This window comes from Magnolia sinica, chromosome 13 (genome assembly GCF_029962835.1).
Source record: "Magnolia sinica isolate HGM2019 chromosome 13, MsV1, whole genome shotgun sequence".
Classification (NCBI taxonomy): Eukaryota; Viridiplantae; Streptophyta; class Magnoliopsida; order Magnoliales; family Magnoliaceae; genus Magnolia; species Magnolia sinica.
The window spans coordinates 9,873,356-9,994,461 of record NC_080585.1 but is presented as its reverse complement, the minus strand read 5'-3'; the positions used below and the strand labels follow the sequence as shown (position 1 = coordinate 9,994,461).

The 121,106-nt window shown below is 39.5% G+C and overlaps 6 protein-coding genes and 1 pseudogene across 10 annotated transcripts; 3 read left to right on the top strand and 4 right to left on the bottom strand.

The window, feature by feature from the left end:
* Window positions 1-11,577: 11,577 nt before the first annotated feature.
* LOC131222749 (signal recognition particle subunit SRP54 2) lies at window positions 11,578-24,168 on the bottom strand. The gene is made up of 9 exons (XM_058217927.1): window positions 23,644-24,168; window positions 18,536-18,635; window positions 17,862-18,015; window positions 17,302-17,452; window positions 17,055-17,203; window positions 14,770-14,870; window positions 14,485-14,642; window positions 12,396-12,510; window positions 11,578-12,053 (listed from the first exon to the last, which is right to left on the bottom strand). The coding sequence occupies exons 1-9, from the start codon at window positions 23,872-23,874 to the stop codon at window positions 11,731-11,733; spliced, it is 1,482 nt and encodes a 493-aa protein (XP_058073910.1). The 5' UTR covers window positions 23,875-24,168; the 3' UTR covers window positions 11,578-11,730.
* Window positions 24,169-32,356: 8,188 nt separating this feature from the next.
* Window positions 32,357-33,696, top strand: LOC131224036 (uncharacterized). 2 transcript variants are annotated; one of them, XM_058219615.1, is made up of 3 exons: window positions 32,357-32,934; window positions 33,106-33,268; window positions 33,434-33,696. In XM_058219615.1, the coding sequence occupies exons 1-3, from the start codon at window positions 32,881-32,883 to the stop codon at window positions 33,571-33,573; spliced, it is 357 nt and encodes a 118-aa protein (XP_058075598.1). In that variant the 5' UTR covers window positions 32,357-32,880; the 3' UTR covers window positions 33,574-33,696. The 2 variants fall into 2 exon arrangements, with proteins under 2 accessions (XP_058075598.1, XP_058075599.1); XM_058219616.1 differs by having other exon boundaries at window positions 32,358-32,934; window positions 33,106-33,300.
* Window positions 33,697-41,410: 7,714 nt separating this feature from the next.
* Window positions 41,411-42,765, bottom strand: LOC131224035 (putative GATA transcription factor 22). The gene is made up of 3 exons (XM_058219614.1): window positions 42,493-42,765; window positions 42,083-42,373; window positions 41,411-42,001 (listed from the first exon to the last, which is right to left on the bottom strand). The coding sequence occupies exons 1-3, from the start codon at window positions 42,694-42,696 to the stop codon at window positions 41,693-41,695; spliced, it is 804 nt and encodes a 267-aa protein (XP_058075597.1). The 5' UTR covers window positions 42,697-42,765; the 3' UTR covers window positions 41,411-41,692.
* Window positions 42,766-53,247: 10,482 nt separating this feature from the next.
* LOC131222746 (calcineurin B-like protein 9) lies at window positions 53,248-67,171 on the bottom strand. 2 transcript variants are annotated; one of them, XM_058217923.1, is made up of 9 exons: window positions 67,050-67,171; window positions 66,780-66,945; window positions 66,617-66,699; window positions 63,530-63,589; window positions 62,966-63,074; window positions 62,815-62,867; window positions 61,599-61,679; window positions 61,395-61,507; window positions 53,248-53,856 (listed from the first exon to the last, which is right to left on the bottom strand). In XM_058217923.1, the coding sequence occupies exons 1-9, from the start codon at window positions 67,113-67,115 to the stop codon at window positions 53,802-53,804; spliced, it is 786 nt and encodes a 261-aa protein (XP_058073906.1). In that variant the 5' UTR covers window positions 67,116-67,171; the 3' UTR covers window positions 53,248-53,801. The 2 variants fall into 2 exon arrangements, with proteins under 2 accessions (XP_058073906.1, XP_058073907.1); XM_058217924.1 differs by lacking the exon at window positions 63,530-63,589.
* Window positions 67,172-75,295: 8,124 nt separating this feature from the next.
* LOC131222748 (calcineurin B-like protein 9) lies at window positions 75,296-94,269 on the bottom strand. 3 transcript variants are annotated; one of them, XM_058217925.1, is made up of 9 exons: window positions 93,978-94,245; window positions 93,710-93,875; window positions 93,548-93,630; window positions 84,028-84,087; window positions 83,342-83,450; window positions 83,169-83,221; window positions 80,629-80,709; window positions 80,426-80,538; window positions 75,296-76,044 (listed from the first exon to the last, which is right to left on the bottom strand). In XM_058217925.1, exons 1-9 carry the CDS (start codon window positions 94,002-94,004, stop codon window positions 75,990-75,992), a joined length of 747 nt encoding a protein of 248 aa, XP_058073908.1. In that variant the 5' UTR covers window positions 94,005-94,245; the 3' UTR covers window positions 75,296-75,989. The 3 variants fall into 3 exon arrangements, 2 of the variants coding, with proteins under 2 accessions (XP_058073908.1, XP_058073909.1); XR_009160174.1 differs by lacking the exon at window positions 75,296-76,044 and adding an exon at window positions 81,505-81,635 and having other exon boundaries at window positions 80,502-80,538; window positions 93,978-94,269; XM_058217926.1 differs by lacking the exon at window positions 84,028-84,087 and having other exon boundaries at window positions 93,978-94,246.
* On the top strand, window positions 83,529-83,741 carry LOC131224410 (U2 spliceosomal RNA; annotated as a pseudogene).
* A 21,393-nt stretch (window positions 94,270-115,662) lies between the features above and the next one.
* On the top strand, window positions 115,663-120,893 carry LOC131222745 (large ribosomal subunit protein eL22y-like). The gene is made up of 2 exons (XM_058217922.1): window positions 115,663-115,937; window positions 120,586-120,893. Exons 1-2 carry the CDS (start codon window positions 115,708-115,710, stop codon window positions 120,728-120,730), a joined length of 375 nt encoding a protein of 124 aa, XP_058073905.1. The 5' UTR covers window positions 115,663-115,707; the 3' UTR covers window positions 120,731-120,893.
* Window positions 120,894-121,106: the final 213 nt, after the last annotated feature.

Here is a 121,106-nt window from a genome sequence, read left to right as displayed (position 1 = left end):
TGTTCTATTTTTGGATTCATTTTACTTATTTCTGCAAAATGAAAAAAATAATAATCTATTGATGTTAGGCATGAATGGTTTTGATGTAGGATTAGTAGATGCACATAAACATGTGTTAATTTTGGATTATTGATATTATTTTCTTTTTTCTTTTTAATTTTTCTATTTTCAGATGAATTTTGCCTATTTTTGAAAATTAAAATTATTATTTTTATTGATGTTAGCTAGGTATGAACAATTCCAATTAATGTAAGATTAATAGATGTACATAATCATTTGTTGATTTTGGATTATTGATATTATTTCCTATTTTATTATATTATATTTTATTTTACTTTACTTTCAAATGAATTTTGCCTATTTTTGAACAATGAAAAAAAAAAAAAAAAAAAAAAATCTTTTTATTGTTGTTGGTTGTGAATGGTTCCAATTGGTGTAGGATTAGTAAATGTACATAAAAATTTGTTGAGTTTTAGATTATTGATATCATTTCCTTTTTTAAATGTTTTTCTATTTTCAGATGCATAGTGATTGTATGTTTATATTTAGACAAGTGAGGAACTTGATCCCTTCCTATTCAAGGTTTTCTTTAGAGTTCAGATTTTAGTCTATTAGTTTAGACTTTCATTTAAACTGTACTTTCACTTAGACTCTACTTTATTAAATCTTAGCAGTAAGAAAATGGTTGGCCAACAAATTAGAAATGAGGATATTACATGGTAACATTGTAAAAGGGTGGCAAGTAGTAGCGTCAAATGAAGTGTAACTATTATGCTAGAGTGATAATTGGTGGAGTGACGCGACTAAAATAACATTTGGCACATTAAAAAGCCTAAGTTGCAAGGTGCAACAACGTGGCAAAAGGAGAATGAACATAATGCAACAAAATTTGGGATTGTTAAAGGTGAAAAGAGTTGTCATGATGAAAAAGATGTGAGATGCTCTTAATGAAGTTCGACATGAGGTGTTTAGTCCTCATTACTTAACTATTGGTGATGAGGAAAATGTGTACTCTCACGAAGATTCAGATTGGGAGGTGATGAATGCCAGGAGATAGAGTGGGTAGGTTTCACAGATTATGGTTTGTCTCCGTGGCGCTGATGCGAGACTTCATGTGTTTCCTTGTGGCTAATGCATGGATGTGGTGAAGCCTTGGAGACCCATGTGATCCAATTTTGTTTAGAAAGGAGAACAAAAAAGAAGAAGACTAAATAAATGTGGACTAGAATTTCCGTTGAGAAGCTGAGTAGGACAAAAGTTAAGCTATTCATACATAGCAACATACCCACAAATGTTGCCAACTCCTCATACTCCAAGTGATAATCAACCCAATGGTGGGATTAGATGAAAGAGTTAAGGCACCAACAACTAAGGATGTTAAGATATAGTGATTACGCCTCCGATCTTGGTGGGCACCAATTAGGCACATCCTAATTAAGATTTCCTCTGCAAATGAGGAAGTTGATTATTTGTCAGGCAACTGATCTTTAGAATCTGCAAATCTACCTGTCAAATGACAACCCCAAATTGTTGGGAGAAGGCTAAGAGGAAGATGATGATGACTGATATACTAATATACATGCATGCCTCAGTTTGGACGACTTTAGTTGTGGGATAGGGCATGTCAAAAGCTTCATATTGATCACAAGCAACCTATCTACCGTATACTGAATCCAATACATCACGTGTGCATGAGGCATGCATGTTGATCAATCCATTAGTTCTACCACATGCATCAAAGATGATATGCACAAGCAGATTTCTTCCTTTTATTATTTCAAGAAGCAAAACAGCAAAAGGTCCATATTCAACTAAAAAAAATCCGTAAATTGGTGGCTATGATCTTCCAACTGGGAGATTCCCAGGGCATGTTCCATCTAGATTACGTAACCATGGGCCTCAAATGTGAGAATTGAAACCCGGTGCATACCAAGCAACCAAAGGGATCCCACATCATGTAATTCCACAGGTGTAAGTAAATGTAAATATCGAAAAATATAAAACAAGCAGGTCGATAGATCGAATAACGATCAGAAATCAAAGATATATAATTGAAGAGTTCTGTGGGGTGTGGGGAATCGCATTACCTGTTGGATGCTCTTTTTTCTGATAATTTTAATGCATGATACCAAGATGGGTCACAAAAGCTTTGGATCTATACGATATTTTTTTTTTCCCTTTATCAAGGCGAAAGTGACCTTTTCAACGGATTAGATGGAAAATAAACACTATGGAAACATTAAGGTAAGCCATAAGAAGTTTTTAATGGTAGAGCGTTCAATCACCACTGTTTCCTGGAGTATGGTCCACTTGAGATTTAGATCCTCTTCATTTTTGGTTCATGTACTGAAATATCTGGAAGGGACGGAATGGATATAGAATAGATACATCAAGGTGGGCCCCACGGTAAGGGATGCACCGTATTGGGTGAGGTCAGGGTCTCACCTAATCCGCTCCCCGAAGTCGGAACCAAGACGGCACTCGACCGAGGTCGTGTATTCCATACTGTCAGTGCCCCACCATTATCTATGTCTGTAGATCAATTTTTACGGATAATTTTAGGGAATTATACAAAAAATAAGGAAGATCCAAATCTCCGGTGGACCACATCAGAGGAAATAGTGGTGGTTTAACGCCCACCATTAAAAACTTCTTGGGGCCCACGAAAGTTTTGTACCAGGCTGATATTTTTGTTTTATCTTGATCCAGTTCCGTGTGACCTTATCAACAGGTTTGAAGGCAATGTTACATTACAGTGGCATTAGAAAGTTTTTGATGGTGGGCGTTCAATCATCAATGTTTTCCTGTGGTGTGACCTACCTGAGATTTGGATCTGCCTAATTTTTAGCATGGTGCCCTAAAAAATGTATGGACGGTGTGGATGAAACATATATTTCATGTTGGGTCCTACTGAGCACCGTCACTCCCTACAGCAGTAAGCAATCCACGTCCCGAGTGAAATGCCGAAGCCCCTCGCGACACACGTGCCCAAGTAGCATGATTGTGTTAGATCCAGGCCATTGAAATCTTATTGGGCCCATAGAAGTTTTGGATCAGGCTACTGTTAGTCGCCTTATGAATGGTTTGGATGGGATATAAACATCACACTGAGCCCCATGGGGGCTGTGGTACTACGGTGGTAGTAGTTTCCAGCCACATTGTTTCAGTGGTGTGGCCCACTTGGGTATTGTATCTACCTCGATTGGCTTCTCGGGCGAAATGATGGATGCGGTGGATTTCGGAAACGGATTGGCTACTCCCCCTGCCACCAGCCCTTTGGCTGGTGTTCGGTGCTCCGTGGGCCCCACCATGATGTATGTATTTCATCCATTCTGTTCATCCATTTTTACAGATAAGTTTTGGGCTTTATACCAAAAATGAAAGAGATATAAACCTCAGGTGGACCACACCACGGGAAAACAATAGTGATTGGATATCCACCATTTAAATGCTCCTAAGGGATACTGTACTGTTTTTTTACATCCAATATGTTGATTAGGTCATACATACCCAGATGAAGGGAAAAAACAAATATCAGCTTGATTCAAAACTTTTATGCCCCCAAAAAATTTTTAATGGTCGACGTTCATTCAACACTTTTTTTCCGTAATGTGGTCCACTTGTGATTAGGATATACTTCATTTTCGGTCTCATTACATAAAATAATCTAAAAAAATAGATGGACGGCATGATGAAACACATACATCATGGTGGGGCCCACGGAGCACCGACCACCAGCCATTAGTAGCCAATCCGTTTCCGTGGATTTCACACGGACATCGCGGTAAACCCTACAGGGCTTTGTGCTGCAGGAACTCACAGCGTCCCTTATTTAACACGGTGGAGCTAGCACGCAAAAATGAATGGACAAGATCATTTGCAGAAGATAGGTCCGGTCATGGATGTTCAAGAACATAGACATTGTACAGTGCTTACTCCACCGTACACGTGGCCAGGATAAGTATTAGTCGGAGGACTGGGTTGCTTACTCTACCTCCGTACCGTGTGCGGCCTGAAAAGCTCTATGGAGCCACCATGATTCTGTGTTTTATCCACTCAGTAAATCCATTTTACCCCCTCATTTTAAGTCAGGAGTACAAAAATGAGATAGATTCAAATCTCGACCATACTGGAGAAACCATAGTAATTGAATGTCGCATTTAAAAATTTCTTAATGTTAATGCTCTGTGACACGCTCTGCAATCCGAGTCCAATATTTACAATGAATGCCGGATTAAAATTAGAGTTTTCAACCTTACTAATGCAGTATTCATAACCATGGCTCACATTCAGTAATAAAAGGTCCAATTATGACCGTTTACACTTGTTTTGGTGCATCCGGTTGGACCAATGAAATATTACCACGTGTTTGCAGTAAGTTAATGATGGATGAAATCTTACTTACGTTATACAAAAAATGATGTAGAATTGTAGGTACGTTTGTGAATAAGACAACAATAATATTCATTTAGTCCTAATACATAAGTCACGTGTAACTAAAGCAACGTGCTCAATAACATGGTAAAAATACCAGTCGATATACAGATCGATCTTATTACAAATCTTAATAAGCTCTGCAGGACCCTCTCACACAATCTTACTAAAATGGTCCCAAAGACGATATGTGCTCTCACAGCAATTACCAAAATTCAAGAAGCATATCATTTTGAGAGTAGATGGAACCAAATGTATTGTGATTAATCTGAGTCCAATGAATTTAAATCTATAAGATTATGATAAGAGATCTAAAAACTGTTTGTTATTATTGAAGATCTCTTTAGCTAGGTTGGGATGATCAAAGAACAACTTAGTGTTATGACTGTCAAGGATCTTAGACGAACAAAGAAACTCAACAAGAGTTCTATTGCTTATTAAAGCTATATAAAAGAGAGAGCGATGAAAAGCTTTGGGCCCACGCCAACCACTACCTCTCGCGAAATGATGTTTACTTTACTTTAGATCCCCACTTCTATCCAGCTACCCAATTTAGATCACCACTTCTACTAAGCCATGCTAGGGAATGTCAGGTTAGTTTAGATTATTATTGTATTACGTCTGAGGTATAAGTTACTTTAGATTATTACTTTCCAGCCCTATCGGTCCAGTATGCTTAGGAGTAGTATTTAGATTGTTATTACCCAGCTCCATACTTACAGTATACTTAGGAGTAGTATAAATATCTGTGACTTATATATTGTTGTTGAATTCCCGTTCAATCAAATCCTTACTTACAAGATTATATTCCGGTCACATATTGCTAACAAATTAACTAACTTATACAACAGGAGATCACAGTAATCTTTCATTTATTTATCTACCTTATGTTGCTTATCTAGTAATTGTACTGAGCCCATATATGTATTAATAAAATCAACGTTTTTAGTCTTTATTTTTTAAATTTATCCATCACTGTTGTGTTGAAAAATACAAAGCTTGCAACTCCTGGTGAAAGAAACTTTATTAGCACCAAGTAAAAACAAATCCATTTGAAATGACTAACCTATACATTTCTAAAATCGCTTGATCACTATAACTATTGGTGGTTGATCCCACATGTTCCGTCTTAATCAATTTTTCCAAGCTCAGTAGGCATTTGCGTTTAATCAAATTTGAGTCAAGTATAACTTGGGCATGCCTGCACTATCCTAACTATACTTAATTAAAACAAACCTTGGTCAACATGTGTGGCATTGAATTGAGCAAACAGTGACATGATTGGGATAGTCCTTACCCTTGCTCGGGTGGTAGACTCTCAGGAGTTTCAACTCCCGGTCAAGGGTTCAAGTACCCATAGGTGGTGAAATTCCACCAGCATGAGTGTGTGGGGTGTGTGTGTTTAAAAAAAAAAAAAAACTACGGTAGGGGCTATGGCAGAGCTCGCATGGTGCATCAAATAGATATGGGTGGGACCCTGACCATGGGGCCCAATTGATGCATGTGTTGTGTATCTACACGGTCCATCCATTTTACCAACTTATTTTAGCACGTGAGCTCAAAAATAAAGCAGAAACAAATCTTAGATATATAAGCCACGCCACAGGAAACAATGGTGATTGAACGCTTAACATTAAAAAGTTCTTAGGTACCATCATAATGTTTATTTGTCATCTTACGTGTTGATAATGCAAACTTGGATGAAGAGAAAACACAAATACCAACTTGATCTAAAACTTTTGTAGCCCACAAAAAGTTTTTAATGGTTATTCACCACTGTTTCTTTTGGGTGGTCCACCTGAGATTTGGATCTGCTTCATTTTTGGGCCCATGGCATGAAAATGATCTTAAAAAATAGATAGACAGCCCCTATTCAAAGTTTTTATAGTGTAGCCGAGAAGATGATCGCACTGGATGGATTTTTTATTTTATTTTATTTTTCGTGGTGGGGGATCCAATATTTGTAGAGGGACCCTGATGGATGGGTTGGACATCATTGATAAATAAAGGTGGGCCCCACAGACAGGCAAATCGAACTCCCCAATACGAGAGTATCTTTGTCATTTGGTATAGATTTTTCTAATCTTTCGAATATAGGAAAGGTACTTGCAATAACCAAAGGCTAAGCCGGATGTGTTTGCACTTGTTATAGATCATAGAGGAAATGTTTACAATTATCTCAGAAACTTCGATACTTTTTACAGATGGTGATGATCCACGTGCATGCACATGGAAATTGACATACATCTCAAATTAAGAACGTGTATTGACACTGCAGTAACCTGTGGGCCCCCACAATGATGTATTTGTCTTATCCACATTGTCCATCCGCTCTGTATTATTATTTTATGGCATGAACCCCAAAAATAAGACTGATCCAAATCTCAGGTGGACCACACTATAGAAAAACAATAGTGATTGAATGGCCACCATTAAAAGCTTCCTACGGCCCACTGTGATGTTTCGTTGCCATCCAACCTTTCGATCAGGTCACGAAGTCTTGGATTAAAGGAAAACACAATTATCAAGTAGATCCAAAACTTTTGTGTGCCCCTAGAAAGTTTTTTTTTATGGTGGGCCCTCAAACACCACTGTTTCATGTGGTGTAGTCCACCTGAGATATTGACACGGCTAATTTGTTTTACTTATGCCCTAAAATGAATGGGCAAAATGGATGGCTAACTCCCTAAAAAATTTGAATTTGAGATAGAGATTTTGTATCTTATCTCTATTTTCTATTTTATCCCATATCTTATCTCTTATCTTTATCTTATATCTTATTTCTATCATTTTTTATTTTTTTTTCCAATTCAAATCTCTATCTCTCTCACACACACATATATATAGGGAATGAGCCTTTTCTTTTAATGAGTGTGTTGTAGTTTCACTTCAACTCATATATTAACCAAAAGTCACCATGGTATATATAAAAAAAGAGTGTGAGAGGATTTTGGAGAGCTTAAATTTGATATGTTTATTGTCCTTATTTTAGTAATTTTTTTATGCATTTAATGTAATTTGACTTGATATATGCAATGAACGGTGTGGATTGGCCAAATGTTCATTGCATTGATTTGTGAGTAGATACAATGTAAAGATGATAGAAAGCTAAGATTTCATGCGAAGTTTATTATCGCAAAGATCACCTTATGTGCATATGATCGAATCATATTAAATCTGTGTGGATCATATGATCCCTAAGACCAAAATATACAGGGGCCCTGACTTTCAGATCAATCTAATCATCGGATGGATCACACTAGTCAGATCCGAAAGTGTTTAATAAGAAAAGCTTAGATTTCTACGCAATTATTGGTATCACTTGGCGTATAAGGTAGAGATGGGCCATCGGTATATGTGGTTAAATTCACGCCATTTATTTAATGTGTATAGGCAAAATATACTAAGATATCAAGAATCTGTATGATTCAATCATCCGGTGGACCATCCCGATCAATCATTTGCCATTTAATTTCATAATCTTGAAAAGAAAATCTAAATTTTGATAATTGAATTTAATGAATATATTATATATGAAATTTCAATTATTTGGTCATTTACGGTCTCTTTAACTAAGATGTTAATCAAAGGTGGGCCCCTATCGTATAATATAATATAATCAGAAAAATAACAATATTGTGGACATAATTAATAAGATTTATGAATTCAAACCAACCTAATTACCTTGTGAATTCTACACTATTAGACTTAAGTGAGAGACCCAACATGTCTTATGATTCATTGGAATTAAAATAAATTGTTTGTGATGGTTCGATTGATTGATGAACTGATTAGAGTGGTTTGTTACGATTATATCTGAGCATCGAGTCGAGTTGGACCGAGTTAGGGCTGACTTGACTCGATTCGGTTTTGAAATAGGCCTGACCCGAACTCAATCCGTCTCGATACCGAGTCCAACATGCCTAACTCAATACCGAGTTTGGTTTGGCCTAGATTGATCCAAACCAAGTTTGATTCGGTCAGAAGTATCGAGTCGGGTCGAGTTGGCACCGAGTCGGATTGAGAGATGAGGGAGGGAGGGAGTGGAGAGGAGGAGGAGGAGGAGGAGGGTGATGGTGATGGTGGTGGGTGGTTGTCGGGCTTGAGAGGGAGGGAGTGGAGAGGAGGGTGATGGTGTTGGGTGGTTGCCGAGCTTGGAAGAGGAGGATAAGGGAGGGAGAGAGAGTTTAGGATCGGGTCGGGGTAGGGTGTAGCGGGTAGGGTTAGAGAGTCGGGTCGAGTCTAATTCGATCGAGTTTTGGGTCAGGTCAGGTTGAGTTATTAGGTAACTCGAACTCAACTTGGTTTGAGTTCGGATTGGATGAGGCCTACTCAGTTTGGATTGACTCACCCATTCAGTTCGGGTCGAGTCGGATCTGATTGAGTCATCCAGTGCCCACCTCTAGTTACGATGTTATATGCTACGGAAAATTACATGCTAATTTGTACTAAATTGCATGAATTATGATCATTGTACATAAAATTCACATATGAATGTTCTAATTAAGATAAGTAAGAATGGTAGTCATGAAAATGATGCATTAATACATCATTCATCATTCATTGCATTTGTATGCATTAATGCATGGTCGATCTTAGAGGACCGCCTTGGAAGAAATGCCGATCCCGATACAACATTACTAGATGTGGGCTATGCCCAAGCCTACCGAAAGGTGTAGGCCTACCCAACGATTAGATGCGGATTAACAATCTCCAACCTAAGTAGATGAACGATCATCCCAACTGATACATTCATATATTATTTGTATCCATATCATTGTTCATACTATATTTAATTATAACTTAATTTTATTAAGCATGAACTACGTTGGGTTTTCTCACTAAGCGTGTCCAACTTACATTTTTATTGATGGAAAAATCGTTCAGATGAACAATTAACTGATGAGTTGGCACAAGAAGTAGAAGTTGTGATTGAACTGGTGCACAACACACGTGAGATGTAGCCATACCTATCAGAAGAGGAACTGGCCGCATTTGAACCGTTCTAAATTATTTAATTAGAGTTTTATTTATTATGATGATCTAATTTATATATAATAAATGATGGTATTAGTTGTCAGATTTTAAGCGTTTAATTGATTTTAATTAATTGAATAATCCTAGGTTTGTAGCAAGTATTCATTGGTAAATTATATTAACTGATAAATTATGCATAATTTTAATTTATGTTAATTGAATGTTTATGAATGTTGAGAATGAACAGATGTTGGTGCTTAAATCATTTTTTTGAATGATTTAAAATAGACTTATTTGGAATGTAAAAATAAATATTACTTCTGCCTCTAAATAATTGTATAATGGAATGAAGTTAGTACGCTTTGTGTATGAATTATGACTCGGAACTCAGGTATGAGAGTGTACACTCTGTACTCGAATTTTTAGGCGTGACAGACAAAGTGCATAAAACACATACATCATGGTGAGGCCAAGGAGCACCGCGGGGCAGTGAGTCACTGCTACCAATATCGGTGGGCAAACCACGTCCTCAGATTTAACTGCCCAAATCATGGGACCCCACTTAAAAATGTTTCATAATCCAAAAAATCAAATAAATATATGATCTCAATCTTACGATTGATGAATCAAAGTCAGTGCCCAACTGTCCAAAATTCAATAAAGAAAATGTCCAACAGTCCGATAAACCTCAAGATCCACTAGTCCATTTGATTATGGGGCGATGCCCTGGGTCCCACGATTCAGAAACATTTTCTCTAATGCATTGCAATAGGATATGTTGGGACTATGAAATATGAGCAAGGTATTCTTTATGGCAAATATTAATTTAAAAAGAGGAATTATATTATAAATGGCACTATGCATGCAATACAATAGCAGCAAATAATCTTCATGGTATAGTCCAACCTTATCATTACTCAAATGCAAACAATACAATAGCAGCAAATAATACCGATGAATGTTAAGTTAGCATAGAAGATATGAAGACCTCAAATTCTGAAAAGTGGTGCCAATGGCTTAGGCAAACCATTGGCACATTTCGTCCTGAGGGACAGCAAATACCATTAAGAAGAGTGCAAACAACAGTCACATTCCAGTTGAAAACCCAAAATTCCTAAAGAATTCTGATTTGCCAAACATATCCTCAAACTTTTTTGAAGTCCCAAAACTTGTTTCTTTGGGTTTACTTTATTTTTTTATTTTTCTTTTTTTATAGTGGCCACCTGATGGCAGGATTGGCCTTATTTTTTGTCCTTTAGTGCATCATGGTGGGCCGTACCCATTGGAAGGGTTGGATGACACACCATCTGCAGCCCACAAAGCTTGACTCACTGTTTGGATCAAAATATATATAAAGACATCTGCCATAACACACCCCAAGAAGCACTGCTTAGGCAGCCAATGCATTGTTTGCTAAAATCATAATTATTGAGGAATTTTACGGTCAAAATCCAAGAAAAGATGAATAGTAGGATTAAGTTTCAGCCAAGAAACAATAGCCTAAAACCAGTGACAGGTAAAAGGGGGGAGGTACATATGGTTTGACATCACTCCTAACTTTAGATTGTGCAGTGTCTCTCATGTCTCAACACTGAAGCACCACCACATCTATTGCTCCAATTGCAGGAAACAAGGGACATTTTTATTTAATCAATTTTATTTATTTTTTTTAAAAAACAGGGCTCTCCCACTCTGTTCCAAACGCAGCACATACAAGTAACATTTTACAATCATAGGCTTTTAATTCTCTAGAATTCTGACTCTAACAAGTTTAGCAATAATCAGTATTAAATAACTACAACTCATAACTAAATAAAGAAAATGATACCAAAGACAATTAATTTATTGGGGACAATCCAACCAAAGGAAGGTGGGACCATGTGCAACCCACAGTTCAGTCAAAAGTCCAAACAGTTTGGGCTCTTGTGGGACCCAGAGGCTGTATGGGTAACATATTAGGCTGTTTGGATCACCTGTGGAGCTCACTGATCTGGTCAGACCAGTGACTAGACCTGGTGATCCCTTTCAACAACCAGATTGATTATGGAGTCTACTGTTTGATTAGCAGCCAAATACCCTTGTGATCTGGGATATGCCACAAAAATAGAAAAGACAAGGGTCCCTGTACCTGACAGGATGATCGAAGCTTGAGGTGATAACTCAATATATAAACTGCCAGGATTTTTTATACCATAAATACAGTGGCATTGCAACTAATGAGCATCCTTGCATACCACTGACCAGTATGCTGTTGATGCCCACACATGACTTAACACTTTCTTGACTGCTGATAACCCAGACAAGCAGGGAGATGGAATACTATCTCTCTCCTCCAAACATCCCCATCATGTCTTTCGAGCCCATTTGCTTCATCAAGTTTTGAAGGCCGCCCATGCCACCAATTTGCTTGAGCATGTGTGGAGGAAGGACTTTGCTCATGTGTTGAGCATTCATATTCCGGGACAATGCACTCATTTCACCCTTCTTCGGAATCTTGAGCCCCTTCATCTTGCTCCAGATCTTGGCAAGGCGCTTGTACTCCTCCAACATCTCTGCCACCTCTTCCTTGGGACGACCTGCACCTCGGGCTATCCGCATAATCCGTGAGTCATTCATAAGCTTCGGGTTCGAGCTGTCCAACTCTGCAATGTTGTTAAAAGGGAATCAGATGAGAGTAATTTCTCTTCCAATGGAAACAAGGATGGAAAGCAAATACCAAATAGTAGTAACATGAACAGAAAATTTGTTTAGACAAGATGAGGACATCACAAACAAAGCATCAGATGGGAATCATGATGGAAAGCACCCACTAGCACTTTCTAAATCTTTTATCAAACTACCATCCACTTATGACCTTGCTTTTTCCATAGGTGTAGGCTAGGTGCGCCATGTGATGGGCGACATGAAGATGTGTATCATCTACACCTCATCCCTATTAACTGGCAAAATATGCACAAAAACCACAATTCTAACTAGCATTTTACCTTCATTTGTCATGGAATCCATGATAGTCATGAAACGCTTGATCCTTGCTTGACTTTCCTTCTCACGACCCTTTGGCATCAATTCTTGACCAAAGCCAGGAATCATAGAGAAAACCTACAAGGGCCAGAAGTTACAGTCTACTTTGAGTATTCATGCATCTTTGCAAATGAAAATCAATAAGAGGTAGAAGCTAAAATGTACTGGTTGCAAAAAGTATTTAGGCATCTAGCTCAACTATAGGTGTGACCAAAGGGACTACTGGGTGGTACATAATTGCCACAAGGTGAGAAGTTAATGTGAAGAAAAGGAGAGAAGATGCTAAAGAGGAGAAAAACAACAACTACGAGGAAAAGGAGAGATTTTACTCTATAGATAATCACCCAATTCAAGGGCCAAGGAGAAATGCTCTATCAAAGCACAAGTTCATCAGTATAAAGTGAGGATCAGATTGATGAAATTCGTTTTCCCCCTTGCACCTCATATAGAACCACCAATGATACTCATTTACGAGCCAATACAACCAATACGACTGTTTTTTAGTATGGCCGATTTACCTCGGCATATCACATTTCAGGGGATTATCAATACAGATACAATATGGCAGTAGTGCATCCAATATTTGGAACCATTCCCATGCACCTAACGCGTGGACCAGAGTCACCAGAATGATTTTTGGTTCTAGGCATGTTCACATAGGCCCCACATAAAGAAATAGCGCAGATCTATCAGAAATGTGCCATGTTGGCACATTAAAACAGGGCCTGTTCACCATAGGACCCACATAAAGAAATAGCACAGATCTATCAGAAATGTGCCATTTGGCACATTACAACAGTGCCTGTTTACCATCGCATTCACATGGCACTCACGTTTGCATTCCCCATGTTCCAGAGAGGTACTTGACATGGTGACAGAGCATGAATCATACACATGTGCTCCGGCGTTGCACATGTTGCATATATGTAGCTAAATAAAAACCTTCCAAATTACATGATCCACTGTAAATTGGGTATAGACCCTAAAATCAAATTGAGATGATTCTGATAATCAAAATCTGTATGTTGCATTTGGCCATCGGGTCTTTCACTTTTAATATCTGTTGCTTTATTGTATAGAACCTCCTCTTTCCTATACTAATATTTCTTTGCCAATTTAAAAAAATTAAAAATTAAAAAAAGAAAAAAGAAAAATAAAAGAAAAGTGGACTAATACCATATGGAAGGCACAAAATACTCTAGAGGCTTACGATTATTTGAATACTACAAAAGTCAAGAGGATCTATGTCTAAAGGTTGACATAGTTAACCTATATTATGGTGAACTAAATCATTACCAAAAATATCACTAATGAAAAGTGCTAACATAATTGTTAGATTTATCATTCTTCTAAGCTTTCAAATAGGTATGAGGGAGCATGAAAAGTTAGTTAGGGAAACAGTCCCCAATGCATGTCAAACAAGGGAAAAACAGAGTTTGAAGTGTTATTATAACATGGCATACAAGTACAACTGATCAACTCTTTGAGATGGTGAGTGGTGACCCAGGGCAGATGCAGTATAAAAATTCCCATGAATGAATTGAACAACTTCAGCTCTTAGTTACTAGGAACTGGGAACTTCCAGTGGTAACACAACAATATTGGGGAGAAAATCATTTCGCTGTGTCTTTTTCAAAAGTGACAAATTTTCAATAAAGAATGTCGCATGAGTAACAAACAATAATATAGTTGCTGAATCGTAGCATTGATATACTTTCTAGCAAGAATGACAGCCAAAACGGAAATAATGGGGCGCTTCAGGTTCAATTTTAACTTGCAATACAACCTGATGTATAGAGAATACATAGCAAACAAAGAACACACAGCTAGTTACTTTTTCAACCATAAATTCACTTGGAAGTTATTTCTGCCCAGTCTTACATAACTTGTTTGGTTTACAGTCGAAGGTTTTTTTTTTTATATACCAGTGCCTTAAGTATAAAGTTAAAAATGATTAAAGAAAAACTCACCAAAAAAAAAAGGGCTGAGCAACCACTATCACAAGCAACAAGATACGGGTGAAGGACCAGAAAAAGGTTTAAGATAACAAACCTGGCCAATAGGACCCATTTTGAGTATGTTTTGGAATTGCTCATACATTATCCGTAAAGTAAAGTTCCCTTCGGAAAGTTTTTGTAGAAGCTCCGGTTGTTGATCCATAGGCACAACTTCATGAATTTTGTCCATAAATCCAGACCAGTCACCCATGCCTAATTAAAAAAACGTGAAAAATAAGTATTTAAAATAAACGAAGCATATTCAAGAGCATGAAGACATGCACTATTATTGGAAAAAAAAAAAATGTCATGATAAAAATCAGGCCAATTAGCAGATCACCTAAAAGACGGCTGACAAAGGGCTTAACGTCGAAAACCTCAAACTCATCCATGTGTTCTCCAGTACCAATGAATATAACTGGACTCTTCGTTGCAGCGACACTGCAAATATAAATAAAATTTATTTTAAAGTTTGGCACCAAAAAGAGGGTTATTAGCATCTTAACACAATAAAAACAAACATTAAAGCAGAACTATACAATTGGTGGTGTGTACAAGGTCAGTGGCTCAGTGCCAACAAAAATAGAGTAAACAACTAGCAGTAAATACCAACGACAGAATAAAAATAAAAAATCTTTTATCAAGAAAACAAATGGCTAGACTCCACAAGAGAAAGATTTTGATTCATAGAGGGAAATTGTGTAGTAATTTCCAAAACTAAATATTCCTAGAAACCAAGTGTATCAATGAAAGATCGGAAGTTTCTTATCTGATTCTAGTCCAAATGTTTTGCAAAGACCCCAAAGTATTAGGTAAATAAAATATAAAAAACATGTGAGAATAAACCCTTCAATAGAAAATACTTGCTGATGTGATTTCAAAGAGGCATGAGAGTAAATCCTTCAAAATACTTGCTGATGTTATGTCATGCACACAATGTCCAATAGCAGTATCTACTATTTTGAATCTTTAAAAAAAAATTAAAAAAATAAAAGAGAAGAAGAAGAAGAAAAAAGAGGTGTTTATTAACTTTAACTTACAACATAAATACAATACACATCAATGCATAACTGACACATTAATCATGTCTACCAAGTTAGGCAATCTGTGCAACTGCATGGCCTACAAAGCTAGCTGGTAAATCTTGAGACAATCATAAGGAGAATGATTGTCCCATTAAGATTGATCATCCATTTCAATGCATCAACACATCTAATCTGATGCATATACCCATGTTGATACATGGAGAGGTGTGCTCACTGAGTGACACTCTTACCTAATGGACCATTCCTGCCTAATGATTCCAAGCCCCTTACTCACTATATGTACTTTCTATTTACTCATCTGTATTAACAAAGCTAACTATTTCTGTTCAAGTATTGCCCTGTCTTTCTTACCTTGTTTGTGTACTTTGGTGTCTTTTAGTGCCAGTGGTACTGCAAGTAGAAGACTATCTAGTACCTTAGGGCGTGTTTGGTCCGTGGAATTGAATGGTATTGAATTGTATTAGATGGAATTAACATCGTTATTGCACATTGATTGCATGTCTGGAAATACCATGGTATTGTAGCCATCCAATCCCATGTTTGGGATAAAAATTTTGCTACGGGGAGACACCATATTAAGCAAAATCATGTTTGGTGGACCATGGAATTGTAATCAATGGACCAAATTCACAACGGATGTCGTTCACTTGTACACATATATAACCAGAATGTCACCTGTAAACGGTGAATATGGATTGACGGCATGGATAAACGCATGCATCAATGTGGGGCCCATATGTATAGTGGATTTCAAAATCCACAAAATTCCTGCATGTGACCAAATGCAATTCAATGGGACTAAATACAATTCGATCCCACCTAATCCCAACCTTTCCCATCTTCTCCAAATGCTGGATGGAATTGTGCGGGACCAAATGCAATTCTATCCCACCTAATCCCATCTAATACCCTGTGCCAAACACCCCCTTATAGTTTAAGGAATAGCATGATGAAGATTTAGCCACAGGCCTATGACTGAAGGCTCAGAAACATCAAACCAATTCAGTGAGCCTTAGATGTGATGCAAATCGCAAGATCGAGTTTTTTCCTAGCACTCAACTGTTTTCATGAGCTGATATCTAGCCAAATTTTGACTCTGGCTTGGCCAAGTCATCATCATCATATGAGCCTCATCCCATCCTAACTGGAGACAGCTATACAAATCCTGTTCCACTAGTCCACCCTATCAATGATCAATTATCCTTAGTTAAACAATGGGTCATCAAATCATTTCTTACTACCACCGCCCACATCCTTTTGGACCTTCCCCTTGCCCTTTTATATCCTTCAACTAGAACCAACTCACTCCTAACTGGTGCAGTTCCTAGGCTCGAATGCCCGTGGCAAACCATCTGAGTCTACTTTCCATCATCTCAACATCCTTATTTCAGACACGAGCATGCCAACACACTCTTCAGTGCCATTCTTAAGATCAACTAAACAAGGAAATACATTTAAAATCCCCGGGAACATTTACTAGCAAAAATAAAGCAACAAGGAAATACAACAGTCCAACCAGATACATCGAGTATTGGAAAAGAAGAAAAACAAGTCACTAAGCACATAAAACAACACTTACGCGCTAAGTGCACCGCCTCCTTTTGCATGGCCATCCATTTTAGTAACAATCACAGCACCAACCGCGACACTTTGTTTAAAAGCTTGAGCTTGGTCAAATGCTGCTTGGCCAATACTGCTATCCATAACGAATATAACAAGATCTGGTTTCTACAACATCAAGGAACTTAAATTAGATATAGACAGCATGTTGGCAACCAACATAAATGAATAAGAGTGATAGACCTTTAGGATAAGAAAATGAATACCGTTGCTTCAGACACTTGGCGCATTTCTTCAAACAGAGCCGCTTCCTGTTTGTGGCGTCCACTTGTGTCTACAATTATCAGATCACAATTTTCCTTCTTAAACCGTTCTACACCTTCTGCTGCAATTTTTACAGGGTCTGACTCCATGTAGCTGTGGATACAGCACAGATGATTTTTTATGTGAAAATGTTGGGGAAAGCACAGAATGTAACAAGCAGTGTTATGTAGACATAAACATATTTTATCTTACCAAAAGGCAAGCAGCACTGGCAGCATTAACAAATTTGGAACTAATGTACACATTCCCAGATTATTCTTATTATTATTATTTTCCCAGAGATACTGTACTACATACATTGCAATTGCTGAACGTCCATTCACGATTGGGTTTCTAAATGATTAGAGTCAACATTTTTTTTTTCCTTTTTTTGATGGATGATTAGAGTCAACAATATTATATTGGCATTTAACCTCACACCTCTCTCAAACTTCTATGAAACAAAACAGAATGGAAACTAACACGAATATGGAATGGCTCAGATAAGATCCAGACATTGTACCTTCCATAAAAAGGAATCTTAGCTTTAGTCGCATTCTGCTTCAATTGATCAAAAGCACCAGCTCTGAATGTATCCGCGCAGACTAGAGCTGGTTTCCATCCCTTTTTCTGATGATAATATGCATACTTTGTGCACGTCGTGGTTTTCCCAGAACCTGGACATTTAATGGAAAACCAAATCAAGCAACAGTCAAGGACAGTAAAAGAACAAACAAACCTCCATGAAGGATCCACGCATTAAAAAAAATAAAAAATTACATGTTCTTCTATGATGGTAAATGATCACATAGAATCACTTTCAAGGGTTTGTTTGTATGCAGGGCGACACTGATCAAATTGTACAGGATAGTCCCACACATTTCATTTTGAGCAAGAGAGAAACGGATATAAGAACTTGAAAGGAGGGGAAGAGTCAAAATATGTCATTTTCATAACATTTAAACTAAAAAAGTTGGGATTCTCCAGTATTCCAAACAAGCACTACACTATTAACTAAATCTCAGAAAGTGCAAATCCAGAATTTATGAAAACATCTTCAGGCCGAGCAGCACAGCCAACTTACCATTCAATGAATCAGTACCCAGTTACCCGCTACTTGACTAGATCATATACAATATAAAGATAACCTAAGCCCAAACTAGCAACAAGAACATTCAACTGGCTGAAGCAACATACCCTGTAGACCGACAAACATCACTACACTAGTTTTCCCTTTCTTCGGTGTGAATGAGGGCTTCCCAGGATCTAACATTTTGCAGAGCTCATTGAATATTGCCTGAAAACAAAGAAGAAACCTTGTTTATGAAACAATTACATTATAGTTGACAAGAAGTGCACAATGCTGACTGATACATCTGTATAGTAACAGAAAATGAATGAGAGAGAAATTTGTGAATTGTGTTCTTAACAGCAGTTTGATTGTCATAATCAAGCAAGGAACTTCAAAAGGCATACATGCTATGTGCCAATTAAAAAGTAGGGGTAGAGTATGCTGACAGCTGACCACCGTTTCTTAAGTTGTGGTGTCTTGGCCACCATACGTGTGCCACATGTAGGGCCATCTAACCCATTCAAATCATGGGCCCCATTCTTGATGGAGCATCATCTGAACTCTGCACTGATTGAACGATCTTAACCATCTGATTTCACTCGTTGAACATATCATTATTTAACTATGTGACAGCAATCAATAGGATGGATGGAATTATCTGATCAATGCAATTTTCCAGCTATGCTCCATCTACAATGGGTCCAATGATGTTCATGGCCAGATTGATCTCTGAAAAATGTATTCTTTTTCTGGTTTTGAACATGTATTTGATGGTGCAATGGGCTATTCTTTGGAAACAATGCCGTCTTGAGCTGCCTGATATTACTAACCTGAAACCGACTCTAAAACAGCAAAACTTTAATATTTAGGCTTCTAAATATCTAATATCAAAATACAATAACGATTATAAGTCTACACATGAGTAATGATGAATTGGTGACACAATTATAGGTCTGTTATGTAAGCACTATTTAAGCACCAAAAGTCAAGCATGATTTGGTGGATTAGGGCCTATGATATTTAAGTACAGCAACACAAAGATGGAAAAATGGAAAAAAAAAAAAAAAAAAAAAAAAAAAAGGTGAATAGTATATCCCTTTTGATATGTCTCAATATGGTCCACTTCACATCAGCTCATTGAATCCCACTTTATTTTGTGTTTTGATCCTCAAAATAAGCCTACATCTAGTTTAAACTTAGCTTATAAACTTCCTTCGTGTTTAACATGAATAAAGAGGCGGAAAAAGAGAAAAAATGAAAATAATAATAATAATAATAAATCAAATGGGCCCTTTATGGCCGTATTGGTCTATAATGGCATATTGGCCCCACAACAGTGCCGATATGCCCTATACAGCCCATTCTTTTCATAACGGATTGATTCATCCCTGTATCATGTAAGGAGGTGGACCTTTTCCTTCACATAACGGCCTTGACGATCATAATGTGACCTTTTTCAATACCATGATCTCTATCTCTCTCAAAAAGAAAATAAATAAATTTAATAATCTACGTAGACTAAATTCAAAAGGAAATCAGGGGCTTTCTAAGAGTACAAGTGTCAACCAGAAACCCTTCTACCTCTTTAAGAGATCCGCTTCATAATCCCACATTCCACTACCCTACAGTCAGGAGAAAACCCCATGCTTTAGCAACTGCCCAAAAAAGATGCAACTGCATTCACGGTACCTAACCACCCGTCCATGGTTGAAAACTACTTACACCTCTCCATGTTTTCTTCTCTCATCTTTTTGCTAGAAAAAGCTTACCTATCTTTGTAGTTCCATGGAAGACAGAGATAGAACAAGGCAATACTCTACTATATCTCATATTTTTTAAGCATTTCAACATCTCCAAGAGTTTTCACCTCCTTCCAATCCTCAACTTAAGGCACATCAACAACAGTCTACAGGTACATTAATCATTCGAATAGTAGACCCATTTGTGGAGGGAACATACGCAAATGTCATACTGTCTAGACAATCATAAACTTCAGTAGGTTGTACAAATTATTGGCCCCATTGTGATTTTAGGGGTGAAAGAGAATTGATCAGATTGTCCAATCAATGTACTTTTTAAAAGAATTAGTCGATGTACTTTTTTTTAAGAATTAGTCAATGTACTTTTTTTTTATTATAGAATTAGTCGATGTACTTTTGACACCATCCCTCATCCACAATAGGTCCCATTGTTTTAGATGGCATGGATTGACAAACATGCATGCTCTGGGAGCATCATATCTGGCCTATAAATCACGTATAAGGTATGCATGCTGTAACATATGTCTATCCAAACTGACCAAGTCAAAGGCCGCACTCTATTTGGGGCATGGCCTAAAAATACACTAATAATACAGATTACATGGTGCAGTGCATAAGTTTCACCTTTTGAAGAAATTTTAAAAAATACACTTATGAAACTACAAAACTTCTAGGGCAATTGAGTCATTTCATATCAGAAAGACTATTTTTAACTTGAAGGGTCAAGGATGTTTCCTAAATGATCTAAAGTCAAATTCCTTGAAAAAGAAAATCAGAAAAGATCTCTTAGGGCTTATTTGGCAGCGTGAATTTAAACTGCAATAAAATCGAGTGGATATAAGTCCGTACGGAATAGAGTGGATTTGAAATCAGAGCCTTGAGGTGGGAGTTCAAAAAGAGATCTGTTGGAGGATTTGGATTCCTCTCAAATCCAAATCCCTCCAATTTCTGCAACCAAATGCCCAAAAAACAGTAAATCACCACAAATCCCCCCAATTCCATGCGGCCAAAAAACCCTTCTATTTTTTTAGTTTCTTCAAAAGCTAAACTCAGCAACGACCAACTTCCAAAAGGATTAGAAAAAATACCTGCAGTATTGAAACACAAGACCCCAAAAGTAATTTGGTCATTTCACATTAAATTTTGTGGTCAAATAATTTAAAGGATGTTTCTTAATGATATATAGTCAAATACTTAGCAAAAAAACTACTGAAAGTTGTCATTTTCAAAATATCCATTTCTGCAATCATCATCATTCATCTTCGTCATCTTCATCGCTGTCATCATCAAACAAACAATCATGCCTATCTAACACCCTATCAGTGACATCTGAAAAAGCCCTCATCTCCCTTTTTACGCCTCGATCCAATTCCTTTTAGGCCTCACCCTCATCCTCTTTTTAAGCCCTTCTAATTAAAATTACCTCCTCAAAGGGCCATCCCTGGGCTTTTGTGGCACATGACTAAATAATATCAATCTACTCACCATTTATCTCCTAATGGGGTTAATAGCCTAATACGCTATCGTAAATGATCACATTCTTGATTCTATCCTTCATAGTCTTCCCATATACCCATCCTAACATCAATCTCTGCAACATTCATTCTTTGCTAATGTTGCTTCCTAATTATCCAACACTCAGCCCCATCCAGCATAGGCAGTCGAATGGTTATCTTATAAACTTTTCTTGCCCTTCATTGGCATGCAACAATCACATAGCACTCTACAGACACATCTCTCCACTTCATCCAATCAACGCTAACTCTATTGGAAACATCCTCAGTAGTTTCTCCATCCTTTTTTTTTTACATAGCCAAGGTGACAAAAACGTCACTTTGAGGAATCTCCTATCCATTGATTTTAACTAAAGCCTCGCCTATATAATTGAAGCCAAGGTAATGTCAGTATTTTGTCTCTGTTATGCTAATTTTAAAACCTCTAGACTTTAAAGCCTTCGACTAAACCTCTATGTTAGCATTCATCAAATCTATGACTCATCACTAGCACCACATCATCCACAAATCAAAACACTCCAAGGAACCTTCTCCTTGAAAACAATGATTACTTCATCCCTAACAAGTGCAAAAATTATGAGGTTAGAGCTGATCCTAATGAAGACCCGCCACTCTAAGGAACACATGCATCTCACCATAACCCGTTTTACTCTTATAAGAACACTCAGTGTGTCTTTAATGACAATACATATCTTTCAGCACCTTCCCCCTCAACACATCACGTAACCACCTTAGGTACTCTACTATATGCTTTCTCCATATCTATAAAAACCATGCATGAATTTTTCCTCTTCTCTTTAGACCTTCCAATCAATTGCCTAAGCAAGAAACAAGCTCAAAGCTTGATCTCCCTATCATGAAGCCAAACTGATTCTCTGAAATCCTTAAGTGTCTCATCTTAGTCACCGTTGTCTTCGTTGTCATCACCATCATCATCCTAGCCCTGTCCCAACTACTTGGGGCTGAGGAATAATTTCATGGCAGCTTGGCAAAAGTTTCACAGTTGACTGCCCACCTAACATCAACTCTCATCTTTTGCATAACCTGACAACCAACAGGTGCAATCTCTACCAGGTGGAATCAGACCATTTTTCAGAAAAGGCAAACGTTAGCCCATTTCCACAATATTTTCTAAAGAATGAAGTGGTATGAACCTATAGTTTAAATTTTAACGCTGCATTTTATATTAGGTATAGTATAAATATCTAGGGGTTTTTGTTAAAAATTTAGACATAATTAGAAGTTATGCTTAGAAGAGATATGCCAACCGGTCATCACTGGTGAGAAGTTGAGCCATACGCGTGCACACATGTTTGTGGATGTGGCATACATCATCATCATTATCATCATCTAGGCCTTATCCCAACTAACTGGGGCTGGATACATAAAACTGTTCCACCATTTTACTCTATAAAGGCTATGTCAAATGGTGACATGCATCTGCATCTAAATTAGGAGTCCCTCCATGATGTTTTTGGGTAAAATATAAAGGATTAGTATTGTCTTTTCATTGTTATTCCTTGGGCCATGTGCCATCCGCAATGTGGACGTGGGCAAATGAGGAAGTTTGATATTGGTCGCATAGCTAAAACTCTGCAAATCTACCTTTTAAAATACAACCCCAAATTGTTGGGACAAGATAAGATCATGATGATGATGATGAAGGGGACTTTCGGACTCGGAGTGCGATGAGTTTGCGAGAGACTAGGATCTTCCAATCTGGAACATCTCTAGGGATGGAACACAAGAGACCGCGGATCATGTAACCATGGGCCTCACTTGTCAGAAATGAAACCCCAGTGCATACCAAGCAACACAACGGGTCCCACATCATGTAATTCCACAGGTGTAAGTAAATGTAAATATCAAAAACTACAAACAAGCAGATCGAATGATTAAATTACGATCAGAAATCAACGATAATTGAAGGGTTTTGTGTGGTAGGGGCGATCGCATTACCTGTTGGATGATTTTGCGCTTGTTGTGGCCCGCGGCGAGGTCATCAAGGTTGACGATCTTCTTGATGTTGACTTGCATGTCGCGAACCATCTTGAACTGGACATCGGACTGGAGAAGGGCCCGCGAGATCTCGTTGAGGCAATCGTTGAGGACCTTCTCGTCGATGATCGTCGCATTGCTCATCTGCTGCAGGGCGCGGGAGATGCTCCCGCCAAGCTGTGCTAACACCATCGCTAACCGGTCGGTAAGGACGGATCACAGTTCTTCTTCCTTATGAAATCCGACGGAGGGGAGCTTCTAGGGTTAGGGTTAGGGTTAGGGTTAGGGTTAGGGTTAGGGCTAGGGTCTTCGGAGAAGAGGATTGAAGGTTTCTTCGCGGAGGCGATGAGGGTTTCCTTCGGGGGAGAGTTCTCTGTTCTTCGCTAACGCGTGGAGACGGCGAAACGGTTCTTCCAACTCAGCTATCTTACCTCTCGTGGAAGTTCGAACGGGACGGATGCGGATTGGGGTACTACCACCACCAGGACCCAGCTGGAGAGGGGAACGGATTGGCTACTCTCCCTGCCACCAGCCAATGGCTGGTGGTCGGTGCTCTGTGGGCTCCACCATGATGTATGTGTTTCATCCACGCCGTCCATATATTTTCCTAGACCATTTCATGCTATGATACAAAAAATGAGGTATATCCCAATCTCAAGTGGACAACATATCAGGAAACGTGTGTTGAATGAACGTGGACTATTAAAATCCTTTTGGGGGCCATAAAAGTTTTGGATCAAGCTGATCTTTGTTTTTTCCCTTCATCTGGATCTGTATGACCTAATCAACATATTGGATGTCAAATAGACAGTACAGCGGGCCATAGGAGGATTTTAATGGTGGATATCCAATCACTATTGTTTTCTTGTGGTGTGATCCAAATGAGACTTATATCCCTATTATTTTGGGTATCAAGCACTAAAATGATATGCAAAAATGGATTAACGGCATGGATGAAACACATACATCATAGTGGGGACCACAGAGCACTGACCACTGGTGGTCGGTGCTGTGGGCCCCACCATGATGTATGTATTTTATCCATTATATTCATCTATTTTTAAAGATCATTTTAGGGATTTATTCCAAAAATGAGAGGTATATAAAACTCAGGTGGACCACACCACATGAAAAAAAAAATAGTGATTGGATATCCATCATTAAAATCCTCCTAAGGCCCCCTGTAATGTTTATTTGGCATCCAATCTTTTTATTAGGTCACACGGGCCCAGATGAAGGGGAAAAACAAAAATCATCTCGATCCAAAACTTTTATGGCTTGCAAAATGTTTTTAATGGTTGACACTCATTCAACAATATTTCCTGTAATGTGGTCCATTTCAGATTGGGATATACCTTATTTTTGGTCTCATGCCGTAGAATGATCTTTAAAAATAGATGAACGGCATAAATGAAACACATACATCATGGTGGGGCCCACAAAGCACCGACCACCAGCCATTGGCTAGGGTCAGGGGGGAGTAGCCAATCCGATCCCCATCTTGTTAGTAGCTCCGTGGGGCCCACCGTGATGTATGTTTTATTTACGCTGTCCATCCATTTTAAAATATTATTTTAGGATATGAGCTCAAACATGAAACAAATTTAAGATATGAGCTCAAACATGAAACAGATTGAAGGTTCAAGTGAACCACACCATTGGAAGCAATGGGGATTGAAAGCCCACGGTTGAAAACTCTCGGCGACAAAAGTTTTTGGATCAAGCAGATGCTTCTTTGTTCCTTCACCCGGTCAATGTTACATTATCAACGGATTGTATGACAAAATTAACATTGGTGGGTCCTAAGAAGCTTTCAGCTGTGGGAATTTAATCCCCACTGCTACCCGTGTGGATCCACTTAGGCGCATTTGCTAAAATGATCTACCAAAATAGATGAATGGTGTGGATAAAAATATACACGTTAGGAGACCTCTTAATAGGACTGTCTCTCTCTAGCTAAGTCTTTGTGGGACTAGACAGGATATATATATATATATATATATATATATATATATATATTCGCGCGTGCGCCTAAAGGTGTACACGAGTTGATCCAATCCGAGCTTTGCCCAGCTCGGTTCAACTTGGCCAGCAAGAGTCCTCAACCCAAACTCGGCTTGGCTTGGTCATCGAGCCTGGATTGGCAGCTCGGCTCGGCTCGGTCAGCAACTTGACCTAGTTCGAGCCGAGTTCGACTAGTGGTTGGGTCACGAGTGGCGTCCGACCATCCGAGTGGACCAAAGCCACATGGCCAGTGCTCAAGTGGGGTTTGACCATCCGATTGGACCATAGCCACCAGGCTGGTGGTCAGGTGGGGTCCTTTAATCAGACGGACATTGCTCGCCACTTGCCACACTCCGGTCGAAGGCAACATGATGAGATAAGGAGAGGAGTAAAGGAGAGTACCTTTCAATTGCCGGTCGTCCGGATAAACGCTGGAGAATGGAGAGAGAGAGGAGAGGAAGGAGAGTAGTCGCCAGTCGGGCGTCAGAGAACGGCAAGAAAAAGAGGAGATGAGAGTTGTCGTCGATCATCGTTCGAGCGCTAAAGAACGATGAGAGAGAGCGATGAGTGGGGTTAGGGTTTTTAGGGTTGGGCGAATGGCCGAGAGTAGGCGCTAGGGTTAAGTTTTTTTTTTAAAACATGTTTTGGGTGATTGGGAATATTATATATACCCGGTTAAAAAATCAATTCAAGCCGAACTGAGTCGGGTTCGAGCTCAAGATCGGGTCGAGCTCGATCCAACTCGGACTCGACTCGAAATGTTTCGAGCTCAATAAAATTGGCTTGACTCGGCTCAAACACAGTTTCAATCCGAGTCGAGTCGATTCAAGCGAGCTAACGAGCTAACTCGACTCGTGTACACCTATATATATGCCGAATGCTAGTTGTGCACCAGTTCGCACGGAACTCATGCGAACTTTGCAAACTTTTTTTTTATATAACTCATCATACATGATATGACTCCAAAATTTGAACGGTCCACGTGAAGGAACACCTCATGAAACCCCTCGGGCTCAATTTTTAATTTGATCCAAAACTTTGGTGGGCCATGAAAAATGAAAAAATTTTCCTCCCTTGGTTTGCATTTCTCTTTGCTATGGCCCACCAGAATTTTAGATCAGGGAGAAAATTTGTCCGTTGGTGTTTCATGGGATTCCGCATCACATGGACCATTCAAATTAGACGTTCATGACACGTGTGCCAAGGTACACACGTACGTAGCTGCACAGGTGAGCATTACTATATATATATATATATATATATATATATATATATATATATATATATATATATATATATATATATATATATATATATATATATATATATATATGGGAAAAGGTACTATGTGCTCGACCTCATGATAAGCTCCCATGAGGTCGAGCTGTGTGGGCCCCACCGTGATGGATGTCGACCATCAACACCGTGCATTTGATGGGTCCCCTTTAAATTATGGGATATCCCAAAAATCAGCCATATACGGAACTCAGGTGGGCCATACCATCTAAAATCATGTGAAGACATGCCAAAAACATATAAAAGCACTTGGTGGGGCCCACCTGAGTTTTGAATGCTGCTGAAACTTGGTCTAAAGCCTCATCCAAGTGGGACACACATAATGGATGGGCTGGATTTGCAAACCACATCTTGGTGGGCCCAAAAAATGATTATGAATGTTTTAATGGTGCATGGCCCCTCCCCACTTCTGTATGTGGTGTGGCCCACACAAGTCACGGATTGACTTGATTTTTGAGACCTAGGCCCACGATGGAATGGTGCATCTGACTGATGGGGTAGATGTTCGAAACGCATCACGGTGGGGCCCACACAACTCGACCTCATGGGACAGTCTTGTGAGGTCAAGCGCATAGTACCTTTTCCCTATATATATATATAGGGAAAAGGTACTATGCGCTCGAGCTGATTGGAACATCCCATGAGGTCGAGCTGTGTGGGCCCCACCGTGATGCGTGTCAAATATCTACCCCATCAGTCAGATGCACCATTCCATCATGGGCCTAGGTCTTAAAAATCAAGTCAATCCGTGACTTGTGTGGGCCACACCACATACAGAAGTTGAGAGGGGCTATGCACCATTAAAACATTCATAATCATTTTTTGGGCCCACAGAGATATGGTTAGCAAATCCAGTCCATCCATTATGTGTGTCCCACTTGGATGAGGGTTCAGACCAAGTTTCAGAATCACGCAAATTTCAGGTGGGCCCCACCAAGTGCTTTTATATGTTTTTAGCATGTTTTCACATGATTTTAGATGGTATGGCCCACCTGAGTTCCGTATACGGCTGATTTTTGGGATATCCCATAATTTAAAGAGGACCCATCAAATGCACGGTGTTGATGGTCGACACCCATCACGGTGGGGCCCACAGAGCTCGACCGCATGGGGAGCTTATCGTGAGCTCGAGCGCATAGTACCTTTTCCCATATATATATATATATATATATATATAATTGAATGCTCAACTGCACACTAGTTCGCACGGAACTCGTGCAAACTTTTTTTAGAACACATCATATGTGATGTGACTCCAAAATTTGAACAGTCCACGTGAAGCAGCACCTCATGAAACCCCTCGGGTCTAATTTTTACTTGGATCCAAAACTTTGGTGGGCCATGAAAAATGAAAATAATTTCCTCCCTTAATTTGCATTTCTCTTTTCTATAGCCCACCATAATTTTAGATGAGGGTGAAACTTTATCCCTTGGGATTTCATGTATTCCGCATCACATGGACCGTTCGATTTAGACACCCATTACACGTGTGCAAAGGTGAGCATGTGTGTAGGTGAGCATGACTCTCTCTCTCTCTCTCTCTCTCTCTCTCTCTCTCTCTCTCTCTCTCTCTCTCTCTCTCTCTCTCTCTCTCTCTCTCTCTCTTCTATATATATAAAGGTTCCAGGCCGTCGAGCTCATAAGAACTTCCCTCACTACAAGAAAGTAGGCCTTTAGCCTCGGTTTAAAAAAAGGAGGCTAAATGTGGTTTTTAGCCTTGGTTGTAAAGGAATTGAGATTAAAAGTTCATTTTTTGTCTCAATTAGTGAGAAACTAAGGCCAAAAGCCTGCCCTTTTGCCTTGGTTGGTGAGTAACTGAGGCTAAAAGTATGCCCTTTTGCCTCGATTGGTGAGAAACTGAGGCCAAAAGTCTACCCTTTTGCCTCGGTTGGTGAGCAACTAAGGCCAAAAGTTTGCCCTTTTGCCTCGGTTGTTGAGAACTGAGGCTAAAAGTCTGCCCTTTTGCCTTAGTTGGTGAGAAACTAAAGCCAAAAGTCTGCCTTTTTGCCTCGGTTGGTGAGAAACTGAGGCTAAAAGTCTGCCATTTTGCCTCGGTTGTTGAGAACTTAGGCCAAAAGTCTACCCTTTTGCCTCGGTTGGTGAGAAACTGAGGCTAAAAGTCTATCTTTTTGCCTCAGTTGGTGAAAAACTGAGGTCAAAAGTATGCCCTTTTGCCTTCGTTGGTGAGAAACTGAGGCCAAAAGTTTGCCCTTTTTCCTCGGTTGGTGAGAAACTGAGGCTAAAAGTCTATCCTTTTTCCTCGGTTGGTGAGCAACTGAGGCCAAAAGTCTGCCATTTTGCCTCGGTTGTTGAAAACTGAGGCTAAAAGTCTGTCCTTTTGCCTCGGTTGGTGAGAAACTGAGGCCAAAAGTCTACCCTTTTACCTCGATTGGTGAGCAACTGAGGCCAAAAGTCTGCCCTTTTTCCTCGATTGGTAAGAAACCGAGGCCAAAAGTCTGCCCTTTTGCCTCGATTAGTGAGCAACTGAGGTAAAAAGTCTGCCCTTTTGCCTTAGTTGCAAAAAACTGAGGCCAAAAGTCTGTCATTTTACCTCGGTTGGTGAGAAACCGAGGCCAAAAGTCTATCATTTTGCCTCGGTTGGTGAGTAAATGAGGCCAAAAGTCTATCCTTTTGCCTCGGTTATTGAGAATTGATGCCAAAAGTTTACCATTTTGCCTCAGTTGATGAGAAACTGAGGCAAAAAATTTACCCTTTTACCACAATTGGTTAGCAACTAAGACTAAAAGTCTGCCCATTTACTACTTGCATCATCACCGTTGAATAGTTTCCATCGATACCAGCTGTAATCACGCTTCCATCGTAAATTTTTAGACATAACCTAACTATAGTAACTCATACCATTGATCGGTTTGGATTGTATCAAAAGCCACGTGTATATAGGGAGCCTCGTATTTATCCGTGGTACAAAACCGCGCCAGTATACCCTGCGCCGGTAATTATCGGAGTTACGCAAATGGACAGCCATGTGTGTGGAAATTTCATAAGATCCACACTGTCCATTTGGTCTGCTGACTTATTTCAACCGTAGAAACAAAAAACATACTACTCCAAACCACAGAAAGATCGAACCATAGAAAAAATCTGAAAGGAAATGTTCAACATTTTAGTGTAGTGTTCTAGTTGATGGACGGCGTGGATTTAATGCATGCTACCTAGCTCCAGGTAGGCATGCCTTTTCGAATCCTACACGCACTCGTGTATGCTGGCCTGCGAGAGGGGTGCTAATAACCGAGGCCAAAAGTCTGTCATTTTGCCTCAAGCACTATTAGTTTAGATTGAATTAAATGCATGCCACATGTACAATTTTATTTTATTTTTTTTTGTTACTACACAATCTTTAAAATGTAACACAATCCATAGAAACACCTATATATAGGTGGATCCAATTAATTCTACACGGTTCATTACTGGTCTTCACTCCACTTGTTATGCTAACCATTGGATGTCTGTCCCATGGGGGTTTGGGCGTATTTTTCCTTGCAACTATGCATGAAATGAATAGGCTGACCTAATTCATGGTCTAGATTAATCTATTGATAGTCCAAGTGCCTTGGTGAATCTCAGATCACCATGACTTACATTGCCCCAAGAGTGAGAGCAATGGAACATCTCTCTAGGCTACTAAGCTAGACTTTGATTAAGTGCATAAAGAAACGGTTAACACATACATGATTGAAACAAACGAATGGAAGAGATGAAGCTCAAAGAGCTTGAAACTGGTATGGATTCCTTCGTTGCAGCTCGAATGCCACAAATCGTTCATGTCATTAGCTAGCGTTTGAACTACACAAACCTAACTTGGAAAGGCTAGTTATATGCAAACCTTAGCATTTGGTTGAATATGTAGTTGTGGTCACTTTCCAAATTCGCTGGGTGTTTGGAAGGACCTTGAGAAAGAAACCAAACTGAGAAGCTTTTTATTACCTGAGTTTACACCTCAAATAATAACTCCCATTGTTCTAATTGTTTTAATCAATTGTAGAATCCATTAGAATAGCAATTTTTGGAAATTCAACTCAAAGGCCAAATGCAGGGCGGAGAATACATGAATAAAGCTTCCATGGAACTTCCATTCTATAAACATGTGTGAGGATACATTTGAGACTATGTCATATAAGCCTTTTTAACATGTATGGTGATCTATTTAGCCTTTTAAGCATGATAGGCTATCCATAGGTAACTGTTGCATTAGCTGTATACTCTGTACTGATTTTTCTCTTTATGGTAGTGTAATAGTGCTTGAGGAACTATATATATGTTGTCTATGCAGGATGGCATGTGCACTACATGACTTTGCATGCACTTAGATTGTCTTGACCGAGTCTTGCACAAGAAATCTGGATCCTCATCGCACATGGGAGCGTTGTTACAATGATCGTTTTAATGGAATTACTCTAAAAAAGAAAACTTGTTATGTTTTATAAGATAAAACTTATGGATCTTCTTTTTCTCTCTTAATTTTAATAGACGTTTGAAACTTCATAATGTCTTATAGTCAAAACTTCAAATCTGTTCTACTGCTTTTTTATTATCTGACTTTTTTTTGAGAGATATCTGACTTTGTTATTTATTTAAAACACAAATATTTTTAAAATCAACAAGTTACTCGTCTCCCTCATTTCTAAAGGCAATGATAAAAGATTTGCTAATGCTCTCTCTCTCTCTCTCTCTCTCTCTCTCTCTTAAAGGCGATGATGATTTATTATTACTGGGCCAAAACCAAAAGAATTCAATATGGACAAACAACAATTGGAAGAGGTGCTTGTCCAACATTTCAAAAATATTTAGCAATCATTTAACTGTTTTATTCACAGTCATTTGAAAGATGCTCAAATTAAGATTTTCTATGAAAGAGAAGGTTGTCTTTTTATCTTCTCATGAACAAGATGTAACCAAGTAGATCTCTTCTTTCTTCTTGCCACCAATGTCTCTAGCCCTTATGATGTCCCAACCTTACTTTATTCCTGCCATTCCATTCTTGAAATTATTTCTATCTTTCTGCTCAGATGATCCTAAGATGACTAGCTAATCTCTAGCCCTTTTGATGTCCCAAGTTCCAGTGCAAGGGGAATTGTGGCAGATGAAGGATGTGGATGGGAGGCTACCTGGAATGATTGGATTGTGGCCAGAAAAGAGTGACACATTCATCGACAATCATGATACAAAATCCACACAACAGTTATGGCCATTCCCTTCGGATAAAGTCATGCAAGGATATGCTTACGTTCTCACCCATCCAGAAATCCCTTCCATAGTGAGTTCTAATCATCCATTGTTGTTATGGTTTTTTTTTCCTCCTGCTATAAGTATCCATAAAATTACATGTCCTTTGAGATTTGGATGGTTATAAGCACAATTGAACTGGTATGCTCCTCCATACATGGACTAAAAAAAATTATCTTCCTAGCACATTTGAAGTGTTAGCTATTAGGTCCCTAATTGAATTGAAATGAAGTATATAGTTGTTGGGATTTTGTGGTTTTGCCATAGAAGTGGGCATTGCATGAGTTTTATTATACTTTGTTTATCTGGTTACTTAATGTTAGAAAGTCACAGGTCTGTTTGGATGTACGGCAGATAAGAAGTGGTGTGGATGGGTGATTTTGGTATAGAAGTGTCCCGCCTTCCTCACTAGCTACTTGATATCGCTGGACTGTCATTCTGCTGTTTGATATTGTATAGGAGTTGCTGATTTGTTTGATATAGAATCCATTCTCTTTTTCATGTGAAATTTCAGTTGGTTCCTCTCCTTATGTGGGTATTGGTAAGAGAGAGAGGGAGTAGTCTTGTGTGTTTCAGATCAAAGAGAGATGAGCTTTAGTGATGTAGTATTGTGGTTGTGGGTGCCTTAACTTGTATTGTCCAGCTCTGGAAGGGATGATGAAGAATCTGAAAGTAGATCCTTCTTCTGAAGCCATTGATTCCAATGTGGTATGTGATTTTTTAGTGTTTTATAGTTTTGATTTCTCTTTAGTGATATACTTTCACTTTATATGGTGAACTAGACTCGATCTTTATCGGCTTTTGCTTTGGGCAGAATGATTCAACTGCAATTATGGGTTGTAGCATAATTTGATATCTGTGATTTCCTGATTATGCCAGGCTGCTTCAAAGGATGGAAGCCCATTTGATGCCACATCATGTATATCCTCATCGGGGGATGCGACAAGTAGTTTCCAGGAGAGCGATGTAGATCATGAATCTTTGATAGCTGAGCAGGGGATCTATTATCCGGCAAGCAACTACTATGGATACTGTTATCCAGGTTTGTTATGTTTGTTGGGATTGGTATCTTTAGTTGAGTAATTCAGTGTTCTCTATATGCTTGTGATTGTGTCTATGTTAACACGGATTTAAATATGAATGCACTCATGTTTAATTGCATATTTCAAGCTTGGAGTTTTATGAAGTGGATCTGTGATTGTTTTAGGAGCATTTGATGGCGTCTTGGAGCTTCTGGTTTGTGCTGGCAGAAGTCTGCCCGAAGCTATCATGTGGAAGGGGACCTTACTAAAACAGTTCATGTGGAAGGCTGTGTGGCAGTTTGTTTGTTTTGAAAACTTTAAATAGACCATTAATTGTTTTGTTGGTATTGTGCTAATTGTTGTCTTGATGGATGTTAAATGGGTGAAACATGCACAAGTTCAATTATTGGTTGATTATAATATTGTTAACTTTTGTTGATAGAAACTAGATTTAGCCTCCTTTGATACCAACAAAGGCTAAATCTATCTTTAGTCTCAGTTTTGCCTCAGTTACCTAAACTGAGACTACAACTCCCGTGGCTAAAGGCTTTAGCCTCAATTGTTGAGAACCGAGGTTAAAAATAGATTTAACTTAAATTGGAGGCAACTGAGGCTAAAATTTGGATTTAGTCTCAGTTGAAAACAATGGAGGATAAAATTTTGATTTAGCCTTATTTCAAGAAAACTGAAGCTAAAAAAGTTTTTTTAGCTTCACTTGAAGATCCGAGGCTATAAAAGTCAATTTTGCCTCGATTGCTAAAACTGAGGCTAAAGCCTTTAGCCACAGGGGTTTCAACCTCTGTTTGGATAACTGAGGCAAAACTGAGGCTAAAGGCTTTAGCTTCAGTTTTTAACCTTTTTAGCCACAGTTTTGAACCGAGGCTAAAGCCCCCTTTTCTTGTAATGCCTTGAGGTCGAGTTATGTAGGCCCATTGTGATGCATGTCCAACGTCTACCCCATTAGTCAGATGCACCATTCAATGGTGGGCCTAGGCCTTAAAAATCAAGTCAATCTGTTACTTTTGTGGGCCACACCACATACAAAAGTTAAGAGGGGTTTCCCTCCATTAAAACATTCATAATCATTTGTTGGGCCCACCGAGATATGGTTCACAAATCTAGCACATCCATTATGTGTGTCCCACTTGGATGAGGGGTCAGACCAAGTTTCAGATGCATCCAAATTTCAGGTGGGCCCCACCAAGTGCATTTATATGTTTTAGGCATGTCTTCACATGGTTTTAGATGGTATGGCCCGCCCATACAGCTGATTTTTGAGATATCTCGTAATTTAAAGAGGACCCATCAAATGCACGGTATTGATGATTGACATACATCATGGTGGGACCCACAAAGCTCGACCTCGTGGGAAGTTCCCATGAGTTGGACCGCATAGAACCTTATATATATATATCATAGTGGGTTCACACAGCCCTTAATTGGACTGTCCATCAATAACTAAGGGAGCAATGTTCCATTCAAAACTCAGGTGGGCCCCACCAAGTGCTTTTATATGTTTTTGGCATGTCTTCACATGATTTTAGATGGTATGGCCCACCTGAGTTCCGTATACAGCTGATTTTTGGAATATCCCATAATTTAAAGGGGACCCATCAAATGCACGGTGTTTATGGTCGACACGCATCACGGTGGGGCCCACACAGCTCAACCTCATAGGACATTATCATGAGCTCGAACGCATAGTACCTTTTCCCATATATATATAGCCTAAAAGTTTCAATTATAAGAGTTTAATTCCCATTTTCTATTTCACTTGAACCTTTGATCCACATTAGTTTTGGGCTCTCTTAAAATAACATGGACAAATGGTTGGACGGTGTGATAAAACCCATACATTACGTAGCCCCTAGGAGCCCCAGCTTGTCCCAAGCTCACGACAGGTAGGGAAGTACTTAATCTATGTTGTTGAGTATCAAATATTGCATATTTTTCCCTTACTATTCACTGGTTTTGGGAACATGAATATGCTTAATTGATCTATTTTCACATGTTTTCTACTGCGATATGATTTTGAGAGCTAAGTATAAAAGAATGTTTAAAAAAAATATTTATATTCAAATGATTACTAAATGAAGATTCAAAAATTTAAAAGTCATTAATGAAGAATTTACATGCCAAAAATACAAAAAAATCAAGTGAGAAATGAAGAGAAACGAAAATTTGAGGTGAATAAAAGAAATCTTGAAAATTAGCTAGAAAAATCATATTCTAAAATTTCGAATTTAAAAAGAGAAAGTTCTGAAATAATTTCAAAAACAGACTTCAGTCCCACCAAAGTTCAACTTCGGTCCAACCGAAATTACACAGAACAGTCCATCGAGAAAGCGAGATTTTTAGCCTTAATTCGGTTCGATTGAAGCATAACTTTTTGTATAAGATTGAGGCGATTTCAAAGTCGGTCCAAGCAAAGTTTATAAATATGATTTTTTGATGAGTTTTTAAGCACAAATTAGGATTCAAGGAACAAAACAAAGGGTGGAGCAGCCTCCCAAAAGTTATTTCTTCTTCCTTAGTTTTTATGTTTTCTTCTAAGATGTTAGTCTTATTAGGATAATCTCTTAACTAAAGCTAAGAAATGAAGATTGTAGTTAATATCAGTTCTTAATTTGTTGAATTCAATGTTATTATTTTTGAATGATAATTGATTATTGGTTTAGTTTAAATCTATTATTGAAAGTCTTGAAGCTATTTATTTCTGGATTTATTCTGCACTTCGTATATAATGGATACTTCGATTTAGCAACTGTTGAGCCTTGTTTGAGCGAAGGAATTAATCTATATAATTGATTAATCCAACGATGCCTAAGGGTGCATTGGATGCCTTCGAATCCTTGTGATTAATCTCCGAGTGTTTTATTGAAGAATTGTTTAATTGAAATCATATTCATCTTAATATTTGTGACTGATTTACCGCTCCATCATCTAACTGGATAGGTTAAGACTTCGATTTCAGTTGAAGTATTATTGAAGCAGCAAATTGATAATTGAAATTACTACAAGTGAATTCCTTTATGCTTAGTCCTTTTATCTTTGCTTTCCACGTTTTCCTAAAATTGCTTGATTAATCATCTAAAGTTTGATTTAAATTATCACTAGACCGTGTTCCTCATTTCTTGTGGATTCGATATCGGTCTCACCGAGTAATTACTACTTCGCAACCTTGCACTTGGGATTCATGAACACGCATCTTGAAGTAATACCCAAAACGAAGGGAGGGTTCGGCAACATGGAACACCGAGCTCGGTGGATCCGTGACAGTGGTGCCAACGTTGATGTATTTATTTTATATCGAATTTGTCCATCAATTTTTCCAGCTCATTTTAGATAATTAGCCTAAAATTGAAGCACATATAACCTTAATTGGACTATACTATAGGAAATAGTAGTCATTGAATACTAACCATTAAAAATTTTATAGGGTCCACTATAAAAAAAAATTTCTATCCAATTTGTTGATAAGGTTACACAGGCCAAATATCACCTTGATCCAAAGCTTCCGTGAACTTAAGAAAATTTAAATGATGAACATTCAATTATCACCTTTTCCGATGGCATGGTCCACCTGAGATGTAGATCTGCTTCATTTTTGGCCTCATGTCCTGAAATGATCTGAAAAAAATGAATGTATGAGATGGATATTAAAAACATGCATCAAGGTGGGCCCCATATGCACGGATCTACCGAACTTAGTGGTTCGCTGGATCCACCTGAACCGCGTGCAGAGGACTCGGACGAGTGAGATGCCAAGCCACCTCGCGACGCGCGCCCAGGTAGCATGTTTTTGTTAGATCGAGGGCGTTAATCAGATGAACCTCACCGTACGTTAATATGTCGTGACAAAAAATATCAGGCTCTTCTCCTGATGACGTCACCCACTCGTATGCCTGTAAAGTTGATTCTTCTCACAAACATATCAGCGGGCCTGCTGACACCCAAGAACACCGTGACATATGCGTTTTATCCGTACCATCCATCCATTTTTTTCTTATTATTTTAGGTTATAAGCCCAAAAATAAACCAGATCCAAGGTTCAAGTGGACCACACTAGAAGAAGCAGCGGTCATAATTACTCTCATGGTTGAGACCCAGGGGCCAGATGATGCTACCCATGTCTGGTTTACATTGCAGAAAGCTATACTATCATTTCCCCCTCCGTTATAATAAGAAGTTACAACAGATGTTCGAAGGAACGAGGAAGAGATGAGAGCATATCTATTGCCCCGAGGATAAGCTATGATAATTGGATTTTCAAGGAGCTTTAGGTAATAATTTTCTCGCTATTTTCATGGATCCTAATTCGGTAGTGACCCCTCTGTCTCTGGTCGGTGGAAAAGCTCTGTGGGATCCACCATGATATATGTGTTTTATCCATGCCGTTTATCCATTTTCTCAGCTCATTCTAGGGCATGAGCACAAAAATGAGGCAGATCCAAATCACAGGTGTATCACACCGCAGTAAACAGTGGTGATTGAATGCCCACCATTAAAAACTTCTCCAGGCCACAAAAGTTTTGCATCAAGCTGATATGTTTGTTTTCCCTTCGTCTAGGTCCGTCTAACCTAATCAACATGTTAGATGGCAAATAAACATTACATTGGGCCTTAGGAAGCTTTTAATGGTGATAATTCAATCACCATGTGGTGTAGTTCACCTTAGATTTGGATCTAACTCATTTTTGAGTTCATCCTAAAATGAATGCTTAAAATGGATGGACGGAGTGGATAAAACAAATACATTATATGGTGGAGTTTATAGCACCGACTAATGTTGAGATTGTTGTCTAGGCATCTTCCATTTGTATGGAAACAGGGGAGTTGGATAAGCTGAATAGCTTGCTTGATTGATCAAGTGAATTTCTAACTATATAAATTGGCCTTTGGCCAATTTTAGACAGGTTCGATCGATTGTCTTGGAAAGTTCAAGCGATCGGTTATTTTTTAATAATACTTATAAATACTATGGACACTTTTGAGTATGTTCTAGCCCAACATATGGACTAAGAAATAATCACCATAAGACCACCCCTTGAACTTCCCAGATTGTTTGTATTGGTGCAGTGTTAGTTTGAAATGGTCCATGTTTATTTGATGGCTATAATGATCTGATGGGTCTACAAACTCGACAGCTCAAGAGGTTATAAATCAACAGGCAGGACCCACCTGTACTATGAATGAACTGGACTAGAAACATTGGTTTCTCTCCATAGAATTTGAATTATTCATAGCAGGATATAGTCCAAAAGTTATACTACCAAGATAAGTTCTCTTAATTCCTTGATAAATTTCAATAACATGGAAAAAGGGACTTTTCATTGGTAAGGATAAGTAGAGATAACATAGCAAACGGCCAAGATCTACATCTACGTGTGCAAGCAAGATGCAAGCATATGAAATATACATGCTAATACCTGTTAATTGCATGACATATCAAACAAGAAAGAGCTGTTACGATCCAAACATGTTTGACCCATGAGGCCCACACGCAGAGATGGTCCGGTGATTAGAAATGCCCATCTTCTCAAGTCCTGTCTTAGGTGACTATGGTCTGACAGTCACGCTTCAAGATGGTCCTTGCTCCTCAGCTTGACAGTTGAGTGTGAGCCACTGATTTATTTATTTATTTATTTATTTTTAATTTTTTGTTCTACATTCATCTACTACCTCATTTCCTCTACAACTATTACTACCTCATTTACTACCTCATTTCCTCTACAACTATTGTAGAATGAGTTATTTTACAATTTTGTCCGTAGATCATATTCCACCATTGTGTGTGAATTGGAGCCCAAAAATAAGGCTGATCCAAAAATCAAGTGGGCCATACCATGTGAATCATGCATTGGATGGCCTGATATCGGGGTGTCCACTCATCCTAGTGGGGCACATCTTTTGAATGGATTGGATGGCACGTACAAAACAGGGTGGGGCCAAACCACAATCTGGAAGGTTTAAATGGTGAGCATTCCCATCCCAGCTGTTCCCTATGCTATATGATCCACCTTTGTTTTGGAAACGCTTGATTCTTGAGATAGGGGCCGACACCAAAATTGTAATGTAGGCGTTTTCTAAAATAGTTGTTGAGGAACCGGCCTCTTTGTTCATGTATGATCAGAATCATCCATGTAGTATAGCCTCCGGTGTATGGACGGCTGCGATCATCAAACTATCTCATCATAAATACCTTAAGTGTTTGATTGTGGGCCTTGTCTAGGTATGCCCCCTTGGCATTGCCACGTGTCCGGATCTCTCCATCATCTCCAATGGACCCGTGCGAGTACACTAATATCGACATACATGCTCCACAATGCATCTCATAACCACCATGATCCAACTATCTTTAGAAAATAATCCAGCTTCAAAACTCTTGATTAATCATAATCCAGCTTCAAAACTCTTGATTAATCATATGTTGCATATCTTATCTTATCTTATCTTGAAGTAGAATATACAAATCCCTTGAAACATAAACAAAGAACACCTGGGGCTCATTTAGCAACTTGGATTTGAAATCCTGTAGAATGAGGTGGATTTTAATCGATTCCTTTGATTTCATGCTGCCAAACGAGCCAGAGAGAGAGAGAGAGAGAGAGAGAGAGAGAGTGCAATCTAAGATCAAAACAAGAATGACACAAATCATCTAAAACGAGAGTGACCCAAGTTATGTAATCATGCAGCCCTTGATGGGTTTAGGATCTTTATGCATCAAGATGAAAAATACTAAGGACTGTTTGGTAGACAACTAAAAATAGGGAATGTCGACCTATATGATCACAATGGGCCCACACTCAGAATTGTAGAATAAGCTTATTCTACGGTAGTTGTAGAACGGCCTCTTCATCTTATTACACTACATAGTGATAGTTAGAATCATCTTTTTGACATGAATTAAAGTAGCCCATATATAGCATAGCCTCCATAATCGGAGGGTTTGGATCACAAACCATCCTAGCATATATCAGCATAAATACCTTAAGAATTCAAGACTCCCATTTTGGGCCGTGTCTAGGCATGATCACTTGAGAGTGCCATGTGGTCGGATCTCCAAATACCTCCATCATCTCCAATGGGCCGGTGTGAGTACACTAATAGCTATAAAGTGAAAGAAATTTCCTCGATCCGGCGACAGAAATGAAGAAGAAGAAAGATTAAAGGGGAGGGTTAGGTTTCCAACCTGAGCTCTGACATCATGTAAAGTGAAAGAATTTTCCTTGATGATTTTCATTGGAGTAATAGTCCTCTTATAGAAAAGATACAAGCTAATGTAGATAAATACCTAGTCTAAACTGACTACACGATTGTTAAATATAAAACTTAGAATCCAACCAAGAGTAATTAACAAATATGTACAATTTACGATCTAATAATAGCACCTGTCTTTACAAAATAATCCAGCTTCAATCTTCTTCATTAATCATTTGTTGCATATCTCATCTTATCTTGAAGTAGAATATGTAAATCCCTTGAAACATAAACAACAAACACTCGAGATCGAGAGAGAGAGAGAGAGAGAGAGAGAGAGAGAGAGTCAAAACTAGCAATTTTATATGTGTTAGTGTGGTGTAACATCATTAGGCCATCCTGTGGACTACCATATTGTATTCAAGGCTTACCGCGCAACATGATTAGGGAATTTACTGAAGATTAATCTATCTCCTTCCCCAAATCATGCAAAAAGAGTGACCCAAATCATGTATTAAAGTAGATGCAATTACAATACAAAAATGAGAGAGAGAGAGAGAGAGAGAGAGAGAGAGAGAGAGAGAGAGAGAGAAGCAATTACTGGGTTTGAAGAGTTTATGGGGTTGGTTGATCAGAATGAAAAATGCAAGGACTTGTTTGGTAGACACCTAAAAAGTAAGTTCATCCCATTTTAGTTGATCGTGTTTATTTACTAGAGATCAGGTATCTTTTTAGTAAGGATCTCTAATTCATAATTATGATTTACCAAAACGAGATGGGCGCATTATTCGGTATCTGCCAAACAGACCCTTAATGGGTTTTGTTTCGGGAGAATCATAGAATGAATATTCCATAATGGATTTAGGGAGTGCATGCTACATATGCAAATGAAAAATCCATAGTGAGCTTTGTGAGAGAGAGAGAGAGAGAGAGAGAGAGAGAGAGAGAGAGAGAGAGAGAGATCCACTAGCATATGTTATCAGTAATTTCATTACCAACTCTTTATAAAAACAACAATCGGAGGGAGATCCACTAGCTAGCAGCTGTGATCAGTAATTTCATTACCAACCTCTTTATAAAAACAACGGAATCACTACAAACTGAAAAGATCACCAGAACAACTTATTGCTGTTATTCTCTGATACCATCACATCTTTAATTCTCTCTCTCTCATAAACATACTCTCCACACCAGCTAGAAGAAAAAGATCCTGGAAACAAAAAGAAAAGAGAAGAAATAAAAATTCAACCGTGAACCAGGCCGCAAGACAGCGCCATCAACAAGATTGCCGCATCCTTCTCGTCTTGCGGGAACACTCGGTGAAACGCCGAATTCTTACTCAAACTTATCGTGAATTCTTCAAATCGAATCTCCCATGATCGAGGTGCTGTGATTTTGCACCGCTTCTTGTGTTGGTTGGTGTGATTGCAGTTTAATCGCTTCTCTTTTGACACTTTATTACTAGATGTAGAAGAAGCGATTATACCACTGCTTGCAGCCGCCATTGCCCGTCTCGCCTTCCTTTGTCGAATTCCACAGGCATTGCAAAGAGACTGCACCAATGAAGTAGTTGTTGGAAATGGAGAGATTCCATTGAATAAGAGAAGGAGAAATCAAGATAGGGTGAGAATTACCTTCGGACCGCGCGGCCCGCTCCTCCATAGAGGCGTCTTGGTTGTGTTGCAATCTGAGCAGACTCTAATTGTGGTGGCGTTGTTATTGTTGTTCTCATCATCCAATGGCTGAGATTTCTCTGGGGTCTGATCAGAATTCATCATTTTCCTCATAAACCTCATCTTTGAAGACATCCACTTAACTGGCCCATTGTTACACTGATCTCGATCTTGATCGGCTTGCTTAGGGATAGAATGGTTGAAGCTGTGATGATTGTCATTGTCATCAACAATCTGAAACCGTCCATCAGCCTACAATCATAAACATGAGATTGTGTCATAAGAAAACCAAAGGTGCTACTACATGTAATTAACAAGCTTTGAACAGATATTCTTTTCAAGTTGAATTCCTAGTGCCCACTTGTTCTTACCTCATTTTCTTGATGTTTTTTATGCTGTTGCAGTGTTTGATCTCCGTCATGATCTCCCTTCTCTTGTCCTTGTGTTGGATTGAAGAAGACGGGGCATGAAGATGATGAAACTTGGGATGTTTGGATGAAAAAAACATGATTGTCATCTTCGTTGCCCTCTCCAACAGGCAAAGGAGATGCGGAGGTGAGATAAGTTGGAGTCATGGAGAGAGAGAGAGAGAGAGAGAGAGAGAGAGAGAGAGAGAGAGAGAGATCGAGTAGTCTTGCTCAATGGGGAGAGAATCGGGGAGGGGAGAGAGATTGAGTAGTCTTACTCAATGGGGGGAGAATTGGGAGGTGAAAAAGGCTAAAAGGGCCTGATGCATGGTGGGGCCGCGAATTTCCTTCTAGTTACATGTCCCATGCAACAACGATAAGCTCTTATACACTGAAATGATGGTGTAACATCCACTCCATTCATTAGCTGCGCCGGATCATGTTACAACGTGAGCGAAATCAGGCAAATACAAAACGTAAGTGGGCCACACCACTGGAAATAGGGAGATGGGGATGCCCACCATTGAAACTTAATTTCTTGGGGCCCACAGAATTTTGGATCAACACAGAAGTTTTGGATCGATCAGGTTGATATTTGTGCTCTATCCATCTTAATAGGACTCACCTCATGAACGTCTTGGATCTCATATAAACTTCACGGTGGGCCCCAGGAAGGCTTCAATGGTGGGATCCAACTCTACTTTTTCATGTGGTGTCGCCCACTTTCATCTTGAATCTGCCTTATTTTTGTCCTAAATTTCTGACATAAGCCAGTGCAACTGATGGAGGGGGTGGATGTTACATAGACATCACAGTGGGCCCCATAAAACATTTTGCTGCACCGTAGGAATTATACTCCAATGCATGGTGAGGTAAATATCAGTCAGGGGGAAAGAAATGGAGAGGCTGAAAAGGTGGTCACGTGACTAGAAAATGCAAAAGAGGGCCAAACACTAACGGTTAAAAGACAGATAAAAGGAGTAACGTAGAATGCTACTACACATCCTAAAATGACAAAACCCTATCAGTAATTTTCACCAGTTTCACCCCAATAAATGGTTTTTTTTTTTTGTTTTTTTTTTGTTTGTTTGTTACGTTTTGTGCAGGTTGGAGAGATGGATTGGATTTTATGGCAGAATATCCCTATGATTAATCTGACTGAGTATGATCTTCCATGCTCCCGCACCCATTTACAAGTGGCAGGCATGTTACCCAATCTAAGCTGTCCAAATGGTGGGCCCACTTAGCTCATTATTACATATCCTATTTCTCAATCTGTTTAAAGTGGGACCCACTACTTGGACGGTTTGGATCGTAGCACATGTGTGCCATGTGTAAGTGTGCATGGCATGAATGGTCATACTCTTCAGAGGTAACGGATAACTCCTCCCACCTTAGCAATGCCAAAAAGAAAGCATTTAATGCTTATGCAGACAAGCAACAAGGACAGCCCACACAGTCTCCTTTTGTATCCTGAGAAAATCTTTGATGCTCTGGCAGAGAGTGATCGTTCATGCGCATGCACTTGGAATCTGTACACGTAAGCTGTTTAAATCATGTGATCACTTTGATGGGTCATAAACGAAAAGTAATAGTAAACAGATTACTCAAATGGCCAATCGTTGAAATCTAACCCACATTTGAAATGAAAAATAACGGACCGTCTAAGCTCAACAAACAAATGTGCATTAATCCAATGATAATTCAGTCAAACTCATTTTGGATAATAAACCATCCACAGTGGGACCCATTTTCAAGTTCCCCAGTGCTTGTGAAAATTCTAACTACATGCGCATGAACCATCAAACTCTGCCAAAGTATCAAAATACCCGAGGTCGTTTTTTATTTTTTATTTTCTTTTACCTTCACTGACTTTCCTTCCTATCTTGCCACACAGATTTTTAGCCTCCCACCTGCACTTTTTGTCATTTGGTAAAAGAGAAACTTTGATACTCTAGCAGAGTGTGATGAATGATAAACAAGTAGTAAGAAATTACTCAGAAATTGCTTCCATGATATATAAATTACGCAGAATAAACCATCTAAATTATGAGTATTAATTTATATGTATGATAAACCAAAACTTACTCTTATTTGATAACAAAAATATTAGATTTCTGAACATTTATTGGATGGATAGAAATAAAAAGAATCCAATGAGTTTATCTCAAAAGACAAATGGCCACAAATAAGAGGTTAGAATTGGAAAATCAAAATGATATTTATATTGTTACTTTAATAGAGTTCCACAATTTATACGGTTTAATTGGGTTAATTAATAGCACATATAACATTGGTAAGTGCCTGTGCATGAAACATTACATGCAGCCAGAGTATCAAATAATTCCCCTTTGTCAGAAAAAACATGTCAGCTCACCCTCAGAGTGAGGTTCCTGTCATGGTAGGGTCAAGTTCGGGTGCCTTTGGGAACTAAACCAGCCTGGGCGGCTAAGTCAACTCAGATGAGCCAGGAATCCATGCTTCTTCCCTGAAGTCTTTGTTTAGAGGTCTTTGAGATGCTGTAAGTTTTCAAGTTATAAGTGACTTGCAACCTAGCATGTAAGTCACTTCTTAAGTACTAAACTTACTGGCTTTCAAAAATGATTCTCAAGTACTTTTTTATTGTTCAAGGTAATTCGATTGGGCCATGGAATTAAATGGCATTGAATTGTATTAGATGGGATTAAGACCATTGTTGCATAATGATTGCATGTCCAGAAATGTTGTGTTATTTTAGCTATCTAATCCTATGTTTGAGATAAAATTCTTCCTATGTGAAAACGCTAGATTAAACAAAATCTTATTTGGTGGACCATGGAATTGTAATCAATGAACCAAATTCACAATGAATGTCATTTTATTTTATTTTTTATTATTCAATATGACTGAAGGAATTGTACAAACTGAATACATTTCGAGCTAGACCTCCAAAACAATGAATGTCATTCACTTGTAAACATAATAGAATGTCATGTGTAAAGGATATATATGGATGGACGGCATAGATAAATGCATGCATTAATGTGGGGCCCACATGCGTAGTGGATTTCAAAATCCATGAAAATCCCGCATGGGATCAGTACCAAATACAATTCTATAGGACCAATGCACTTTCATCCCACATAATCCCAACTTTTCCCATCCTCCCTAAATATTGGATGGAATTTGCATGGGATCAAATGCAATTCTATCACACCTAATGGCATCTAATACCATGCACCAAACGCCCCCTTAAGGCCTATTTGGATGGTCGAGTTCCACGATGGGCTGTATATTCGAAATGATTATCTGGAACGATCAAAATTATATTGGTAACGAGCTACTAATACAAACATCTATAGCATTCGAATCTGTTGAAATTATATTGTAAAGAACGTCCAAATGAGAACCACCCCTTGTCTATCCAGATTCATCATGGGAATGTTCGGAAGTGTCTTGTCGAGGGCATGCACTCCCAACGTGTTGACAATAGTTATTGCATTCTAAGCTTCCGTCTCTTCACTTAAGACCCGCTTGGCCTGGCAGATTGGAAGGGATTGGAAGTTAAATCCCAAGATTGGCCGGGCGTGCCAAATAGACTGGGTGATATGATCCCGGGATATAGCAATCCCATGGATGTTAAGACAATCCACTGACAACACCATCAATATTACCTTTAAATCCCATCCAATCCACCCTAATCGATCCGTTCAAATTTGCCTGGGACGTGTTTGGTTCGAGGGATTGAAAGGGATGGGAAGGTTTAATCCCGGGATTGGCCAGGCGTGCCAAACAAGCTTGATATAGCAATCCCATGGATCTTGAGACAATCCACTAACAACACCATCCTTACCTTGAAATCCATGCCATCCACCCTAATACCTTTCAATCCCTTCCAATCCACCCGGCCAAGCGGGCCCTTAGGGTCTTGAAAGATTTTTAGGTGTTGGCAGGCTAGGGAAGACAACGTAATATTTTTCCATGTCAACTGTAGAAAACTACGTACATGTTTAGATTATGATATCATAGTGTATGTATTTGATCTCAAACATGGGTATTATGCATGTCCATAAGATCGAAATTATCGGCTTATAATTGACAAGGATCATAGTCATCAGGTGTAGGCCGGTTAAATCATGTACAAAGTTTGTGGAAAGAATGAAAATCAAAATGCACAAATTCAATTAATTTCGAGCGAACCTTTGATCAGTCTTGATTGATTAAAGGCTCTTCGCTCGATCGATTGAAAGTGTGCAAAAATATTCATCAACATTTTTTTTTATAAATTGAACTTCAGTTTGATTGATAGTGTCCAGAAACGATACAATGAATATGGACACTATCAAAAGATAGAAGTTCCATATTTTGGGCTTTGATTGATAATCAGAGAGCGCTGGAGAAGATGCAGATACCAGTTCTAGAGAATCGACCTGCATTTTTTTCACAAGCCACTGATTGAAGACCAGGATCTTCTAATATGTGAACAAAGCTTGATCTTTTAGAGATGGCTTCATAGGTCCAAAATACTTGGGTGTGCTTTATATGATATTTTATCACTAATGGACAGTTGATAGCTGTCTTGCAACTGGATTTGAGTCGCACCAAGTCGCATTGAATCGGCCAACTTAAACATATGACTTGACGAGTCTTGTTGAGTCTTGAGCGAGTCAGCTTGGAGTCTACCAGGCACATTCGAGTCGAGCCGACGAGTTTTAGAACTATGATTATGAGTCAAGTACCACATTGCCTAGGCCTCAAAAAGCAGCACTCAATAACAAACAGAACCCACATGGGTCAACCATTGCTTGGTAGAACCCAAATGGGCCGAGGTCTGGCATTTTTGGTGGCGCAAAAATATGAACCCAATTGGGTTTGACAATTTTTTATTTCTTGATAAAATTAACGGTGTGGATCTACCTAACTGTCCCCCCTGTGATTGCACCACTCGGATTTACATCACATGTGAATGGTCTTTTCCCTTTATATATACTCCTTCCAAGCTTTGGAAATAGGAAGACCCAACCCAACCCAAGCCTAACAAGCAACTATACCGACTCTCCAATTTTTATCCTAGGGTGTGTTTGGCTGCACCAAATTTTACAAAATATCATAAGATCTTGTACCAAATTACACTGATTTATCATGAAATATCATGATTTTGGTGCATCCAATTACACCCTAATCTAATACAAAAATGCATGCAAATGTAGGAGAGATTCTGTATATACACCTCCAACCGCCCAATAGATGAAGAAAACCCATTACATCTTTCAAGATGGAATTCGTGTATCTGCTTTCTATTTGCACACATGGTCTTCCTTATCCAACTGATCGATAGATAATATCCGCCCATCAGAAAAATAAATTGAATGTAATTTTTAAGATGGGGGACAGGGCTACGTACATGGCCTGTGAATCACACCCGTGTGTATGTTCCCCTGAATAGAGAGCCCGTGAAAGGGACACTTTCATGAATTTATCTCATAAGCAACCAATAATGTGAAGTGAGTCCAAATGACCGTAGTTGTCAAAACGGTCCATCCAAATCACAGGGTTATGGATTTAAGCTACAGGACAGTTGTGTCTGAGATGTCAAAAGGCCCCATCTCTTTGCTTGATGCAACTTGTGAGTATGGACATGCCAGAAAAAAGGTATTTCAGGCTTGTGGACCCCACATGCACGTACCCAAAGTTCGGCCGGCCACACGCAATATATTTAACGTGGACTGCTAGGAACGTTGATTTGGTTAGGCTGGAGAAATACCGACTTTGGTGAGGTCGTGACAGTGGGGCCCACTTTGATGTGTTTGTTGTATATCCATGCCGTCCGTTCGTTTTCACTGATTGTTTTAGGGCGTGGGAACAAAAATGGAGTAGATGTAATTCTCAGGTGTGCCACGCCAGAGGAAACGGAGGTGATTGAATGCCTACTATTAAAAAAGTTTTGGACCAAGATGATATGTGTTTCCCTTCATTCAGGTCTGTGTGACGTTATCAACAAATTGGATGGAAAATATACATTATAGTGGGCCCTGAGGATTTTTTAATGGTGATCGTTCATCAACCACTGTTTCAAATGGTGTGGTCCACCTGAGATTTGGATCTGCTTTATTTTTTGATTATGCACTAAAACTATCTAAAAAAAAATAGATGAACGGAATGGATATACGACACATGTGTCAAGGTGGACCCTACTGTCACCGCCTCACCGAAGTCGGTGTTTGCCCGGCCTCACCGATTCCGCCTTCGACTGTTAGCTTAGCGGGTTATTTTTAAATCATCCGTAATTTAACGTTGCTACGACGTGGATTTTTCGGAACCGATTGCGTCTTTTTTTGTTTTCTGTTAGCTTGTTAGTACACCCACTGTCATATCACACTTCACTGTTAGCCACCCCCACTAGGGAATCGATGCCAAGGCCTCGGTGTTGAAGCCAGGTATCTTTCACTCATTCTAACACTTGAGCTATGGATGTGGGTGTGAAACGGATTGCGTCTGGCCCCATGTACGAGAATCTGTCCAGGGAGGGCTATGTGAGATCCACCTTGATGTATAAGTTCTATCCACGCCGTCCATTTATTTTTCCAGATCATTTTATGATATGTGCCAGAAATGAAGTAGATACAAAGTTTAATTGAACCACACCAAAGGAAGCTGCGGTTATAGTGACACCCACGGTTGAAACTTTCCTAGTGGGAACCAAGATGTTTATTTTCCATCCAATCTGTTAATAAGGTCATATGTTTCTGGATAAATTGAAAAAACAAATATTATCTTGATCCAAAGCTTATGTGGCTCCCAAGAAATTTTTAACGGTGTGAATTTAATCCCCACTGTGTGGTTCACTTGAGAATTAGATCTGAGTCATTTTTCCTTTACCTTCTAAAATAATCTGTAAAAAATGGATGAACGGCGTGGATGAAACTCATACATCCTGGTTGGCCCTACATAGCCCTGCCATGACGGAACATGGTCCAGCGGGGAAGGACGCAATCCGCTTCTGGATTTTTCTGGTTGGTCAGAAAAGCAATAAACCTATTAAAAAATCAGAGACCATCGATCCAGCCAAATAGAGCCTCAGATGAGTGATCACCACCGTTTGATCTTGACAAGGGATGTTTGCACGAACATGGTTTTTTTTTTTTTTTCCCGCCTCGTCATCTTCAAGGTGAGAACTAACTTATGCACGGGTTGTATTGTCTTCCAACGTGGCAGATGTGTACATGCTTGTGAGGCTAGCAACGAATACAACGCCTGCAACAAAAGCACTGACTTGTTGCAAGTCATCCAAGGCATATATGCATGACATTTGAGACAATCGAAGCTTGAAATGGAACTAATCTGATTATCTTTAATAATCTGACTTCAACCCATTTAAGTTGGATGGCTGAACACTCTCCTTCCAACTGTTCATTTGTTGGGCACCAATTGTTGGGGTCCACCGTGGTGTGTGTATGGAATCCACTCCGTCCATCAGGTGCACCATGTGAAATCATGCCTTAGAACCTCTAAAATCACGTGCTTTGGCCCACCTCACTTTTGGAGTGTCCTGATTTTGGGTGTCCATCATCCTGGTGGGGTAATCTGATGAACAGATTAGATCACATATACAAAATACAATGGGCCTCACACACAATCTGGAAGGTTTTAATGTTGGGCATCCCCATCCCAACTGTTCATGTGGTGTGACCCACCTGTGATTAGGATTGACCTGAATGTTGGGATGCGTGATGAACTTGAAAGGGCTCATCAGATAAATGGAGTGGATGTGAGCCCTGCGTCACGGTGGACCCCAGACAAAACATCTAGGACCCGTTTGGCCGGGCAGATTGGATGGGATTGAAAGGGATTGGAAGATAGATCCTGGAATTGGCCAGGTGTGCCAAACAGACACGGGATCATGATGGGATATAGCAATCCCATGGATCTTAAGACAATCCACTGACATCACCATCATTACCTTTAAATCCCATCTAATCCACCCAAATCCCTTCGGGCCCATTTGGCCAGGTGGATTGAAGGGGATTGAATGGTATTAACGGGATTAGCCGAGCGTGCCAAACAGACCCGATATAGCAATCCCGGGACAGGGATTTAGCAATATCATAGATCTTGCACCAATCCACTTACGCAGCTATCATTATCTTAATCCACTCTAATACCATCCAATCCCATCCAATCTGCCGGGCCAAACAGGCCCCTGTAGAATAAGCTTATCATCCTATGTACAAACATTGTATTGCATAGGTGGTCTGTGGGCAAAAGCGAATGATTAGTTGATATCGTATTCGTACTCCGCAGGTTGTTCTACATTAGGAATTTTAAATCGTACTAACGTGAGAGTATGGTGGATCATACACACGCACAAATCCACCGTACACATGTCGTGCACTTACTACAGATCATCCAAATAGTGAGACCGGTGTGGATGGACCATGTCGAAAATCACACTGATTGGATGATCCAAACCAATTTGGTGGGTGTTTGTTTGATGGACGGTCAAAATAAAAATGGCCCAAGATACAAATTCAACGGTGAAAACGGGTCGCTCCATAGACCACTCGAGCATATCACTTCTTAGATAAGAAGAATGCAAGGCATACGTGTGTGAGACCAAGCCTTCCATCAGGTGGGCCACACCTGCTTAAAATAGGGATTCTCCGGTCTTCAAGTGAGCCACAAAGTACAAAACAAACGGAGAGCTGAAACAACCTTTTCTTCACATCTATTTCATTACCGCGTGGCTCACCTGACGAATACACAGCTCTTTTTTTTTCTTTTTTTTTTTTTTAACACACGCACACACACCACACACTCAAGCCGTAGTGGTATTTCACCGCCTATGGGTACTTGAACCCTTGAGGCGGTGTTGAAACTCCTGAGAGTCTATCACCGGAGCAAGAACAAGGACCCGACGAATACACAGCCTGTATTTAAGCTAGAAGACGCAAATAGTGTGGCCCACCTGATGGAAAAGCTGATATCTCACACGTGCACCATATTGGCACGTGTGGACGAGCAGGCTATCTACAATCGTGTGGGCATTAGAAAACCTCCTGGCTAATGGCTAATGTCTTTACGAATTGAAAGGTCTGCGTTTCTTGGTGAAGGAATGAACGAAAAAAAAAAAACAAGAGAGAAGCGAATGACTCCACCAACTTCCCTTCAGGGTTTGCTGAGTTCTTACGCATGTGAAGCGCTGCCCATCTACATGCATCCACACGTGCTAATAGGAACGCAAATGCAAGATTAGCTTTCCATCTAGTGAAAAAAAAATGCTTGGATTGTGCCTCGGAATCAGGTGTTGCAATTCTTGGGTGGGCCATAGTGGTCAAAGTAAAGTGACGGTTAAAAGAAATTATTTCTGGCCGTCCAGTTGTTTTGTTGCCCAACTGAGAGAAAGATCCGATCAAACATGTGTCTTCCATATCGGCATGTGTGGATGTGCAAGGCTACCGTACCACGTATGGAATAGCAAATCAATCAGCAATGACATTTCGAAAAAGAAATGCAGTAAATGCCTACCCAATGTCTATGGCAATTATACTTTCACCCTGAAGATTCTATTGTAGATTTTTTGCCACCTATGTAAAGGAAATTAACAATGATCATTTACTTTTCAGAAATAGTCAGGAAAAATGCACCCGAGTTTCAATTTCCGGGTGGCTGGTTCTGATGAAAAAAGGGACAGAAGGTTACTCCTACTGACAACTGACAAGAGCTGCATTTTACTGCAATAATGGTAACTTTACAATGTTTGAACTATCCATGGTAAAATAATATCATAATAATGACATCGATTTTACATCACTTCAGTGTCCAATCATCATTATCATCAAATAGACGAATATTAATCTTAGAATAGATATTTTTAAATAATTACGTGAATAAACTACTTATCTGTTGAGTACATCTGCACTCTACCGTTGTAACAGTAAAAAAAGTGACGTTGATACAATTGCTTTATATTAAGATGAAAATAGGCAAACCAAAGAATGGTCATGAGTGATTGACCGTTTCATGGTCACTCGACCATGAAAATGGGACACTCCCAAAATCAAGCTGATCCCTGCTTCAAGTGGCCCAATGCTTGAATTTAGAAGTTTTTGGGTGCTGGTTTATTGCTTCCTGTGGCATGGCCCACCTGGTCAATTGGATCAGCTTGATTTTTTAAGAGTCCAACTTTAACGTGGCCCACTTGATGATTGATTTTCAAGGGTCCAACTTTTATAGTGGAGGTGGAGCAGCCATGCTGGACCAGTTAGACCCCATTTATGTATAATGGTGGCCTCTGAACATGCAAAATGAACTCATCAAAACAAGGATATCGTATTTTTGTAGCTCGTTACATATCTCGTATCAGGGAAATAGTGTTTTCGGACATTCAAACCTTCCTATTTTCTTCCATTCTCCGAACTAACTCTTTTTAAACACCAAAGATCTGTGGTCCACCATGGTGTGCAGGTGCCATCTACTCCGTCCATCAGGCGAGACCTCTCATATGAGCCATATTGCCCAAAGGTCATCAAGAAGATCATCATAATGGTATCCTCGTGATGGATGACTTGGATCATGCAACTCACTGCCATGCTGGTAGGAGTGGTTTCATGTACATCAGTTTACTTATACACCTGGGCGAACTTAGCATAGCTCCTTGAAAACCATGCCAATGTCGTGTGTGCAGGACCTAAAGAATGGTCGTGGCTCTTTAAATCCCAACCATCCAACTTAATGATCCAATTGTGGAGGGAAAATAACCCAAAAAATATCACTAAGCCAGTAGTAGCTGACTTTACCTTGAAATACAGACCATTAACTATTTTATTTTTCACCGTCCATTTTACCGCCATCTTTTGAGGGGCTGCATTATAACCACATGAGGGATCGGCAAACATCCAATGAACGGCCCAGATCTGGTATCAGATACCAAGGGCTTCTCCCGCCATCATAATTGTAAATATTGCCCGACAATCACTTGTGAAGCTCCGTACAATGCAAGGAATCACACGAGGCATTCTGCACATCATTTTACAATGAACAGAATCATTGTATCTGTCGACTGCACACTGCACAAAGTTTTCAAATGCAAACAGAACTCCTGTTTCAATTCGCAAAATCCACACTTCATTCATGACTGCCTGGAGGAGAGGTGTTGACACTTTGATTCGGATCAATTGCTTCCTGGTAGCAAGGACCCATGCATCTGCGAATGTCAATCTGTTATCCCATGGAATTTTAAAGCTCTCTCCCCCTCTCAAGGAGTTTCTAGGCTTCTGCCACATGGCTTCTAATATTCAATCATCAACCTCAGAGTTGAAGATGAAACTGGGGAAGACCGTAGTGATGTCCCTGAAAGATCATGAAGATAAATCATTAGTTAGATTAGCATTCCTTTTCACTCCTCTTCAAGATAAATCTAGTAGTTTTGGGTGATATTGAAGAACAATCACCACCACCACCATCATCAAAGCACTATCCCAACTAATTGGGATCATATTTTCGGGATTCATGATGAAAGTTTTGGCAGAAGTTAGACACCGGCTGCCAACCTGATGCAACTTCCTTTATCCGTGCTTGGGACTGACAATCAGAATACAAAACTCCCATAGGCACTATGTAATAGACTACCACATAGGTTTATTATAATCAAGCACTTTCTCATAGTCTATTCAATATGAGTATATGATACACATTTTTTCTTTTCTTTTTTTTAACCTTTAATGAAGATCATACTGGCACACCCAATAAATCAGTCGTATCAGCTGAAATGAAAAATTACAGAGACATGGAATGGATATGAAAAGGCTTCTGCATGGAAGGTTCAAGATCTGGTCATTATATGTAGAAGCGCTGAGCATCCAATTCATTCCTATGGACATTTTCTAGGTCAATCAACAAATCTGTTCCAAACACACGGTACAGTAGTTCCTCAAGGACATTGATCATTCTCGCCTTGTTGGACACAACAAAAGGAATTGGTTCTAACATTTCATCAGTGGCTCGCATGCTAATCTTATGTTTCTCATTTCATCTCCATGACTGGCTTATCATTCTTCCTGCACACTCGATTAAATATTGCCAAAGACTTCAATATTTAAGTCCCTACAAAGGCAATCCCCAAAAACCTAACCCCTAAATCTTCAAAAACCAAACCACAAATGCCTACCTACCCACAAGAAACCTATGAAATGAATCATCCTACCTATGCAAATCATTTCCCTACCTCCTTGCATGAAATGTGAAAAACTAAAATCATTCCTATGAAACCTTAAATCCCCACCTCTAGTCATGGAAGCCTTATCCTCCACCTCTTGGCAACCCTCTTCACAGAATCACCAACCTAGTATGAGAATGCTCCCCTAATCTATAGAAGTTGGTTAACACTTCACTAGGAGCACCTGTGAATGCCATTTTCCAAGCCAAAAACATGACTCAAAACCCCATCCCTACACGCTGAACACAAACTTACATTGTGCCAGGAAACCATATCCTAGTCTAGCTGGGCTCAAATAAAGGGAAATAAAAAATAAAAAATCCAATACTTGAATAGTATTCTGTGATATTTATTGTTGCCATTCTTACAACTTAACCTTGTAGTGATGGCCAGCCGATCCAGGGCTCATGTTAAGGGGGGTTGATGTCAGGTAGAGAGCCAGTCATTGAACTTTCGCCGAGCAATCATGACATGATTCGTGTTAGGATTTTTGATACACAACAAAATTTAGAACTTTTCAAAAACCAGATTTTAACATATAAACCCCGAGGATCCCCATCCAAGTATCTTCCAGTTTCTACAAAGGAAAAACATCACCACTATCATCATCATCTAAGCCTAATGCCAATAAATTCGGGTCCTACATGAATCCTATTCTGCCATTCCACTCTATCCAAGACCAGACCTCCAGTTAGACCATAGGTCATCAAATCGTCAAGAACAAGTGAACATTGATAGAAAATATTTTGGGGGATTTGATAGAGTTGCCTTGATTAAAGTGATCCTTCCTCCTCACGATAGGTGCCTTCACTTCAAAGACACCAATTTCCTTTTGAACTTTTCAATGACCTGATCTTGTAAATGCTTGGCGGGTTTACCAATGCATTGCAGTAAACCCAGGTAAGTAGATGGAAACAAGCTCAACCTACACCCCCCATTCCTAGCATCTCACTTTTTTTGCACGTTCACCTTCAATCCCGACACCACTTCAAAGCAGCAAATTATCTTACTAAGATTGTCAACCTGTGTTACATTGACGTCACAAAACAATATAGTGTTGTCCACGAACTGAAGATTAAGACTGCCGAGACCCCCTTTTCCAGCATTCTGCTAAGCGCATCTGCCACTACCACGAATAAGAATAGTGACAACAGATCCCCCTGCTTGAGGCCTCTGGATGGTTAGAAAACTCCTCCGGTGACCCATTAAATAAGACTAAGAACCTAACTGATCTGACACACACCTTGATCCATCTTCTCCACTTCTCCCCACACCCAAGCCTGCCTAGCATATAGTCGAGGAAATCCCAATCAATATGATCATACGCTTTCTCCAAATCTAACTTGCACACCACCTCACCTTTGCCTTCTTCAAGTCAATAATCGATGCATTTGTGAGCTATCAAGGCTCCATCCAATATTTGGATTCCCTCAACAAAAGCACCTTCAGTCTTGGATATAGCACTTCCAAGCATGGCCTAGAAGCTTGCGGCCAATACCTTTTGCCAAAATCTTATATGGAGCCCCGATCAAGTTTATCGACCTAAAATCTTTTAGACTGTCAGCTCCTTTCTTTGGAATCAATGCAATGAAAGTTGCCCCTAACTCCACTGGTAGCCGATCTTTTTGAAGAACCCCTTGATAAAGTTGCCCACATCCGATTTCCCTAACTCCTAAAAAATCTGAAAGAACGCCAAGGGAAAACCGTCTGGTCCTGGCACTTTATCCCTCCCTAGCTCATTGATCACCACTTTAATCTCAGCTTCTGTAACCGGCCTTCCAAGAGTATTAGCCTCCTCTTCCGAGATAATCTGAAATTCCATATCATCCAATCTCGGCCTCCCCCATCCTTCGTTTGTGAGCAAACCATGATAAAAATAAATAATAGCATTGCATTCCTTAGCTTTTTCCTCCACCCTAACACCATTCACCACCATGCTGTGAATTCTATTGGCCCTTACCCTTGTGCTAGCTAGTCTGTGGAAGAATTTACTCAAGCCAATTTACCCTTGATTGCTACTTCCATTTTAATTCATCTTCCTATAGGAAGCTTTTATATTATAATGTCAGCATTTCCCTTCTAGCTCTTTCGTCTGAGGATACAACCACACCCTCCTTGACGCCAACGCTTGTATTTCATTGAGGATACCATCCATCTCTTGCTCCCTTTTGCTGAGCACCTCCTTTCTCCACTGCATGGTTTTCCTGTTAAGAAGTTTCATTTTTATATTTTTTTTTGAATAACACAAAACTTGGATATCCTTCCACTTCTAATGACTTATCTTTTAAGAAGTTTCATATTTTTGGAATAGCACAAAACCTGGATGTCCTTCTATTGCAAGATTTTCCCTTTAAGAAGTTTCATTTTTTGGAATAGCACAAAACCTAGATATCCTTCCACTTCCAATGATGCCCACCATTCAAGTCTGCAAATCTGCCCACTTCAAGCCACGCAAGTTCAAACTTCAAACCTGAATGGCTTGGGCCACCAATCCTCCACCTCTAGTAAAATTGGACAGTGGTCCAAAACTGGTTTCGGTAGCTCTTGTTGACTCGTTAAAGGGAACTTCTCTATCCATTTTGCTGAGACTAAGAATCAATCAATCTTGGACTGAATTGGTTTCTCTTGGCCATTAGACCATGTGAACTTGACATCCACCATTAGAAGGTCAATTAGCTTGTTCCTTTGAACCTAATTTGAAAACTCCACCATGCTTCGAGTGTTCCTACCCCCCAAAGATTTTTCATAGGAGAACCTTGCTACATTGGAGTCCCCTCCAATGCACTAAGGGGCGTCCCATTTCTTTCCAGATGTTTCTAGCTCTACCCAAAGAGAATCTCTCCTACCCAGCATATTCGGCCCGTCTACTGAAGAAAACGCCCATATGAAACCAGAGTTCACATCCCTCAACAGCACTAACACCTTTAGTTCTCATTTCCAGCAATCCACTTTTGCCCAGATCCAAGAGTCCAAGATTACTACAATTCCTCTCATTGTTCCTATTGCTTCCTTGGCTGCCCACTCCTTCGATTTTCCTCTCCAGATTTCATCCACTATTTTTTGGTTCATCAAACACAATTTCGCTTCCTAAAGTGCGATCATTTGTGCCCTGTGTCAATTGCAAACATCCCTAATCTGAGCTCATTTCAAGGGGAAACCCATCCCACTCACGTTCCAGCTAATTATTTTCATTAAACACGTTCTCTTCCCTTTCCCCCGTTTGGTTGAACACTTCCATCATAATTGATTGAACATTCAAGGCCCTTCAGCTCCTACTCCCTTTTATAGTCAGCTGCCCCAACTGATCTTTCATCATGGCATTCTGGACACCCCTTTCTTCTACTAGTTGGAAGAGAGTGATGCAGCCCTCCTCACAATCTCCAAAAGTGACCCCAACATTCTTCCAATATGACCTAGAGCTTTTGGGATCCACCTCTTACTTTTTGCCACCGACACCTAATCTCTTCCCACTTCCCCCTTGCGCAATGCTGAAATGGGCATTTCTACAATTCTGCTAAGGTCTTCCAACTCATGACAGACGTGGCTAATACCTATATAAGAGAGATGACCAAAGCTTCCTCCTCTTCCACTTTATCATGCTTTTATTCCAAGAGCTTCATGCTTTCGTCGGTCTCCTCCACATCAGCTACCTAGCTAGCGAGGACTAGCGGCCCTAGTTCGTCTTTTGGACCCACATTCCCTGCATCTTCTGAAGGACCGATCTCTTCCATGTCAATGTCCCCCATTTTAAGTTGCACGGAGCTATTCTTCCCATTTCCTTCGACCAAGGGTCTCGTGGAAATATCACTTCTTTGAGAGCTTGATGATGACAATGTATTGCATGTGTGCCCTATAAGTGATTAAGGCATGTGTCCCTAATCCACTAAGCTTCGCATGAATCTACTCCATCACATGTCTTCTCTATCGCTCGTGTTACCTTCGCTAGCTGCCACTCCATGACACGTGTCACTCCCCCTAACACCATTTCATCTCCCTTGGATTTGATGTACACGTGTCCTCATCCTATGCACCTTTGTATAGGTATCATTTAGATCCAGTATCTCTTGCCCCCTTCACATACACTATTGTCATGCGCCTATGCAGTACTAAATGCACTCGGCCATGCCCCTATTTAGCAATAAATGCACAACCGTCTTCATCAGCCACATGCAAGCCTCACTTGCCATTTGTCCTAGCCTCTTGCCACACACCAAGAGGTGAAGACATTCTCTAACAACCGTTAACATCGAGCCATCCATATGTCTCTGTCCTTCTCCTGATGTTCCCAAAATGCGTCATCCTCCCCCTCCTTCAAAATGCTTCCACCTACCAACGAAAAGACCAGCCTCCCTTCTCCCGCTGCCACCTCAACAACTACTCCCCCATCATGCTTCTCCGCTCGCCGCCTGTCCCCTCGCCCATCTAGTAGTCTACCGGACCACCCCACGTGTACTCCTCCATTGTCAATCCTCTACCTTTCCTCTTCTCTTTATGCATGCATCGTTAGCTTTCCTTCTCGTATCTCCTTTTCACTTTCAGGTTGACATCACCGATGACCACCTTCAACATCTCCAGAACCGGAGAAGTCCTGACGGAGATTCTCGTGGCACGGAGCTCTACACAACCTTTTGAAAGGGGATCAATGGCTACCACCTCCCCCAAGCATGTGCCCACCTCCATGAAAATATCTTGCACCCGTAACTCCAACAACAATCCCCACAATTGATATCAGGCTTCCTCCTGACCCAACAATGACAAGCTCTTCCAGCTACAGATCCTAACGACCATGTCATTGTTGAAGAAGCTCACTAATAGTAGAAGCTTGTTGGTCTCAACTTCTGGCAGAAGAGAGATCAGAACCTCTGACTGAAGATGTTGTCCTGCATTCACCAACATGTACGAATTGATGGTAATCGGTCCATCTGCCTCCTGACTCCCCCCGATTGCACTTGGTCGTCTTCTTTGTGATGTAGGACAATTAATCACTTGCTCTAAAAGCTCGAACTGATAAAACATGGCAAATTAATCCATTTATCTCATAGCCCAGGCCCCAAATCCATGGGTTAGGTCATTGGTTGAACCCTCGTCGGCCCCAAATCCATGGGTTCCACCTCACACAAGCCACTCACCTCACACAGCTCTGAAATTCACGGGTTCCGCCTCAAATGAGCCACCTGCCTCACATGGGCCCCAAATCCATGGGTTCTGCAAGCCGCCCACCTCGAGCGTACCCCTACATCCCACAGGCCACCCAAGCCCAGTGTGAATATGCCCCCACATTAATCACCACAGGTGAGGAGTCTCGAACACAAGACCTTCCGCTTTGATACCAATTTGATGCATGACAATTAACCACTTGCTCTAAAAGCTCGAACTGATAGAACATGGCAAATTAATCCCTTTATCTCATAGCCCAGGCCCCAAATCCATGGGTTGTTCATCGGCTGAATCCTCCTCGTAGGCCCCAAATCCATGGATTCTGCCTCATACGAGCCACCCACCTCACACAGGCCCCAAATCCATGGGTTTTATGGGCCACCCACCCTAAGTGTGCCTCTGCATCCCACAGTCCACCCCACTCGAGCCCAGTGTGAAAATGCCCCCGCATTACTTTGGCTCCTCCCCCTGGTTCTCCTTCTTCCCATCTCAAATGCCTAACCACCACATCCCTGTACAACCCAACTCCCTTCGACACCATAGCCCTCCTCAATTTTGGCCTTTCCACCCTCTTCACCATCTCTCCTCCCTCTTTCCTCTTCCCCTTTCCCCTGTTTTTTCTCCCAAGGATTTCCTTATTGACAACAACCAAACTATATCTAGCCACTTCACCGTCAGTTTCTTTCCTTAATAATACTTCCTATTATATGCTACAATAGCCTTTTTCACCTCCTCTGAGGTCATTCATACGAATGCAAAGCCTCTTATCCCCTCCGATCCTCTCTTCTTCAGGACAACCTACTTTCATTATCTCCCCATGGGTTCTAAATGCCCAAACGAAATGCCATTCTTTCCAATCATCATGAAGTTTTCAATAAATAGTGTCACCAGCTCCCACAAGCGCTTATCACTTTCCCTTACTTAACTTCTTTCTTCTTCCCGATCATCGTCCATTCTCCCTCCTCTTGTTCTAGATCGTCTTCTCCTCCCTCATCTTCACACACATTCTTACCTTTCTCATTTCCCCCATGTTCCCTCTTCTGTTGTTTCATGTTTTTTCTGATTTCGTGCTCCGTCTCCTCTGGACTTCAAATAAATCTTCTCTCTTATCACATGATTCCCCCATAAGGATTACCCTCTCGATTGACCCCTCAATCTTTTAGCTGCTCAAAATCCTTGCCGCCCTCCTGATTGCCCTCTCGAACGAGCCATCATAACAGCTCTCTCGAAATCTTTATCTCTTGCCTGCCTTTATTGAGCGTTTTGTTGAGGACATCCTTGTATTGCTTCGCCCTCTCTCTCTCTCTCCCACTCTGCTCCTGTGAGAAAATTACAACATACGCATGTCTCTGTCTTAGTTTATCCTCTTTGTTATGTGATAAGAAACATTAGACGTGCAAGGGTTAATGTGTAGATAAATCTCATGCTTAAATATGAATTAAAAAAATGCAGATTTCAATTGCAGTGAATTGTGGGTAAAGAAGAGCACATTATGACATTAAAGTGCATTGCATACTTCAAATAAGGGAGAGTCATGTTCTTCAAAAGGGAGGGTTTTCGAACAACAAAATCTCTCCATTCCTCTTTGTTGATTCTACCATCCTCGTCGGCATCAGCATCTTCAAATGTCTGCCCATGTAATGAATAGACAATAAAGTATAGAACATTCAAAAAGGCTAAGGAAGGAAGCCAAAAGGAGTAAACTTGGACAAAGCCTTACCTTATCAATGATGGCTTCAAGAAGCTCATCTGATAGCTTCATGTCTGATTCTATCAGAATAGCAATAACCATCTGCTTAACCTGAAAAGAAAGATGTTTTTAATGACACTTAGATCCAACTATTCTTCAAGTACAAAAGTTCAATAGATGGAGGAATAAGATCAATTGGCAATAAGATAGCAGTGCAAAAAAAACTACTGAAATAACCCAGAAACATTGATTAAATGAAGATACAAAGAAAAATAAAAAAGAGACCACTTGGGGGAGGGCAGCAAATCTTGTTTGTCACCAGTACATCTTCTGTACCATCCATAAAAGTAATTTCAACATATTTACGCTTGACCTAACAACTACAAAAGCTCTTAAGGTGCATACACATGGACCTTTTTTCTGGATCAAATGTTTAAAAAGTTAAATCTAGAGAAAAGAAGGATACAGAAGCAATCGAATACAACAACAAAGTAAAATTATGCACTACAAAAGCTTATAAAGATCTGACACAGACCTTTCTTGAATCAAATATAATTAAATTAAATTTCGAGACACAAAAGAAGTGCCACTATCAATGTAGATAAGTTTGCTTCTTGATGTGTAATCGATAAGAACCTTACTAGGAGAACATGCTTAACAAGTTCAAAAGCATCCCTTGATATGATGAGGGTGCTAAACTACGAGACTTGGCAATTGGCACCGAAAACTACAAAAGAATAAAACAAACCAGCTTCCATTGAATATGTCCTTGCAGACTAGAACAGATACTTGGACAAATTTTTGCATGATGAACATGTTTTCTTTTTGAAAGATAACAAAAATTATTAAAAAGGCTTCTTCTTCTTTTCTTTTCTTTTTCTTTTTTTTTTTAAAAAAAACTTTTTTTTTAACAATATAATATATTGGAACTATACATGTAGCCACACCAACACCATGCTGCACCCTTAATGTGTTTGACAATAGTGAGCAAAAGGAATGGCCTGTTTAACCCCAAAATCAACAAATAAACATGCTAGAAGATAACATACTGCCTGTGAATTGTAACAACTACAACTCCAGGAGATGGCATCAACTCTAAATACATATACACATACAGATTACATACATACATAAATGTGTTTTGTGTTTATTTATTTATAAGCATATGTATATGTGATAGCTAGACTCTACTTCATGTTAGAATTTCACGGAGACCATAACAAGTTCCAGTTTGCAACTCACTCACTTCTTCACGCTCTATATACCCTGTTTGCCTCAGATCATACAGCCGAAATGCAACTGCAAAAATCCAAAGGAAAATAAAAGATGTTATGATATGCATGTAGATAGGCATATAACCACACACCGACACACACACAGAGTGGGTGGGACCTTACAGTCAATTTTATCATCCATAGGAGTGCAAGGATGGAAGACACTGAGTGCATGGACAAACTCATCAAAATCTATAACACCATTTTTCTTTTCATCAAAAAGATCAAAAACCTGTAAAGTGTAAACAAAGGTTAAAAGAAACGTTAAACAATCTGATTGAAGAAAGAATAGTGCAAGTAAAATTTTGGCAATTCTAAGGGAAAAGGGAAAAATAAGTCACGAGTTTGCCCAAAGACATCTTGTGTAACAGATCAGTAACTAACCAACAAATGAAATGCACAAATAAATGAATAAATGTAATTGTACTAAACAATTGAAGTTTTTTTTTAAAAAAATTTGGAAGGCAACACTACCAAGACTTGAACCATGGATCACTCACACACACTACACAGTCTCTACCAGCTCATCTGAGGAGCGGGAGACAACAATTGAAGTTATTGAAGGACAAAACGACCTAAAATAAGAAGATACTATACATCTATATTTGAGTCAGTAGTACCAAGTGACAGAAGCCAATGGTAAAAGACAATAGAAAAGGGAAATTAGGACATAAGTCAATATTTTACTCTATCCAGAAAAAGGTTCTCGCCAGATGGAGTCTTGAATAGTGCCAGTTGAAGTTCCTCCTACCAAATAAGAGATTGAAGCATCGTCAAAAAGATGTTTAGGATCTACAATAAATTTTCCCCTCGGAACCGGTTTTCATGAGAACACATAAGAACCCTTTGAGAATTCATCCCACATGATGTGTATATGCAATCCAGGCCATACAGTCCCTTCATCGGGCTTGGCTGAAGGGTCAGCCAAAAAATCATGCTCATTTGCAACTTAGGTGGGCCCTGGTGAAAATCAAGGGTGGGCGTCCCTTCCCACTTTGCTGTGGGCCACCTGTTTTTTGAATCAGGCGAATTTCTGGGCCCTAGGGATTTCACGAGGTGACATATCTAGTGGACGGATTGGATGCCGCGACACATCATGTAGGATGAGTTCTCAAAGGGTACTTCTAACAGGTTCTCATGAGAATCAATGCCTGGTAGAAAATTTATCTAGCATCTGCTTCCTAATAGCCTACAAGCTGCCAGGACTGGCATAACATTAGCAATAAGCAGTTGCCGTTTCAAAGAGTAATATCTGAGGTCTTAACTGCTGAATAATGATGAAGTTAAATTAGCAGCCTTGAAAGAATCATTAAATTTTCATGCTTAAACCGCAGCAGATGAACTCTTCCATTTCAGGCTATTTCATAAGCCTGAGAACTACATAATCCTCAGCCTTGATTTCCAGCCTTTCATTTGATCCAAACATTCCATGCAGGCAGGGACCATTGTATATCAGCAGTTGGCTATATTTTCACTTTAACCAATCAATTTGCAATCCAATTACTGGATGGATCCGGATGACACAGATATTGATTGAAATTGATACCTTCCTTTGCTAATTAACTAGTATCTACACGTATTCAAATTAATGCAAATATAGTTTCAAATTAATGCAAATACAGATCAAACTAAAGATATTAAGCATAACAAAAATTCTGTTCTTGTGGTTCAACTGGTATCATAATTCCTGAATTTCTACGTGAATCAAGATCGAGGAAAAGAAGTCTTCAAATCACTAGGTTGTGTCGAAATGGAGGGTTCTCTACAGCCAATGCCCATCCGCGCATGGCACAGCCCGCATTTGGGTAGTCTGTGTAACTAAAAGGCATGCCCCAACTGTATTGAATACTAGACAAAATGAATACAATGGTAATTCAGGCCATACGCTGTAGGTTGACAAACGACCCGTTCTTCTTGATAAACAAGAGTCACAAAGTAGAAAATTATCGATACACCTATATCTGTTTTACTTTTAATAATATTTTTCCTTTATTTTTTTATCAAGTTTATAAAAGTGGAAGTACAATGGAGTTCTACTATAGAAGCACAACATAGTGTCAGCTCATCAGACAACTGACACTAATGTTATCGAGTTTATAAATAATAAAAAGAACCACACTGGCATCAAATGCACTTTGGCAAGTCCTGATTGAACAATCCTAACCTTCCAAAAGCAACTACAGCAGGAATTGCATTTGATGCTCGAAAGATCAAACATTGGATAGCTAAGAGCTTCCACTATAAAGTAGTTTGGCCACAAGATCTATCCAAGTTAAGTTCCATCTGATCAACTGTCTGGATTACCGACATGTAGAGGTGGGCATCGGGTTGAGTCAGACCGGATTGGGTCCAACTCGACTCGATCCAAAACTTTCAATGCCCTGACCCGAACTCGATCCGATCCGGGATTGAGTCCGGGTCCTCTGACTTGATCCGATCCGTTGTATTGCTGGCCCGACCTGAACCGAGTCCAACTCGGTCAAGGGAACCGAGTCGGATCGGGTTGGGTACAGTTCGAATCGAATAGTCTGTTTCAATGGTAGACGTTCAACCCCCCACTGCTTTTTGCAGTGTGGTCCACTTGATCTTTAGATCTTTCTTATTTTACAGCTCAAGCCTTAAGACTGGCCCACCAAATGGATGGACGGTTTGGATATAACACATACCTCATGATGGGACTCACATAACTTGCTAACATCAATATATCAACCGGCTTGGTGCATTGGTACACCTGCAAGGCTGCCGCTTCAATCACATACAACGTTGAGAGGGTTACGGGTAACCTCCCATTAAAACGTTCATGATCATTTTTTAGGCCCACCGAGGTGTGGTTCACAAATTCAGACCATCCATTATGTGTGTCCCACTTGGATGAGGGGTCAAACCAAGTTTCAGATGCATCCAAATTTTAGGTGGGCCCCACCAAGTTCTTTTATATGTTTTAGGAATGTCTTCACATGATTTTAGATGGTATGACCCACCTGAGTTCCGTATATGGCTGATTTTTGGGATATCCCATAATTTAAAGGGGACCCATCAAATGCACAGTGTTGATGTTTGACATGCACCACGGTGGGGCCCACACAGCTCGACCGCATAGAACCATTCCCTTTTGTCCGTGTCAGAGCTCGGTGCTCGATGCACCTCGAGCCACGAGCTGAGAGGAGGGATTGGCTACTCCCCTGCCAGCAGCCAATGGCTGATGGTCGGTGCTATGTGGACCCACCATGATGTATTTATTTCATCCATGCCTTCCATCTAATTTTCTAGATCATTTTATGGAATTAAACAAAAAATGAGGTGTATCCCAATCTCAAGTGGACAACATTACAGGAAATAGTGTTGAATGAATATTGTGCGGATCGGATCCAATTGATCAGATCGGTCCGGATTGACATTGATCCGAACTTGATCCGTTGAATGGTCGGATCTGGCTGGGACAACTCAATCCGGCCCAATCCTGGCCTTTGGTTCGGATCGGATCGGGTCGGATTATGCCCAGCTCTGCCCGCCGGCGACATGTGCATGTCAGCTCAAATAATTCCTTGGCTGTAGAACCTCTAATCGCCTCACAAAAATGCGCACGAGTCATTGTGGGCAACAATCGCATTGAAGATGAGTGTGTGGGGTGTGTGTGCGTGCGTTAAAAAAAAAAAAAAAAACAATCGCATTGAAGATGAGAGAAAACCAGCAATCCTATCTGCAACTCGACCACATAAAGAAGCTTCCAGAAATCAGAAGGAAAGAGGACTGGGCCCCACAAGAGGACCTTACCTTATGTATGCTGCCGTCGTCGACAATGGAGCTACTCAGCTTCTTGAACAGCTCATACAGGGCCTCGATCTCGTTCACTGTGACTGCGGAAAAATCGAAATTGAGTAAAAAGGATTTCCAGAAAGAAGAAGAAAAAAGGAAAAAAAGAGGGGTTAGGGCAGACACGGGGAGTCCTTGGCGAGCGCAGCCATTTCCTTGAAACGGTTTTGGATTTTACAGGGGCTTTGCTTAAAGCAATCGGCGATGGCGAAGATCAGGACTTCCACAATCGCGATACACGGTATGAATGCAGCGCAGAGACGCTCCCCAATCGTTAGAGAGCTCGAACTCTGCAAAATACCCATAAAAATGAAAAATGAAAAATAAAAAAGAGGAAGAGAGAGAGAGAGAGACAGACAGAGAGAGAGAGAGAGAGAGAGTGGTGGTGCATTACCAGAGCATTGCTGTTGGTAGTATCCATTTTCCCTCTGAAAAACACATCAGCTCTATCTCTGTACATGGAAGAGAGCGGAAGCGTTTCGCGTTTGCAGGGAGGAAGCTAGGATGAGCTTGTCCACACACAAGCACCACGGGCGCAGTTTGGGTGGATCCCAAACTATGGGTCCACTGTAATGTGCGTGCCTTATATCCACACCGTCCATCCATTTCGACAGATCAATTTAGGGCATGGTTCGAAAAATTAAGCAGATCCTAATCTTAGGTGGACCATACTACAGGAAAAATTCTTGATTGAATCCCCACCATTAAAATCTCCAATGAGGTCACCAAAATGTTTATTTGTCATCTAACTCGTTGATAAGGCTTACAAGGACCTGGAAGAAGAGATCGCACAACTATTATCTTGATCGTAAAGATAGACGGCTAGAAAGTGGACCTGATGAGTGTAGTGGCTTGATTTTTGTAAGCCAAGGCCCACTAACTGAGGGTCCCTTCAGATGAATCTCGTGGATCTTACATGGGTACCACGCCATCTCTTGTGCGTGCCATTGTCTTCGGCGCTTGTACATATGTGATGCTCTCATGGGACTACGACGCATGACAGATAAGCTACTTACATTGCCTTTGCAACCAGATGATCGTGACTGAATAAATTTTGATATGATATACGCTCGAGTGCATTTTGAAACTGCAATGCCTCACACGTGCAACGTGTCACACACGTGTAAGATCTGATCCCGCTCATCAGGCGATCCTCAGCATGCATTGGATGGGCGCATCTAAAATCCAGAAAATACGATCATCAGGTGAGACACATGTGCACACAAGTTTAAACCATTAATCAATTAATTTTAATGGATCAGTTAATGATTAGAACATGGCCATCTGATGATTCTATAAGCCTGATGTTTGTAATTTCGTTTCTTCATTGATGGGATCTCCTAAGAACAGATCGGATCGGATCGGATCCCACGTTACGCATCTTTTGACATTTTCCACGTGTTACGCGAGTGCAGCGAGTCTAATCAGCATCTCAGGAGAGAACGCGAGTTGCAGTAACCGTCCGTGGTGTGGTCCAAACTTTTGTGGCCCATAAAAAGGCTGGTGTACCACACATCAGCTATATAGCTGATGTATTGACGTCAGCAAGCTCCGTGGGTCTTATCATGAGGTTTGTGTTACGTCAAAACCGTCCATCCGTTTGGCAAGCGCATCTTAAAGCTTGAGCCAAAAACAATAAGATAGATTTAAAGATAGACTGGACCACATGGCAAAAAAAAGCGGGGGATTAAATGTCTACCATTGAAACCCTTTTGGGGGTCATAGAAGTTTTGGATTAATATAAAATTTGTTTTTCTTCTTCATCCGTATATTTTTTACCTTATTAATAGATTGGATGGAAAATAAACGTGATGTTGAGCCCTATGAAAATTTTAATGGTGACAATCATTATCCTCATTGTAATTTTCAATGGGGTCCATTTCAACTTTGGATATGATTCAATTTTTGTCTAATGCTCTAAAATGATCTCAAAAAATGGATGAAACGCATGAGTATAATAAAGACATCATTGTGGAGTTATTTTACTTTAATCCGTTTGTACAACTTAGACCCTTGAGATGTCCACCCCCTTCATTTTCTCCTTCCTATATTAGAGCATGATCTAAAAAATGAGATAGCTCCGAAAGTGGACAACACCATAGGAAATGGTGGGGATGGAGATACCCGCCAATGAAACTGTCCTAGCTCAACACCATCTAAACCCTTCATTTGAAACACAAATATTAGCTTGATCTATACCTTTTGTGTTGACTTGATATAATAGAATTTGGTTTAGTTGGTTGGTGGATAGTACATTTCAAAGGTGAGCATCTACTATTGCAAAAGATATCTTAAATCATGTAAATTATTGAGCTGTTCGACCAGCTGAGAGGCTTGCTCAACCAGTCGAGGTCCGATCAACTCGAAGTTCAACGTGTTTTTCTTTCGGGAGTCCGGGCTGCTTGACCAATCGAGGCCCTGACTCAACTAGTCGAGGGTTATGCAGCCTACACGTGGACTGTATAAATTTGAAACAATTTTTGGACTTTTCTAAAAGAGGCGCTAAGGCTTTCTAAACTATAAATAAGGACCCATATAACTATTATAGGGCATGCTAAGGCTTTTTAAAGGGGTTCAAAGGGTTCCTAAAAAAGTTTTAGGGTTTCTAAAAGGTATAGCAAGAATAAGATTCAAGTTTGTTCGAATCAAATAATTCATTTCTCTTTATAATTTATGCCTTCATAATGGAACTTTGTCGTTTGTGCTTTGATTTTTCACGCAAGAGTTTTCCACGTTAAATCTGTGTGTTCTCTTGTGTTTACTTAGTATTCTTGGATTACTATCTTAGATTTAAATTTGTGTGATTTTGCAACACAAATCCCCAACATTTACTAAATAAACTTATTTTTCATTTGAAACACAAATATTAGCCTAATCTATGTCTTCTTTGTTGACTTGATATGACAGAATTTGGTTTGGTTGATCGATGCGTAGAACGTTTCAAAGGCGAGCATTTACTAAATAAGCTTATCTTCCAGAACAACACATGGTCCAATCAAATCATCTACCAATGGATCACTACATAGACTTTGTGGTGGTAGGATCACCCTGCAATCCACATCCAAGATTGGCCGGCTGAATAAGATAATCCGTGTCCTAGGTTGGTTCACCGAATAAGATAATCCGAGTATCTAACTCGCCGGGTTCCACCGGTGAAAGTGATGGGCCATTAGTTTTTCTAAACCACATTTACATCAAGGAGCAATTGAGAAGAATCCTTGTTGTGAGCCTTTGCGCAGTGCACTCGGGTTTCAGTTTTGACAAGTGGGCCCATGGTTCGGTAATCCAGACCACTGGTTTGTTAAGTCCCATAGTGGATTGACCAGGTCCTTAGGGCCTCCTCCATGGTATAATCCTAACCTCTCTGTGTGTGGTGAAGAAATGGACAGTTGAGAAGTGAAACACCACAACGGTCTGCATTCTACTGCAACAATTGCCAAGATCGATGGCTAAGATCTTCCATACTTACAAATTTTTAGGACTTGTCAATCTAAGGTACACAGCAGCACAGCAATGGTTCGGATTGCCTGAACATGGGACCCACTTGCCTAATTTTAAAACCCGAGTATTGTGTCAAAGCATGGGGTCGAGAATCCTGACTTTCCTCGTCCAAACAGGGTCCCATGTTTCAAAACTAAAAGTATAAAGCTGTTTTAAATTCCCACAAGTGGGTCAATCCATCACTTTTCACCAGACGTTGACAGGGAGTGGATGAAGTGTTACCCGGGTAACACCCTTGCAGGTGTTTCCATTAATGGGGGCCACCTTGATGCATGTGTTGTATATGCATAATGTTTATCCAGCTTATTTTAGAGTATGTTTCGGGACATGGTCTAAAAAATGAAGCAGGTCCAAATCTCAACTGGACCATACCACGGAAATTAGTGGTTAAGAACTCATAGCGGCCCACCATAATATTAATTTGCATGCAACATGTTGATAAGGTCACATAGACCGACCTGAATGAAGGGGAAAATATAGATATCAGCTTGATTTGATACTTTCGTGCCTCGGGAAGTTTTTAACGGTGGACATTCTATCTTATTTCTGCTATAATGCCCTAAAAGCTGCTATAATGCCCTAAAAGCTGATGGACATTTGGGTCTAAGTGGTTCATCTTAGTAATCCCTTGTATTGATATTTGAGTCTAAGTCCACTCAGATGAGTGGTATGGAACTCATTTTATGTCTTAAATCCATATTAGGGACCATTCATATGGTTAAACCTAACGTGAGATTACACATTTAAGTGTTCGAGTAATACACATCCCAGTGGGCCCACAAAAAATAAGGGGGCAACTACGCACTTGGGCGAAAAAGTCAGGCTGGCATGTTATTTATGTGAGCCACACAAAGGATACAGTTGGGAGGGTGAATTTAAGGCCATTAGTATCGGGAAGGTGAATTTAGGCCCATACGTGTGTGATTCAGGTAGGGCCACACTAAAACAGTTTGAAGGGTAAGTGTTGCCCTGATCATTTTTTCCATTTGTGTGGTCCACTTTAATCATAGATAGGGCTGATATTTGTACCTAAGCCAAAAATGGAGTGATGAACCTAACGTCTGGGATGAATTTCACATCAACATTGAAGTAAGATCTCCTTTGCTTGCACCCTTGCTTTGTACTCTCATCTTCCTGGCTCCATCCCATTGCCCCCATCTTCTAAGGCTCCAACACTCTCTCCCTCATGTTATAAGCTCTACGTCTTCCCAACTTCCGCGGAGCATCACCTCTCTCATCTCATAATCTCTTATTTCTTCCCAACTTCCAAAGAATAGATAAATCTCAAAGAGAATTATTTTTCCGTAGATTTTCCAACCAGAGCTACATTATTTATAGATAATTTTCAAAAAAAAAAATCAAATATTCAAATGAGGCTAATCCTATTAAATATAAGCAGCTTGCCTTTGAAAGCCTTTGGCAAGAATTCTGCAACAAGAAACTAAGTGGGCCTGTGATTTTGGTGAGAAATCTACACCGTTAATTCATTTTTACCGATCATGTTAGGAAAATAGGCAAAAAATGAGCAGATTCAAAACTAAAGTGAACCACACGATTCGAAAAAGGTGGGCACTCTAAGATGTAAAGATAGACGGCTAGAAAGTGGACCTGATGAGTGTAGTGGCTTGATTTTTGTAAGCCAAGGTCCACCAACCGAGGGTCCCTTCTGATGAATCTCATGGATCTTACATGGGTGTCACGTGTGCGTGCCATTGTGTTCGGCGCTTGTAGATATGTGATGCTCACATGGGATTACTTCAGATGACAGATAAGCTACTTACATTGCGTTTGACAGACAAGCCACTTCATTGCCTTTGCAACCAGATGATCGTGACTGAATAAATTTTGATATGATATATGCTCGAGTGCATTTTGAAACTGCAATGCCTCACACGTGTAAGATCTCATCCCGCTCATCAGGCGATCCTCAGCATGCATTGGATGGGGCATCTAAAATCCAGAAAATACGATCATCAGGTGGGACACATGTGCACACAAGTTGAAACCATTAATCAATTAATTTTAATGGTTCAGTTAATGATTAGAACATCAACATGGCCTTCTGATGATTCTATTAGCCGGATTTTTGCAATTTCGTTTCTGCAGTGATGGGATCTCCTAAGAACGGATCGGATCGGATCCCATGTTTAGCATCTTTTGACATTTTCCACGTGTTAGACGAGTGCAGGAGTCCAATCAGCATCTCAGGAGAGAACGCGAGTTGCAGTAACCGTCCGAGGTGTGGTCCAAACTTTTGTGTCCCATGGTCATTCATCACTGTTTTAAGATTTGGAATCATGTCCTAAAATAAGATGAAAAATAGATGAATGGTGTAGATATACAGAAAATACAGCAAGGTGGGCCCAAGACGGCTGGCATTCGAGCCCTTCGTTTGAAACACAGATATTAATAGGGGTGTACATGAATCAAGCTAGCTTGGGAAGCTGATTTCAGATTCGAGCCGAGCTGGGTTTTAGAGCTCGAAACTGAATTCGAGCCAAGTTCAAATAAGCCCGAGCTTGACTCAACTCAATTCGTTATGTAGCTTGAACTTGGCTCGACTCGAATCAGCTCGGTCAAATAGTATAAAAAGAAAGAAAAAAACAATTCTGAACTTTTTTACCCTTTTCCTTTTGTTTGTAAAAAAAAAAATTGCTCGCCTGACCCTAGCTATCTGCCCCTCTCTCTCTCATCGTGCTCGACTAGCAAACCTAATGACCTAGCCTCTCTCTCTCTCTGGCCTTTGCTCAACCAGCGACCCACCAACCCTAGTCCCTACACCTAGCTCGACCTTGGCTAGAACTAGTCCGATCTGCTAACCGAACCAAGTCAAGCTGGACATGATGGCTCAATCACTGAGCTGAGCCGGACACAAACTTGGTGTGCCTGATGACCGAGCCGAGTTGAGTTGAAGCCAGCTCAACTTGGTTCGACCCTGTGTACACCCCTAAATATTAGCCAGATTTGTCTTCTTTGTTGACTTGATATGACAAAAATTGGTTTGGTTGATTCATGTGCCGCTGCATAGTACGTTTCAAAGTTGGGCATTTACCAAATAAGCTTATCTTCGACAACACCACATTGCCTGATTAAATCATCTACCAATGGGTCACCACATAGACTTTGGGGTGGTAGGATCACCATGCAATCCACATCCAAGATTGGTCTGCTGAATAAGATAATCCCTGTATCTAATTCGCCAGGTTCCATTGGTGAAAGTGATGGGCCATCAGTTTCCATAAAACGACATTTATCAATCAAGGAGCCATTGACTAGAATCCTTGATGTGAGCCTTTGTGCAGTACACTCGGGTTTCAGTTTTGACAAGTGGGGCCCATGGTTCGGTAATCCAGACCCCTGGTTAATTAAGTCCCACAGTGGATTCACCAGGTCCTTAGGGCCTCCTCCATGGTATAATCCTAACCTCTCTATATGTGGTGAAGAAATGGACAGTCGAGAAGTGAAACACCACAACGGTATGCATTCTACTGCAACAAACGCCAAGATTGATGGCTAAGATCCTCAATTCTAACAAAATTTTGGGACTTGTCAATCCAAGGTATAGAGCTGCACAGCAATGGTGCGGATTGCACTTGCCATATTTTAAAACCTGAGTATTGTGTCAAAGCCTGGGGTAGAGAATCCTAACATTCCTCGTCATCACAGGGTCCTCCTAGGTTTCGAAACTAAAAGTATAAAGTGGTTTTAAATTCCCAAAAGTGGGTCCATTCTTCAGTAATCCATCACTTTTCTGTTGTAACCCGACGTTGACGGGGAGTGGATGAAGTGTTACCCGGGTAGCACTGTAGTAGGTGTTCCCTTACTGTAGGATCTAAATCTCAAGTGGACTACATCACGGGAAGTAGTAGATATAGCACACCCACGGTTAAAAGCTCATTAAGGCCCACTGTAATATTTATTTGCATGAAAACTGTTGGTAAGGTCACATGGACATGAATGAGGGGTACAATGCAAATATCAGCTTGATCTGAAACTTTTTTGCCTCGGGAAGTTTCTAACAGTAGACATTCAATCTCTACTATACAGTCCACTTGAGATTTGAATTGCTTTATTTTCTAGGATAATGCCCTAAAATGAGATGGAAAAACTGATGGATAGCATTGTCATACAACACATACATCAAGGAGCATACTCCCCCATTTAGAAGTGACCGAGTTAGCTTGTGCCAAGTCGAGCTGATTCATTTGAGGTCCTAAAAAATTTCGAATTGAGTTTAAGCTTGTGCGAGCTCGACTCAACTCGGATCAAACCAGCTCTATGATTTGATTACTTTGATATTGAAGTTGGTCACCAAGTGTTTGATGAAATGACTCAACGAAGTGTTGGCTGGTAGCAAGAAAGGTATGTATATGAAACAAATATCATTTTTTCCTAATTTTGATGTTGCCTACAAAGTATTTGATGAAATACCTGTAAACAGCTACTGCTGTTTTACATACAATAAGAAATTGAAAGTGCACTCCATGTGTTTGTGAAAATGCCACACAGGCTCGATCTTGGCTTGAACTGGCCGAAGCTTCTGACCGAACCGAGCCAAGCTGGCCAGTCAGGCTTGAGAACCAAGCCGAGCCAAGCTCGACTCGGTTCAACTCGTGTACACCGAGTGACTCATCTGAGTAATCCCTTGTCTCGATAGCTGAGTTTGTTCGACCTACTGGTGCCATTCAATCGCATCTCTGACGAGATGAATGGACCTGAGTTGCACCATTTCATCATCGGAAATGTTGTTGTAGCATTGATATTGCTTTGCCACATGAACCCAACCAGTTGAATCCAGGCCGTCTAATTTTAAAAAACTTGACATGGACCATCCATCCTTGGTTAGCAGTGGATCTTGCAGGACGTGCACCGTTTGATGTCCGGAATGACAACCTTCATTATTTTTAAGGCTATCAATTTTCATTGGATGATTTCACCGAGAGGCCAATCTCATCCAACTTTGTATCAAGTAAACACCATTTGGTAGGATCATAATGTAGAAATTTTAAAAATAAAGAAGAAAAAAAGAGATAAATGTCAAAGAGAATGATTTTCTTTAGATTTTCCAACCGGAGCTAATCATTTATCGATTATTTCCTAACAACCTAATTATTCAAATGAAGTTATTACTCCTAAATATAAGTAACAGAAATTCAATTTATTCAAATGAGATTCTAATTCAATCAACAAAATAACATGTGCTGACATGTCCTGGGGACGCACATAACATGCTTGACACAAGTCTGACAAGAAATCTCGTCTTTAAATAGGTCTGCGTCTCTCTATGGGCTGGACTTGGGCTGGACTATTTTGGCCCATCATAGGCTTATGTTAAACAATGCAGGCGGAATTGGACAGAGCTTGGCCCGGCCCTTACCATGCCTGTTGACACCCCTATGTGGGATTGGCAAACGTCCAAATGAACAGCCCAGATCCCAGATTTTTTATATCTTCAAGGATACCGAAGACTTCTCTGGCCATCATAATTCTAAACATTGCTTGATTATCACTTATGAAGCTCTGTACAATGAAAGGAATCACGATAGAGGCATTCTGCACATCATTTTACAATGAACAGAAGCATTTTACCTGTCTACTGTACGCTGCACAAAAGCCTTCAATGCAATCAGAACTTCTCCGGTTTCAATTCACGAAATCCACACTTCATTCATGACTGCCGGGAGGATAGGTGTGGGCGCATTATTTCCAATAGATGTTTCCTGGTAGCAAGGATCAATGCATCTGTAAAGGCCAATCTGCTATCCAATGGAATTTTAAAGCTCGCTCCCCCTCTCAAGGAGCTCCTAAGCTTTTCCCACACGGCTTCTGATATTCAATAATCAACCTCAGAGTTGAAGATGAAACTAGGGAAGACTGTAGAGATGTCCCTGAAAGATCATGAAGATAAATCATTAGTCAGATTAGCATTCCTTTTCACTCCTGTTAAGGATAAATCTTGCATTTTTGGGTGATATCGAAGGACAATCACTACCACCACCGCCATCATCAAAGTGTTATCCCAACTAACTAGGGTCCTGTCATATAAATATTGTATGGATTCATGATGAGAGTTTTCGCGAAGTAAGACACCAGCTGCCAACCTGACATAACCCTCCCTTATACGGGCTTGGGATCGGCAATGAGAATACAAAACTCCTATAGGCACTGTGTAATAGACTATCACATAGGCTGATTACAGTAAAGCGTTATGCCGCTATCTAATAGTCTATTACATGTAAGGATATGATACACATTTAAAAATTTTAAAATTAAAAGTTTTATTTATTTTACTTTTAATGAAGTTCACACTGACATGCCTGATAAATCAGTTGTATGGGCTGATAAAGTTCGAGGGTGCCATCAGGGCTTAGAAGCAATGAAAAGTTATAGAGACATGGAATGGATGTGAGAAGGCTTCGGCATGGAAGCATCAAGATCTGGTCATTGTATGTAAAAGGGCTGACGGCCCAATTCATTCCTATGGACATTTTCTAGGTCAATCAAGAAATCTGTTCGGAACACATTACAGTAGTTCCTCCAGGACATCAATCATTCTCACCTTGTTGGACATAACAAAAGGAATTGATTTTAACATTCCATCAGTGGTTCGCATGCTAGTTGTATGTTTCTCATTTCATCTCCATGTATGGATTATCATTCTTCCTCCTCCACACTGGATTAACTATTGCCAAAGCCTTCAATTTTAAGTCCCTAGTAATCCCCAAAAATCTAACCCCACATCCATAAATCTTCAAAAACCAAACCACAAATGCCTACCTACCCACAAGAAACCTATGAAATGAAAAATTCTCCCCACGCAAATCATTTCCCCAACCTCTTGCATGAAATGTGAAAAACCAAAATCTTCCCTTATATGACTCAAGCCCCAGATCAAAACATGACTCAAACCCCATCCCAACATGCTGAACACCTACTTATATTGTGCCAGGAAACCAAATCCTGAACCAAATCCTGGTTATAATTTCCAATGGTCTAGCTAGGCTCAAATAAGTGAAAAACCAAATCCAATATTTAATGGTCTTTTTGTGATATTTATTGTTGTCATTCTTACAACTTAACCTGGTAGTGATGGCTGGCTGATCCAGAGCTCGTATTAAGGGGGGTTGATGTCAAGTAGGGAGCCAATCATTGAACTTTTGACCAGCAATCATGACATGATTCGTGTTAGGGTTTTCGAAGCTCATTGGAATCTAGAACTCTTCAAAAACCAGATTTTGACTTGTTAACCCTAAGGATTCCCGTCTAGATATCATGAAGTTTCCACAAAGGAAAAACATAATCATCATCGTCATCTAAGCCTTATCCCAATTAATTGGGGTCAGCCACATGAATCATGTTCTGCCATTCCACTCTATTAAGGGCCAGGCATTCAATTAGACCATAGGTCATCAAGTTACCAAGAATGAGTGAAGATTTGATGCTGCTCCTTCAAAGTGAAAGATCTCTCCCCAATCTATCCCAAATGGAAAAGGATGAAAGCCAACATGTAGCCTTTCGAGCAAGCTAATGGAATGCACGAGAGTTGTCCAAATGTGAACACCACGTGGAACGGTGGGGTCCACATTTGTTCTTCTCTCTCTCTCTCTTAAGCTAATGGAATGCACGAGGGTTGTCCAAATGTGAACCCCACGTGGAACGGTGGGGTCCACATTTGTTCTTCTCTCTCTCTCTCTCTTAAGCTAATGGAATGCACGAGGGTTGTCCAAATATGAACCCCACGTGGAACGGTGGGGTCCACATTTGTTCCTCTCTCTCTCTCTCTCTCTCTCTCTCTCTCTCTCTCTTTGTCTCCAGTGATCACATGATGCCCAAGGGGTGGAGACCTCTAGGCTCTATCTCCTAATCCCTGTGGCATAGTATCTATCCACGAAGAGGAGTTTGATTTACAGGGAGAGACACCAATTATGGTGCTTCACTACCATACAGACTTTGGTATGCCCTACCACATCTAAAGTCTATAATCCTACCTTTTCCATGTACCCAAATTGATCCAATCCTTCCACTGACCATGGTCATCCACCCTTGATCCAATTCTCATGCAAATCAAGGGGTGAACCCTGAGATCTCAACCATTGGAATTTCCATCAATTGCAATTAAAACATTTTTAACGGTTAAAACAAAAGATCAACATTTGAGAACATTTGATAAAACATTTAAAACCATTTAAGTGTTAGACCCAGCTTAAAAAACCACTGGATGAATCCTTCGAGAAAAAAAAAAACACTCCTATCTACCATATCTAAGCTATAAGAGTATTCCTAGGCAACCAATGGATCCCTTGTTGGATCACATGAACCTCAACCATATCCCAATCAAGGTATTCCGTCACGATAACAATGGCCATAACGGCCACCACTGTTACCCTTACGATACGGGTCGTAACGGCCATTACAGCCCTCGTAATGACCATTACAATCTCTTTTTCTAATTATTGAAAAAGAAAAATCCGAAAATCATGTATCTATCCTGTAACGTTGAAAAAAAAATATGAAAAACCTATATATGGCTATTAAAAGACTATTTTGGGGCAGTTATGACTTTTATAAGGGCTATAACGGGCCGTTAACGATGGTTACAGGATATTTTTTCCCTTAACGGTTGTTATGGCCCTTATAACCCTATAACTTGTAACGGTTGCTACCGTTACCTTTATGTAATGGCCTTTACGGTCCCATAACGGCTTTTACAACACACCATGATCCTAACACATGTACCCAACCACACCCACATATGAACCACTGCAATTGACCCTGTGTAGTAAGCTAATGCACATGACACCAAGAACTTGAACTCCACATACGTCCTCGGGTCTTGAGGATTAGCTAAAGTTGCTACATACACAAGTCAATCTAGTCCAGGCATGATGAGAATCACAATCTAGAGACTTCAATCGACCCTCTAGTGCAAGCATCCAACGGGTCTAATAACAAGATCCCATATCTATGGTTTACTCGCACTCTCATGTAAGGTTGGTAAAAGGCACCAACTTGTCTTGAACCTGATTGTGCGGACCTTCCATCCCAACTCATCATCGGTTCCCTCACAAAGGATGACCACCAAAGAATAACCACACGATCATCCCAATTCCTAAAACCTGCTAAGTAGTCATGGACTAACAGGGTGTTGAAATCCATATAACATGACTCTGCCTTGGCCAATGGCTGCTTAAACTCAAGTTCCCAAGGACAACAAAAGAAAACCTCTTCTTTAACCTACGTTCTCATATATAAGTAAGGTAACCTACATATTAATTACAACACTAATAATATGTCTGCATAGGACCCATGGTCATCATGATCTACAGTCAAGATCATCAATATCAATGGTCAAGATACACATTGTTAATGGAGAAGGTTCGCATTTGCTTTCCCGAGCACACAACCATAACAATTTGTAGTTAGAACAAGGCTATGCTGATGGATGATAACAATAATGGTTGCCCATGATGATTATGGTGATTTATTGAAGTCATTTAGTACCCAATGGCATACATTCCCTTGCATGTGACAAGAAAAATGAGAAGAGCTAGGGTTAATCTCTTTGAGAGAACTAGATAAATCTAATGCTTAAATATGAATTTAAAAAAAATAATAATAATAAATAATAAAATAAATAAATAGAAGAAGAACGAAGATTTCAGTTGCAGCGAATTATTGGTGGCGAAGAGCACATCATGACATTAAAGTGAATTGCATACTTCAAATAAGGAAGAGTCATGTTCTTTCAAAGGCCAGTGGCCTTAGTGCTTAAACTCAAGTTCCCAAGGACATCAAAGGAAACCCTCTCCTTTAACCTATGTTCTCATATATGCATAATCTAACCCACATATTAATTACGACATTAATAATATGTCTACACATGACCCATGGTAATCATGATCTACGGTCAAGATCATCAATATCAATGATCAAGATACACATTGTCAATGGAGAAGGTTCACATTCGCTTTCCTGGTCACACAACCATAACAATTCGTGGTTGGAACAAGGTTATGATGATGGATGATGACAACAATGATGACCCGTGATGATTACAATGATTTATTGAAGTCATTTAGTACTCAATGGCACACATTCCCTTGCATGTGACAAGAAAAATTAGACGCGCAGGGATTAGTCTCTTTGAGAGAACTAGATAAATCTAAATGCTTAAATATGAATTAAAAAATAGAAGAAGAACGCAGATTTCAATTGTGGCGAATTATGGGTGATGAAGAGCACATCATGACATTAAAGTGAATTGCATACTTCAAATAAGGAAGAGTCATGTTCTTCAAAGGGGAGGGGTTTTGAACAACAAAATCTCTCCATTCCTCTTTGCTGATTCTACCATCCTTGTCAGTATCAGCATCTTCAAATGTCTGCCATGTAATGAATAGACAATAAGAGTAGAGCATTCCAAAAGACTAAAGAAGGAAGGCAAAAAGGACTAAACTTGGACAAAGCCTTACCTTATCAATGATGGCGTCAAGAAACTCATCCGATAGATTCATGTCTGATTCCATCAAAATAGCAATAACCATCTGCTTAACCTGAAAAGAACAAGTTTTTAATGACATATAGATCCAACTATGCTTGGAGATCAATAGAGGGAGAAATAAGATGGACTGGAGATGAGATGACAATGCAAAAACTACTGAAATAACCCAGAAGCATTGATGAAATAAAGATACAAAGAAAAATAATCAAGAGACCACTTGGGGGGTGTGGTTTGAGCTATCTAATTTGTCACTAGAATGTCTTCCATACCATCCATAATAGTGATTTCAACATATTTACGCTTAACCTATCAAAATAAAACAACAGGATAAAATTATGTGTGCTCTACAGAACTCTTAAGGTGCGTAGGCATGGACCTTTTTCCTGTATCAAATGTTTTAAAAAATGAATCTAGAGAAAAGAAGGGCACAGAAGCAGTCAAATACAATAACAAAGTAAAATTGTGCTCTACTGAAGCTCATAAAAACACAGACACATGGACCTCTCTCGGATCAAATGTAATAAAATTAAATTTTGAGAAAAGAAAGACACAAGAAGCGCCAATATGAATGTAGAAAAGTTTGCTTGTCGATGTGTAATCAATAAGAACCTTACTAGGAGAACATGTTTAACAAGTCCAAAAGCATTTCTTGATACAATCAGGGTGCTGAACTACAAGACTTGGCACTGGAAACTACAAAAGAATAAAAGAAACAGCTTCCATTGAAAGTGTCCTCGCAGACTAGAAGAACAGATTCTTGGACAAATCTTTGCATGATAACATGTTAGGCAACTGTTCTATGTTCCATAAAGGGTTTTCATAGTGTTCACAAGAAAACTTCACATACTGTTGCAAGCATGAAATTAAACACCATGCCTTGCAAACCATGTGGCAATGATCATTTAACATGCATGCAAGTTAAGATAATCGATTGGCCTTCACCAAAGCACATTGGTTTCATTCACCTCTTGGGGGTACCTTTGGACAAGAAAACACATGGCATAAGCAATGCTAAACCTGGTTACTGTATGAACCCTGAGTGGTTTCACATTTCTGCGCAATTTACTTGTAGTTCATGCATGTATTTTGAAAATCCTTAACCTATCGGTTGTTGAAGCCCAACATGCATGATGGATAACATGATTATTCAAATTTATAGTTGCACGAAGCATGAAGAAAAGTGTTAAAAGATCTGGGTAGAGATCGGGGAAGCATCTGCTTCAAAATGTTAGCAAGTGTAAACAGCTTGGCAACAGGAGCAGATGTACGATTTTGAAGCGCAGTTTGAAGCAGGAGCAGCATCTGATTAGAAAGATCATGCCAAATCCAGGGAAAAGCTCCATGAAAGCAGTTATGAAACCATAAGACCTGCCATGTATAATTGGGGACAAACTTCACCCACTGGAGCAAGCATGGACTGTGGTGATTGATTCTCCATTGATGAAAGGGCTTTCATAATTGGATGGCAACATACATGTTTGCAAGTATGAGCAATATTCAAGCATGGCACTCGACTGCCACAACAAGGCACATGCACTTTGTTTTCCAGCTTTTAAGTGAGGGTTGAAGCTAGACATTTTTTAGATGCATTTGAAACTCTGATTGTGAAAAATATGGGACTAAAACTGAGAGAGACCAATTTCCAGGGTGAATTGCAACATCTTTTGGATACAAGTGAAAAGTGATACACGGAGATGTACATTTCACACATACCAGTAGGAGAATTAGGCTCTTTTTTTTTTCTGCAGTAAGAAAAAAAAAAAAAGCATAATTGGTGGATACTTCCAAAATCAGTTAGCAACTTCATTACAAAATACAGCTGCCACAGACCACATATCAGTTGCAGCTGTTGCAAAATAATTCAAAGTTCTGAAAGCAAAACTGGTAATTGTCATGACATATTAGTAGTTGTCGATAATAATTAGAAGAATTGAGCTATAGCCTATCTTTTGCTAGGTGACTCAAGAAGTGAAATGCCCTCGTATGGGATTTCATTGGAAAAATGAATACTTTCTAGCATGAAGATGCAGAAGTATCTGAAGTGTCAAACATGTACCAAGCATATCAGATGGAGGTAGAAGGTCCGACTGAAAATGTGGCAATGGCTGCCAAGGAAAAATAACTTCAAGGCTTTTTCCCCCCTTTCTTTCTTTTTTGAAAAGTAAAATCCTTAAGGTTACGGTACACTATATGGGAACTATACATGTAGCAGTACCAACACCATGCTGAACCTTTAATGTGTTTGACAAAAATGAGCAAGAAGCATGGCTGTTTCAACGCCAAAATCAACAAATAAACATGCTAGAAGATAATATACTGTCTGTGAATTGTATCAACTACAAATCTAAAAGATGGCATCAATTCTAAATACATATACATAGACACATATCACACACGAGTCTGTGTTTATTTATTTGTAAGTGTATGTATATGTATGTGTGATGGCTAGACTCTACTTCATGTTAGAATTTCAAGGAGACCATAACAAGTCCCAGTTTGCATGTCACTCACTTCTTCGCGCTCTATATACCCTGTTTCACTCAGATCATACAGCCTAAATGCAACTGCAGAAATCCAAAGGAAAATAAGAGATGTTGTGAGAATGTAGATATGCAAATAACCAAAAAGAAGAGGAAGAAGAGGAAGAAAAGAAAAAAGAAAGAAAAGAAAAGAAAAAAACTCACAGTCAATTTTATCCTCCATAGGTGCACAAGGATGGAAGACACTGAGTGCATGGATAAACTCATCAAATTCTATAGCACCATTTTTCTTTTCATCAAAAAGATTAAAAAGCTGTAAAGTGCAAACAAAGGTTTAAAGAACACATCAAATAATCTGATTGAAGCAGAGAAGGATACTTCAACTAAAATTATGGCATCGCAAATTCTGAGGGAAAAAGGAAGAATAAGTTACGATCAAGTGTAGTATCTGTTATTATCAGTTTAATATCTGATACGTGGCCCATCGGGTCACATGATATTAAATTAATTTCCCGTGAGGAAGAGCCTACCACAGTAGCTTGCTGCTGGGGCCCTCATATGTCCCCCATGCGTTGCACTACTGCATGGGCCTGGCACACCCCTAGAAAAATAATAAATGAATAAATAAATAAATTTAAAAAGCTACGAGCTTGCCCATAGACATCTTGTGTAACAGATCCGTAAGCTTGTAACTAACCATCAAACGAAATGCACAAATAAATAAATAAATGTAAGTGTACTGAACAATTGAAGTTATTGAAGGACAAAATGACCTAAAATAAGAAGATACTATATATCTATGTTTGTGTCAGTAGTACTGATTGACAGAAGCCAATGATAAAAGACAATAAAACAGGAAAAAAAATTAGGATATAAGTTGATATTTTTACTCTATCCAGAATTAAGTTCTCGCCAGATGGAGTCTTGAATAGTGCCAGTTGAAGTTCTTCCTACCAAAGAACAGATGAAAGCATTGTCAAAAAGACAAATAGGATCTGTGAGAATTTTTTTTCCCAGGAACCGGTTGTCATGAGAACCTTTTGAGAATTCATCACACGTGATGTGTATATGCAATCCAGGCCATACAGACCCTTCATCTGGCTTGGATGAAGGGTCAACGAAAAAATCATATCTTTTGCAACTTAGGTGGGCCTCGGTGAAAATCAAGGGTTAGAGTCCGTCGCACTCTGTTGCAGCACACCTGATTTTTGGATCAGGCTGATTTCTGGGCCCTAGAGGTTTAACAAGGTGACACATTTAGTGGATGGATTGATATCGTGACACATGACCTGGGATGAGTTCTCAAAGGGTTCTAACAGGTTCTCATGAGAACTGGTTCCTAGTAGAAATTTTTCTCTAGCATCTGCTTCCTAATAAATAGCCTACGAAGTGATGGGAGTGGTGTAACATTAGCAATGAGCAGTTGGCATTTCAAAGAGCAATATCTGAGGTCTTTAACTGTTGATTAGTGACGTTAAAAACTAGCAACCTTGAAAGAATCATTACATTTTCATGCTTAAACCGCAGCAGATTAACTTTTCCCATTTTAGGCTATTTCATAAACCTCGGAACTACATAATCCTCGGCCTCAATTTCCAGCCTTTCATTTGATCCAAGCATTCCATGCAGGTGGGGACCATCTATCAGTTACCTAGATTGTTCATCCAGTTGGCCCTAGGTGGACAGGTGACAGACAGTAAATGTCCTCCATAGAAGAATCACAGCCATCTGATCACCAGACATTTTGCCATCGTATATCGGCAGTTGGCCATATTTTTGCTTTAATCAATCCAATTGATGGATAGATAGGTTGTGGTGAAACAGAGAGTTCTCATTGCCCATCCACAGCAAGGCACACCCCAACTGTATCAATACTGGACAGAATGGATACAATGGTAATTCAGACCGTATGCTGTAGGTTGACACGGGATCCGTTCTTCATGATAAACAACAGTCATACAGCAGAAAACTTTGCGGTACTCCTATATTCGGTTTGGTTTTAATAATATTTTTCCTTTACTTTTTTTTATAATCGATCTAGCAGAATTTATAAAAGGGGAAGTACAACGTTGTTCTACAAAAGAGTCACAACATAGTGTCAGCTCATCAAACAATTGCAACTGACACCAAAGTTTTCAAGTTTATAAACAATAAAAAGAACCACACTGGCATCAAATTTGAGCAATTCGGCACCTAATGGCCTGTTTGATAACCACTTAAAAATGAGATCATCTAATTTTAGTAAATCATGATGATGTGTTAGAGATGAATTGTTTTGGTAGGTATTAAAATATCCTGATGACCAACAATGTATGGAATCTTTAATAAAGTTAATATTAACTAAAATGAGATGAACTCATTTTTAAGTGGATCCATGTGTAACTCCACCTACCCCACTCTCACATACTTCTTCCACTCCCTCTCTCAACAGTATCCCCAGCAGCAGGGGGAAACAAGAGAGAGTGAGAGGGTCAGGGAGAATATAAAGAGAGGAGAAGAAAGAGAAGAATGGAGAGAGGAGAAGAGAATAAAGAAAAGAGAGAAGAGAAGAAAGAAATCCCCATCCTTTGTCGTTTGATCTGTAGAGTAAAAAGACTCATCTACTGAATGCATGGTTGATTAGAGAATGTCACCAATCTTCTTGTTTCAACTCCCATTTTTGGTCCGCCGTGTAGTTGCATCACTTTATCCTTGGATTTTAATGGGGCCATTCAAGAAGAGTCAAGCTTTGTTGACTCTAAAGTCCATATAAGCGCTGAAACAATCTTTCAGGTAAGAGAGCATGAAATTCATTGAAGCCATCGCCTCATTCAAGTTTTACACATCAGAAGTAGACCACTATATATGCATTAGGCAATATGAAATGAGGTTTCTGATATTGTCATTTTACATTGATGGTATCCTTGCTTAATGAGAATGATATTGAAATGTTGTTATTGACCAATATATCTAGATATGGAGAAGATTAGCATGACCCCTGCACAAGGACAATACACACATTCAGGGGCCATTTGGATTCAAGCAAAGTTACATCAGCAGAGGTTGTATGAGCAACTGAGCAAGACAGCTTGTCTGCTCCCATTGAATTTTGAGATGAAGATCTCGAACAGGTAAATTTCATCCTGGAAAGACCATTCTAAGAAGTTTTTGAGAATATGCCCAAGTCTTGCATGTTGAGAAGATCTGAGAGTAATTCCCGATACATCATGCAAATTTGTTGAGGCCACAATAGATGAGCACTCCAAACTAAATGTGCAGATGTCATTGGTGCTCTTTTGCCACCACAGTAGACAACCTTATGTATGCAATCTTGTGCACTCATCCTAATGTTTGCTGCGTTGTGAACCTCGTGAGTTGACAACAAGCAACTCAAGCCATGCATTGGGAAGATGTCCAAAGAATATTCACTTGTCCTAGAAGCATAAAGGAATTTATGCTATGATATCTAGAAACGGATCGAAGGATGGTAGCCTATTTTGATGCCTCATGGGGAGATGATCTGGATGAAAGTTAGTCTAACTCTGGATTGAATGGAAGTGTCGTTGCATGGTTCGGCAGGAAACAGTCTTCTATTGCCCTATACCATGGAAGCATACATGGTGTAATGTGGTTTGAGAAAGTGTGTGGATCAAAAGATTCTTAAGAGCCTCGGATGTCATCCCAATTATGAAGGTTCTCAATTTGTAAGGACCGACAATACATTGTTTATAGAAGTTGTGAAGGATCAATGCATTGTTTGTAGAAGTTGTGAAGGATGTCGGACACTAAAAGAAATCAAGAAGTTAAACAACATTGAGATATAGCATTATTGTGTCAGGAAAAGTGAAATATGGACAAATTAGCTCAACCACATTCCCACCATAGATATGTTAGTTGACCTATAACGAAGTTTACTGCAAGAGATTTATTCGAGGTACATCAAGCGAATGGGACTTAAAGAGCTTAATGTTTTTCTTTCTTTCTTTCTTTCTTTCTTTTTTTTTCAAAGTGGAATTGTAGTTGACTAGTGGCACAGCCTGACACAGCCAATTGAATGGGGAAGGATCCGCCCAACATAGGCACCTTTAAGCTAAGCTTAACACAAAAATCACAACTAAAATAGAGAATAAGTCTGGAATTTTTTTTGAATTCAGAAGTGCCTTGAGAATACTCATGTGATGCCCTTTAATAGACTTCTTGGATGTACAAGGACAGTTTCTTAGTTTCTTTGAAAATTAAGGATTTATTACAAAAATACAAGACTAATCAAAGAAAGATGCTAAATCAAGGTGCCATATTGGCAATGAAACGGCCATATCAGCCATTATGTCATGGAAACAGTGGACACCATTATGCAATATGGAGTCGTAACAGCGATCTCTCGAAAAATGTTACCATAACAGCTGTTGCGAGCGCCGTAACGGTCAAAAAACAACCCTTTTTTCCTATAAAAATCGGATTTTTGGCATTTTTTCCCACTTCATTCGATTTCTAATTCTTCCTAAACTGTTTTTATGCAAATTTCAACCACTATTGACTAGTTATTTTGGATTAAAACATTTCGATCAAGTGATTTGGGTGAATTGAAGCACCAGGGGCTATTTTGGGGGAAATTCGAAAAAATAGGTATGCGTGCGTTATTTATTTATTTATTTGTTGGAAATGAATTGTATGGAGATTCAATCATCAAAACAACCATATCTTGGTATATTTGTAGCCGAATTAGTGATATTTTTAAAAAAATTTTAATTTTTTAATTACTGTTTGAAAAAAAAAAAAACCAAAAAATTATTTTTTATTGATGTTGGGTATGAATGATTCTGATTGATGTAAGATTAGTAGATGTACTTATCCATGTGTTGATTTTGGATTATTGATATCATTTTCTAATTATTATTTTTTTCTATTTTTGGATGAATTTTGCATATTTCTGAAGTATAGAATTTCTTTTTATTGATGTTGGGTATGAATGGTTCTAATTGATGTAGGATTAGTAGAGATGCACATAAAAATGTGTTGATTTTGGATTATTGATACCATTTCCTTTTCTTCTTCTTTTTTCTTTTTTTCTTTTTTTTCCTATTTTAAAATTTTGCCTATTCCTAAAAATTGGAAAAATAAAAAAATAAAATTATATTGTTATTGATCTTGGGTATGGATGGTTCAAATTGATGTCAGATTAGTAGAGATGTATATAAAAATGTGTTGATTTTGGATTATTGATACCATTTCCTTTTCTTTTCCTTTTTTTTTTTTAAAAATTTTATTTTTACCTATTTCAAAATTTTGCCTATTCTTGAAAATTGAAAAAATTATATTTTTATTGATGCTAGGTATGGATGGTTCCAATTGGTGTATGATTAGCAGATGTACATAAACGTTTGTTGATTTTGGATTATTGATATCATTTTCTTTTATTTTTTAATTACTCTATTTTTGGATGAATTTTGCCTATTTATGAAAAATGGAGAAAGAAATTATTTTTGTTATTGATGTTAGGTATAAATGGTTCCAAGTGATTAGGATTAATATATGTACATAAACATTTATTGATTTTGGATTATTAATATCATTTCCTACTATATTTATTTTCTTCTATCTTCCAGTGAATTTTGCCTATTTCTAAAAAATGAAAAAAATAAAAAAATAATAAAAAATTCATTGATGTTAAGTATGAATGGTTTCAATTGATGTAGATTTAGTAGATGTACATAAACATGTGACGATTTTGGATTATTGATATCGTTTCCCTTTTTAATTTTTTCTACTTTCAGATGAATTTTGCCTTTTTTCTGGAAAATAGAAAAAATTTAATTGAGGGTATGAATGGTTCCAATTAATGTAGGATTACTAGATGTACATGACCATGTATTGATTTTGGATTAATGATATCATTTCCTCTCTCTTTTTTAATTCATCTATTTTTGAATGAATTTTGCTTATTTCCGAAATTTTGAAAAAAAATACGTTTTATTTTTATTTTTATTTTTATTGATGTTGGATATGAATGTTTCCAATTGATGTAGGATTAGTAAGATGTACATAACCATGTGTTGATTTTGGCTTATTGATATCATTTATTTTCTTTTAATTTTTTCTATTTTCGGATGAATTTGGCTTATTTCTCAAAAATGAAAAAATAGATTATTTTCTTATTGATGTTGGGTATGAATGGTTCCAATTGATGTAAGATTAATAGGTGTACATAACCATGTGTTGATTTTAGATTGTTGATATCATTTCATTTTTAAAAATTTTCTTTTTTGGTATGAATCTTGCCTATTTCCGAAAAATGGAAAAAGGAATTTTTTTTTTTTTTTGATGTTGGGTATGAGTAGTTCCAATAAATATAGGATTAGTAGAGATGTACATAACCATGTGTTGATTTTGGATTATTGATACCATTTTCTTTTTTTACTATTTTCATATTTAGAAAAAAAAAAAAAAAAAGATTATTTTTTCGGTTATGGATGGTTCCAATTGATATAGGATAAGTAGATATACGTAATCATATATTGATTTTGGATTATTGATATTATTTCCTTTCATATCTTTTTAATTTCTAGATGAATAGTGGTTATATATCTAAATTTTGGGCTGGTGAGGTGCTTGATTCATTCTTGTTTAGGGTTTACTTTAGTATTTAGACTTTACATGAGCACTTTACACTTTCGTTTAGACTTTAGTCTTTAATAGGACGAAAATGGTTGGCCAATAAAGAAGTGATGATATGTTATAAAAAAATAAGTGAGGATGTTGGATGATAACATTGTGAGAGGGTGGGTAGTATTAGGCACCAAATGAAATGCAACCATTGTAGTTGCGTGATAATTGGTGGAATCAAATGACTTAAACAACATTTGGTACATCAAAAGAGCTGAATCGTGAGGTGCGACAACATGCCAAGAGAGATAATGAACCTGATGCATCAAAATTTAGGAGAATCAAAGGAAAAAAGAGTTGTCTTGCAAAAAAAGTAGGTTGCTCTTGATGCGGCCCCACAAGAGGTGTTTGGTTCTGATTATAGAAGCATTGGTGATAAGGAGAATGTAGACTCTGATAAAGATTTAAATTGATGAAGATTTAGATCGGGAAGTTACAATGGCTAGGAGAAAAAGCATGCACACTGTTCTTAAAGAAGAAGATTGTCGATGCATGTTTAGAGGAAGGGGTCCATACGTGAAGGGGGAGTGCGATTGTGAGGATAGGTTTGGTGGATTATGGGCCCCCCATGGGTGATTATGTGGATGTGGTGGAGCTTGGGAGACCCACATGTGATCTAGTTCTATTTTGAAACGAGATGACAAAATAGAAGAAGATTAAGCAAATGTGAACTATAACTACCATTAAGAAGCAGGATAAGGTAACAACTAAGCTATTCATACATGTCAACATACCCTCAAATATTGCCAACTTCCTGTACCGGCAAGTGGTAATCGATAAGCGATGGAAGCAAGCAAAGGAGTTAAGGGACCCATGGCTAAGGATATTAGGGAGAAATGGACAAAAGCTGAGTATCAAGATGTGAAGGCATATGTGGCTACCTTTAGACCAATATGGTAAACCAGAGGATGGACGATAATGTACAATGGTAGGACTACCCCAACCAAATGTCACATGATCAACTCCATAGTATCCTGTCACTTGAGAATGGCATTTTACAAATCAATTGATGCATTGGATGCAATGAAAAATGTTGGCTATATTCTTACCCTAATGGAATAGATAATGGATGAGATTGGAGAGGAGAACGTGTTGAAATTGTGACCAATAACGAAACAACATAAAAGTTTGAGGGAAGAATGTTGATGTGAAGAGGCCACATATATTTTGGTTAACATGTGTTGCACATTTCATCAATCTCATATTAGAAGATATTTGAAAGAAGAAGAGTATCGCAGTATTAGTTGAAAGGGAAAGACAAGTAACGTCATTCATCTACAACCATAAACAACTAGTTGCCATAATGAGGAAGTCATGGATGGGAGAAAATTACTTTGGCTTACAACGACTAAATTTGCGATGAACTTTATATCCCTTAAAAGTTTATACAAGCATCAGAGAGAGCTAAGTGAGATCTTTGCTTCTTATGTGTGGCTTAGATAAACAAATAAGGGCATTGAACAAATTGCAAATACATGGACTTTGCCAGGGCAACTTCTGGATATTATTGCACAACAGGCGGTGAATTAAACAATTTCAGCTGATTGGTGGGTGTATTTTGGAGAGAGTGCGAAGGCTCTCAAAACAATTGAGATCAAAGTTTTAAGCCAAAACTTCTTCCTCTAAATGTGAGAGAAACTGGAGTTGTTTTGCACTCATCCATTCGAAAAATAGGAATAGATTGCAAAGTAAGACATTGTATGGACTCGTATACATGCACTACAATGTAAAGTTAAGATTGCGGATTGCAAGCGTGTGGCAAATTTTCTGATGAAGCGACTTATGTCCAATAAACTTGGACAATATTTATGATGAGGATTCACTTCTACATTCATTGGAACACAGGGAAACAGGTAAAAGAGGACAATGAAGGAGTCAAGGTGGGCAACCCAGTGACACGTGCAACGTAACAAGAGAGTTACCCAGAGTGAGGTGTAGATTTGACCCAAGTCCAACAAAAGAGTGCGACCAACAGCAAAACTAAGATGGATGATCATGGCGGTGATGATGATGACACACCTGCTGATCCCACTTCTGGTGTTAAATTTAGCCTGATGTACGTGAGGTAGGTATTAAATTAATACCGTAAAGTACCTTGCAAACGTAAGCTATTTTAGCATTATATTGATGCTAATATATTTATCATTAATATTAGATATTTAGGAAATTAAATATAAGAGTTTTGTAGTTAATCCTACATTGTCACGCAAGTCAACATTCTCACCAACGAGTAGACTGTCATGCCATCACAAGCATGGTTTTTTTTTTTTTTAAATTAGGAATCCTCTAAATATTTGGAATTTTTATCCCACATTTTTTTTAAAAAAAATTTGAGGAAAAAAAACATTATAGGAGGCATAATGACCGTTATGTCCCCTTATGCTAAATAAATAAGAAAAATCTAATGAGATTCTGTTATATAGCTAGCTAATAGTTTTTGCATACCTGCCTGATTGGATTATGCTGCCTAATTAAAAGACTCGGGCCTCCTTGCATAATGATGACTAGCCCACATCCAATGCATGATGGACGACCCACTTCAAAAGTGGGGCCCACACGATGAACAGTCCACATCAAAGTGGGCTCTACATGATGTCCAATGGACATTGAAGGTGGGGCCCACATCAAAGTGGGCTCTACATGGTGGGCAATTGACATTGAAGGTAGGCCCCACGCGATGGACAATTAACATTGATGATGGGCCTCACACGATGGGTGGCCCACAACAAGGTGGGCTTCACATAATGGACGATCTACATCCAAAGATTGGCGCCTAATGATGAACAGCACACATCCAAGGTGGGCCCCACATGATGGACATCCCAGTTTTAAGGTGGGACCCACACAATGGATGGTCCACATCAAAGTGGGCTCTACATGATGAGTGGTGGACATTGAAGCTGGACCCCACACGATGGCCAATTAACATTGACGGTGAGCCCCACACGATGGATGACCCACATCAAGGTGGGCCCCACATTATGGGTGGTCCACATCAAAGGTCGGCCTCTAATGATGAATGGCTCACATCCAAGGTGGGCCTAACACAATGAACGGTCCACATCAAAAGTTAGCCTCACATGATGGACGATGGATATTAAAGGCGGACCATACATGAACTTGAAGAGATATTTGGAAAAAAAAAAATGGTTTTCTACTTTTTTGACTGATCGGCATACTATTTATCAAACATACTTATCAGCTAAATAAATAAAAACCAAAATATGTTACTAATAACATAAGTAGCTTAAGGAAAAAACAACTTACAATCCAAATGGACCTAAACAAATCTTAGACGGAGCACAAAAATCCCTACACAGAATAACGGAGACATGCACGCTGTGGTTGTAAAGAGTAATTATATGAACCTCGTGCCAAGGAGATGCACTGCATCAACCTTAAGCCTTGAGTACTTTGGACAAACGGGGTGTCAGGGACTGTCAATACACGATCCACAGCAAGGATTTGCATTTGATGGTCAAATGATCAAATATTCGATGGCTAAGAGCTTACACTCTAGGGTAGTTCGGCCGGATGGTCTATCCAAGTCAAGATCCATCTGATCAACGGTCTGGATCATGGATCGCCGACACGTGCATGTCCCCGCTAAAAGATTTTTACCACGCAATTCGCCTCACAACATGTGTACGAGTCCGCATTGAAGATGAGAGAAAACCGGCAATCCTATCCGTAGCCCGACCGCAAACAGAAGCTTCGAGAAATCAGAAGAAGAAAAGAGGAGTACTGGGCCCCACGAGAGGAACTTACCTTATGTATGCTGTCGTCGTCGATAATGGAGCTACTCAGCTTCTTGAACAGCTCATACAAGGCCTCGATCTCGTTGACGGTGACTGCAAAAACATCGAAATTGAGGAAAAAAGGGTTTCCAGAAAGAAGAGGAAAGAAAGAAAAAGAGGGGTTTGGGCAGACATGGGGAGTCCTTGGCGAGCTCAGCCATTTCCTTCAAACGGTTTCTGGATTTATGGGGGCGTTGCTCGAAGCAATCGGTGAAGGCGAAGATAAGAGCTTCTACTATGGCGATGAACGGTATGCATGCAGCGCAGAGGCACTCCCCAATCGTTAGAAAGCTCGATTTCTGCAAAATACCCGTAAGAATGAAGAAGAAAAAAAAAAAAAAGAAAAAAAAAAAGAAGGATAGAGAGAGAGAGAGAGAGAGAGAGAGAAGATGGTGCACGACCAGAGCATTGCTGTTTGTGGAATCCATTTTCCGTCTGAAAAACACAACAGCTCTGTCTCTGCGTACGGAAGAGAGCGTAAGCTTTTCGCGGTTACGGACTTACGGGGAGAAGCCAGGACAAGGAATGGTATTTCAAGACGCGCCAGACACCAGCGCGAGAGGCGTACGCGAATTGCCCAGTAGGTTATGAGCCTATACGCGAGCGGATCCAAAGATGCAGTGGACCACACTATACATAACACCGAGGATTGAACACCCACCGTTAAAAACTTCTCGGAATGCAGAAGTTTTCAATCAAGCTGATATCGTTTTCGTTCTTTGAGATCCCGAGTCACCTAATGGACGGTTTGGATGGTATATAACTATCATGGACCGAAGAAGGCCCTTATGAACGGTTTGGATGGCATGTAACTATCATGGTCCAAAGAAGGTTCAATGGTAGACGTCTTTATCCTGGACACTTTTTTGTGGTGTGGTCTTACCATGATGTATGTGTCGTATCCACACCATCCATCTATTTTATAAGCTGATTTTAGTGAATGAGCCAAAAATTGAACCATATGGGAAGCTCAACTAAGCCATAGGAAGCATTGACAAAAATAACATCCATGGTTGAAATCTTCTAACGGCCCATATTCATTTGTTATTCAACTGGTTCATAAGGGCCCATAAAGGGGAGTGGAGTAAAAACATAAATACCAATTTGATTTAAAACTTTCATGGTTTACAAGATTATACTTATTTGATAGTTGGCTTTCAAGAAGTTTTCAACCATCAATTTTAATAGCATAGTTCATTCAAGTTTTTGATATGCTTCAATTTTTTTGTTCACGTCCTCAAATGAGATTATGTCTATCATTTCGTGCCACAGAGTGCCAGTAAGTAGCTCAACACAAAAAATGTATGTAGAACGTATTGTAACACTATATGAAGTAAGTTAGCAAGTCTTTGAAATGAGATGATGCAAAGAATTTTGATCCAATCATTAATTGATTGTGTATTAGCAAATGGCATATATATATACACACACACACACAATGCGCTCGACCTCACGAGTCAGTCCCATGAGGTCGAGCTGTGTGGGCCCCATCGTGATGCGTTTTGAACATCTACCCCTACAGTCAGATGCACCATTCCATCGTGGGCTTAGATCTCAAAAATCAAGTCAATCCGTGACTTTTGTGGGCCACACCACATATAGAAGTGGGGAGGGGCCGTGCACTATTAAAACATTCATAATCATTTTTTGGGCCCACCGAGATGTGGTTTGCAAATCCAGCCCATCCATTATGTGTCCCACTTGAATGAGGGTTCAGACTAAGTTTCAACAGCATTCAAGACTCAGGTGGGCCCCACGAAGTATTTTTATATGTTTTAACGGTGTCTTCACATGATTTTAGATGATATAGCCCACCTGAGTTCCGTATACAGCTGATTTTTGGGATATTTCATAATTTAGAGGGGACCCATCAAATGCACGGTGTTGATAGTCAACACGCATCAAGATGGGGCCCACACAGCTCGACCTCAAAGGAGCTTATCGTGAGGTCGAGTGCATAGTACCTTTTCCATATATTATATTCATACCGTCCATACATCTTGCCCAATCATTTTATGATCTGAGGCAATAAACGAGGCAATCCAAAGTGAAAATGGACCACACCAAAGGTAGTGGTGGGAATTGAACACCCGTCTTTGAAATTTTTTTTTTACGATCCACAATAGTGTTGGATTAAACTAATATTTATGTTTTTCTTTCATCCAAATTTATTTGACCTTATAAACAAGTTGGATGGCAAATAAATATCATGTGAGCTGTATGAAGATTTCAACGTTGGAAATCTTATCTCAATGTTGTTTTTGTCGTGAACCACCTTGGATCCTTCTCGTTTATAGAATGGCTCACCCCACCAACCGATGGGCCTTTCAAATGAAATACGCGTCATATTCGGATTGCATTTCTCAGCACGACAGCATAAGCTATTCTCAGCATGACATGATCCTAAAAAGCAGAATTTTAAGTAGACCATGGTACATGAAATAGTGGGGATGAAAATATCCACCATTGAAACAGTCCTAGGTCGAGCATGATGTTTATATGTGATCAAAATCGTTCATAAGATCATTCTAGCTGCGATAAGCTGAAAACATAAATATTAGCCTGATTGAAAACTTACTCTATTCCATGATTGAATTGACGGTGGATGTTCAATTGGTATTGTTTATGTAGGTCCAATGGAGTTTGGAATCTTTATTTTTTCAGATCATGTAACATGAGCTGAAGAAATTGATGAAGGGGATGGATTTATCCAGATATCTTAGGGCGTGTTTGGACGGGCCCATCCCATGGGATTAGATTGTATTAGGGTGGATGTCAGGTAATGATGGCTACGTTAGTGGATTGCCGACAACATGGGATTGCTATATCGAGGGAATCTACCAATGAGTATGTTTGGCCCGCCTAGCCAATCCTGGGATTAAAAAAATTCCTCTTATATATCAACACGCTCTCCTGAAGCCAATCTCTGACCATTGTCTAGTGATGGTTGCTATGGACAAAGAAAAATGTGGTCCGAAACCATTACGGTCTGTTTGGGCAGTGGGATTGGAAAGGATTAGGTGGGATGGGATTCATCTAGTCCCGTGCCAATTCCACTCCATGTTTGGGAAGAATGAAAAAGCTTGGAATTACATTAAATAGAATTGCTTTAGGTCTGTACCAATTTCACTCAATGTTAACAAGTTGTTGTAGGTCCCACCATGATGTGTGGGCTATATCCACACCATCCACCCATTTATCAAGATTATTTTAGAGCATGGGCTAAAAAATAAGTAAATCTAATGCTCAAGTGGACTCCACCATAGAAAGCAATGGGGATTGAATACTTACCGTTGAAAACTTCTTTGGGGCCACATAAGTTTTGGATCTACCTCATTTTTAGGCCCATGCCATAAAATGAGGTTACAAAACAAATAAACAGTTTAGATATAACACATGTGTTTTATTCTCAATTATTTCAAATGATAGTGGGTATATCCACTCATTGTACCACCGTATTGTCAACAAAGCACAGCATTAATCTTATCCCATGGCAACAGGGACAATCTCTGCCATGGGTAATAATTATGTTTTTTGAATCTCATCCCACTTAATCCCTTCTAATCCCACTGCCCAAACAGACCCTCAGGAGTTTCAACTCCCGGTCAAGGGTTCGAGTACCCATAGGTGGTGAAATTCCACCAGCGTGAGTGCGTGGGGGTGTGTGTACGTGTGTAAAAAAATAAAAGTAATGATGGTGATGCCAGTGGATTGCTGGAAATCCTATTGGATTGCTCTAATTCAGCAGAAGTTCAACATGCCTGTTTGGCAAGCCCAGCCAATCCTGGGATTGCTCCTTCCAATCCCTTCCAATACAACTGAGTGGGGTAGAGGAAACCAATCCGATTGCATACTAATTGAGTAAGCTTTTATTTATATTACCGAGTAAACTTTGTTGGGCTCACCGTGGATATATGTGGTTTATCCACACCGTCAATCCAGTTTTCGAGCTTTTTAGAAGCTCAAGTGGACCATACCATAGGAAAGTGTGGGAATAATGGTTTCCACAGCTGAAAGCTCTCTAGGGCTCACGGCGATGTTTATTTGTCATCCAACCTATTCATAAAATCATGGCACGAAGGGAAAACACAAATAACGTCTTAATCCAAAACTTCTATGGTATATAAGAAATTTTCAATGATAGACGTTCAATTCACATTGTTTCTTATTGTGTGGTCCACTTAGCTCTGGACGTGCTTCATTTTTGGGCCCATGGCCTAAAATTATATGGTAAAAATACATAAATCTTAATGGCCACCACATAGTGTGCTGGCAACTTGCGTTTGCAAACCTCGGATGATGCTGATGCTGATTAAGAGGTCACCCGGGCAGCATTTGATTGGGATCGCTTGACACTTGCGCTGTTTATGTCAAATCAATGTAATCCTCCAAAAATCTCACAAGACATGGATTGATAGAAAAATATTTACATGGAATAGTTTTGTTGGCTCACCATGATGTATATATTATATCGTCCATCCATCTTGCCCATCATTTTATGGTCGGAGGCAATAAATGAGGTAGATCCAAAGTGAAAATGGACCACACCACAGGTAGTGGTGGGAATTGAACACCCGTCATTGAAATTTCTTTTACGATCCACAATAATGTTGGATTAAACTAATATTTGTGTTTTCCCTTTGACCAAATTTATTTGACCTTATATACAAGTTTGATGGCAAATGAATATCTGGTGAGCTGTATGAAGGTATCAACGTTGGGAATCTTATCTCAATGTTTTTTGTCGTATGGTTCACATGAACTTTGGATCCTTCTCATTTATAGAGAGGCCCACCAACCGACGGGCCTTTCAAATGAAATATGCCTCATGTTCAGATTGCATTTCTCAGCATGACAGGATAAGCCACGGTACATGAAATAGTGGGGATGAAAATATCCACCATTGAAACAGACCTGGGTCCAGCATGATGTTTATATGTGATCAAAATCGTTCATAAGATCATTATAGCTGCGATAAACTGAAAACACAAATATTGGCCTTATCAAAAACTTACTCTATTCCATGATTGATTTCACGGTGGATGTTCAATTGGTATTGTTTATGTAGTGTCGTCCACTTAAGTTTTGAATCTCTAATTTTTTCAAATCATTTACTAACATGAGCTGAACAAACTGATGAAGGGGATGGATTTATCCCGATATCTTCATAGGCATGCAGGTAGTACGCCTGTATGACTGGGTGGGGCGAAGGAAACCAAATCGGATTGGATACTGAGTAAGCTTTTATGTATAAGTACCATGTAAACTTTATGGGGCCAAATTTTCGAGCCTTTTAGAAGCTCAAGTGGACCATACCATGGGAAAGTGTGGGAATAGTGGTTTCCACAGCTGAAACTTCTCTAGGGCTCCCAATAATGTTTATTTGCCGTCCAACATGTTCATAAAATCACGACATGACTGAAAACACAAATATCATCTTAATCCAAAACTTCAATGGTATATGAGAAATATGAGAAATTTTTAATGATAGATGTTCAATTCATATGGCTTCCTGTTGTATAGTCTCCTTAGCTTTTGACATGCCTTGTTTTTGAGCTCGTGGCCTAAAATTGCCCGGTGAAATGAATAGACCGTATAGATAAAATACATAAATCATAATGGCCACCACAGAGTGTGTTCTGTACTTTTTCTTTTTTAAAAAACTTGTTAGTACACCCCCACTGTCAGCTGACAATTGCGTTCGCCAACCTCGAATGATGCTGATGCTGATTGCGAGGTGACCCGGGCAGCATTTGATTGGAACGCATGACACTAAAGGCATATTTGGAAGTTCTTCCGAGTAATATATGTAAAGCTCTCTCCAAGAGCTGCACGTAATCAAATTGATAAATGATGTATATCTCTAACAACAGCAGATAACTGTAATCAGATCCCTGACGTCAGATCACAATGAATGAACATGTCCTGTGGTGGCAGGATCACCGCAATCAGCATCTCTGGTTAGTTCAGCGAGAGCGGATCCTCTGTTTCCAGCACTCCCTGGCTCCCCTTGTTCTGGAATTTAATGGGTCCACGTCATTTATGCTGACATCAGTATATCACTTTAATAAAATAATGACTAGTTTACGAAATACTGCTCTATCAGGAAGAAAGGTTACATTTCTTACGGCTTATTAGAAAACGCCTAATCCGCCACACGGCCGCGGATTTCCTGTGTAACCCTTCCGTAATAAGTTCCTGCGCAAGGATGCTGGTTAGGACCCACCGCTATGATTTTAAGAAACCACTCTATCCATCCGTTTTGCAAAATCATTTCACGACCAGAAACCGAAAAACAGTAAAATTCCAAACTCAAGTGAGTTGCATGGAAGAAAATAGTAGAGCACCATTAAAATATTCTATTAGCTGGAAAAGTTCTATATCAGCCTAAATTTGTTGCGTTTTAACTTCATCCAAGCGGGAATAACCTTTTAAGCGGTTTGGATGACGTATAAACATCAAGGTCGAGCCCAGGAAGTTTTCAATGATAAGAATTTCTTTTCCCAATTTGTCCTCTCGTGCAACCCACTTGAATTTGGAATCCTCCTGGATTTTTAGTTGCATGTCATGAACTCGCAAAACAGATAGACGGAGTGGATTTCTCACAAATATAGCGGTGTGTTCCACCCAGCATCCCACACCCAGGATCGGTGACATTGGGAAGCGGATTGCATAGTGAGTTTTACTGAGTAGACTTAGTGAGGTCCACCTTGATTTATTTATTTTATCCTCTGTCCATCCATTTTCTCGAATAATTTTAGTGCTTTAGCCCAAAAATAAATCATATAAAATGTTCAAATGGACCACACCACAGGAAATTTGAACGTCTACCATTGAAATTTCTAAGGATTCAGAGAGATTTTGGATCAAGTTTATATTTGTGTTTACCGTTCATCCACGTCTTTATGATCTCATGAACAGGCTGGATGACAAATAAACTCAACAGTGGAAATCATTATACCCACTGTTTCCTGTGGTATGATCCACTTCCTCTTTGGACATGCTTCAATTTTGGAATCAACCCCTTAAATTAGATGGAAAAATGGATGGACGGCATGGATAGTCCATACACATTCAAGGTGGGCCCAATTGAGTTTACTCAGTAAGATAAGAGCCTACTGAGTAACTCAGTAGGCAATCCGATCTTGGTGACGTTGGTGGGACCTGACCGTGGCCCACCTCAATGTGTGCTTTATATATCTACACCCTCAATCCATTTTTCTCTTTCTTTCGTTTTTTTTACATTAATTCTCCAAAAAATGAAGAAGATACAAATCTTAGGTGGACAACATCATAAGAAACATTGGAAAACTTCCTAGTGTCCACAACTATGCTTATTTGTCAAGATTTGCGTCTATTTCATTTTTTTTTTCTTCCATTCATTAAATTTAGCATGCAAAACAAACATATAACGTAAATATACACTACATACATCAAAGTGTGGCCCATGATAATGTCCCACTCACATCCTGGTATATGGGGTTGCAACAAAGCTATATTACTTTTTCAAGACCAGATTGCATGGTGTAGCAAGCAACACCCATGTGGGTGTTATGTACTAATACACAATCTCCATTGGCACACCATGATAGATGTGTCTTATCCATGGTGTCCATCCGTTTTTCACCTCATATTAGGGCATGAGCCCAAAAAATGAGGTAGATCCGAATCTCAAGTGGATCACACCGAAACAATAGTGATTAAAAGCTCATCATTAAAAGCTTCCTAAGGCCCACTGTAATGTTTATTTGCCATCCAACCTCTTGATAAAATCACAAAGTCATAGATGAAGAGAAAAATACAAATATCAGCTTGATCCAAACTTTTGTAGGGCCACTAAGAAGTTTTTAATGGTCGGCATCCAATCATCAGTTTCTTGTGGGTGGTCTACCTGAGATCTAGATCTACTGCAATTTTGTGCTCATGCACTAAAATGATCCATAAAAATGGATGGACAACATGAGTAATATGCATACATCATGGTAGGACCTGCAAATCTTTTCTAATAGCACGCAACCCTCCATGGTGCATGCTGCCTGGGCAATCTAAGTGTCATCCTTCACAGCCACTTACAATAGCAAATGATTAATTGGTGTATCAAGTTGGACTCAATGTGATATTTATGTAAAATAAACCTCAACCACTAGGTTTTTTACCCCATGTTAGGCCATGGGCCCAAAATTCAATTTCATTTATCATTCACGTTGACTTGGATATAACGTAAAGGGATCCGTCAAACTATTTCCATTGGTGTAGCCTAAGTAATTCATGTCCAGTTACAATTTTTAGGGCATTGGCCTCTTTTTTTTTCTTTTTCTTTTTTCTTTTTTTTGTTGCAATTTAGTAGTTGGAGTGAATTTCATACAAGTATCATGGTGAACCCTTTAAAAATCAAGGGTATACATCTCATTCCTAACCATTTCCTTTAGTGCAATACACGAGAATCACAGGTCATTATGATTTTTTGTCTTTATGCCCAATACGAGACTTAATAACAAATGGTCAAAGTGGATCTTACAAAAAAAATTATGGTAGGCCCTATCTAAGTCAATAAACATGTCCATAGAAATATTATTTATAAGTAAACTCCATATACAGCTGAATAAGTTCTATCGGACAAAGTGATAGGTACTAGATCAGGTGACTGGATTGCCGTATAAAGTAATGAAGTTCCACTAGACAAAATGACAAGGTTACCAAACAAGGTGACAAGATTCCATTAGACAAAGTGACAGGATTCTCCAAGACAAACTGACGAGGTTGCTGGACAAAATGATGGGGTTTCACTAGACAAAGTAACGAGGTTACACTAGACAAAGTGACAAGATTATAAGATAAAGTGATGGAGTTCTACTAGACAAAGGGACGGAGTTTTCAAACAAAATAATATGGTTCCATTAGACAAAATGATGGAGTCTTACTTGACAAAGTGATGGAGTTATTCGACAACTAGAAGATTCTACTAGAAAAAGTAATGGGACTGTGAGATAAAGTGGCGTGGTTGCATTAAACAAAGTAACGACTTTTATTAAAGAAAGTGACCGGGTTGCCTTACAAACTGGTGAGGTTCTACTAAGTAAAGTAACGGGGTTACCAAAAAAAGTGTGATGGTTTCATAAAACAAAGTGACGAGGTTGTCGGATAAAGTGACGAGATTACTAGACAAAGTGACGATATTACTAGACATAGTGATGGGTTCCACTAGACAAAGTGATGAAATTGCTAGACATAGTGACGAGTTCCACTAGACAAAGTGATGGAATTGCTAGACAAAGTGGTGTGGTTACACTAGCCAAAGTGACGGGGTTCTCTTGTAACAATCTGGGCTAACAATACTCGAGTACCAAATATCTTGGAACATCACCAAATAATTTTATTTTACCAGTGACACAAATAAATGTGCACACACCCCACTACACTCAAGGACTTTGAAAATTTATGCACATAACCCGAATTTTGGGTTGGTGTATCAACAGTCCATTAGGCCCATAACTGGGGTTAGGCAATCCAACACATAATTACCAGGTCATCTAATTAATGGGGATATCAATAGTGTCCATCGCATCCAGGCTGGAAATTCTTATAATCATTGAGATCAATAAGGACAACATTTGATCCACAGATTGTAAGAAATCAACATCCGCGACCCAAAACTTAGCAGTATGGCCCACCTGAATTTCGGTTTTACTTGACAAATGGGCGGGGGTCCAAGCAGACCCACCAAAATCCAATGATCGATCCAGATTTAAGATAGCATAGTAGCAACCATACAGTGGTTGTAAGTGCACAACTTGCATGATCCCACGGCTCACCGAGCCAAGCCTGTGGTCAAACTGGTTTTAACCTGATGCCGCTCAAAGAGGAAACTCTCCTCTCTCCTTTTTCTGCTTAGTTGAAATTTTAATGGATAGTGTCTATGTTCTTCGATCAGTGGCCCATCTACATTGTCAGACCAAATGATCTAAATTGTCGATTTGACCCTGAGGATGGACCCGACCAAAACATGATCACTACTCGCGTGGTTTCATGTGATTTGGGGGGGGGCGCACAAACTCAACTTCGAGAGGTCATTTTACCAAAAACGACATCAACTCTGCCGACAATCTACGACAGTTGATCATCTCAGTCCCTTCCTTTTGAGAACATTCATCTCGACCACCCATTTGCTACTGTTTTTTAGGGTTCTCGTACGTACTTGTCATGTGGCAGAAGGAATCTTCCTATGGGAATGCGTGGCTCAATCTCGATCACCCAAGAGCTTTTAAAAGCTCTTCCGATGCATAACTAATGTAGTTGTAGGGCTAAAAATATCCTATCTCCTTGGGTTAAACTCGACTTCGGGAGGTCATTTTACCAAAAACGACATCAACTCTGTTGACAATCTACGACAGTTGATCATCTCAGTCCCTTCCTTTTGAGAACATCCATCTCGACCACCCATTCGCTACTATTTTTTAAGGTTCTCGTACGTGCTTGTCATGTGGCAGAAAGAATCTTCTTATGGGAATGCGTGGCTCAATCTCGATCACCCAAGAGCTTTTAAAAGCTCCTCCGACACATAACTAATGTAGTTGTAGGGCTAAAAGTATTTTATCTCCTTAGGCTAGAGGTTCTGTGAGAAAATCCTCATCTGCACGAGAAATTACTCGTGGCTAAAATTATCGGAACCCACCATACATGTGGGGAAGTTGTAGAAAATGGTGGGCCCCATGGTGATGAGTGGACCCATCCGATTCATCCAGAAGCATTAGATCTGAAGATGAGACCATACATAAAAAGTCATCATAGTTGGCGATTTCATTTTCTTCATTCGAGCGAAAGACCCATCGTGATGAATTGGGCCCCATTGCTTAACTTGAAGCATTCATCCGGTAGACCTCACTACAGGGAGTTTATCCCAAATACTGGATTAAGCCCATGCAGGTGGGATATTAGCTTACTCCCCCTAACGCAAGACATAAGAGGCTCAAGACCATTAAATTAATCCATTGATTAGTTACAATCATGGCTTTGAGAAGGAGTCTAAGAGCTATCAAAACTCTTTTTTCTATTTTTTCCATTTTAGGAAATCATTCCCTCCTCGACGCAAGTCAGGTTAGTATGATTATGAGCTTTGATTTGGAATCAGTGTCCTAACGTATAAGTTGACTCAAATTCAAGCATTGCTTGGGTCGAGTTAACTCGTTCCCAATAACTATAGGAGTTGTCTAAGTAACCTCCAATTTCTTATTGGATAGGAGAGCTGAATTCAGCTTATGAATTATCAACAATTATCGATCCAAGCCCTATCTGCTAACTGTGCTCCATTTCGCCAAGAAACAGTTGTAATCGATGTTGGTGTTTTTTAAAGATTCTAAAAAGGATCCAGTCCATTGAATTAGAAATCAACAATCGTGATCAATGCTGATTTTTATTGGAAGATCCAGTCCATGGGATTGGGAGTTGATGATTGCAATTGATGCTAGTGTTTTTTGAGCTTTTGGAAAAGATCCAGTCCATCGGATAGTAATAATTGGTTAGTGCCAACTCTAGCTAAATATAACACCATTTTTACTCATAAACAAAAGCCATCAAGCGAGGCAACTAGTAGAAAGAAGAGAGTCAATCTCTTGTCCCCTCAAGAAATCTACCCTCTAGCTATTGGTACAATTTTTTGGTGACATGCCTTAAAAAAAATAATTAAAAATCCAAGTGGTTCGAGTGAATTTCATATATAGAAGTTTCATAGAACCTTATCACTTTACTTAGGAGAACCCCATTACTTTATCTAATAGAACTTCGTCAATTTGTTTAATGGAACCATATCACATTTTTCAGTAATCTCATACTTTGTGTAGTGGAATCTCATTGCTTTGTCTGATAACCCTGTCATTTTGTCCTACAACTCTGCCACTTTATCTTGTGGAACTCTGTTACTTTGTTCAGTAACGCCACCACTTTACCCAATAAAACCCTGTCAAATTGTTTGGTAAAACCTTATCATTTTATCTAATAAAATCTCATCACTTTAGTTAGTGTAACCGCACCATTTTGTCTATAATTCCATCACTTTGTTTAGTGGAACCGGTCACTATGTCTAGTAATCCTATCACTTTGTCTAGCTGAATTCCGTCACTTTATCTTATGAAATCGCTACACTTTTTCTGGCAACTCAGTCACTTTATTTAGTAGAACCTCACCACTTTGTCAGGCAACCTGGTCGCTTTCTCTAATAAAACCCATCACTTTGTCTACTGTGACTATGACACTTTATCTCATAGTCCCATCACTTTGTCTAGTAGAATTTTAATTTTTTGTCTAGCAACTCTATCACTTTGTCTAGTGTATCATGTCACTTTGTCCGCTAATCTCATGAAAAAACAATCCTTTTGCTCAGGTGTGATTGATTATTGTCCTATTGAATACCTTGTCTACATGATCTTAATCTTTAATTACTAGGTGGAACATAATTAGCTGAGGTATGTCTTTCATGACAATGATGATGACATTTAATCCTTAATGACCAACGATAATGGATTTTTAATTAGTCGATACTTACCTATTGAATTTGGAAATTCACTATTTTCACTCTAATAATCATGTCACTAGATCACCATTTTTAACTATAATGTGTTCCATGCCTGATGAGACACTTGACTAGTTCGGAAATGCATGGCATTTATTTGTATGGCTATCTACGGCAAGGCTCGGTTAATATGCCATGGCCTAAGCTCGGCTACCCAATTTTGTGGAAGATTGGGGTAGTATATTAAGCGTGCCCCATGGGTCCTTACTCTTGCCCGGGTGGTAGACTCTCAGGAGTTTCAACTCCCGGTCAAGGGTTCGAGTACCCATGGGTGGTGAAATTCCACCAGCATGAGTGTGTGGGGTGTGTGTGCGTGTGTAAAAAAAAAAAAAAAAAGCGTGCCCCATCGTGCCATGATGGAATAAAAATAACCTCGAAACTTGATTGGACTCTAGTTGGGCCTATAAGCTCTTAGATGGCATGAACCTAACTTTAAGTGATAAAAGTTCTTAAATTGCTTGTTGATGGCGAGGACACTCGACTTATAGAGGAGAAAAGTGAGAGCAGATATTGGATTTTCACTACCACAAGATGGCTGATATGGCCTTATTTTGGATTTTAGATGGCTTATATTAGGCTTTGGGTCGACTTAGTTTAGGTTAGGAGTGGTTTGGATGGACTTATATTGACATATATGGACTTGGACGAGATGTGCAGTTTAAGGTTTTGGTATAAAAAAGCAATTCTTCTTGGTCTGGCATGATTGATTATTCCGTTAGTAGGTGAGATGTTTACACGACCCTAATCTGATGTGAAACATGATTCTTGTAGTCACGCCCTGACGAGGATGATGACGTGGATGGAGAAAGCTTGGATGACGACAATAATGATGGCAAGGAAGAAATTTTAATTTAGTATTCGGAATTTGGATTTGGAAATGTGGAATTTTAGTGTTTTCACTCAAAGAATCATATAACCAAGTCACCATTTTTGACTATAATGTGTTCCATCTTTGATGGGGCCCTTGACTAGTTTGAAAATGCACGGCATTTATTTGTACGGCTATAAACAGCCTGCTCAGGCCGAGTTAAAATATATACATGTTTGGCCCACAAAAGTAGAAGCACGGCTTGAGCACAACATGGGCATGTGACAGGCTAAAGGATAAAAGGCCCTGGCACAATTCATCATAATCACATGGTATGAACTGAGGGACTTACCATGTATATAGTTCAAAATCAAAATCAGATTAATTAATTAAGCAATTATATTCTCTGATTAATATACATTTGTTGATTGATTTAAGACCAATATTGATATATCATTAATTCATTTAATGTTGACTATTTGTTGGGTTATAAATTTATGATGGTTATTTTGGTACATGATCTGTATACAATATTTTGGGGGGAGAATTTTACAAAAATAAAAAATAAAAAAAGAAAGAAAGAAACAAAGAAAGAAGAAGAACGAGGAGGAAAGAAAAGAAAAGGAAAGAAAAACTACCTATTTTATAGAATTCACATACGTGTGCCTTTTGCAAAAAGAGATTTCAATAAGCTACTTTATTACTACGGTAAGTAATTATCATTGCGGCGGATTCTTTTAATAAAATTAACCGCCGTGGGAGTTTGCCCATGCCAGCAAAGGGGTCTGGTGGCTCAGTTGAGGCGCATTATGATGCTTATGTGACATTCACCCCAATCACAAAGTAATTCACCTCATATTACACCCAGATCCATAGCTGAACGGGCAGACTGAGTGGAGATACCTCGTTTCAACACTTGAGGTTTTGGTATCGATCCCTAGCGGGGGTGCATGGAGTGTGTGTATTGACATGGGTGTGTACTAACAAGCTAACCCAAAAAAAAAAAAAAAACATCACCCCATATTAGCCATAGGGCAAAAAATCAGCCCCATACATAGTTCAGGTGGACCACATAATTAGAAATAGTCTCTGGATTAATGCTTACTTTCCAAATTGTTTCCCTTGTCATGGCCCAACAAAACCACTAACAGGCTTGTCTTGGGGATCCAAGTCTAAATATGACATCCAATGTTTTGGATTGGATTTTATATAATCATTATCGTGTATAGTGTAAAAATCAAGCATGGACACATCTCTTTACCTGTTTCCTTTGGTGCGGCCCACTTGAATCACATGTTTACGCCTTGAGCCTAATGTTGAATAACACATCTAATGGTTGAAGTGGATCTCACATACACATCACAGTAACCCGTGAAAAATGAAGGATGTGCATCTAATCGAATTTCTTTCAAGGGTCCTTACTCTTGCTCCGGTGGTAGACTCAGAGGAGTTTCAACACCCGGTCAAGGATTCGAGTACCCATAGGTGGTGAAATCCCACTACCGTGTGAGTGTGTGGCATGTGTGTGTTAAAAATTAATTTTTTTTTTTAAAAAAAGTTCCTTAAAAAAAAAATAATATATGAGTAGAAATCTCAATTTATTAAATAAGTAAGAGAGGGATGCTCACCTTTGCTTCTTTTTTCCAAGCCTAGTGTGATGTGTTTGTGAATTCTACTCTAGCGATTAGATATACAATCCCAAGTTAGGTGTAAGTTCACGGCAAATAAATAAGGTGACCTATGATTCGGGTGGCTACATCAAAGGAAACAATTGAGAGATATGTCCACCCTTGATTTTTATAAGTCCTATTTCGATGATTGTATGAAACTCACTCTAAGCATTAGATGCCACATCAAAATTAATGTTTGGGACCAAAAAATTAAGCTCATCCATAATTTAGTTGCGTCACACCAAGGGAAACTAAATTCTACACTAAGTAGGTGTTTTTTTTTTTTTTTTCAGTTTTCTTATTTGTTTTTGTTTGTTATTTTTTAAGGGCTAATCCGTTGAAATCAATAGACAGCTGACGCCGTGATGAAGTGTACACTTGTGGTCCACTAATGAGCGGATTGGTCTTTCCACGGATGATCTTTATATGTAAGTGGCACAATTGCAAAAAAGAAGGCGTTGTATGGGAAAATTTACAAATTGGATGGAATCACTTCTATAGTCTGAACTCCTCTTCTAGTATACCACACGGCTGTTTTAAAAATGATTAGGACTCTTCAACCATACACGTGGCATAGTTGAACAGATACCCAGCCGTCCAAATCACTGACGAGATGATAGCGGTCTTGGCTCTGTAGTTGGGATCACTCATCGTCTTACTTTTAAATATCGTTTCCTATCCATCAAGTGGACGGCTAGGATTACTTGATCAGTGAAGATTTTCGGGATATGATTCATCCATGACATGCCCCAAAATTAGAATGGCTTGGATGGTCGTACATGATGACCACTAGCGAGCAGGACGAATCAAACGGTATTTTCAAATTTTAGAAGGGGCGTGCTTGAGTGGTACCGGTACCACTGGGCGGATGTGGGGTCCACGTGATGTGAAAAGTCCATCCAACCCGTCCATCAGATGAGTCGCCTAATATTACTTGCAGGTGACAAAAATCAGACCGATCCAACGGTCAAGAGAGCCAAAACTCATAAAACAATGTTAACTGGTATTACCGGCCTTGATGTACGCGGGTGCCCACCTGAATTTTGAAACAGCGACTAACCATTTATCAAGACCATATGAAACGTATGAATTGCCTGGATTTCATATTTAGAATACGGTGGGCCTTCTACGCAAATCAACGGTGGACGTTCCCTCCCAACTTGTTCGCTTTTGTGCGGCCCACCTAATTCAACCTGAGGCCCTGGGGTTAACATGCGCTCAATTATATGATGGACGGGTTAGATTTATTTATTTATTTATTATTTTGCATGGACAGTGTGGTCCCACATCTGCCTTGTGAGACTGGAGTGCGCCCCTTTTCAAAATGGTGATGACCCATCATACAAGTATTTCCGTGTGGTTAGCCTCCTTCGTGGACAAGGTAGCCCTGTCTACGGGCCACCAATGAGATCCAAGCCGTCTGCATCTGATGGAAAAAGATATTAAGATCTGTTTGATTTTCCGGCTCAAATGTAATTGCCATCTATATGAGTAATTATTATTTACCAAAGGTAGTACCTGCATCTTTCCCACGCTGGCTTGACCGGTTACTTCTTAAACACTTAAATAGGGGAATTAGTAAAATAAATATGGGCCCACCATAATGTGTGTATCTTATCCACACCGCCCATTTATTATGCCAACTGAATTGAAGGCATGAGCCCAAAAATTAGGAAAATTCAAAGCTCAAGTGGACCATACCACACGGTATTCTGAGAATCGAATGCCTACCATTAAAAACTTGTTGAGGCTCTTAGAAGTTTTAGATCAGGCTTACATTTATATTTTTCACTTATTCACATCTATGTGACCCTATGAATGGGTTAGATGGTGAATAAACCTCAATGTGAGCCTAGTAAAAGAATCAACTTTCAACCGTGGACAAATTAAGTCCATAGCTTCCTTTCACGTGGGCCAATTGGGCATTCCATCTTCCCAATTTTTTGGGATCATGCCTTAAAATATTATAATAAAATAAATGGATGACACTTACATATTATATACATTATGGTAGGGCCATAGATTTAAGTCACCATTTTTGGACCGGTTTTCTTGTCAGAATTAATTACTCATTTTCAACCGGCCAAAAAGTAAACAGTAACTTCTTTAAAAGGGATTTGCTAGGGTCTTTGGAAAGTCAAACAGAAAAGAGAGATAGGATATGACGTGACAAGTGCTATTTGGGGTGCGGCAGCCGCTCTCCGGTCGAGATTTTCCAATCAGATGGATAATGAATGGGTAAGAAACTGTAAACGATGCAGGTAGAAGAAGCCTAGTTTAAAGTTTTGAAATTTTTTTTAAAAAATATTAAAACTGGGAGGGAAAAAACAGTTTTAGATTTTGAATTTTTATAAACCAATGGGCCGGGCTGGGGTAGGCCGAGTTAATAGGCTTTTGGATAGGTAAGTCTTAGCCCAATCTGATTGACAAACGGACTAAAATTTTATGGCTGAACCCAGCCCTCGGGCCTAATACTGTAGCCTGAGCTTCGTGGGCCAAGCTTGAAAGCCCGTCGAGCTAGCCCGGCCCATTGATAGCCCTAATTAGGACACAGGTCCACCGGCAAGAAAGGGGATGTGGCTCAGGTGGGTTCTACCATAATGTTTAGGTAAAATATATTACCACCATGTGTGTTGTCTTATCTTAGGCCCAAGGTCAAAAAACACGCTCCGTTTATGATTTAGGTGGACAATATAATTAGAAATAGTGTCCATGGCAGCACTCACCCTCCAAACTCTGATAGAGGAGCCTATGTTTGGACAATATGCCTAAATTTAGTGTGGCATTTTAATGTTAAAGTGGATTTTATATAATCATCACACTAGGCCTTGTAAAAATTCAAAGGTGGACATCTCTCATGAATGTTTCCTTTGATGTCGCCCACTTGAATAACAAGTCAACCTGATTTTTTGGACCAGGGCTTAAAGTGGGATTACACATCTAATGGTCGCATCTAATGGTTGGAGGAGGTTTTTAGTCCAACTGCAGCCACCCCGATGATAACTTCCACCCTATTAAGTGCATGTGAAATCCAACAACTTTAGGAAAAAGTTAGCCCCACCTACTCATCAACTGGCCTACACCATATAAGACAATATCTAGCCACTGATGAATAACAAATCAAAAGTGTAGCGTGCTCGATCAATGTGTTGATATTCAATTCAGCCATGCAACCATGCATGTAGTGAATGGCCTAATTTTGACCATGCACATGTGAACATGTATGGGTTGGGCGTGTCAAAATCATATTCGACTCAAATTGAATTGAACATCTTCTAACCCCGGGTGCTAAAATAGTTAAATTAGGACTATATCTGAAAAGATTGTCTTAACTATTTCATTAAAGTGATTCATAAAAGAGAGAGTTAGTCCTTTGGATGAGTTCTTTTTCCTTACCGCAATGTGCTGGATAAAAGTGGAGAATTAAACAAAGCTATGCTAATCAATATAAATTTACTATAGCATGGTGCTGGACATAAGTGGAGATGCTAAACTAAACTATGTTAAGATAAGATAGGTGTCCATGTGGGATGAAAGATTGATAAGTAGTGTTGAGTTGAAAAGAGTTATTTGATTGAATTCGTGAGAGCCTAAAGCTCTTCATTCTGTGTTCTTGTTATAGAGTTGGGTTAGGGGGTAGGCTTGCATATGGTCCCTTGACTTTTGAGATCGATGTTTCGATTGATTAGTGGTTTTGGCTTAGCATGCTTTTAATTTAAGATAAAGTTTGCTAACCATTACATTGTCGTGAGTAGTCGTATTTTTGTTTTTAGACAACTTTTTTTCTCTTAGTGCACTACTTAGGAATCTATAACTTCATGTGGCCAATTAAATCTTGTCATGTGTCATTAGATATCACTATCTTCATATTGCACTGGGTTATGGATGCTTTACGAGTGCTTTATGTATGTGCAATCCATACTTGCTTGCCATGTGTCACCAAGAAGATAGGGTTTTGGTTGTGCATACATTTATGGGCATTGTAGCTTTTCTGGTGTGACACGCATCTCCTATAGATATATATTTAGGATTGTCATTATCTCTCTTTCATGCACCATGAGAACTTTTCTTTTTACTTACAAGTGTGTCAACACATGATGGCATCCTATTTGTTAGATCTGGTTGCAATAGGTTAGGTGTATACTTACTGTTGTGATTGAGTTTTCCACAAGGTGATTCTCATAATAGGGCCAACCTAGTGGACAGATTGGCTCTCATACACACATGAAAGGTTGGAAGTTCTCCATTGATTAGATTCTTACTTATCATCCAATTGGGACTTGACACCTCTTTTTAATATGTCACCAAAATCTCAATTTTTGGTAGCAGCATTAGAAGGGGAGGTCGGCCCTTTATTTTTGATGGGGCCCACCAAGATGCGCATATGAAATCCATTATGACCATTAGACGAGTAGTCCCACTTTTGGCCTAAGGCCAAAAAATCAAGGAGAGAGCCGCACCAAAGCAAATAGTTGGGAGAGAGGTGTTCACTTTTGATTTTTTTTTAGGTACATTGATATTGAAATCCGGTATACTCAAAGGTTGAGTGTGTTTGTCGGGAGTGGAGTAGGCAAGTAGCTAAACCACTATATATAACTGTGCTTGGAATTGTCATTTATGCACTTGTTTAATTATACTTATATGATTGAATGTTTAATTGTATGTATGCATGATTAGATGAATGCTAGATGTTGATAGTTAGTATGTTCCACACACTTATATACATTATCATGTTATATACTAATTGTTTAACTTGCAAATCATTTGTAGTTTATGTGATTGGACCCTCTAATGGTTTGAAAATCATATAATTAAATTGTCTTGCTTAATTTAATTGTTAATTAATTTAAATTAATCAATTAAAATTTTAAAAGATATATTTTCAAATAAGTCATAATCATGTCTTCTAAGATATAGCATTCATTTCTTAACTCTACCAAACTTTTGCAGGTGCAACCATGGTAAATCTATTACACCACAAGTAAACTTTTAGATACATGGCATGGATAAAACACAAACATTATAATAGGGCCCACCTAATATTGACCAATACCTCGCTCGATACTTGAGGGGTTACCACTGAATTGGAATTCAGTTCCTCAATAGGCTTATTCTTTAGGGTGTCAGAAGGCTAGGTCAATGTCGGGCCAAACTTTCTCCAAACTCAACCGATTATTTTTTTAAATCTAAGCCCAATTTTGGCTTGAGCCCGACCAAAATGGTCCAGCCTAAGCTCAACATAGATTGTTGTTACAAGGATTGGCCTGAGCCCAAGCTCGAGGTGACCTTTACTTCTTCCTCCTCTTCTTCTCCGTCTTCATCCAAAAAAAAAAAAAATCTAAAAAGAAAGGGAAAAAAAGAAAGAAAAGAAGACTGAATGGAAATAACAACAATATGATTATCTGCTAACCTAGGAGTTATTTGCATGAGGATAGCCATTAGAGAAGACCCATGGGTTCCGTGATACTGCAAGAGGAGAAGTTGATCTTGGACTAAGGATAGGAGCTTCCTCGCACCCTAGGACGACTGGAAGAAAGATATTAGATATAGCTCGATTGATATGACAAATGGAAGAGAGAGAGATAGCGGCGGCAACACAAGATGTTTTGACTTGAGAGTTGATGCTGTTGAATAGAGAGAGAGAGAGAGAGTTTTAAAATAACTTAAGACGAGAAATTTGAGAGAAGAAAATTTTGGGGTGATAAAATTTTAAAAGAAATATTTTAAATTTTAAAAAAATTTGAATGTAAAAGTGCTGGCAGTTGGGCTAATGAGCTTTGGGGTACTAAGTTCAAGCCCAATTCGCTAAAACAATGAGTTGGAGTTTTAAGCCCAAACCCAACCCATAGGCCTGATACTCCAGTCCAAGCCTGCTCAAAGCGAGCTAGCGGGTCAGCCCAACTCATTGACAACCTTACTTAACATTACTTATTCGGGCACAGATTGGGTACTTCCCTCACCCATCCCAAGCTCAGGACTTGCTAGGGCTCCAAGGGCCGCTATGATGTATGGATTTTATCCACACTGTCAATGCATTTTACTATCCCATTTTAGGTTACAGGCCCCAAAATGAGACATATCCAAGGTTCAAGTAGTAGGGTAACACCTGTCCAAAACACTAGTGGGCCACACCATGTAAAGAAACCTATCAAATTATATGGATGGCCTAAATTTTGGGGTTTTCATTTAGAGTTGGGCATGGCACGACTCGACTCTTCCAACTCGATCAAACTCAATTTGACCCGAACTGAGTGGCTAAGTTGATTCAAACTGAGTAGACTTTGTCCAATCCAAACTCGAATTGAGTCGAGTTTGGGTCACCCAGTAACTTGACTCAACTCGACTTGAAATCTAACTTGGTACTGACTCAACTCGATTCAAAACCCATCTCATACATATATTTTTAAAAAAAAACTCAAATTTAATGTTTCAAGCATGAGATACTGTGTAGCTAATCCTGAGGTTGCAATTTCAGCTGGTACACCTAGGTTCTGAGTTGTGATTTCATCCCATGAATACCCGCTCCACCCAAACTGACTCGCTGTTGACTCGACCTGACTCGGTACCTGTGAACAGTCGAACTCACTCCAGATGACTTGAGGCTAGACTCGGACTCGGACGGAGCCTGGGACAGGTTTATTTCAAAACTGGTTGAGTCGAGTTCAGGTCAGGTCTATTTTAAAACCGAGTCGAGTCGGGTCAGCCCTAACTCGGTCCGACTCGACTCGATGCCCAGCTCTAAATTTATTCCATTCCTCCTGGTGGGGCGCATCTTTTAAATGAATCTGATAGCATATAAAAAGCACGGTGGACCCCACACGCCCGGGAAGTTTTAAACGGTGCGGGCGTCCCAATCCAAACTCTTCCCTGTGGTGTGATCCACCTATGATCTGGATCGGCCTCAATTTTAAAAGAAGAATCAACTTCAAGGGCCGCACCTTATGGACGGATTGGATTTGAGATCCATTTCATGTAGGGCCCACAAAAAACTATTGTAGAAAAACCAGGCTCCTGTATAAATACCAAACATTGTTTTTTCTCTGATTAAGGGTTAGGGTTAGGGTTTTGGAGAGAGAGAGAGAGAGAAGATGAGCCGAGGAGGAATTGCTCCGAAGGGAGGGAAGAAGAAAGGGGCAATCTTCGTGATAGACTGCGCGAAGCCGGTGGAGGACAAGATCATGGACATCGCCTCTTTGGAGAAATTCCTGCAAGAGCGGATCAAGGTCGGTGGGAAGGCCGGTGCTCTCGGAGACTCCATCTCCATCTCCCGCGACAAGAACAAGATCACTGTCACCTCTGACAATCCATTGTCCAAAAGGTACGAAAACGAAGAAGCACTCATATCTGTTTCCATTTCTTTTTTAGGCATTTCATCGAACAGATTGTTGTAGAATTAGCGAAGCTCTGATAACGTAAGGTCTATGATGGGAACCGGTTTATCGTTGGGGGATTTGGGTTTGAAATGAGCGGAGAGTGTGGTATGCTAACACGACACGTATGCTGAGTTGGGACATATGTGGTAGATCCGGACCGTGTACCAGGTTGGATTCCATGCGGACATTTCGTGTCCTAGAATCTAGGCGGTTCTGCGCATCGGCCGGGTCAGATGTTTTCTTCAAATGTCGGTTGTTGGTCTTCTGGTTATTCCCGGTCGTCCATTTTCGTCTATCTTGGGTAGCCTACCTGGTTTGTGTGGCATGCAATATCCATGGCCTGCTCCACCCATTGACTGGCCTGGATCTTGCACGTATGCCATGATGACAGTTTGCCAAAATTCGCCTCTTTGATCTGTAATGCAAACCCTAAATGGGGAAGTAAATATATCAACGAAAAGAAGAAAGAGATTGTGGTAAAGGTCTCAACAATTTAGACCATGAATGCAAGACTGAGAAAGCTCAATAGTCCTCTAGTCTTGATGTGAAACATGGTTCAGGAGGAGCAAATTCAGGTCAGGTTAAGTTGGTTTGGGAATAATCACGTCCTCGGGTGGGACAGGCCGAGAGACTATCTGTAAACCTAGTTTTTGGTTCCGTCACGCCCTGGATGTTCCAGATTGGTGAGCTCTGATTGCGACCCAATTTTTAATACCGCAACAACCTGAGATTGATACCCTAGAGACCACGTGGACACCACGATTCCAACGCTGCACGGCATGCCCCGTTGCAACAGATGGATTGAAAGTTGTGCGCCCCATCAGAATCGATGCGTGACATGCATCAGTCATGTATCCACATGTGACCTGGGGCCCAATTGGTATGAAATATCAGGAATAGTAATCGATCCCTTTCACAACCCTAAAGTCAAGCCTGCAATTAATTTACACACCATTATTCATCCCATGCCTCTCCTTTACTGAAGCCATGCCTCTCTCAAGCCTTCAACATGTTCATTATGTGATCAGCACATGCGCATTGAGTGTGGATAATTGCAATTTCTCTTTTTAATAGCCCATTGCTTCTGTTTATCTGTGGTCTGCCCAGTAGCCAGCTGTTACAGTTTTTAGGGTGGTGTTATTAGGATCAATAGAACATTATGATTTTTTGGGTATGACCGTTAGATGACGGATCTGGATGCCTTGCATGGTACATGCACCGTTATAAAGTGCCTGATAAGTAATACAACAATCATGCCCGATCATTTCTCTAATAGTTTCTTGCTATTTAAATTGGAAGGAAAAAGAAGAAATCTATTTGTTGAACTGGTTTGGAAGGAGTAGTTATTATTCTTATATTAGGATGTTTCTAATTATATGCTTCAATAAGAACTGTCTTCTAACATGATGTCAATTTACATAAAATGATATTACTTTATCTTAATCCACCAGTCAATTGATACCAGGAGCCACTTGGCTGGTAGGAAACTTTTGATTTTTGGTGCCCTCTCTAGGTCAACATTGAAACCAATATGTATCGGCCTTATTGATACGGCTGATACGGACCAAGACACTCATTTTCAAATTTGACGAGTGGGGCTCACAGCTCTGTGATCCAAACCATTGTTATGTTGTGTTCCATCGCAGATCGAATCATATTTATCAGCTGTACTGATACAGGTGATACGGACCAGTATACTCATTTTCAATTTTGACAAGTTGGGCTCACAGCTTGGTGATCCAGACCATTATTATGTTGTGTTCCATCGTGCATCAAATCATCATCATTATCATCTACGCCTTATCCTAGTTAATTGGGGTTGGTTACATGAATCCTGTTCCACCAGTCCACTCTATTAAGGGCCAGGCGTTCAATCAGACCAAAGGTCATCGAGTCTTTTCGCATTGCTTCCATCCACGTTCTTTTGGGCCTTCTCCTAGCCCTTTTGGAGCCTCAACTTGTGTACCCTCTCCTAACCAACGTTGTTCTTCTTTGTTGCATATGATCAAGCCATCTAAGTGTACTTTCTCCCTTCTTATTACCTATTGGTGCTACTCCTAGGTTCCCTTGTATGCATTCATTTTTTATTCTATCCTTCGTTGACTTGCCACTCACCTATCTCAACATCTTCATTTAAGTTGCACTCGTCCTATGAACATGTTGTACAGTAGCTGCCCAGCATTCTGTCCCATAAGGCATGGTTAGCAAAGTATTCCATAACAATAACGCTGTCCGTAACGGCCACCAGCGTTACCTTTACGATACGGGCTGTAACAGTTGTTATGGGCCCCGTAACAGCTGTTACACTCTCTCTCTCTCTCTCTTAAAATTGAATTTTTTTTTTAAAAAACCTGAATCAGCCTCATAACAGACCACTACGGCCTTTACAGAGTGCATTATGGAGGCTATAATAGCCTTTACAGGTCATTTTTTTCGTAATGGCTATTACGTCCTCTACGACCTTGTAACGCGTAATGGTTGCCACCATTACCTTTACATAACAACCTTTGCAGCCCCTTAATGGCAGTTATGGCACACCATGATGGTCGGTCTTATAGCTATAGTATAAAATATCCATTTCAGTTTGAGTGTTACACGACGATCATATAAAACTCCAGAGGCACATTTCCATTTCTTCCACCCAGCTTGAATTCGATGGGCAACATCCTTCTCAATCTCCACTCTCATGGATCATCGACTCGAGTTATCAGAAAGTGATCATTTTGGTAACTTCTTGGTCATCAATCTTAACTAATTTCTTGTTTTCACTCCCATTGTTGCTAAAATTACATTCCATATACTCTGTTTTAGTCCGACTAATTTTAAAACCTTTTAGATTTTAAAGCATCCTTTCATAAATCTTGCTTTGTGTTTAAGCCCTCCCTCATCTTGTCAACCAAAACTATGTCAGCTGCAACATACACCTTGGGATCTCTTCCTGCAAATGCCTCATTAACTCATCCATAACTAATGTGAAAAGGTACAGATTCAATGCCAAACCTTTGTCCAAGATACAATAATTAGTGTTACTGCTCCCTCATAGATATTCTCAATCATATCAATTTATCCTCTTGAAATTCCTTTCTTTTCCAGCACCCTCTCTAGGGACGCTATTATATGCTTTCTCTAAATCAATAAAGACCATGTGGAGATCCTTCCTCTCCCTGTATTTCTCCATCAATTGTCTCCACAATTCTGTTCCATCGTGGATAAAACTATTCCCTAGAACAATATTAACCTTTTGATGTGTGTTCAACATAGACGTTAAGGACAGATACAACCAATGTTACCAATGTTATACAAATCATAATAAGAACTGTATCTGTACATTCAAATTGTACACTTGAAATTGCAAATTGTGTTATTATCATATTGAATCATATGTTAATTTGATGCAGGCCCATGGCACGCCTAAGCCCGCCATAGGGCTAGCATGTCTGATTTTGTACTGATTATTTATAGATTAGGGGCCTAAATATTAAGGGCTACAATTTATTATTTATGAGAGATATGGGAGGATGTGATGAATGATATGGGGTTTTAAAGATACGATTGAAGATTTTGAGGATTATTTTCTAGATTTGCTTGTATCATTATTAGGCCTATTGCCATCTGCCATCTTAGGTAGATTAGATTGAGTTGAATCACATCAATCTAATAGTTACAAGGGGTAGTAATTCCAAAATTTTAGGGGTTCATTAAAGATTCATACGGGGTGTAGTAATTCCAAAATTTTCGAAGTACGAGTTTCTTATGTTTTATAGGAGAAGAAGTTTGATGTCAATAAAATTACTTCTCCCTCCTCTCTGTTGTTCATGTGGGTGTACTCTTGTCCATTTTTTACGATTCGGGTGTCGCTTGTAGAGATCCCATTGACTCAATAACCGGGTTTTGCACTATAATTGTGAATGGGGCCAAAAATTCATCATCATCATCATCTAAGCCTTATCCAAATTAATTGGGGTCGGCTACATGAATCCCATTCTATCGGATTCATGATGAAAGTTATGGCATAAGTTTGACGCCGGCCTCCCGACCTAACACAATCCTCCTTTATCTGGGATGGGGACCGGCAATGAGAGCACAATATTCCCACATGCGCAATTTACCTATTACATTAGTTGATTTCAATCAAGCGCTATCTAATAATCTATTACATAAGTTGAATGGGAGGGAAGGAGGGATATTTAACTTGTTGATTGTAATCAACCCTAGTGATAGACTATTAGATTGGGCTTGATTGTTATCAACCTATGTAATAGTCTATTACACTGTGCCTGTGGGAGTTTTATGCTCTCACCAGCCCCAGCCCAGATATAGGAGAGTTGCATCAGGTTGGCAGCTGGCGTCAAACTTGTGCCATAACTTTCAGCATGAATGCTAATAGGGAAAAGTATTCATGTAGCTAACCCCAATTCGTTGGGATAAGGCTTAGATGATGATTAGTTAATATAGATTTTTCAAGGGATGGTTTGTTTGCACCAAATTTCACCTTTCAAAATTTGTGCTCAACACTTGATAGGGCTCTTTTTCCCCTTTGTTTCTTTGTTTTCTCTCACGTGACATGCAAAGGTTTTCCAATTCGTGGTCCAGGTATTTGAAGTACCTAACCAAGAAATACTTGAAGAAGCACAATGTGAGGGATTGGCTGCGGGTCATTGCCTCCAACAAAGACCGCAATGTCTACGAGCTCCGTTACTTCAACATTGCCGAGAATGAGGCTGAGGAAGAAGATTGATACTTTCTTTCATCATTTTGTTTCTATTCTATCATTTATTTTTGCAGTGTTTAGTAATTTCTATCCAGAGACCAGAATACCAATTTTGCCATCCAATGGATTGTAGGATTTGTTGCACCAGCAGGAAGTTTAAAATTTTCCTATCAAATGAAGATTCTACCTAGATTCATGCATCACATGCATTCGATTTTCACATACCAAATGCAAATGCCAATGCGCCCAATGTGAAATATCAGGTGGGTCACTTGTTCAGATGGGCTGACATGTGGACGCTGGTGATCCTTTTTATCCACCCATCTTCTACAATTGTGGCCCACGGGCATGATTTTTAGATTGTGCTGCATGCTTAGTGGCGCTTATTTGATGAGTGCATATG

What these genes read in the sequence shown, in the direction of transcription:
- LOC131224035 (XM_058219614.1), bottom strand. Translation starts at nt 42,696, where the DNA reads ATGACTCCAACTTATCTCACCTCCGCATCTCCTTTGCCTGTTGGAGAG. An exon ending in AAAAACATCAAGAAAATGAG is followed by an intron (nt 42,374 to 42,492) that starts GTAAGAACAAGT and finishes TTATGATTGTAG; the next exon opens with GCTGATGGACGGTTTCAGAT. An exon ending in GCGGGCCGCGCGGTCCGAAG is followed by an intron (nt 42,002 to 42,082) that starts GTAATTCTCACC and finishes TCATTGGTGCAG; the next exon opens with TCTCTTTGCAATGCCTGTGG.
- LOC131224036 (XM_058219615.1), top strand. Translation starts at nt 32,881, where the DNA reads ATGATGAAGAATCTGAAAGTAGATCCTTCTTCTGAAGCCATTGATTCC. An exon ending in AAGCCATTGATTCCAATGTG is followed by an intron (nt 32,935 to 33,105) that starts GTATGTGATTTT and finishes TGATTATGCCAG; the next exon opens with GCTGCTTCAAAGGATGGAAG. An exon ending in CTATGGATACTGTTATCCAG is followed by an intron (nt 33,269 to 33,433) that starts GTTTGTTATGTT and finishes TGATTGTTTTAG; the next exon opens with GAGCATTTGATGGCGTCTTG.
- LOC131222746 (XM_058217923.1), bottom strand. Translation starts at nt 67,115, where the DNA reads ATGTACAGAGATAGAGCTGATGTGTTTTTCAGAGGGAAAATGGATACT. An exon ending in GCTCGCCAAGGACTCCCCGT is followed by an intron (nt 66,700 to 66,779) that starts GTCTGCCCTAAC and finishes ATTTTTCCGCAG; the next exon opens with TCACAGTGAACGAGATCGAG. An exon ending in ATGACTCTCCCTTATTTGAA is followed by an intron (nt 53,857 to 61,394) that starts GTATGCAATGCA and finishes ATGATCTTTCAG; the next exon opens with GGACATCACTACGGTCTTCC.
- LOC131222745 (XM_058217922.1), top strand. Translation starts at nt 115,708, where the DNA reads ATGAGCCGAGGAGGAATTGCTCCGAAGGGAGGGAAGAAGAAAGGGGCA. An exon ending in GACAATCCATTGTCCAAAAG is followed by an intron (nt 115,938 to 120,585) that starts GTACGAAAACGA and finishes TTCGTGGTCCAG; the next exon opens with GTATTTGAAGTACCTAACCA.
- LOC131222748 (XM_058217925.1), bottom strand. Translation starts at nt 94,004, where the DNA reads ATGGATTCCACAAACAGCAATGCTCTG. An exon ending in CCACAAACAGCAATGCTCTG is followed by an intron (nt 93,876 to 93,977) that starts GTCGTGCACCAT and finishes GGTATTTTGCAG; the next exon opens with AAATCGAGCTTTCTAACGAT. An exon ending in TATGGAGGATAAAATTGACT is followed by an intron (nt 83,222 to 83,341) that starts GTGAGTTTTTTT and finishes GGATTTCTGCAG; the next exon opens with TTGCATTTAGGCTGTATGAT.
- LOC131222749 (XM_058217927.1), bottom strand. Translation starts at nt 23,874, where the DNA reads ATGGTGTTAGCACAGCTTGGCGGGAGCATCTCCCGCGCCCTGCAGCAG. An exon ending in AAATGGGTCCTATTGGCCAG is followed by an intron (nt 12,511 to 14,484) that starts GTTTGTTATCTT and finishes TGGCCCTTGTAG; the next exon opens with GTTTTCTCTATGATTCCTGG. An exon ending in GGATTCCATGACAAATGAAG is followed by an intron (nt 12,054 to 12,395) that starts GTAAAATGCTAG and finishes ACAACATTGCAG; the next exon opens with AGTTGGACAGCTCGAACCCG.